We start from the raw sequence: 144,179 nt of genomic DNA on the forward strand, positions 1-144,179 counted from the left end.
ATGAAGAATAACCCCCACCTATGATATTTTACATTAATATGTACATCATGGAAAAGCGCAAATCATTGGCTTTCCAATGATACCTAATTTATTCTGTATCTTAATTTATTCCCAAGATAATGATTACGCAGGAACTTCAATATTGTCCTGCCAAGTTTTTCTAACGCATTTCGAGAAAAACAGCTTTGAGAAAAAGACACGCATTGCACCGCCAATGGCAGTGCAAAACGTTCTAAAGTTTTTCCACTTTTGTGGATATATTTTCCCAACAAAAATGCATAGTGTGAATCTTGGATATCCTGGCCACTCAAAAATATGAAACAATCAATATCGATTTTGACATAATTGTTCTAGTATGTCCGACTTTAGGCGTCTATTACTCAAAACAAGCTTTTGGGGGACATTCCTCATTTTGCCTCAGTAGGTCAAATACATGTATGATATAAGAGCGTACATGTGTGCCAGAGGTCGGAGTACTTAATACCATTTTTTTGACAAACGTTAAATTACATTTTGATTTTAAGACATCGGTGTTCCTCTTTTCTCTTTTTTTCCCCTTATTTTACGCAACTATTCTACACATCTTTAAGTTGGTCGTGTTGGCAGAACGTCGTCATGATGGACAGTGTAACACTCAAATACTTTGCAATGCTTCTGATTTTATTCAATTTCTTTAATAATTAATTCTTATACAAGTGGCAGACGAGATTTTGTTTTGGAAATGAAATCTTAAATATTCCCTAAGGCGCCCTCTGGAGTTTGAACCCCACAAAAAACTGCTGTGTTACGAACCCCCCCCCCCCAAAAAAAAACACGTCTTTCCTTCTCACCAAAGAAAAAACATAGAAACAAATTGGCATGTACAATTAGGCACTTGCATTGCTTTTTCCTTGTGTTCTGAATGAATCTGGATGACTTGTATAGATCTATTAGGAGCTCATATAGTAGAAGTTATTAAAATTTTATTTGGGTAATTGAATGCCAATTAAACGAGCAGTTCCCCCGCCCGAAAACACAATGTTTTTGCCAAATTAGTTTTAGATGCTGAAATTACAAAATTAATAGTACATATAGGTGTCATAGCAGGACACTGCTTGAACAGAGAATACCAGCAAAACGATTGTTAACGTTCAAATGCACTGTCGGCTTTCTTTACACTAACAATATTTTGACTGAACACTGAACACTGGCAGGACAGATGTCGTTTGAAAATTTCCATTGGAATATCTAAATTTGACCCCACAAGTGTGTTTCTGTACTGGCACTGACATCCACGTTTAGCTTTAATTGGTGATAATTTAGAAAAACGAAAATTGAGTTCGATATTCAAGAGATGCCTCCGTGTACCTTTAAATAAAGAGCTTTGTAATGAAGACATCGTTTTTGTTCATTTACGCGTTTTTAAACTGAAGTCGTAAGCACGCCATCACCACGCCAAGGCGATTTTGTTACTCATCATAGAAACACCTTCTAAATGAGATATTTGAAAATTGGACAGGTTATCTCGGTAAAATAACAGTGGAATCTACCGACCCAAAAATCTACTTTTTTTCATTACATGTGTAGGCCTACAGGTGAAGCAAGAGACTTCAGCTTTTAGCAAGCGCTCCCGATTGGTTTCTTCTCGCAGATGAAGCACTGTTGGTAAGTATCGGATATTCTGTTGTCGTTCCACTTGCGATTGCTGCCGTTTACCTCCAGCGCGTGCTCGCCACCCCATTGGCCGTTGTCGGGCTGATGAGGCTGCCAGTTGGTATACCCAACTAAGCTGCCGTCCTGCACCCATCGCCAGACTCCCTCCTGTGTCATATCGTTGCCTCTGTAAAGGAGAAAAGACGAAGATAAAGAGACGAGGGTGAGGTCCTGAAATTTACCTTTTTATCACACGTATTTATGAGGCTGCTTGGAATACCCAAAGCGGTTCTGAAATCCCATCGATTGCTAATGCACAACATGTGGTGTAATGCGCAACATGTGGTGTAATTCCGGCTTACTTCTCAAGCGCCTAAACGTCCACGCGGAACGTCGATATTTCAAATCAAATTGACCCGTTTACGTCACACAGGTCAGTGATCGGTCAACGACCCGCTGGCTGCACTCAGACTCTTTACTGTGAACAAAACCCGTAAATACACTGTCCATTTCCCGTCAATTTTACGGTTTATGGTTATTGCTCGAATTACTGTCACAAGAATGAACGTGGTATATATGGGTCATTCCATGTCAGACCTACGCACTTTTTTTTACCTCATGTCTTCCGATTTTGATAAAAATTGCTGTGCTTGTAGGTTCTGATTAGCAATGAATGCACACCAATTTTTAGCCCGATCCGACCTACTATGTGGTCAGGGCAGAAACCACAAAACATTGACATTTTTAGAGTGAAATACCACCCTTTTGGTAGATATATGTCAAAACCATGTCAATGTTCATCGGATATATGCGAATTTGGTATTAAAATAATAAGAATTGCATGCTCAATGCTCAAATCAACTCTTTTGTCAAAATTAAATGTTGTGAAAAGTACGTCACGTGACCTTCAATATGTTACCGTGACCTTTGACCCAATTTATGTAATAATGTACCATTCCGAAAATCAACGAAATGAAAATGACTTGATAGAGCATGTCGTCCTCTATCAGAATCCACTAAAAATCAATTGGGGTCTTCAAAATTTTCAACTTTATGACTATTTTTGTACAGTTGGTAGGTTACAAATGAGTCAATTTATAGACTTTACAACAGAAATCCACCAACACAACTTACTATTCTAGAGCCCCGTGTTATAGCAAAACAAAAACTTAACTTAAATCAGGATAAAACGTACCCAATCCAGTACAGATCGCCACAGTGGTGGCGCCTGTTGTCTAAGAAAAAGTTGTTGACCCACACACTGTCCTGCTCGTTTCGGATGGTCACCAGCCAGGCTCCCTCGGATGTGCAGACTTTGTCGGCGTAGATCCACCATTCGCCATGCAGGTACCACAACTTGTAGCAATTGCCGCCCTCGCGCTGAATGTAGCCTGGAGAACAGTCGGCGCTGACTGCGGCGATGGCAGCCGTCACAAACAGGCAGGCTTGAAACAGTCGGTTCATGGTTCGGTTCAGTACGTGCAGCTTGTTGTTGACGAGTGAAGAAGCGTCTGACTGTTGGTCATTTTTATAAGGTTTACCCCGAAGATGAGTGACAAGTGAAATATAATGAGAGAGAAAATGAGAGAAGGATTTATGAGAGGAAGAAGTTCTTATCATATTCAACAAAAGCAACCCTTTCAAAAACACCTGCCACGTACCACGCCCTGAGGGTCGTTGTCAGTAAGGTTAAATCGAAATTATTTTTTATTTCATTATCAGATGGAAATGATAATGGCTGTCAAACCAGTCGGAATCGCAGATTAACATTTCTTTGGAATGCTTAATAAGAGTTTGGGGCTGTCGGAAAAAAAATAATAATTTGACGGCGCCGTCGTTCAAGGATAGAACACGCCAAGAACATCTTCTTTTTCTTTTCTTTTTTAGATGAGATGGACAATGACAGACGCCAATGTGAGGACGTGGTTCAAAAGAAAGAAGCTTAAGTCTAAAACCGTGTTTAGTCAATCCACCAAACCTTTCCTCTTGTTGCTGGTCAAGGAGGGCCTGCCTACAATCCTCTTTGTACCTATTTCACAGACTCATTAACTGACTGTCACTAATAAATATTGAGCTTGCAACGGTTTTATTTTATTTTTTTCCCGGATGAGTTGGACAATCGGATTGGGGACATCTCTTTAGTCCGAAGTACCATTGGTCCGACGCTCCATTGGTCCGATGTCCCTTTGGTCCGTCTTCCCATTAGTCCGACGTTCCATTGGTCCATCGGATCAATGGGACGTCGGACCAATGGGACGTCGGGCCAATGGGACGTCGGGCCAATGGGACGTCGGGCCAATGGGACGTCGGGCCAATGGGACGTCGGGCCAATGGGACGTCGGGCCAATGGGACGTCGGACCAATGGGACGTCGGACCAATGGGACGTCGGACCAATGGGACGTCGGACCAATGGGACGTCGGACCAATGGGACGTCGGACTATCGAGACTTAACCAGTGCCAAAGATCAGTTCTACGATCAACTTGTTGCTGTGACTCTCCTCACCACGAACTCGTCATCCTTGGAGACCACCTTGCTGTTCAAGACAGGGTTTTGAGTCGATTCTAGGCCCCTGCAAGTCTGGCACTATTAATGACCACTCAATGATTCTCTCCTTCTGTGAATCACAAAATATACCCATCACTTGCAGTTGGTTCCGTCGTAGAAACATCCATGCAATTACCTGGATTTCCAAGGACGGTCGCACACAAAAAGAACTCGGCCACGTCTTAGTAAGACAACGCAGCATAGTCAAGACCTACAAAGATAACAGAGGTGAAGAAGAAGCCCCAGCAAACACAGACCATCGTCTGCTCATTGCAAGGGTGGCAATCAGCCAATGGTTCCTCTCTAAGAAGTAGAGAGCGTCTACAATCAAGCTATTCGACGTGGGCACAGGAGATCAGCGCAACGGACCAACGCTGCTTTTGCGGCTGATGAGTGAGTGAGTGGGTTCGACAAGTGAGTGAGTGGGTGAGACGCCAATGTGAGGACGTGGTAAACAAGAAAGACTGTTAGGCTAAAACCGTGTTTAGTCAACCTTTCCTATTTTGGACCAGCCTAGCTACAATCCTCTTTGTGCCTATCACCGACTCATACAATTTTGTGCCATTAAAAACCCTACAATTCAACGTATTGTAACAGACAGTTTGTTTACGATTCTGTTTTTGCCTTTGTTCATAAGCCGCATGCCGGAGGGCTCCGGCGGCACATTGTTGGTGTGTTGGGCCACAGGCGCGCGGCTGACCTATATTTGTTTGGGGGGGGGGGGGGGGGGCTAATAGCGTGCGCTCCGGAAATAGGCTTTTTAAATGTCTATGCTTAATTGGGTTTCTTTTGGTTTGTCCAGACACCAGGGCTAAAGTTGTTACAATGTAATACATTTTGTGAAGCTGTGCTTGACTGCTCGCCTACGTTGGATATACGCAGTTGCAGTTGATGGCGGTGCGGGGAGTTGACCACAGAGTCCGTTTGGCGAAATAAATAAGAGCTTCATTTTGAGTTAGAAATCCTGTACAAGCATTACATTCACTGTGTGGACTTCCAAACAAAATATGTCCACATAAACCAGGTAGCACCGACGTTGTGTGGACTTACCCACGTCCACACAAGGTTTTCCCCTCTCTTGAAAACAGGTTAAGAGGCAATTTGGGGTTAGGTTTATCCGTAAAAGATGAAGAGAAACACTAAAGGGGATCATAGAAAAAAATGTGGGTTGAAAGAGTTTTCAAGGTGACAGTGTAAGTAAAATAAGGGTTTTTTACAGGGGTTTTTTACCACACGAAAACAAAAGAATTTCCACACTAAACGTAAACATTAGTAGGCCTATGTCTGCGTTTGTTTATGATGTAAATCGAGACATTTCTTTGTTCCTCTTCCCTTTTCCTTCGTTTATACTTTATCGCATCAGCTTTTATTGGTTTTGTACACGTTTTCCAACCGAGGAGTCCTCGATTCGGTTTCTGTCCTCGATTCACCGATGATGTTGCACGTGTGTGGCCTCGATTTACACCATAAACGGTTGAGTCTCGATAGTCCAAAGTGCCATTGGTCCGAAGTCCCATCGGTCCGATGAAACATAATACTGTGTAGTTCTACTGGTTCAGGTCGACTGACCCTATAACCCTAACCCTAACCGTAATCCTATGGGGCGTCAGACCAATGGGAGTTTGGACCAATGGGACTTCGGACCAATGGGACTCCGGCCAATGGGACTTCGGACCAATGGGACGTCAGACCAATGGGACGTTTATACCAATGGAACTTATAGATCAATAGGATTTCGGGCCAATGGGACTCGGACCAATTGGACTTCGGACTAATGGGACGTCGGACTAATGGGACGTCGGACCAATGGGACTTTGGACCAATGGCACTTCGGACTATAGAGACGTCCCCCATAAACACAGACAGACAAATGTGAGTTTGCCTGCAATCGGGGACCTCATTTTGTCCCTCTGTTGTTTGTACATTAATTTTTTAGGAAGACCTTCCATATGGTTTGTACACGATCGTAAATTGGAGACCTTCGGGAAGTTGGGGACCCTATATTGTCCTCTATTGTTCAACGTCCCCTACTGAATGCAGTCTTACAGTCACTATGTGGACATGTGAACAAAATATGTCCACATAATGCAGGTTGTGTTGGCGTCATGTGGACTAAGCCGTGTCCACATAACGTTTCACCCTCGCGGGAAAACAGGTTTAGAGGCATTTTCGGGTTAGGGTTTATCAGTCGCAGAATTAAGAGAAACATTCAAGGAAATCACACAAAAAATTGGGGTTGAAACAGTTTTCACAGTTTAAGTCAAGTTATTTTTGTACCGAGTTTTCTTAACCACACGAAAACAATGGAATATCCACATAGCGTATGTAAAACAAACATGAGTATAATTGCCGAAACAGCCCCTGTTTTAGTTAACTTTTTGTTTTCCTTTTTTTCCTTTTCAGCCATTTCCCATAGCATTTCGTACACGTTTTCATCGTGCACAGCACTTTACGCACAAAAACCAATCCAATTGCCTTTAAAGTGCTTGTTTATTATTATCACTATGTTTTATCAAAGTGTCATCCAGTCTGTGATCATGTTTTGTTGTATTGCATGGGTAAACGGTCTGACAGTAGATAATTTGAATAAGCTTAATAGGATCACCAAATCAGCCAGTGAAATCATTGGTAATACTGTCCGAGACGTGAGAACTATCTACGAGTCAGCTGTGCCGGCAAAACTAAAAGCAATACTGCTTGACAATACCCATCCGCTGCATACTTTGTTAGTTTTTAACAAGTCCGGCAGACTACGACAACTCAAATCCAAGACAAACCGTCATCGCCTGTCCTTTGTACCAAGTGCAGTTTCTCGCTTCAATAACGATTTTAGCAGATAATGTGTTTTTAAAGAATATGTACATGTATTATAGTTTTACGCCTGTCATTACACAGTGTTTTCATTTCTAGTTGCCTTCCTTGCCATTCCCCCCCCCCTTATTTTCCTTTCCCTCTTATCTCATATTTTGTCCCTATCCATTCACTTCCACCCCCTCCTTACTCGTGCCCTTCATCGTTCCTTCCGTTATCAACCCCTTCTTTCTCCATGTCCCTTTGTGTGCGTGTGTTCAAGTCTTTTTTTTCTGTCCTCCTTGATATTTATCCCTATTTTTCCTCCAGCATACCTTTCCTTGTCCCATAGGCAGCCTGTTCAATGTGGTCCATGTGTGTGTTTTTAGGGTTTTACAGAGTTTTTGAGAAACACGTTTATTATTTAATTTATTGCCTTTTCATTGAATGTTTTAACGTGTATTCTGTATGTTTATATATTTAATTTTCTGTATTGTAGGTATTTGCAATTTTATGTGCAAAGCGAGAAGGACAATTTCATGCTGGCATGACGAATAAATAAATTGAATTGAATTGAATTGATGCTTGGCATACACTTAGATTAGCACCTGCAGATGTATGTGGAACATTGATCATCATGACGTCATCACTTGTCACGTGACGTCACAATAGACGTGCATATTTTAATGCCTCTCCAGAAGGACAGATCCGATTGGTTTGAAAGTTGGTATGTACCTAGTCCGGAATGTGTTATAGGTAGAAAATAGAGGTGACGTTTTGATGATGTAATCATGTGATTCTATATAAATTATTCAATTTGTGGACCTTAGCTTTAAGCCATATCTCATCAATGGAACGTGATGGTAAATTCCATTTTTTCGCAATAGGTTTGTTAGGTATAGCAAAGAAGGTGACTTTTGAAATACAAGTAAGGGAATGTCCTATCGTTGTGAAACTTGGTGAGTAGGTAGGTATTGAAACTGGTGTTCAATATCCAAAGTGACGTCATCATGACGTTGTTACGTAATTTTTAATGCCTATATCAACCTAAGTACAGGTTTGATTTGGTTCTAACTTGGACCAACGTTGGGATTTGCAAACTATTAGTCTATATCATGACCTGAATTTTTCCGAAACATCCATTTGTTTGTTCACACACATCCATTTTTATTTGCATTTTTTTTTGGGGGGGGGGGGGGGGCTAGACAGAAGTTTTGGGGGTACCCACCCCCTAGAACCGCGCCTGAATGAGATAGGCACAAAGGTGGATTGACTAAACATGCACGGTTTTAGACTTAAGCTTCTTTCTTTCGAACCACGTCCTCACATTGGCGTCTCCTATTGTCCAACTCATCTAAAAAAAATGTTCTTGTCCTGTTCTATCCTTGAACGACGGCGCTGTTAAATGCTACTTATTTTTTTATCCGACAGCCCCAAACTCCTAAGCGTTCAAAATAAATTATAATCTTCGAATCATTACCGACCAAACATAATGCCTTGTTTACCCCGAAGATGAGTGACAAGTGAAAGATAATGAGAGAGAGAAAAGGTGAGAAGGATTAATGAGAAGAAGTTCTTATCATATTCAACAATAGCAACCCTGTCAAAAACACGTGCCACGTACCACGGCCCTGAGGCTCGCTGTCACGGTAAAGACAAAATCGAAATTATTTTGCATTTCATTATCAGATGGAAATGATAATGGCTGTCATACCAGTCGAAATGAAAAAAAAGGCATAGACTAATAGTGTAATTCTCTGTGTCGGATGGATCATGGATGAGCTACTACAACGGGTAATTTGAATAAACCGTGTTTTCCGATCTCGCGCCACAACATGTTGTTCCATTGTGTACCCTGAACACCGCATACAAAAAGCATTCAAGCATCGCCCAGCACCACACTATTTTCCGATGCTAAGTTAACAAGATTTTAAACATGCTGTAGTTGGTGCGTTGTACTCGAAGCCACATGTGTGCAAGGTACAGGTTATGAGCCATAGGTTTCAACTATGAGCCAGTAAAAGTAAAATTGTTACGATTTAACAGGAAAACTACCATTTATGTTGAAAAAAATTTGTCCTCAAATAAGACGAATTATAAGAATAAACCTACAAGAAGATATATGCGAGGGCCTTTTGCCACACATTATCAATTACCTTTTTGTGCACTGATACACCACTTTTGGGCACTGATACACCAATGACGGATAGCTAGCATCCCTCTTTTTAAATTGATGGTCGCCGAAGACGTGGCCACGAACGAGGGGCGCTGAAAGAGTGAGAGAGAGCCGTCGGAGAGGGGAAAGGGAAGAGTTCAGGAAAGAAGAAATTTACAAAGTGGAAATACAGGGTGAGTAAAAAAAAAACGAAACCCAAATGTCGGGACCATTGTTTTAGTGAGGTTTTGCATGTAGCACTTTCAAAATCTAGGATATACCCAGTTCATCAGATTTATTTTAATACAAGAATCATTCAAATCACTTATGTAGGCCTACTTTGCAAGTTACGGTATTTTAAACACAATCACCGTTTTAAGTTCTGTCCACGGATCACAAAAAAAGTGTGCGTTCTTTCAGCGAAACGAAAACATTTCACACACACAAGTATCTCCGTGTGATTTTATTTAGTTGGGGGAGGGCGGAGAGGTGTTTTTTCCCCGAAAAAGTGGGTCCACAAATTTCCCACCCCGGCAAATTTAATATGAAAAGCAGGAGGGGCGCCCCTATTGCTTTTGTTGAGTGTTGCGGGTGGTGTACGCAGTGACTAATTTTTTGCGTCATCACTTAAAAAAGGGGGTATATTTTTTTTGGGGGGGGGGGTGGCCCCCGTTGCCCCCCTCTTCCGGGGTCCTCCTTTGCTGTGATTGCACCGATTAATGTTTATTTCCTTTCTGAAGCAGTTGAGTATATCGTAAAAACATAGTTCTTGGATGAGTCAAGCAAATCAGAAAAGAATGGTGAAGGTTGGCCGGAGATTGTGAGGCTTCATCCGGCGCAGTACTGGAGCGATTTTCTTCCGACATTTCTAGAAAATAATTTCCTGACTCCCGACTGCAGCAAGCGAAAAGCGTCACGGTGAGTGGCACGAGCGGGGCGCAGGCCCGGATTAAGTGTTCCATAGGCCCTAGGCACCAGTGTTCCGAAGAATGGAGAAGGAAGGGGAAAGGAAGAGGGAATGAGAACAAAGTGGAGAATGTAAATAATAAACACCGCTGCTTAAAACTCAGCGAAGCTAAAATCAGGTTCTGCAACCCATGGCAAAAGATTGTACATTCTGTCACGTCGGCACAAGCTGCCGCGCGAAGTCGCAACATGTACGGGCGTTGACAGCTACAGCTGTGCAAAACACAAGCACGTGCTCCGTCGCTCGCAGGCAGTTACGAATTAAGCTGACTCTTATTAGTGACGACTCAAAATAACAAGGCCATATTTCGGAAGAGAGTCAAGCTACAATTTTGATTTTTGCGCCACAGAGCATCTGCAATCCAAACATTTCCCGGGGCTCTTAAGCGTCCCCGGACCCAACGCCTTCAGTGCTTCGCGCTCGCATATAAAAAAAAATCCACTAAATGCATAGGATTTAAGGACCCCCCCCCCCCCCCCCCCCCCAGTCTGGGATTAGGGAACAGGCCTGAACAAGGTATGCGCAAAGGTACTGAGCATGTACATGCAGTTTTGCGACAATGAAATAAAAAGATTATAGCTGGATTGAACTTTGTATTTTCGAGCAATTTTTAAAATTGATTTCGAACGATTACAGTGCTCTCAATATAACTGATTGATAAGAATGATTAATTTGGCAAATTAATCATTCTTGCAATTGTCCTCCGATAGAAAAGAAATAAAATAATACAAAAAGTTATGTGGCGATGGCCAAGTCTTCAGGAGTCGGACTTATGACCCTAACTTAATGAGCCCCTTACCGACTTCCATATAGAACTCTTCTGGGACTCGGTACCCGGCCCACCACACCTCCTTCCCTGTCCATCCATGTAACTCGAAAGTCAGGCACCATAAAGGGAGGAAACGAGGTGGCACCCTAAGCCTTGCTGCCGAGTCAGCAAAAGAACCCCGTACCTATACGCAGACGCCAACCTGGACTTCGCAGACAGTCCCAACTTGTGAGTCAGCTAACCGACCGACCGAGCTAACTGCTGTTGGTAATTGACGACGGGAAATTAATACTCTTAAATGACAGAACCGCGGACATCGAAAACCAAAAAATTGACACCAAGCGCGGGGTTCGAACCCCTAACCCTGGATCCGCTGTCAGAGAGCTTAACAACTAGGCTGTTTCAGTAGGTGTTTTTTCTGTGTGTTTAAAACATAATCCTTATTTCCGCAGTGGGAGAGTTTCTTTGTTTTTTCATAGCGGCACGGACGATGCATCAGCATCGCGCTATACACACGAACGCTGTTACGTAACTCTTTTCTACTATCATTCTTATGTACCGAGCAGTTGACTATTCAGAGTCACTACCAGCAATTAACCTTACCAAGCTCATCCTGGCCTTATTCTGTCTCATCAATTGTTTCGCGTCGCGCGTCTTTCGGCCGGCACTGATATCACTGACATATCGGGCTGAACCCCTAGCAAGTTTCCCTTACCTCATTATATTTATATCAAACTACTGACCCGTTTACAAATATTTACGAGGGCATTTTGTTTGTCTGATTCTAATTCAGCTCCCTGAGCTAGCTTGGGAAAATTCATCTTTTCTTGTACTTAGTCTAGGGAATGATGCCATTATCAATACAATGTCACATTAACGTCAGCCGGTGTGATGATTAGAATTGTGACCACGCGAGTGCAATATGACGGTCAGTAGCGTAAAATCTGTGCCTGCGAGGGGGGGGGGATGACCAAAGCCCGGCGGCCGTGGACATTCGAAAAGCTTCTCAAAAGTGGGGGTGGTACATACAATCATGTGTATCTTGATCAGCCTAAACGGCGTGGGGTCGGGGACCCCCTTAAGGGCCCCTAAAAAAAATGGATTCTAGGCGCCCCGGTGCGCGGATCTGCTAGACTGCCAAAGTTTTAGCAAAAGATCATCATTCAAACGTCTTAAGTTTTTTCTACAGCAATTCATAAAAAATAATGTTACCCCCCCCCCCCCCCCGCTCTGATGACACAATGTACTGGTATTAATATATATACGAACAAAACGGACAGAGCCGGCTGGGTAGTATCGTCGAATTTGAACAGCGCTCCCATTGAAAGTATGGTATAGCCCCCCGACGCCCCTCCCCCTTGATTTTTTTTACGGAGCGAAGCCAAGTGTCCGGACAAATTAACACCTGTCTATACATTTGTTGACACGTACCCCCCCCCCCCCCCCCCCCTGCAAACATTCTTGGATCCGCCCCTGTAGGCACCATGTGTTCCGTAGGCCCTAAGGGCACTGGCACAAAATTCATTCTATTCAAGTACAAAAGCACTTAGCCAGGGCAAACTGGTACGGTACGGTATAGGTCCTAGATCAAAAAGACCTAAATGAATAATTAATATCGCATTCAGTGGTGCGAGGTTGCAACTATTGGTGGCGCTCTGATATAAATAGATCTCTAATCGTGTTCCTGGACGCCTTACAACGCTATAGTTTGGACTCGTGTAAAATGGACACCGTCTGAAACACATTACGTAATTCAACTCCACCGATCAACAAAACGAAGAAGTACAGTCGGAGCGCGTGCCGTGCGTGTTTTGTAACATTGGAAACTTTGTCATTTTTGTCCATCATGGTTTTGGTCGGCATAGCTGATCTTGATGAGGAAACTGCAGGGAAATATCCGGTATTGAAATGTCACGAATCACTGACACTTTAAGAAGTCTTCTTGACTTTGAGTTTAGTTGAATTTTTTTGATTTTTTTTAAATTGAAATCAAACGGTCTCAAACTTGGCTTGCAGGTTCACTTACCATGCTTACCAGGGCGTGTCCAGATTTTACCAAAATTATGACTTTTTCTTGGTTCCTTCCGGGATAATTTGTCTGTAAATGTGCGGCACGAAGTGCCACTTCCTTCCCCGATCAAAACTAGCTTGCTTCAAAATAGCAGACAGTTGTGTCATGAATTCATGATATTTCACGCTAGTACTAGTAGACAACATGAAATAAGAAGGCGCCCTACTTCTAGAAATACTTCCATCCATTTCTGAAAAATTGAAATTTTCATCATATTGACATTTTTAGGTGGTAGCTTCAAGGGATTTGGGCTGTTGAACTTGAAGCAAATCTAAAATGTCTTTCTGTCGGCCTGCAGTGCAACACTAAAAAAACACTAACAGTGACAGTGGCTGACCTTCAGAACACTGACTCCTTGCAAACACAATAAAACTGGGTTTTGGATTTGGACAATTTTGTGAATTAATTCATTTTGTTTTTGCCACAGGGAATTTACCAGTATGGACAGTGTCAGTCAAGGGCATTCATCAAGGGAATCTTTGCATTTTTTGCAGGTGAGGCTATAGGACTTGCCCTAGACTGGGATCTCATCAAGTGCTGAAAAACATGCAAACATTTTCATGAGACATATATATGACAAGATCCTCAGTATTTTACCTACCAAGTTTGAAGTCTCAATTCAATTTAAAAGGAGACTTTTCTTCAATATTTTGCACATGAGAGTGAAGTCAATTGATTTCAATTTGAAGCCTAAGACTAGACTGCTAGTACTCCAAATAAGTAGTCTTAATTAACTATTTGAAACGACTGTCCGCAGTGGCATGATTATGGAGAGATGTGTAGAAATAGAGACCTGCACCAAATGTTTCTTTTGACACAGTTGATTGATGCAGTACTAAAGGGGTGTTGGACTGGTTGTTTCAGGTGCCAGTCTATTTTCTTGTGTTGCATGTTTTCAGTACCTTAAGTTTTGGGACTCTCATACACTGGCTTGCACCCATTCACAGAATTGTAACCGATTGCAAACAAATGTGGACTATTTTAATTGTGGGTAGTATTTGAAGAAAAAAAGAAAGTTTTGTTTCCAACGATGGTCGGCCGACCATCGTTGGAAATTAATACAAAAACTCCACTTTTCTTGAAAATGACAGCACACCAGGATGCTTGAGACTATTATTCACTTACAATTTAAAGTCAAGTAAGGTACATGTATCTCATAATATGTTACTAGTTTTGTTTTTTGAAGTTTGCAAATGTTGTAACGGGGAGGGGGGGGGGGTATATTACCCTTTAATTCAAAGCGGAATGTGGTCAAAAGTTCTATTAATCACAGTTTGCCTTTAATTAGCCTACTTTCAAATTTGTTGCCTTTTACAAACAGGAGGTGCTGCTGGTCTAACTGCAAGTTACGTAATCAAGCGCAGATATCCAAATTTCCCACCAGTATACAATGTTGTCTTTGTAGCAGGTTAGTGTAGTAGAGTTAGCGTCCTCTACCAACAGAAGAGGATGGTTTCCTAGCCTTTGAAACACAGGTTTTCTGCTTAAAGAGGTTGTGGAATGCTGAAAGTTGTTTTGTTTTTTATATTTCTTTATTGTAGAGTAGACCCATATATATCATAATGACAAACTCCCATTCTTTTGTAATGTGCGTTTATATGTTTATAACACTGGAATTCATCGAGTAATTTGTTGGTCGGTGAGCGCATAATTGAAATCAACAGTCGTCGGGTCCTTCGTAAAATCAGAAAAATCGTGACATAATAAACAGGACTCGTCTATACTACGCTGCATAGGGAGTCCTGTTTATTACGTCACAATTTACTATGTTTTGTTTGCTGCCCCCAACGACGACTATTACAAAAATTGCACGTTTGGGTCGAAACAGGACCTGTATAACAGCTCTCAAAAGTACCTTTTGTATTCATTTCATGACAGAAACAATAGTCGTTTTTATTTACCCGAAAAATGACGGAAATGTCTTCAAGCATTCCACAACCTCCTTAATATGTCTAAAAACTGCTCTTTAGACCAGATCATTCTTGAGGTGAACACATTCTTGAGGTTTGACGCAAATACTAGCTAGCCTTGGTCAAGGCTTTTGACGATAGTGTCCAATGATCAATGGTCGGCGGCTGATATAACAGTAGCCACATGCTATGCACTCACATGTACTGTACAAAGCATGAACAGCGACCTCACATGGCTAGGCTACACTATGCAAAACTGTCATGATGGCCTAGCTATCTTTATTTGTCAAATTTGTTGCTGAATTTATATCTAGTTTATATTTGGTCTGCTGACTCCAAACTTATGCAGCTCTCTGTCCATGTAAAATATAAGCCTCCGTGACCAAGTACTGAATAATAATCTCATCTTTATTCGATGTAAATCCAGCTACAAAATACAGAAAAACATTAGCCAACATTTCCCCCCCCCCCCCACACACAGATTTTGTGATGAAAAACAAAAAATGATGATTTTGAGGTCTTCAAATTATTTTCCAACAGTCCAAAAGGTTTTTAATAGTTCTGAAAAACGGTAAACAATACAAAAGCTTTACATGCACCGATTTGATGTAAGGTTAAGGCACCTAAGCACGCAAGTTTACATAAAAAGTACATTTGTATCATGAACAGCGCCCCCTAGTATAATGTAGTGTCCAGCTCCCCCTCCCCTCCCCTCCTGCTTTTCAAATTCCCACGGCTGGACACATTTTGGATTTTTGGATTTTTGGACTCGGATTTATGCCATAGTAATGAGTTTTACCAATGCTTCATGCTCAATTTGGTCCTGATTGGTCATTACAATTAATATGTTCATTGTCTTTGTGTTATCTTTTTAAAGGTGGCGCAATTGTTACTTCGTATGCCGTTGCATCCATTGCCAGTAAGCAGTGCCAGAGGCTATGGGTTAACACAGCACAGCAGCAAAGCTACACAGAAATGAATTCGAAGCACGTGCAGTCAAACTCACAAGGAACTGTAAAAACGACGACTAGCGAACAACCCTCAGAAACCCCTGCAACGGTTAAGGATGGTATTAAGACCACAAAATATGGCGACCAAATGGGATGAAACCTTTACTGAAAACCATCCATTGTAATTGTCCGCAACATATATTTTTTATAGATTTATTTATAAGTTGAATTAGGACAGGATTTTAATTTCGGATGGGCAAATTTAAGATGGTGGCTGTAACCAAAGTCAATGGTGGGGGAACGTTTCTTAAAGGGTGGGCAACTTACAGTCATTATCATTATCCACGCGAGGCACATATTTTCCAGAGAGTGTCCCCAAATGTTCTGTTCAGGGGAATCAGCAGTTTTTAGCTGTATACCCACTGATGATCTCCATGTTTAAAAATCTGGATGGCTCATGGGCCATTGTGTGCCATACATGCCATACGTCCCATTTGAAGCAGGCTGGTTCTAATCTCTCAATAAGCCATTTGCGTGTAACCTATACCCTTTGGGATTTACATTTGAAAAACGTCTGGTACAATGACTTGCTCAGAATGCTTGGCACATTTTAACTGTGAATTCTCCAGACCAAAGACACTGTTGCTAATCACATGATTCGGGGCAAGCTCTTGCATAGTTACGTAAGAGACGCTCAGCACCAATACATCGTTCACAATGGGTGAGAATGGCACAAAGACACCAGACCATGCCGGAGCTGGGGGTTGCTAGCATAAGGCTTGCCCCGAATCACGTGATATAGTAACAGTCTCTTTGGTCGGGAGAATGCTAGGTTAAAACGTGCAAAGCATTGTATTAAGTCAGCGTTCCAGATTTTATTCAAATTTAACACGCAAATGGCTTATTGGAAATGTGGTACAAGAACCGGTATATCCACTCCCATCGTATAATACAAAATGTATATATATTAGACAAATTTATTTCAACAGCATTTAATATAAATAAGATACTGAAGTCGTAAATTAATTTTGTCGAAAATAAATTTTTACTATTTAAACACTAAATACATTGAATAATTTTTATAAAAAGGTAAATATTGTTATGGGAGTGGTAATATGGCAGACGGAGACTTCACTTTTAACACTTCAGTGGGTGTGCTTCGCTCGTACCCCCCACCCTGCAAACAGGGAGCTGGGAAGGGCATGAGCTTCACAGAATCTTGTGAAGGAAGTACGCATGCCATAGGCTGGGTAACTTAAATGTATCATGACCTTTGATGCAGCTAGCGCGCGCCACGTATGATAAACAGCTGCATGCAAGTTTGTGTGCTACGTGCTACATCACAGGTCACGCAAAATCTAACCAATGAGAGCTCAAAGAGGTCAGCCCTTCCCCGCGCCCTATTTGGGGAGGGGGGGGGGGGAGTACAGGGTATGAGCGAATGGGTGTGCCTGCTGGACAGGAATGAAGTGAAAGTTTTGGATTTCTCGGAGAACCATTCCTTGCATGGTACCATCCAAACTTCATACTAGGTGGTTTTTTGGCTGGTGATCATATTTCTTATGCAAAGTAGAGGAACCGGAAGCATATTTATTACTTAATGCCAGGTGTTTTCAATGTTTGTGCCGTGGTGTTTCTCGGATAATTTGGGGTTTAAATCCCAACCAGGTCAATTAGATAGAGTTTTCAGTCCCTGCTAGAAGTCGGAAATGTGATCTGCAGATTTCCTCCCATCTCAAATAAGGTTTTTATCTAAAATTCAAAATGTATTCATGTTCTTTTTAATACAAGGTTTATCCGGGCTTCGGTAAAAATGTAGTATCCAGATGCCACTTCTTTGGTTGTGTACAAAGTCTATATGGAGAGTCCAGTGCATTTTCAAAGTATTTTCTAACAAAATTGGAAATGTTTCTCAGTCCCACATTCATGTCTTTTCAGATTTTTTGCAATGACTGACCGACCTTCATTGAGATAAATATATGATGAAAAAAAGTGGCGTCAGGATGCAGCATTCTGTCCCGGGCTTCTGAGTTTCAGTGCTTGTGCTCTTTTAAGGAACTCTTTATTTTTATTGTCACGTAATAAATTGGGAATGAATCAAGAAATGTAATTGTTCAACATTTAATTTTGTAATTTATTCCATAATGCAGAATAATTTCATTAGAGTGTGAACAAATTACTGATTTTATTGAAGTGTAAAAAAACCCATGAATTAACATAATTCATATTCTTGTAGAAGAATTTACAAATTACAATATTGTACATATATACATGTTTACATCCAGTGTGTAATGATTAAATTATTTGTGCTTCTGTAATTTCAAATAAGTTGATGACTTAGTCATTAAAATGAAATTCTGAATTGTAAAAGGAAGCCCATTCAACGATACAGAGTTATCCACATAAATAATAACATGTACATACTTGAAAGCTGCATGGCATTGTACAGTCAATTTGTCTTATTCATTAGGTAGTGACTATCCTTACAACAGCCAACGTGATTTTCAACTGCTATCATTACGGCACTGCAAAAACACCATTGCGAATCACATAACAACTGCCAGTTTGACCAGAGCACTTTGGTAGCTTCACTAAGGTTCAACGCTTGACTACCATGCTGAAGGTCTGGGGATCGAATCCGCACTGCGCAAGTTTTTTATTTCTTGTTCTATAGTTTCATTTACTTCGATGTTTTTAATCAAATAGTACTGTACTACAAGTGGATTTTATTTTCTATCAAGGCTTATGTTAGCAGTTCCCTATTTTCACAATGTCTTTGTTCAAGAGGCACTAGTCCAAAGCCAAACAATAACTTAAACAATAATTAATACTTAACAAGTAACCACGGCAGTTCCACAAACTGTACAACCACAAATTTTGCAATGCAATGGGGCGTGATCTAATATGCAAATTAGACGCATGCGCATCAGTGTCACAAAATTGCCACTCACTGGCAAAGCTGTGACACACGCGTGGCATGGAACAGTATAATACGACCCGAGTAAATTGTCAACATACCAACCAACATACCAACCAACATAAGCAGCTCAAGCCCACAGCGTGTTTCACACCACCGTGGGAAAAACTGATTTACACAATAAAGAAGTTTACTAAAGGCACGTTTGTATATTTTGAGTTGAACAAATAATGCAGCTGGATCGGGATGTTTAAAATTGTACTGCTCTCTCTCTTCAAAAAAAGTGCTGGTTACCAAACTTCATAATTGCCAACTCTGATAAAGGAAGGCGGGAACCAGGCTACTCTATGAGTACTGAATTATTGTCGGCCACACATAATTCGAAATGTGTCAAGTACTCATTCCCTCACTAACATGGAGGAGTTTTCATTCGATGTCTGATTCAATAGTAAATGGCTTTTTGTAGTGTTCAAAATAATAGTAAATTAATATACAAATCTATTTTTCAGAATAAAACCAAAAAAAATAGCATGAATCGGCACAACATCTCCTCCAATTTTGTAAAATGACAAATTTCTCCAATTATGCAACCACTGTTAAACACTTAAATAAGAACCTATAATGCCAATTACCCTAGGCCATTTTAAAAATAATTCATAAATACCTAAGACAGTTTACGCATTCCTATTGGTAGAGAGCCAATCACGTGGCCGGTCTTAAACGGATGATAAAGACATGGCTAGCTGGTCTTAAACACTTTTCCAGTGTCACATGAAATTTGGACTCCCATGAAATCCGGTGCCTTTTAACGTTTCATTGGTTGAACGTTCACATTCCTCATGTATGCATGCGCAATACTACCAGTGAATCAGTATTTCTTGGTCCGAAATTCACACTTCACCAGCCCAGCTGCGTTTTGCGCAACATCGCGCAACGCGCACGCCAATGTCCTTATAAGGTAACGAGTTGTGGAGGGGCATTCCATATTATAGTCAGAGGGGTGTTTCGTAAAACATGAAGTAAAATTGTTTAAAAAAATGGTTGGCAACGTCTAGTTTGTGACTTGTGATGATTTTTGGACCAAAAAGATTTGTTTTTTTGACCGAAAAGGTATTGATAAATGGGAATAAATATGTGTTCTGTCGGTATTAAACACTCTACTTAAGACCGGTGGGAGTCTGGATGGGTGATAATTACCCTCGGCTTCGCTTCGGGTAATTATCACCCATCCAGACTCCCATCAGTCTTAAAGGGAATATACAACATTTGCAAACATCGAAAAATAAAACTACCAAGTTTTTGCGAAATACCTTAATAGGATGTTGGTAAATGACAGTCTAAAGCATCCTGTAAAATTATGGCACCTGGTATACTGTCATTTTCAAGAAAAGTGTTATTTTTGTATCAATTTCCAACGCTGATCGGCCGATCAGCGTTGGAAACAACTGGCTTTTTTTTCAAATACTGGCCCCAATTGACCATCGCACTTGTTTACAATCGATTACAAACCTATGAACGGGTACGAGCCAGCTAGACTGGTTCCCTAACCTTACAATTCCCCAATGTATGTAAACTGCTCTGTTTCTTCTTATATGGAGTCAGGGAACCAGACTACAGGAAAATGATCGTTTTTCTTGGTTTTTATAGCATTTTCGAACCCAAAACCTCCAAAAAGTCAGTGTAACTATATTTGCTTTATATTTCCAACCCCCCAATTCCAACCATTTCTGAAAATTACAGCAAAAGCAAATGATGTATATTCCCTTTAAACAGAGTGTTATAATACCTCCCGAACACACATTTATTCCCTTATTAAATATAAATAAAGTAGTGGTTCCATCACCCAACCCCTCCCCACCCCCTGTATATAAACTGATACAAGAAAGATACATGCACTGTACACTGTACGTTACTGGAAGTAACTGAATATGCTTAATTGATTGATAATAATAAAAAATAAAATCATATTAAATACATGCAGTTGCAGCACCATTGGTGAGGTTTTTAACAATTGTCAGGAATGTGTACCTCAGTAATACCCTGCTACAACTCAATTTTGGTAAATCAAATAAAAATTTACAAAGATTCGCAGAATCGTAACTTCAACAGAGTCTGTGTGAACGCACACTTTGCAAATTTAACTTGCTGGTCTGTTGACCAGCTCAGGATCAAGCACTTTGATCACCCCTCCCACCAAATGGAGGCTTCCACAAATCAGCACCTGGACGTGGGGTTTTTGTGGCGCGGCGTCTTTCGCAGCTCCTGTGGGGCACTGCTCTTTGTCCGCCCATGACCTGGCCCACTGTAGAGCATCTGAGATGCTTGGCAGCACTGCGGTCACGGTCTGCACGATGTCTGCGGAGTCCGTGTGAAGCTGCTTGTGTTGCTGCACGGACCGGATCGCGTTGGTTTCACTGACCCTGGTTTCGTGAGTGGACGTCTCAGCGTTTCGGTAGAGACGGCTGTGCCAGTCGATCGAGGGATTCCTGGCGACATCCTGGATGGTCAGCCTTAGGTCTGCTTGTGCCTCCGCGTCGGTCAGCTTCTCAAAAGCGACAAGGTTACGTTGGCAGCGAGCCGTCTGCTTGTCCATGGTGACATTGCAAGCTGTTTGATCTGAAGTTATAATAAAAAAAAAAGATAACTCCTGTGAATGCTGTACGATCTCTATAGCCACTGATACAACTGAGAAGTTCTTGGGGAGGCAACTTTGAATTTTGCAGAGGCAAAAGCTGCCTAGCAACTACATGTGCATGTATTGTGGCTCATATCAAGGCCGCTGGTCACAGCTAATAGAGAGTTTACAAGGAACACCCCCACCATAAACAGGTAGTTTTTGTTGCTGTGATACACTTGAGAATGTCACTTTCATTTCGTCACTAAAATTGAAATGAAAAACGTGCCCACTGTACTGTGACAGTACTTCGTGCAATCCCTCTACTTCTTTGAGCATGTGTAGCAAGATATGTGACAGAGGGAATCCCCCCTCTTTTCTGTTGGTCATTGTGAATCTCAGGAATTCTTTTAAGATATCTATAGGTGAGGGGGCAAAAAATTGTTTTCCCAAACGAGATTGGACAATATCAAAAGAGGCCGCTCTCACTGCGTTTAATGATGTCCATGGCTTTAGAGAACAAGTTCTATAGCGAGGAATAATGATGTTTAAATCACCGACGATTGGCAGCTGATTCGTGGACTGGTTGGAAGTATAGTCCCGACTTCTAATCAGGTGATCCAAGTTCGAATCTCAGGGAGTGTTTTTCACTTCTGCTAATTTTACCTTTTAAATAACTAAAGTGAGGAAGGAACATTTCCACAAGACACAAAGCCTATCGTGTTGTGGAGAAGAGCATTAGATGGGAAATGGATGTCGATTGGGAACAAAAGATTCACTGGCCGGGGGGGGGGGGGGGGGGGGGGGGGAGGGGGGCGATAGTCTAGGGTAGCGATAGTCTAGGGTGTGAATAGGGTATACGGACATAAGGGGGGGGGGTACCACTGTCACAAATCATGCTGGGTATCGGTATATCTTTGAGCTCAATGGGATGATTTTGTTTAGTAAGACTTTGGGTCAAACCTTTTCTACAAGGCACAAGAATACTATGTCCACATAGAATGTGTGCACAAAAATATTCTTGCCTTATTGCCTATATATACGCACAATGCTTAGCATTTCCTCTATAGTTACATTGTCAGGCATGCAACTGGGAACTTAGAAAACACAAGGTCACTCCAAACCAAAGTACAAAACGAGGAAATCAGCAGATACGAGGAAAAGTTGCATGCCTACATTGTAATGTACATTCTAAAAATGTCTGGTAAACTGTTCTTGTTAAGCAAACATTTTCTGTGCGCAGTAAAATAATTTGATATAAGGACTTGGTTCTGGGACTTTTATGGCACTAAAAAAAGCTGGAATGATCCAAAATTGACAAAATATCTACATACATGTATCATTGCGTCAGTGGAACAAGGTCGTAACTGGATTCTGCAACAAAGTCGTCTTTCGCACGCTCGCGCATCGCGATGTCCATTGACTTTGTGTGTATATCCGGAATATTTTAAGCGAGATATGACCTTTTGACATTGAAGACTCGTGTACATGCTGCCAAGCGCCATATTAGGAGATACAACCTTGTTGCACAGACACGACGATATGAAAGTGTGGCAAGTCTAGTGATCTACTGTCGTCATGAATTTTATGAAAGGAAAACAAATGATGTAGTGTGTGTTATTTTACTAGAAAGAGATCTTGAAAGAAGTTCATCAGGCTGGTGAAATTTCAACTTTGTAAATGAATTTTCTATAAACGAAAATGAAACTACTTAAGTAATTGTCTATGTTTATAGAAAATTCGTTTACAAAGTAGAAAGAGATCTATTTGGTCAAAATATTTGCAACATGAAAACTTTCAATAAATTGTTTCAAGTAAGTTTTTTTGGTTAGTACAAGAAAGTACCACACATCCATGTAACATTTGTTTAAATGAAACATTAGGAACATATACAACTAAATGTCGCAAAATGACCTATTCTTAGGATTTAGGAAAGACGTCTTTAATGTCAACACCATCTAAAAACCAAACAGGGTCAATAGTAAGTTTGCAATTTTAATCATCATGTACATGTATGTCAAAGGGGTGTGCATTTACAGGCAGTACAGGAACCGGACACCCAATTAAAAAAAAAACATGTTTGAGAAACCCAATCACAAATTCAAATCTCGGAAGTTGCTGTTGAGAGGTCCGCATGATAAAACTCAAACAAACTAAAATCTCATTACATTGGTGCATCAATGGCCAAGTTCGGGCAAGGACCATTAGTCGACTAGTGGTTGATTTGTGACATACCTTACGCCTGCGCACTGGTAGCAACGTGCGAACATCCCTAGTCAAACGCTGGTCAAAATGTCATCGCAAAACTTCTGGATCCAGGCTCTCTGATAGCGTTATGAATGCGCGCGGCTTTACCAGCGAAGCAACCAACCCCAGTAGGCTGGTTCCAAATAGTCGACTAGCGTAGTCAACCATCGTCGACTAGACAGAGTTCGGGCAAACGTTAGTTAACCATTGGTCGACTATAGTCCTTGCGCGAACTTGGCCAATACAGCAACATACCAGTGTGTACAGCAAGCTTTATGGCTTTATGATGTAAACTCAGTGCAACTTTTGCGAGCGTCGTAAACGCAAAATATATTTTGTTCTCCCGTGTAGCCTGGCTTTCATTCGAAAATTCCCAGTAAATTTTGTAATTTCAAAATAAATCTGGAACGGGTTCCTGACACCAACAGTCGGGTACTCGGGAACCCGGTTCCGATGCACAGCCCTAGTATGTCATGTGTGCACTGTCCCTGAACCACATACAGTATACATGTACATTACAATGAAAGTAAAAAATAAAAAATGTTTAATCATGCTTCTACAAGCAAATGTGATGAAGTGGGGAAAAGCATTCATGTACATGTATGACAATGGAATGCATGAACCCCCAAAATTCAAGAAATTATATGAAAAATAAAATCCTTCCATTTTTAATCCACAACAGAGATGGTTGTTCGTTACTAGTCCCAGTGCCTTATTTAAAAAGTTCCTTCTCAGGAAAAAATAACATGGGGAAAAATAGTCACCTGAAGACTTCTTGACAACAATTCCCATAGCAATCCCAGGGTCCTTGCTTGCTTCACCTGTTATAGCATGATGCACCAAATAAAACAGTCTTTAAAAAATCCGATAAACCAAAAGACTGTTTCAATTCAAAACATTTCATTTTGGGGGGGATTTCAAATTGCAACATATGCAACTGTTATTGTACTAAAAAAAATCTTACATTTGATCCTAAATAACTCTGTTTTTTACAAATGGAACTAAACCAACATTTCAGATCATAACAAGGCATGACAAATTTTATGGTGCGACTTCATCAGCTTTGTGCAAGAGGGTGAGATTTAAACGCCGTACGAAAAAAATAGTCACTTTCAGAATCTGCCACTTTCGATTTGGCGACCTACCATGTCGATACAGTGATGGAGATGTTGGCAGAAGGCCGTGCTGCAGCTGAAAGCTTCTGAAGGAATGCAGGATCCCCCCCTGATGTCAATGTACACCTCCATGATCGAGGAGGTGTGCAATGACATCAGGGGTGATCCTGCATTCCTTCAGAAGCGTTTGGCCGCAGCACGCTTCTTCCCCCACCAGCGCTGTATCGACATTCTAAAAGCGAGTATTTTTTTTTGTATGGCATTTAAATCTCACCCTCTTGCACAAAGCTGATGAAGCTCGCTCCACAAAATCTGTCATGCCTTGTTTACATGATATAAAATGTTGGTTTAATTCTATTGGTAAACAACAGAGTTATTTCGGATCAAAAGTAGGACCTGTTTTGTTTTTTTGACACAAAGTATTTTGTGCATGCATGTGGTAAACAAGAAACAAGAGGTAAAGGCAAAAGCAACTTCGCACCAATACGGCAATTCACAATGTAGTGCGCCACCAGAGGTTGCCATGAAGAGTCCATTTTTGAAGTTTACGGTCGACAAAAAATAAGCCAACTTGCCATGATTTCAATGAATGTAATAAGACAACTTGAGGAAATTTTTAATGGATCCTTACAAAAAAAAGAAACAAAAAAGATACTCGAATCATACACTTACGAAACTGCTGAGCAGACAAACTAACAATTATAATTGTCACGCGCCATAGCAAATGTGTCGACCGTCTCCCACAATGCACTGGGAAAAATTAAAATGGACTCTTCGGTTCTGTGGCAATCTCTCGGTGGCGCACGGTATTGTGAATTGCATGTCCCCCAAAAGAACAAATGAAAACTCACACACCAAGAATTCAACCAAGCAGTTTTTTTTCATGCAAGTAATTTTCAACCAAGGCAGGGATAATATGCAAAAGCAAAGAATATGGTCATGTGCATGCAGGAATGCGGTATACATCAGTTTAGCACTACTTAGTGGAACAGCAACTAAAGAAAAGAAAAACAAAAGATGGAAATATTAAAAAAACATTGGAAATCAAAATGAGAATTTAACGAGCAGACAACTGTACATACCCGCAGAGTTTCCAGAGGCAGAATCTCCAGTAACGTTTGGACAGAATGCAGCACCATCGAACTGACATCCCTTAAGAGAGGGTGGGAGGAAAAAAAACCCCACAACTTTAGTTTAGTATCTGTGTTAGGCCAACAAAAAAATAAGTCGGTCTCTGGTCAGCGTGCGCGTCGATTTTAATCATACGCGTCGATCTTTTTTTTTCTCCAAAATGTTCCGCGGTAGCTCCAACAGCGCCCTCTATTTCCGCACCGCCTCAATTTTTTTTACCAAAGAGCACCAAGGAATGGGAAATTGCACCAAGGCAAATGATCGAAAGCACCAAGGCAAATTATGGAGGACACCAATGTACATGAGGACATCAAAAAAGCAAAATAGTACCCCACCTTGTCTGTACAATCCAAGCTCGAAGAAAAAAAAAAAAAAGCACAAAAAAAAAAAAAAGAAGCCGCGTGGCCGCGTCAATTCCGGAACTTTGGTCTGACCAGAGACCGAATATTTTTTTTTTGGGGTCTTACCATCATCAATTCTTCTAAATCCTGGTCGAGTGTGTGGATCAAGAATTGGACTCCACTCACATGCAAAAACCCACAATTGGACTTAACTCGACATAATTGCCGAGTACTCATGCGTGGGCAACGACGTGAGACTCCATCATTATGTATCACACACACAACTTGTATGATACATTGAATAGGTACGATTTGAAATATGTATATGTCACAAAAAGTCTGTCACGTCCAATGAAATCAACCAGCTTTTTCTCGGGAATGTTAAGACATAGGTTAATTGTTTCCTTTCAACCAGACCTTTGAAATAGGAGAAGTAAACAATCCAAAACATTGAATCATTGGAAATTTAAGGCCGTAATGGCGATTTAAGCTTCTGGCCCAATTTCAGGGACCTACATGTACATGTATTGTAATAAGGATGAGCAATATAATAGCACAACATTTTTTTTTTTTATTTCTTTCTGGTAATGAAACCAAGGATCCCTAAAAAGTGCCCTAGGCACTGTAGCTCGAAAGCCTAAAGAAACCTGTAGAGAGAAGACAATGAGAAGAAATTACAGTTTTAGAGGTGGGAGGAAAAGCCCAGGAATATGAATATTCTGAGGAAAACTCACGGAATCAGGTAGGGACTGAAAACCCAATCCACATATTGGCCCGGGCGGGATTCGAACCCGTGTCCGAGTGGAAGGCGAGGAGAGTACCGCTACGCCAACCAAGTTTTCTATGCTTGACAAAACTTCTGTGCTAACAAACTCAATGAAACTGGCCCTGATAAGTATAATATACTCCGAACAAAAAAACAAACATGTAACAAACATACTATGAGAGGCCTGAGTAAACTGTACTCATCGCGGTCCCCCGTGGAGTTGAAGATCAGGAGGCGTTTGATTGGCCGATCGAGAATCCAGCACTCTTCCTCAGCAGCCGTCATGAACCAATTCTGACACGCTTGGATGCTCCGCGGTGTGTGAGCACCGTCTATGTAGTACGTTACGTTCTCTGTCTTGACTGTCTGGGTGCGGCCTGGCCAATAGCATTCTTCCATACCTGAAACACATCGTTGGATAACATGCAAATTGATTTGAAAAAAAAATTAACAACTGTTGACTGCTGTGATGTGAGATATGGTGTTTTTTAACACCCGAGGGGTGCATATATCAGAAACACAAGGAAACATACATGTAAGCCATTAAGATTTTAGAATTAGCATTTGCAAGTGACCCTTGACCCTTCAATCAAATTTGAATATCTGGTGCCCTGACTTGTTCGTGTATGCTTCGCACAAGTTCACTTTGAATTTTAAGACTAAAGTCCCTAGACTGGACAATAACAACAAAACTAAGAAAGTCAATAGATAGCTGCTGCACCAGACTGCTAATTAGGCAACACTCAACATCAGCTGGAAGATTCACACAACCAATCAAGAGCTCGACAGACAACTACCAAAAGTAACAACTACTATCAAGAAGAGACGGCTCCAGTTTGCAGGGCATTGCAGAGGATCCGGTAACCAAGCAATGGCCAGCTTGATTCTCTGGCAGCCAACCCAAGGGAAGTGAAACGTGGGACGACCAACGACCATATTGATACACTGTGCCAAGCCACCCAGCTACAACCAAGGGAAATTCATAGTTGCATGACGGGAAGACAATCTTGGAGAGCCATCCCCCTTTTTTTTTTTTTTCCAAAGAGGTTGTGGAATGCTCGAAGACATTTCCGTCATTCTTCGGGTATATATAGCCTAAGGTGTGATGAAAAATATGTTTCTGTCATAAAATGAGTACAAAAGGTACTTTTGAGAGCTGTTTTTCAAGTCCTGTCATGCCTGTTTCGACCCGAACGTGCAATTTGTGTAAAAGTCGTCGTTGCGGGCAGCAAACGAAACACAGTAAATCGTGACGTACTAAACAGGACTCCCGATGCAGAGTAGCATAAACGAGTCCTGTTTATTACGTCACGATTTACTGTGTTTTGTTGGCTGCCCGCAACGACGACTTTTACACAAATTGCACGCTCGGGTCGAAACAGGACCTGAAAAATAGCTCTCAAAAGTACCCTTTGTACTCATTTCATGACAGAAACAATAGTCGTTTTTATTTCATCACACCTTAGGCTACATATACCCAAAAAATGACGAAAATGTTTTCGAGCATTCCACAACCTCATTAATATTCATACATTTGCAATATATATTTTGCAGATATATTGCCAATATTTATCCTTTTTATTTGTTACGAGAAAACGGAAGAATCCATTAGCAATAATGGAAAATCTGCCATCTTGGGGCAGGGGGAAGGCCCACCTCCTTAAGCGTTTTCCAAAAAAAACCAAACGAGAAAGTCTTATTTTTTTTTTACTAGGCCTAATAATCACTGGCGTGTGCCATCTGTAGTTTTACCTTTCATGAAGTGTGAAGGTACGACAAAAGGCTTGGCTGTTTCCATGCCCACGTCTTCCGCTGTAGAAACTGCCGAGTTGGAAACATTTGCAAGCTTGAACGTCTGACCAAGAAGGACTTCAGACCCATCTGAGAATTTATTTGAATTTGAGAAAAGTTGGAATGAAATAAGCTACGGTACTGACAGTCAAATTTCTACAAAGGACAATTAGAACTAGCACGGTCAGGTTGGAGCTTTCACTGCGCACACACAGTGCAAACCGTTGACTGAGCCATTCTCGCTTTTGTCCTAACAAATTTGGAAATTGGACATAATAATAATAGTAATAGTAATTTGGGGGCTAATCATCCTTACGCGCAGCTGAGAAGCTGAGTTGCGAAGGATGCGGCTACAACATGGTTGAGCCGAAAGCATGTAAAGGCGCCATAGGTAGCCGCCATACGACCCATGACTGACCACAGAGCACAGCCAGAGATCGAAAGTGTTCATTTTTGTTGTGGGAGGAAAACCAGAGAGCCCGGAGAAAAACCCTCGTGGCACAGGAGAGAATCAACGAACAACTCTACTCATAAACATGATAAATGGTCTGAGCCGAGAATCGAACCCAGGCCACAATGGTGAGAGGCGAGCGCTTTACGCACAAGCCACCCAAATAGATGATTAACTAAACTGACAGAGTATAAGGTACAAATCGGCAATCCACTACGCATTTCCAATTGACCTGTAAAGAGGGATATATCTGTGCCATGATGCATAGCAGGCAGAGAGTTGCGTATGATGTCACAAGACCACACACTGATGATCTATCCAGAGTCCTAACCTTGAAGCCAGAGTCCATCATTTGCAGCTATCCAAAAAGTAACTGACGTAATTATTGTTGAAAAACATACTTGGTTTAAAGATAGTAAGGGGACTAAACTCCCTGTGAAATTATTCTTTCTGGCAAGCTGTCATTTTGAAGAAATAACGAAGGAAGGCCTTCCCAAGGGTGCTTCTTAAAAAGCACCGTAGGAAATTCAAATTAGTAGTTCATTTTGTTATTCAGCAAAGTGCACGCAAGCATTGACACGACGCACACGCGCGCGCGGTTGCTATAATTCGTCAGTGCGCGTCAGTTTGGATCAGTGCACGACATCCCGTAGCTGCAATCGGCTCAGTGAGAACGTGTCGCGGATGCTGAATTCAGGCCCAAATCAAAACATGATTCAGCAATTTTTGATTTGAAATTGAGAATGTTGTTTTTCTCGAAATACACAGCTAAAGCTGAGCTGAAACTTCATCAGGTTAGTTGTTCGGCACCCGTCTTTAGATCTTGAGCACTTTTGTTGCTTAAAACGAACAAAATGCACAAATTACAAATGATGGACTATACCTTTAACCACTCTCATGCGAAACCTCCCTAATATCAAAACAAGACTTCTTGAAAGTAATAAACATTACGCTTACTTCCGCATTCCATGCTATTTCCATCATCTTGGTAATTCTCAACCCACGTTTTGCACAGCTGTAAGGCCAAGGATGCATTTGTGTACTGATGTTTCCCAGTCAAACCGAGTCTGAGCGTCATCCCATTGAAATCATAGTTATCAATGTCTGGTGCGCACTCTATGGATGAGGCCTGAAAGAGAAAAAGCAGGAGCTCATTGTCTCATTATTTAAAGATGCTGTATGTGATAGTCAACAAAATACAAATTTTCTTTCATCTGGTAATTTTTTTTCTACGTATGAGTCCTGCAAAAATAAAATAAAAGAGTTAATTTTCTAGTTATCGGAGGAAGTGATAACACGCACTAGCTGTTTTTATACACAGGCATGGCTGATGGGTTAAGATGTCAAGATTGCCTCGACTCGCCTCCGGATGACGTCTAAACATGCTTATTAGTTCAGTCGGAAAAGGGGGGTATCGTGCACCCTCGGAAATCAATTTCTAATCAACGTTTCTAGGTCAGAAAAAATGCGTAGAAAACGATTTGCTATGTTAAAAAATTCAAAAAATGTCCCACGTATTGTTTTTATGCAAATTAGTGCCGCCATTACCGAAAAATCTATTTTTAATTATATCTCAGCCAATATTGCAGATAACTGAACGAACTAGGTGTCTAAACCCATGTTTTCAAGGTCAGAGATCACAATAAAACTATTCTGGAAGTGACCACATGTGTCTGTGGCATAGGAATATGCAAATTAGTGCCGCAAATACCGGAACGTTATGTTTTTGGCATATCTCGGCCAATATAGCACATAACTACACAAGTAAGGTGTCTAAACCCATGTTTTGAGGGTCAGGTATCATTAGAAAACCATTCACGAAGTAACTATGTGTGTCTTTGGCAAGTAAATATGTAAATTCTAAAGTGTTGATTTATCAGAAATTTGATTTTTAGCCAATATCTCGGCCAATATTGCAGCTTATGTTAACATAAGGGTTTTTGATAAGCAATAATGATCAACGTTTATTTTAAGCCATCATATTCAAAATAAACTGTAATATTGGCTGAAATTGAATATAATTTGGCTGAAAATCACTTTTTTGATAAACCGGCAATTTAGAATTTACATATTTTCATGCCAAAGACACACATAGTTACTTCGTGAATGGTCTTCTAATGATACCTGACCCTCAAAACATGGGTTTAGACACCTTACTTGTGTAGTTAAGTGCAATATTGGCCGAGATATTGGCTAAAAATCAAAGAGCGGATAAACCGACACTTTATTATTTACATATTTTCATGCCAAAGACACACATAGTTACTTCGTGAATGGTCTTCTAATGATACTTGACCCTCAAAACATGGGTTTAGACACCTTACTGGTGTAGTTATGTGCTATATTGGCCGAGATATGCCAAAAACATGATTTTCCGGTAATAGCGGCACTAATTTGCATATTCCTATGCCACAGACACATGTGGTCACTTCCAGAATAGTTTTATTGTGATCTCTGACCTTGAAAACATGGGTTTAGACACCTAGTTCGTTCAGTTATCTGCAATATTGGCTGAGATATAATTAAAAATAGATTTTTCGGTAATGGCGGCACTAATTTGCATAAAAACAATACGTGGGACATTTTTTGAATTTTTTAACATAGCAAATCGTTTTCTACGCATTTTTTCTGACCTAGAAACGTTGATTAGAAATTGATTTCCGAGGGTGCACGATACCCCCCTTTTCCGACTAAACTATATCCCTCGTGCCTTTTGTACACACACAAAGTCTGTGAATTTTGTTGAGGCTGACCGTGTGTTGATCTTGACTTGGCCGTTGTGCACAGCCTATTGTTGTACAATTTACCCTCCAGTGCACACCCCGCAGTATTGAAACATATGAGGTTTCGGCAAGAAAAATCGTACAAAAACTGTTCAAATTACTCTTAAGAATCAGTATTTCTGTTTGGCTGTTTATCAGAAGTTGGCTGGAAAATGTGGCGAAAATCGACGCAGTTTGGTTGAAGATGCAACATATTTGATCTTAAACAATTTCAATTTTTTTTTTGTTCTAACAAGTTTTCAAAACTTGAAGGCCCCTACTTCAAAAAAAAAAATCTATGGATGAGTCCTGCAAAGCAATATAACGAGTTCATTTCCTGGTTAATTAACGATGTCCAGTACAATGTATGTGATCTGCAACAAATTAATATATTTTGTATATAACAAGTTTAGCTTTATATTGTTATAAAAATATTATTATACTGCACCTAGTCAGTTTCACTTTGCACTTTAGGCCCTATTTAAAATTTAACTTAATGTTCCATTTTAAAGGAAAAACTATTTTTGGCTTCCTTCTATTTTTAGGGCATGCTTTTGCACACAAGTAGATCTGCACTTTGGGTAGACTGGTTCCCAGTCCATATATGTACATTATCAATTCTGATATCTAAACCAGCCTACCACTTAAAAACTGAATTATTGTCCGGCCACAAATTATTGAAAATTTGTTAAGTAATTCAGTAATTCCTCAAACTATACATGGGCTGATTTTTTTGTGGTCAGTGTCACACTAAAAAATTAATAATACTTGCATTGCTGACAAAATAGCCCTTCAACATGTTCAACATACTTTTCGTGGTGATGCTTGATAATAGCACGCAATACACACTGTTAGAAGAAGTGGAACGTAGCACATATTTCACACTTACCCCACACCCCACTGCTGTATCCTTGACAACCTTCATAGCGCCCTCTGGCTGTGGCACAGTGAAAGCAGGTCGGCCAGGCTGTGCGAGGTCAAAAAAAAGAAAAAAAAGAGGAAAACATTGTGATTTGCTATCAGAATGGGATTGTCCTCAGCAGAATGTGAATTCAAAACAAAAAGATGCTGGAAATCACATCCAAATACTTATATTTCTGATCCTCTTTGAAGCTTGGATTAACTTGTGACACTGTAATACGCTGCATTCTACAGAGGTTCATTTTTTCAAAATTATTATCTTAATTATTTGAATTATCTTGATTGTTTGATTAGACATATTCCAGACAATCTAAAATCAAATACTGATTGTGCAGCTGCAAGTTGATCTTTAGGTCTACCCATCCAAGGTAAAAACAAAAAAAAGGCTCCGGTTTCTGGTATGCGCGCGAGTCGCCGTAGCCATGCGCATCGGCAAAATTAAAAAGTTTTTATTCAATGTAAGATGATGTTTCTAAACCGCAGCCAAACTCACTGGTTTGACTGGAATCCGGCTGCTTTTAGATCATGCTACGATCGAGTATAAGCTTTATGTGGCCTCTCTGGGTGCCCATACACTTTGCACTAAATTTAGTCAGGCACCATTAATTTGCAGTCATCAGCCGACATTTGAAGAAAAAAAAAGTAAAAACAAAACGTGCGTCGCCGCAACACTTTTGGGGCAAGCTCCATATATAGGCCATCAGCATAGGCCATCAAAATTTTGGCCACCGGTATCAAATGAGGGGAATAATCGTCCTTGTGATTTTTGGCAAGGTTTTCATCTCCAGAGTTGGAAAATATGTGATAGCATTGCAGCGGTGGCAGCTTTTTAGGTGTTATCACCCTTTTTTCAAAATGTCCATCAAAATGCTTGTTACCACTCTAGGGGCGGTATACCTTGCGCATGCGCACTATAATCATTTATGCCCTGATTTGATACTGGCCAAACCCCCAGGATGATGGCCTAATACCAGAAAACGAAGCCTTTTTTGGGCCCAAGACGAGGATATGAAATTGAATTGGGGGATTTAAATGTGTTTTTTTAATGAACAAATGTGCCAATTTTCGGACTCTATTGAAGTACCTTTGTAGGCCTAATTATTTGTACATTTTCAATGCATACCTTCCAAAAATAATGTATTCCTTCAAAACTAAAAAGCCTGAATCCTGAAAACACAGACATTTTACATCTATTCTTCATCTCTACATTTTTAATTATCGATACACATTGATGAATACCCTTTATTAAATACAATGAACAAACAGGTGCATAATAAAACAGACGAAACTCATCCTCATTTCAGGAAAAAAGACTTGATTTATTCAGATGAGTGGAGGAATACATGTGTGCTTGTTTAATGCTTCAATGATGTATCAAATTTAATTGCTTTTTAGGGAAAAAATAATAATTCGAGGTTATTTATTTTTTACTCTTACTTATGTCATATGTAGGCTACTATGATCTTACCTTGGATATGGCTGCCTTGTGCCATGCTATCTTTTCTACCGTATCTCCCAGTACACTGGTGTGATCCAGTCCCAGTGATGTTATGCCAATGGCCACTGGTTTCCTGCAGGAAAAAAATCATTGTATGTTGTATATGTTACATGTGACCCTCCAGCACTAATACAGTCTGAAGTCTCTTGGGCAAATTTTGAGATACACATACATTGTACAGGGTGAGTCAAAAAAACAACATCCAAATGTCGGGACCATTGTTTTAGGGAAGTTCTGCATGTAGCATTTCCAAAGTCTAGGATATGAAAGCCTAATTTATAAGCTTTCTTTTAGTACAAGAATCATTCAAATCACTCACATACTTTTGAAGTTATGGAATTTTAAACACAACCACCATTTTAAAGTTACGTCCATTGATCACAATAAAGTGTGCGTTCTTTCAGAAAAACGAAACAATTCACACACAACCCAATGTGATTTGATTTCGTTTTGCCGAAAGAACACTTACCTTCTGTTGATCCGTGGACAGAACTTAAAAATGGTGGTTGTGTTTATAAGTCTGTAACTTCAAACGTACATGAGTGATTGGAATGATTCTTGACTAAAAGAAAGCTTATGAATCGGGCTTTCATATCCTAGATTTTGGAAGTGCTACATGCAGAACTTCACTAAAACAATGGTCCCGACATTTGGGTTTCGTTTTTTTTACACTCACCCTGTACATGTAAACTTGTAGTGCAGTCTACAGTATATGGTTCAATGTACATGTATAAGCAAACATTATCAAATTCAGATTTAGGCGTTACAATTAACAAGACTATAAATGAAGATACATGTATTTTACTTTCAGTGAAGTTAATTTGTAAATTTCCTAATGAGTGCATTTGAAAACTTCAATGACAACCTTCTTGATTATTAGTTTCAAATTCTATACATCATTGGAAAGCTTTAATATTCAATGTCCTTTTCCAATGAGCCCAAATCCTAGTTTTCAAAAAGTGACCGGTTTTGTCCTGGAGGGACACATTTGACCAAACTTGAAAAAGAAAAGTCACAATGTCAAATTAATCATGTTAATTATGTATTCCCAAAATGAATAAATATCATCAACAACGCACATCATAATATTAATACATGTATCATCCAACAATTAATATCATTAAAATTATTGGCAACTGTGAACATCAGTGGTATTTATATCACAAAATATTAATCTGGATTTGATATTTAAATCTGTTTATTTAATACATGTATGTATGAATGTGTTAACAAATTATAAAGCCAATGTGAAGTACTATTGGTTCAAAATTTGGAGTGAAAGGATCCGTTCTGAGAATGTAAGTCACAATATGACCAGTGCACTCAAATCTTTCTCATAAAACTCCTTCATGTTTTATGATAAGACAGTCCAATTATACTTCTGAAACTTCTGCAAGAACTGTTTCTACATGTACATTTGCTGCCTTGGCTTTAGTTTGGCCTACTTTGGAAAACAGGTAATTTTCCTAGGCCTTCTGAAATCAAGAAAAAAATCTGTTAAAATTTCAGATATATACCAAATGAAACTTCTCACAGGATTTTAAATTTAGTAACAAAGGTGATCAGTTATAAAACTGGTCAAAAAATTTACAAGTCAAGATATGTGATGCGATCAGGCTAAATGATTTGTCGGGAACGGTAGGACCACTTTATCACATTTCGTGGTGTTCCGACTTCCATAATTAAAACTACAAATGGCACCAGCATGTTTTCACAGCAGTAATGCTGAGATTGTGCTCTTTTCAAATCTGTACAAAAAAAAATTGACCAGGGTCGACAAACGACTCATTTAGCTTGATTGCATCACATATTATAATGCTTTTGTGCAATTGCTGAATACAATACCTTATAACATTGGTGCAGTCATAGGATCCACCAAGGCCAACTTCAACGACAGCAACATCAACCTAAAAAAATAATAAATGGAAATATTTACAATTACCACTGAATCCTTTTTTGGTCTTGTTCCCTTTTTCATGGAAACAATTTCAACTTTACACAAATTACCCCTTTAAACGTATTAGGAATTTGTCTAACAATTTGTAGTTGTCCATATTGATAAAACTGTAATAACAGATCTTGTTAATCCTGACCTTCCCAAATCTCCCATATCCTCTTTGCAAAATGGAGGATTTTGCAGGATTGAGGCTATATGGAAAACAAAATGTATGGCTGATTTTGCAGGATGCACTAGGTGTCAACACCAAACCTGCTAAGTTTCAGCTCAGTGGACATTACAGTTTTCGAAAAAACTGTGCAAAACTTTACACCGCCTTCTGATCATGAAACGTGAGTTCGTCATTATAACTCTTTATTCCATAAAACAGCCAATTGGCTGATCGTTGGAAATCGCCTACATTTCTTGATTTCTTCTAAATGACAGCAAGCCAGACAAAATAATGTCACGGGCTGTTTATAATACCAGTACGATCATTCATAGGTTACAAAATGTACTTTTGGGGTAAATGCAAAGATCCTATGTGCAGTAAAAACTGTCTTACAAGGGCAAATACATTTCCCAAATATATATCTTGGTAAAATGACCTTTTCCTCAAGGAAAACGTGGAAAGCCAGTACGGTGAGAAACCGGAAGTAAGCGGGCATCTCCCCACCATGGGATGCCTTGCTTTCCTCCAAGCGATCAAAGATCTTCGTGAAGTAATCAGTGAAGACATCCTTGGGTAAGGGTCTGCCGTTGATGCGAATTCGCTCCCGGACCTCAACCAGGTGCGGTGAGCTGTGCATAGGAAGTTCGGAAACGACAATTTGCAAAAATCACTCATGGAAATTGGTGTGATTTGAGGCTTTGCATGGTGCAGAGCATAGCTTCGGAGGAGAGTGGTGATGAAACATGCTACATGTATGTGGAGTGAAGGAGAAGAGTTTTCTGGTTATATTAGAGTTAGTCACTACACATGGTGTTCATGTCCGTGTATATGGATCATTCTAGAAATGTGTGGTCCACTTTTTCCCCTTAATTTTTCACTTTTCCTTAATTCTGATGCACTCCTTAACCCCTACCCTCCAGGATGCACTGGTGTTGGTAGCTGAATGCATCCAAGTGCACCAGACTTTTCCACCTGATGCACTGTGTTGCGACTGGCAGGGTTAGGGTTAATGTAGTCATCCTCCGAGTGATTATGAATAGCAATTAAACTACCTGCCCAATAATGACAAAAAATAGTTTGAAGTCATTCTTAATGATACTCAAATGTATACGCTACATGTACACGTAACTGGAACAGGACAATATCACACTTTTTTGGACCCTAAATTTACAGAAAGCCTCCTCCCCCAATTTTTGTCAACATTACGTAGAGCTCTGGCTTGTTTTTGTAACTTAGGCCCAGTGGTCACTGAATCCTGCAAACGATACCCAATCATCATAGAGGGCATTGCATACAGCACTTCACTTGTCACTTTTTGTTTGCATAACTTTGAGCTGAACAACAGCTTCCTGTGAAATCGAACAACCATTACTCGGTTTCAAAACAATTTGGTTAACCGGATTTTGGAATCTCCGATTTCTCCCGCCACTAAAACACACAGCTCAAGCCACAACAGTGCAAGCAATACCTGAAGAATCCTGTCTTGAAACCACTAGCTCGCAGCATGCTCTCACACATGGCACAGACGGATCCCTTGCCTTTAGTCCCACTCACATGGATAATAGAAAGGTCATCCAACTGCTCCACCTGTAAAAAAAAGAAGAAGAAAGGAAACGTTGAACCACTGATTCGTCAGTACAAAATCTCAAATATGGCATTTTCCCTTCACTGTAAACTTAGTGCTGCTTCAATTCAGTTCAATTCAATGCAACATTGTTTGCCTTATACAACACCGGAGCAAATCCTCGTCATCTGATCTGTGGGTTGTTGATCACATGTCATTGAATTATTTGTCCAAACCCACAGCCCAGCTGCACCGCAAAAATAGAAGTTCTATTCCACGGTGAATAGAAGTTCAATTCACGGTGAATAGAAGTTCAATTGCATCACACTATGTGATTTTAAAGAGGTTGTGGAATGCTCGAAGATATTTCCGTCATTTTTCGGGTATATTTAGCCTAAGGTGTGATGAAATAAAAACGACTATTGTTTCTGTCATGAAATGAGTACAAAAGGTACTTTTTAAGAGCTGTTTTTCAGGTCCAGTTTCGACCCGAACGTGCAATTGTGTAAAAGTCGTCGTTGCGGGCAGCAAACAAAACACAGTAAATCATGACGTAATAAACAGGACTCGTGTATGCTACTGTGTATCGGGAGTCCTGTTTATTACGTCACGATTTACTGTGTTTTGTTTGCTGCCCGCAACGACAACTTTTTTACACAATTGCACGTTCGGGTCGAAACTGGACCTGAAAAACAGCTCTCAAAAGTACTTTTTGTACTCATTTCATGACAGAAACAATAGTCGTTTTTATTTCATCACACCTTAGGCTATATATACCCGAAAAATGACGGAAATGTCTTCGAGCATTCCACAACCTCTTTAACTACTCAACAACCAATAGGCCGTATGTGTTACACTCCCGTAAAAAAAAGTGCAGAAAATGAGTTCCGTAGTACCGGTTGGAGAATTAAGTAAACTTTGTGTGTTCATACTCAGTTTGTTGTCCTGAATCCAAAAATTAATGTTTTCAGTGGAACGCAATGGAGCATGACCTACCTTAAGGGCCCATTCCATTCAGATACATGTACAATGTACATGTACATGTAAAGAACAGGCTCCCACACCTTTTTCAGGGGCGTTATCAAATAGTGCAGTCAAACACTGAACACTGTGTCATGAGGTTTATACTCATAGTGTTATTTATGTGATTGTGGTGGAAAATAGTAAAGCTCCTTTGGAATTAGTTCCGCATACAATATTTTTACTGACCAATCTGTAGAGCAATCAAGCTTAATACGACAAAAAAGCAGATGATCACCTGCAGGGTCTCATACATGTACTCTTTTAATAACTCTTTCAAAGAGTATCTTATCTCCCAATATGTAGCATAGTTTTGTTTTGTTATTTTCCTTCAGTTTGTTCTCCACTGTTGCCACCTCTCTTGCTGTTTTTCGTTTTTTTTCCACGTCATTTTTAAAAATGTATTTCTGGTCAGATCATTTTGTCCTCTTGTTTATCTTTGTCCTTGACTTAATTAATTAATTAACAATACAATTATTTCATGTCTTGGCTTATTAGGATTGTGCCTCCGCCATTTTGTATTTTGCTTTCTGTTATTCAGTATGGAAATAAATATTGAATTGAATTGAATTGAATACTACACTCAACCACAAAAGAAAGTCCCCCCCCCCTCAATCTTGCTCAAACTACGACTGATCAGTATAGAAATTCCTTAGCAATCCAGCCATACTTTTTGTTTAGCCCAAAACCATGAAAACAGTGATAACGTGTACAAAATTATGCAATTTATGACAAAATAATGGTTCAATTCAATGCAACATTGTTTGCCTTATACAACACCTGAACAAATCCTCGTCATCTGATCTCTGGGTTGTTGATCACGTCATTGAATTATTTGTCCCAACCCACAGCCCAGCAGCACCGCAAAAATAGAAGTTCTATTCCACGGTTAATAGAAGTTCAATTGCATCACACTATGTGGTTTTAAAGCTATAGTCCATCATTTGCAGCTATCCGAAAAGTAACTGGCGCAATTATTGTTGAAAAACTAACTTGGTTGAAAGATAGTAAGGGGACTAAACTCCCTGTGAAATTATTCTTTCTGGGAAGCTGTCATTTTGAAGTAATCAACGAAAGAAGGCATTTCCAACGTTGATTCTTAAGAAGCACCGTAGGAAAATTTAAATTAGTAGTTCGTTTTGTTATTCAGCGAAGCGCGCACAAGTATTTGAACGACGCACACGCGCGCGGTTGTTATAATTCGTCGGATTAGTGCGGGACGTCGCGTATAGTTACAATTCAAAACAATTCAAAACATGATTCAACAACTTTTGATTTGAAATTGAGATCTTAGAATGCTGTTTTTCTCGGAATGTACAGCTGAAGCTTAGCTGAAACTTCATCAGGTTAGTTGCTCAGTATCCTTCATTAGATTTTGAACTCTTTTGTTGCTTCAAACGAACAAAATGTACAAATTACAAATGATGGACTGTAGCTTTAACTACTCAACAACCAACAGGCCGTAAGTGTTACACTCCCGTAAAAAAAAGTGCAGAAAATGAGTTCCGTAGTACCGGTTGGAGAATTAAGTAAACTTTGTGTGTTCATACTCAGTTTGTTGTCCTGAATCCAAAAATTAATGTTTTCAGTGGAACGCAATGGGACATGACCTACCTTTAGGGCCCATTCCATTCAGATACATGTAAAGAACACGCTCCCGCACCTTTTTCAGGGGCGTTATCAAATAGTGCAGTCAAACACTGAACACTGTGTCATGAGGTTTATACTCATAGTGTTATTTATGCGATTGTGGTGGAAAATAGTAAAGCTCCTTTGGAATTAGTTCCGCACACAATATTTTTACTGACCAATCTGTAGAGCAATCGAGCTTAAAACGACAAAAAAGCAGACGATCACCTGCAGGGTCTCATACATGTACTCTTTTAATGACTCTTTCAAAGAGTATCTTATCTCCCAATATGTAGCATAGTTTTGTTTTGTTATTTTCCTTCAGTTTGTTCTCCACTGTTGCCACCTCTCTTGCTGTTTTTCGGTTTTTTTCCACGTCATTTTTAAAAATGTATTTCTGGTCAGATCATTTTGTCCTCTTGTTTATCTTTGTCCTTGACTTAATTAATTAATTAACAATATAATTATTTCATGTCTTGGCTTATTAGGATTGTGCCTCCGCCATTTTGTATTTTGCTTTCTGTTATTCAGTATGGAAATAAATATTGAATTGAATTGAATTGAATACTACACTCAACCACAAAAGAAAGTCCCCCCCCTCAATCTTGCTCAAACTACGACTGATCAGTATAGAAATTCCTTAGCAATCCAGCCATACTTTTTGTTTAGCCCAAAACCATGAAAACAGTGATAACGTGTACAAAATTATGCAATTTATGACAAAATAATGGTATCGAAAAAAAGGTGCAATTTTGTATGCGTGCAAGGTGAGGGTGAACCACAACTTGCACGTATACAAAAGTGCAACTGTTTTTGGTATCATTTGTCATAAATTGCATACATTCGTACACATTATCACTGTTTTGGGTCAATTAGACATGTTAGAGAGTATGGCTGGATTGCTAAGGATTTTCTGTACTAATTAGTCATTATTTTTTTGAGCGAGAGCTGCTCAGAAGTTTTTGAGTTAGACAAAAAAGTATTGGAAGGGGGGACTTTCTTTTTGGTTGAGTTTATTTAGAGCAGGTACGGCACGGTAATTAAAGGGCCAAAGGGGGGAATTTCAAGGCCCCATTTCACCCCCAAGTTCCATTTGATTGCATTGGCAAAGTCAATATTAGATTTGCTGTGATTTAAACTATTGATAAATGAAACTGAGTTATATTCAATTCCACGTCAGGTACAATGCACTACGAGTTGACACAATAACCGGGAGTGTAACACGGCCTACAAGCCTAGCAGGGCTGGCTTGCTGGTTTCAATTCTTCATTCATACCATCATTCCAGCTCTTTGGAGGAATTCTTCCACTTTTTTGATGTTTCCCTGAGCCCTTTCATTGAGCTTGTTGTTCACGACATTGGCCAACACTGACGCATTACTCTGTAGGGTGTTCAGTCTCTTCACTGCTTCCTACAATAAATAAAAAATGCATAAAAAAACTCACCATTTTTTAACTTTTGTGATTATTTCCATCATTACAATTTCTCACTCGAGAGCTCCAATTTGTGTTGACATTAACTGCATGTTTTCCTTAAAGACAAATTAGCAATTCAATGACAATTCAGTTTAATGCAGTGCCACACTTCAGAAGCAGGAAGATGCCAACTCCGAGAAACGTTTTGAGAGAAAATTCTTTATCAGCTAATTTATGCACAAATTGGTTGTAATGGAACTGGTTATTCAGAAAACTGCAGTTTGCAAAACTCAAAATTTAACCCTGACCTTCCCAAATCCTCCAAAATCCTCTTAGCAAAATGGATCGAGGCTACATGAGAAAGGTGTGGCTGATTTGTTTGCAGATGCACTGTGTGAAGGTCTTGGGCCGGACCTTGTGTTGTTTATGCTCAGCCGTCCATAAATTTAGGCCTACATGTAGATTATACATGTACTTAAAATCTTCTGCACTGCTCCAGGATGTCACTGGCTCTGCCTCCACATATTGACAGTGATTGCTGGAGGATTTTGCAGGAATGAGGCAGTGGTCACCCCTCCAAGGAGCACATTCAAGAAATAACGGAGGATTGAGGCTGTATGCAATTTTTACATGGAGGCAGTTGGAGGACTTAGCAAGATTGAGGTTGCATCCTAGCAAAAAAGGGTCAATCAAATCAGAACAGTTTTTTGATGTTTTTTTTTCAAATGAAGCAGACTCCTCCCCCCCCCTTTTTTCCCCCAAAACAATTGTAAATTCTGTGTTGGGACGTGCTTGAAATAGGAGAATGACTATTTCCAAACAAAAAAAAAGAAAAGATTTTCAGTCAAAAAAGATTGTTTTCAATATTTCCTCTACTAAATTTTTTACATTTTTGTTTACTTTCTGCATTATTAAGCTTCCAGACAGTCTCAAATGTCAAAACATTGTGGACTGACACACAAACATTGTTTATTTAGCTTTACTAGACTTTGAGCTCTTTTATTTTGGGACCAACTATAAATATTCCTCAGACTAATATTTAGGATTTATCAATTGTTATGATTGTTACCCGTTAAAGGTTAGGGCCTATAGGGCCTACAACACTTGCAAACAAACCACAAAACCACCAAATTATTAAGAAATACCTTACTTCACTGTAAGTGAATAACAGTCTCAAGCAACCTGTTAAATCACGGCACCTAAGTATGCTATAAAATATGAACCCACAAATCCATTAATTTCTGAAAATTACAGCAAACTCAAATGTTGTATGTACCTTTAAGTCTTTAGGACCAAAACAAGATTAAAGTTGGCACAGTTCGTATCCAAATTCTCAGGATATTTTTACAAGAGAACTGTTATTAAAAAGGGCAGGTCAGTTTATCAGCCTTTCTGATAAAAATTGGCAGTGGTCCAATACTTTGTGATAAGCTTGAACATACAGGTACATGTATATTCATACAGGTACGGTATATAACTTTTGTACTGATATAAAGATACATGTAGTAATGTAAACAGTGACGTCTAACCATGAAGAATAGGGTGCAATACTTCTGGCACATGCACACATATGTACAATTATGTACATACAAGATACATAATGGTCATCAATTTTATTTCACATTTATTAACCAAAAGCCTTGAAAATAGATGACAAAAACCATCTGCTGGTCTTCGAGATGATGTGCCCGGGGAAAATCTTGAGAATATCACTTGGTACTTAATTGGTTGGTTCTCCTAAATACTCAGCAGGGGAGTTTTAACAGGAGGCCAGAAACACCGCGGCTAACCCCTTCTCTTAGCGATAATTGTTAAGACTGGGTTCTTTTACGTGCATTGCTTTACACAACACAAAGGACCTACATGTATGGCTTACGTCCTATCCGCAGGACGAATCAACAATGGTCAAGTGCCTTGCTTAAGGGCACAAGTGTCCAGACCTGGGCTCTAACCCCCTTTTGCTGCCTCTGAAACACCAGAGCACGAGTCTGGTGTGCAGTGCTCTTAACCGATAGGCCATACATGTATGACACCCCACTCATCATGTCTCCATAAAATCCGCAGATCCAAAATAAGACAGTCACTATGATTAAACCACAACACCAAAAAAGCTGTGTTTCTTTGGACATGTCCAAAGGATGCACAATGGCAGGTACCCAAACATTCTTCTGGTAGCTAATATCCAAGGAACTCGCCTAAAAGGACGACCAGCTAAATAAAAGGTGGACAGCCTGCTTCAAAGCAGACTGAGCAAAAGAAACCTGACATCTCTGGTAGAGGCAGGAAGGATGGCCAAGGACAGAAAAGCATGACACGATAACATGGAACACATACATGTAACAACTTCTTGACAAGTTTGAAGTGCCAAGTGATACAACGTCTGCGCTGATGTCTTGAGTCAACCAGAAGCAAAATACTTTGTCAGTGACTTCACATTTACCAGAATTACTCCAACCTGTAAAAATAACCTGGTGCCCCGCCATGCTTTCCCAGGCACCTGCCAAGCTCAAAAAGTGGCTGTCATGCTTAAAAAGTTGCCCGCCATGCTTTAAAAAAAAAATAAATAAAAATAAACAAGACAAACAAGTGGGACTACCCTTACCCTCCAGGGTATATTTTGGCCAGAAACTCTGCCTAAAGCAGTAGCATGCAACACTTGTCAAACTGACAAGCCTGCCCATTGTAGCAATCCATCAGATCAAAAGTCTCAAGGCCAAACTGCCTCAGAGTCCCTGGTCACTGATGCATTAAAAAAGATGATGCTGAGCCAGTATTGTATTTAACTGTTACTGTTTTAGAAATGGCCTAAAAAGCTGTTATCCATACATATTATGTAAATTACATGTTTGTTCATCTGCAAATAGCAACCCCTAGCATTAATTTAATTAAGAAATGTATAACTGCAAATAGCGTCCCTAACATTAGTTAAACAATGCGTGTTTGTAAAGAAAGTTGCCTAAAACGTGGTGTTTAAAAGCATGAGGAGGGCATATTAAATACAATGTAATACGTACCTGTATACAGTGTACCTAAACTAAAGCATACATGTAGAAAATAATTCAGAAATGGGCAAATGAAATTGCAAGCCAATGAAAATTCAGACCGAGATCCTAATTTTGCTGTGGTTTCAGATGGAATGGGCTCCTGAGGTAAAGATCAACGTTATGATACATCTTTTCCTGCGAGCCAGTGAGGTATTCCAACTGAGTGCATTTGCACATCAACTTCAAGATTTGACAATTTTTCTTTTGGGATAAACCTTTCGGAAAGATTCCCATATCTGGCCATCACTTGTTACCCAGTGCACAAACCCTATGAGACTGGTCTGAACATTTAAGGTGTTTTCTTAGTAAATACTTCAATCAATTTCCCTGCTAAATTCGACTTTTTAGGGCATATTATTAGCATTTTCTAATGGCTGATAGGTCACTAATTTTTTAGATATGGGAATCTTTCCTAACATTTTGCAAAAAAAAAGTGAGAAAAATGCTTCAACCTGACCCCAATATTTTCTTCATATCATCCCAATGAAGGTCATTCATTGCAAAAATGGTGATAATTTAACTAAGACATGAATCTGGGACTATGACAAACATTTTTTTTTGTAAACAATCGCGGAAGTGGCATCAGTTTGCAACATTTTTTCCAATTTTTTTTTTGTCAAATCTTGCTGCGTACCTAGTATCATTACCAAACTATTTTAATCATGTTAATATTCGGATGATGTCTAGTGAGTGATGAATGTGTACATGTATATGTAGGCCTAGGTTGTCGTATCCTTAAAGGGAATATACATCATTTGCTTTTGCTATAATTTTCAGAAATGGATGGAATTGGGGGGTTGCAAATATATAGCAAATATAGTTACACTGACTTTTTTGAGGTTTTGGGTTCGAAAATGCTATAAAAACCAAGAAAAACATTCATTGTACTGTAGTCTGGTTCCCTGACTCCATATAAGAAGAAACAGAGCAGTTTACATACATTGGGGAATTGTAAGGTCAGGGAACCAGTCTAGCTGGCTTGTACCCGTTCATAGGTGTGTAATCGATTGCAAACAAGTGCGATGGTCAATTGGGGCCAGTATTTGAAAAAAAGCCAGTTTTTTCCAACGCTGGTCGGCCGACCAGCGTTGGAAATTGATACAAAAATACCACTTTTCTTGAAAATGACAGTATACCAGGTGCCACGATTTTACAGGATGCTTTACACTGTCATTCACTAACAGTCCAGCAAGGTATTTCAAAATGATTTGGTAATTTTATTTTTTGATGTTTGGAAATGTTGTATTTTCCCTTTAACGTTTACAAACTCAACAAAATTGACAAAACGCTAAAAGAAACAAAGAATCTGAGAATGGGGAATAAAGCTTTTCTCTAGTAATAGTATGATCAATGCATGAAATCATGACAGTTTGCAAACTGCATTTGTCCACTTGCACATGTACGTGTACATCAAATACTACTGCCTATGAATTACATCATCATGCATGTCCCCCATGTCACATGTCCCGACCACCTCGCGCAGCGCAGCCCGTATTCATGGTATTCTGGCTGTCTGTGGCGGCGTTTTCCTACCTCATAATTTCTCGAGATGGTCTCCTCACTCTGCACAGAAATCTTCATCGCAGGTATCACATTTCTGGACACGCCGGGCAGAACTTTACGACCGATCATTTCTTTCATAGCGAGACACAAAAATTGCCGCCGGTATGGGAAACGCGCAATCAGTCGCATGCTTTTACGTGAAAGTCATGGTTCAATGTCTGCATATATATTTGTAGGCCTACACAAAAAAATACCATTTCGTAAAGTAGTACAATACAGTATAGTATAGGGATCCCATAGTGTACATACATATGGCGCGCTTCTGTACAATGGTCTTATTTTTTGCCGCGAACTTTAGGCAATTTAAATAATCAATGTATTTATACTTGCATACAATAAACAAAATCGTAAATGTACATATTTTCAAATATATCCAGCTGGATAAAAATCAGTATCAGAATTTTATTATAAAACTGAAATGTTCATTCTATATTATTTATTTTAACTGAGAAGTTAAGAGTATTAGTGATTTAGAACGTTTGTTAGAGGCTGCACTGACCCCAAATATTCTGAAATGGCCAAAATGTCCTCTTCCGTGGAACTACACCAGAAATTAAATCGCTTGGAAGCCAGTTTGATGGCGGAGAACGAAGCCAGAAAGAGAGACAGACTACCCATAGATTTGAAGCATGATTCCCCCAAATCACACAGGCAAAGACCGGGTGAGTAAGGTGGTCGGTGGGCCAGGGAACATGGGTTAGTAATGCGTAGTTCACGCGATGGAGACTGAGGTTTTTGTTTTGAAGTGTGCATGCAATGCATTCTGTGGACGTGCTGCGGCTGTGCATGATGATAGGCACTCAATGATCATGATTGATACTCAATACTACATGTACTAGTTGTACTGTACAACGCTGCAAGTGCAAGTAGGCCCTATGCTAGCCCCATAAATGTGGCCAATTTATTGGACTACCTGAGTAGGCGTACCTCCGTAAATAAAGGGAAAAGGAAGTTCCACCACATCATAAACAACTAGCCTAGGCCTACAGGCTACATGCATGACATGAACTACATGTCGAACTTTGTCAAATTTTGATTTTCACATTTAGGGCCTAGGCTTAGTTTGTAGTTTATTTTTGCTTAAGAGGCATACTCGCCCTCTGTATTATGTGTATTATACTTATAGGCTTATCAGAAAGTGCTGCCTTTTTCAGATGTCTAATTTTGGTAATCCTTACTTTTAGGACCCCGTTCCTATATAGGAAGGGAAAGACTCACCAAAACAGTTGACTAAATGACACTCAAAATTGACATTCTGATACTTCTTGACACATCTGAACGATTGGCAATGACACCTTCTTGAATATCAGCAGGTTTAATTTTGTGGAAAGAGGGCAGGGCTTTGATTTACGAGGGAAATTCAGGGGTAAAAGACGACGATGACAACCAGAAAACAGACTCAAAAACCAAGATGGCAAACGTGAAAGCTCGATGCAATGAAAGCTCGCTGCTGATTGGCTGATAAAAAATAAACATCTTGTTTATTTTTTTTAGCAGCCAATCAGCATCGGGCTTTCATAATGTAGGGCTTTCACTGTGTTGTGAGAACTACAACATGCATGTCTGACTGCAGAAAAAGGTAGGAAAGTCACATTTTCTTTGAAAGTGCTTTCAAAATTAGAACTAACATGAGTTAATATGAAGAAAAAAAGACTGCTTTAGCTTGCAAAAGTCACTTTGGTACTGGACAGACATCTGCAAAAGTCAGTTTTGAACAGAACTTGTAAAAAATAGAGGTGTCCTAAAAGTAAGGATTACCCTAATTTTCGTGAAATTTCATGTTGAAATGTTGATACGCAAACGTGTGCAAACGAATCTGGAAATTTCATGAAAAAAAGACATCTGAAAAAGGCAGCACTTTCTGATTAGCCTAGTATAAAGAGGGCATGGAGGGTGAGCATGCTTCCGAAGCAAAAATTAACCACAAACTAAGCCTAAATGTGAAAATCAAAATTTGACAAAGTTCAACATGTTTTTGTACATGGTGGAAGTGTGGCCTTTATTTGCGGAGGTAGTCCAGAAAATTGGCCACATTTATGGGGCTAGCCCTAGGCCTATTATTGCATTGTCATTATCCGTTTGCATATTGTGTGTACAGGTGTACATTGTAGGCCTACAAATCAAAGCAAACACGTTTTTAAACAGATTCTGGTAGACCTTATCGCAGATTAGCAGATGTCTATACAGTACCAAGGCAAAGTGACTTTCATGACTTTTGCAGGCTAAAGCAGTCTTTTTCGGAAAGATTCCCATATCTGGCCATCAGTATTTTTTCCCTTAAATGACCTATTAGCCATCAGAAAGTGATAATAAATAATATGTCCTAAAAAGTCAACATTAGCAAGGACAAATTTAGAATTTTTACTGAGAAACACTTAGAAATTTTCAGACCAGTCCCATAGGGTTTGTGCACAGGGTGACACGTGATGGCCAGATGGGAATCTTTCCCTTTTTTCCTTCAGATTAACGCATGTTTGTTGTAATTTTGAAACACAGTTTCAAAGAAAATGTGATTTTTCTTTGTGGTCAGAGACCTGAGACATGTGAGACGTGCGCGTTCTCACAACACAACACGCGTGAAGCAGTACGTTCCGTGATTGTCCCTGACTAGACTGTCAAGGCACAATGAAAGCCCGTGTTAGCTGATACAAAAAATACAAAAATAGAATTTTATCATCCAATCAGCATCAAGCTTTCATTGTGTTTGCCACTGTCATGACTGTCGCCGTCTTGTTTTTCGAGCAGGTTTTCTGGTTGTCGTCGTTTTTTGCCCCATAATTTCCCTCATAAATCAAAGCCGTGCCCTCTTTCCACAAAAGTAAACCTGCTGATATTCAAGAAGGTGTCCTTACCAATACCAGCTGTTCAGATGTTTTAAGAAATATCAGGATGTTAGCTTGAGAAACTCCAGCTCCAATGCTCATCAGGAAATTGACATGTAGAGCTCATTTTCCCCCCCATTTTTAGTCAGTTTTGTCCTGTTTCAAGTCGATCATTTGCGTCGTGAATCACACGGGCCTTCAGTTAACCACTCAACCACGAGCGCCTGTTGGCGTTGAAGGTCTATTTGAGGTATTTAAGGTATCCATTGAAATACAAGAATAATTAATATTTAATAATTTAATTCATAAAAAATATTCATGAGAGCTATTGCAGTGTTATTGGCTAGTGCGTTGCCATGCGCACTGCAGACTTCCAGACTTCAAAATGGCTGCCTGCAAGGTCGGCTTCCTGAACGATGTGTGCACCCAAAATGAGCTATAAAAACACATTTTTCCTGATTTGTTTTCAGTTTTGCCAAGCCTAATGGATTTGTCTTCAATGAAATCACAAGGTGAGATGAACATTGACATGTGTTTGGCGGCATATAACATTATAAGTGGCGTCCGTATACGAAACTTCCCACATTTTTGAATAGTTTTTGTCGTTCATCTTTCTGTCTTCAATTTGGGTCAAAAGAGGCAGTGGATGTTTGACCGTGAGCCGGTCCCCGACTGTTTTCAGTATTGTTGGACCGGCACTGAACATATGCGCAGTGACTATTTTTTGGACTTAGACATTTTGATCGTGATGAATCTTCATCTGGTTCCGCGCTAACATTATCAGATATCGTTGTGACTTCATATAAAGAGATGGGAATCACCCCTAACGTTAGTATTACAATTTCGGACTTTATTTCCCTTAAAAAAAAACAATCCTCCAGAGCCACAAATCAGAAAAAGAAGATGAAATACTCTGCAATTAAATATAGGATTCAATTTAAAACAATAAAGAAGACAATTCTTATTTTTTGGCACAAAAAAATAAGGTTTCAAAAACATCGGTCAAAGTATGTACATTGTACATGTACATGTAGGACTCTAACTCGAGCAGCGTTGCTTGCGAGGCGGGCGCGCTGTCCACCAGGCCACGTGTTCGCTCGACGAGAGATGGTAATTTAATCTCTTATGGTGTAGGCCTACTCGTATCCGTGCAAAATGAGGGTGCTATACGATCTGCCGGCTTAAGAATGGAAAAAAAACATGAGACTGATTCACGGCAAAATATGCACTTCGTTTACAGTGAGTCACAGACAGTCGAAATTCACTTCCCCTGCTATACTTTAACCCTAACCCCTTGGGTATTTTTACTAGAAAGTATCCTGAATCCACCAAAATCCATCGATTTTGCCATGACATAAAATGTTCATTGGCAGTGAGTCCATCAGAATCCACCAGTTAGCCAGGAGTAAATCTGTTGAGATCCTGAATCCATCAAAATCCCCCAACTGCTCAATTTGGAGGTATCCTGAATCCGTCAAAATCCTGCGGTACCGCTAGGCTTACTGTCCTGAATCCATCAAAATCCCCCAACTTTTTCAATATATTTCAATATGGAGGTATCCTGATTCCGCCGAAATCTTCCAAAACAGGGGTGTGGATTTTGATCGATTCTGGTACGTTAGGGTTAAACAAAGGCTAGTCAACAGCAGTCAGATCATAAGTCAAACAAGCACTGTGACTAGTCAAACTGGGTCAACAGACAAAGCAGGCAAGTTGTGGTCACAGCTGTTTTATCACTCACCTGGAGTCAAAGCATAGCTTTAACAGTCCCAGTTAGTTAATAAGTACTGTTTTATGTAGGCTGGGAATTCTTAACTGTTGAAAATTGATTTTGACTGAAAGGACTACTTGGCACAGAATGTATGTTTGCATAGAAGGATCTAAAAATTAATGTGGCCTGACGTTGCAAACTTAGCAAGTTCCCTTCAGAGGCTAAAACTGTTTTAGCCTCTGAAGAAGAACTTGCTAAGTTCGCAACGTCAGGCCACAATAATTTTTAGATTTATATATTTCAGGTCCATCCAGTCAGTAAGCAGTTTGCAGCAGTCTTACTGTTTTTTCATGTTTGCATAGAAGGGTTAAACAAAATGAAAGTATGAACATTCATAGCTTTAGGGGAAAATAAATAGGTCTCAGGGAGAATTGAACCAGTCATTAGGGTAATGGTTATTTTTAGGAGCTCATTCCTATGTTTATGTTTCCAACTCGCCTAAAAAGCTGGTGAGGTTCCACTCTTATGCTTTCTGACTAATCTAGACAACAGGCAGCGATACCGTGTTGAATGCCAACAGGATTTATTTTGTGGAAAGAGGGTAGGGTTTTGATCTATGAGGGACATCACAGGGTAAAACGCATCGACGACGACAAAACACACGACTCGAAAACGAAGATTACGATAATGCCGAACAAGTTTAAAAGCATGTCAATGATTGGCTGGTGGTTTTGGAACATGATCTCTGATTGGTTGAGAGTGATAGGGGGAAATAACTGCCAAAAGTTTCCAAAACCACGGGCTGACAAGTAGGGAATGTAACAGTGCGCATGTCTTCGACTTCCAAATCTGGTAAGAATTTTCTCCCAAAGTTATATGTTCAAAACGATAAAAACGCAGTGTCAATCTACATGTAAGTCAAAAAGGACTGCTTGAAGCTGCAAATGTCATTTTGGAATGATAAACACCTTGCAAGAAATATAAAAAAACTGAGCGAACTAATAAAATAGAGTGGCCCTAAAAGTAACTTTTACCATCATTTGTTTCCTTTTCTCTCATTTTGTTTCATAAACCATTTACCATCTAATCTTTGGGTTCTTTACAGCTCTGAATTTGCCGGATCATGGCCAGGCAGCGTCTAGAATCGGCGGTGTTCAAGGTGGAAAGCACAAGGGCAAAGATTTCAACTTTCCCCGGTCGTCGGCACCTCAGAGAAACTCCATTGACAGGTAATGGTCAGACTTGTTATGCACACTCTGTCGGGAAGATGCCCCTTTTTTAAAGATCTGGTGCAACAAGTGGAGTTTGCTATTGGTTTGGATTTTGCTGTGTTTATTTTTCTGTGCATCGTTTTCCCTTTCACTGCCTGTCAGCCGAGCCCCGGCCAGCGATGACATGACTTGATAAGTCTTCAAGTTTTGGTCACTTTTCAGTGATGTTCAGAGCTATTTTTGCATGGATAGAGAGGTGGATAGTGTGGCCACATTTTGAAACAAGTTTGGAAGTGGCAGCCCAAATATAACTCGTGAAAAATGGCCAGACGCATCCATGTTTATGCTGTCTTTATATTTTTGTGCACAGCTTTTTCCCTTTGGCTGCCAGTCAGGCGGGCAGTGATGACATGACTTGATCAGTCTCAATTTTAAATAACTGGTCATGAGAAATCCCTGGTTATTTTTGCATGGATGGAGAGCAGGATAATGAGAATGCGTTCTACAGCAAGTTTGAAGTTCACAGACCAAATATAACTGGAGAAAATGGGATTGAATAAGTAACCAAGTGTGTTAAAAGTGGAGGCCGTTGGGAGAACTTGGAAGAGTGAGCACGTGGCGCTTGTCAGCAATTGGACAACATTGCTTTGAGAAGCCCCTTCACAGCCTCTTTGGATTCGAACCCACGTCGTACATAATTTCAAATTTCTTAACACTAGTAGACCCTGGTAAACTGTAGTTCATTTGTCTGTGCAGGTAAACAGGAAGTTGAGTTTGATTCCTTACTGAGCCAAGATTGTAAATTGTTTACAGGGCTTGACAAAACAATATTTGAATAGTCTGGTTAAATTGATATTATTTTTGCAGGTATGTGTGTCAAACTGACATCATGTTTATCTTTCCTGGAAGTTATTGTCGTTTACAAGGGATTTGAGCAAGAACATACTTTTAAATTTCTGTGAACACAGATGCAATCCTCTAACAGATAAATCATTATTTCTCACTCATAAATACCTGAGACAGTTTACCAGTTCCTATTGGTCGAGAACTTGTCACATGGGTGTTTTTAAACCGCCGATAAAACACCGGTAAAACGCCGCTGTATTCTGTGCCACGTGTGCACCACATGTGCGCCAATTTATACATGTAAGGAGATTTTTAGCACTACATGTACGCGCATTCGGCACATAATATACCATAGAAATGGCCAGAGGGGTTTTTCACAAAATATGAAGTGAAATTTTTGAACGAAATCATTGGAAATTTGTGAATTTTTGACTTGTTTTAACTTTCTGACCGAAAGGTACCGATATTTATGCGCGTTCAGGCAGGCCCTTAGCCGGTTTTAAACATGTACATGTATAGAACCGGCCAAGCACATACACTGTATTTATTCCCTTATTAAACTGTTTGGTGTTGACTTTTACTTTACCCTTAGCCGGGAGATTGAGAGGAAACTCCAAGAAATCATGCGACAGACTGGCAAACTGACTGTTGATGGAAGAGTAAGTATCGTTCAGGATAGATGTCCAAATCAATCGGAATATCGAATTGAAATGTTGAAAGAGAGCAATTTGTACAGTAGTACATTGTATTGTCATTACAACTGTGTACCTTAATTTCATCTGCATGAAGAATTCAGCTTGTGGAATTCAGTGCAGTTACTGTACTTGAGATGTAAACCTAACCCTAACCTTCCCAAATCCTCCAAAATGGGGGACTTTGCAGGATTGAGGCTGCTGGTAAAAGTGTGTGGTTGATTTCGCAGGATGCAATGTGTCAAGGTTTTAGGCTGTATCATAAGTCCGACGACTCATATATGTGCAACATTTTAATTTATTTCCTGAAAATTTAAGACCAAAAGGTGTTTTCAGTCCTCCGATTAAAAAAAAATGATTTTGCGGGCCATTGCCCCTTGAACCCCCCCCCCCCTAAACAAATATGACATTCTGTAGTCTTTTGTGTGTACACATTTTGTATGAAAATTTCATTTGCATGTTATTAGACACCAAAAGTTTTCGCATCCCCTTAAATGTTTTTGTTTTGTTTTAATGAAGAGGTTGTTGACAGTGACACCAAGTTAGACAGAGAAATATGCACGTGTACATGTATGTACCAGATTGCAATAACCATAAAAAAGAAAAGGGTGATTGCATGATTATTTCCACTGAATGCAAATTACGTATTCAGAATGATGTCTGCAACTCGTACAAAATTTGTTCGAATAATAACTGCCCAGATGCTTTTAGAGAAAACATTGATAAAGTCGGCCCTAAAACTCTTCAACATTAACTCACTTTTACACCTTAGTATACATGTAGCCTTGCCCATGGTTTAACCGAGTTAAAAGCAAACACATGTCGCCAATTGATTTACGACCACAAAAACACTTCGCACCAGGACGAAAAAAAAATCTGCCATCCAGTTTCTCAAAAACCGGTTTAGTAGTCTTGGCAAAGGTTTCTGTTTTTTCAGCGTAGGGGTTCGTGCCGGCACGTTCCAGTCCAGGGAAGTTGTAGCTTGATCCAAAGTGACTATTAAACATAATTGGCCTGTCAAGTTCAATTTCCCCCGGCCAGTTCCCAGGGCATTACAGACACAGACACTGAAAGGATATTGGCTTAGGGGGAAGCCCTGCCAATGGGGGGATGACAGAAATTAGCAGTGAGTCGGGGGATTTCCCCTGGCTAGTAAGTACATGTGTCTGTGTGCTGTGTGGCTGGATCCGGTATACCCTGATCGGGGTAGGTGTGAAGTGATGGGATACAACGTAAACTAGCGATTGCTATTTCTTGTGTCCCGGTTTTAAGCTGGGATTGTGTATAAATAAAGTCAATGCGTGGCACATTGACTATGCGCATTCAACGGATGCATACATATACCGTACAATATACGTTAACTCTAACCTTCCAAAATCCTCTTTGCAGAATGGAGGATTTCGCAGGATTGGTCCTGCACAAATTTGTGGCTGGCTTCGGGGATGCACTGTGTCAATGTCTTGGGCTAGACCTTGTTTCGATTAACCTTTTAAATGCTCAGTCATGCTTAAATTTAGGCCTAGATGTACTTTAAATCCTCCGCACTGCTCCAGGATGTCACTGGCACTGTCTCAACATATGTGATGCGATCAAGCTAAATGAGTCGTTTGTCGACCCCAGTCAAAAATTGTTTTATTACAGATTTGAAAAGAGCACAGTCTCAGCATTTCTGCTATGATAACCGCATGCTGATACCATCTTTAGTTCAAAAATTATGGAATTCGGAACACCAAGAGATGTGATGAAGTGATGTGATGAAGTGGCCCTATTTTGGCCTGTATCTCTAAATGAAAATTCCACACAAACGACTCATGTACATGTAGCTTGATTGCATCACATATTGACAGTGATTGCTGGAGGATTTTGCAGGATTGAGGCAGTGGTCACCCCTCCACGGACCACATTCTAGAAAGAACTGAGGATTTTGCTGGATTGAGACTGCATACCACTTCACAGAAGAATACCTCAAATAATTGTGAAGTGTAGTACTAACTCTACATGTATGAGCAAAAGTGGTTTGCAAAACTTGAATGGTTGTGAAGTGCAGAAGAGTAGGAGGGTACATGTACATTTACATGATATCATACAGCAGTCTTAACTTACTGTGAAGTGGCAGTGAAGATATAGACACATTAATTGTTACCTAAATAAACTGGCACCTTTTTGGTTTAATTCAACCCATTTGGTATAAAAATGTGTCAGTAAAGTTTGACATGGCTTCAGGTGCATGACCAAGATGTCTCCTGGGCCGTGGAGACAATTTATGGAAAGTCAAGTTTGACATGGTTGCAAGGATAGACCAGGCTGTGTAGGGATCTGGTTGCATATGGCCTGTAAGGATGTAGCCTGATTGGTCTTAAGTGGATATCCCGTGCTCACACCTTGCACCAATGATGGGAGAGGATACAGGAAATGGCACCCGGTCCTGGCAGATGGGGGTGAGGGAGGGGCCGGGGGGGGGGGGGGAGACTTTTTAGCACTTTGTGCACGAGGCATATGTACCATAGACATGGCAAGCGGGTGTTTCACAAAACATAAAGTACAAGTGTTGAACAAAATAGTAGGACATTTTTGACTTGTTTTAGCTTTGAAAAACAAAAATTACTACAATGTGTACACCATACGGTACATGCCATGTATGTATATAAACACATGAAAGCCAAAATAAAACCTTAAATACATGTATCAGCGAAAAAACAAAAGTGAAATTAACAATATATATTCAAATAAAACAACCTAAACAGGATTTCTGAAACCATGACTTTTGATTATAAACTGTAGAAACTGTACAGTACCTGGTACCGTTACATGTAGGCACTGTGTTTTTAATGTATATGTATGTACATTGTACATACCTGTACATGCACACACATGTACATGTACATGTACCATGTGCCAGTATGTCCCAATTTTGCCATTGAGTTTTTTCAGTGCATTGAACTTTCGTACTAAGTAATAATAATAAAAATAATAATACCGGTGCTTATATACCGGTAGGTCAGTTCCAAATTAATGCTCAATGCGCTTTACAAACAAAAACAAAGAAACATAAACAGATACATTGAAAGAGTAAATCACATAAGAGATCACGTAAGAAGTACCGGTAGATTGATTAGTAATGTTACTCGCCTAATGGGGTGTATACAGAAATGGACCTCAAAACAAAATTGTGCAATGCAGGAAGTGTGTGTGTGTTCCAGTTTGTGGCCTTTTGTCAAGTTGGGACTTTTGCCGCAGTTGCCCCAAAAAAACCCTGATTACACAAAACAGGATACTAGTATAAAGGGGAAAAAACTGTGTGAAAGTTCTTTTGTCCATTACAGTCTGATACAAGTACAGTGTACAATGTGTTTACAAAATATATCCTCCGAAAGTCCTGCCTCTTAAAATGTATTCATCCTCAATCCTCCAAGATCATCTTCTTTAAACACCATTCATCCTCAATCAAAATGGTCAAATATTTTTGTTTTGTTGTAACTGAATTCAAGATTTCCTGAAATGGAAAATGGACATACCGGTACATCATGTTTGTACATGTACATGTGTACATGTACACACACACGTGTTCGTGTATTCATTGCGAGTAACCTCCACTAGGAACTTCTGAGAGAAAACAGTCAAACTTACTGTAAACTGGCCAGCCCTCTAAACCTATCTTAATCCTTTGTCCAAAACAGTGGCTTTATAATCCCTAACACTTGACAAATGCAGGGGATTAGCAGCAGTATCTGATAACAGGGGCCAGTTTGTTGGCAAAGGGATTAACAGGATAAGAGTGTACAGGTCTCTAGAAGTGCTGTATTCTGTACTGCCCTGACTCCGAAAGCTGCTGGAACTGGAAGCACTTACACCTGATTTTGAAATTGAAAAACCATGGTACAAGAGTATTGAATTAGCCTGATGAATTACACGTATGTGTCGACTGTTACATAACCCTGATTAATTGTGTATCATTTGGTTCATTTGTAGCGTGTGCCTTTCAACATAGACTCACTGGAGGCAATAGATGAGCTGGGGTTCGGCAGCTGTGGGCACGTAATACGAATGAGACACAAGGACACTAAAACCATCGTTGCCGTCAAGGTACGTACAAAATACAACAGTTATTATTATTATTATTCTGGTTTATTCATATAAAAACACGAGGTAGGCAGCCACAAAAGAGTCGCTGATATAACCACGTTTACACTTTACAGGAATTAAAAATTGTTAAATAGCAGTTAAAAGGAGTAGAAGCATAAAATTACAACAAAGTATAGGATCATGTATACAGCACAAAACAGCACAATATTAAAAAAAACTGATTTGTAAACTTTTTAAAAAAATTCAAAATTGAAGACAGATCATTCAGGGAAGGTGGTCTAATAGGAAGTACTCGCACCTACCATGCCTACATTGTAAACAATTAAGAATTACAAAAGTTTAGCTAAGACAGGAATTGTAGACTTCATGTATCTATCAGTCTTGCACTTGGGTACAACAAGTACAAGTTATGGTGGTTTAGAAGACTCCATCAGAAGTCGATCGCAAGTCCATCACGTGCACAGTCGGCTTGTTGATTCATCTTCACAATTATTTATTACGTAACTCTTTATCATGTTTATGGGCATGGTTATCGGCACATAGGGGTGTTGTGGTCCAACGGTTACGGCGTTTAACTCCAGTGCCGTTGTACGTAGTTTCGAACCCTGACAGGAACATGGTGCTTGTGTTCTTGGGCAAGACACTTCACTACAATTGCCTCTCTCCACCCAGGAGTATAAATGGGTACCCCTGAAGGTAGAGACCGGAATGTGCTGATCTCGAGCTGCTGCAAAAACTGGTCACATGGCCTGATGAACAGGGGTAATAATTGTGAAGCGCTTTTGAGTCTTTAAGTGCTGTATAAGGGACCGTGACCATTCAGCCCTGGTATGAAAAGGGCCCCCCGGTACTTCGTCCGGTCCAAAGCCAGTCCGGTCTCCAGCCCAGTCTCGTCTGGTACATGGTCCTGTCTGACGAGAAGTTTTGAAGTCAGTCAGGCGCATCAATTTATTCCCCTTCAGAGAACGTCCAGAGCAGAACAATAGCAGACTTACCAGATTAAAGATAAAATCCTTCCAAACGCCTTGGTAATTTGCGGTCCAATTGTGCATGAAACCGCATGGCAGGGGTTTTGATCTGTGCTGATGAAAGTGTTCTATTGTTTCGTGCTGAGAGATGAAAACCACAAGCGGGTTTCTTTTGGGATATATTACATGTGTCAATACTTGCAAACAATAGACCCCAGGATAGAGGAGTTCCTGATTAGCAACCGGACCAGCTCCTGGGCCGGTAGCTGGGACGGTACGAGAGGACTTCTTGGGAGGGTACGAGCTTACCGGGGGGCCCTTTTCATACCGGGGCTGAATGGTCACGGGCCCTAAGTACCACATCATCATTATTATTATAAATGTTAACTGGTGAGCAGGATTAAATGAGGGATTCTCAAAGGTGATTTTTCCCTTTCTTACCGTACAGCAAATGAGACGGTCAGGGAATAAGGAGGAGAACAAGAGGATACTGATGGATCTGGAGGTCGTTCTTAAGAGTCATAACTGTCCCTTCATTGTGCAATGCCTGGGTGCCCTAGTCAATCCGGTAAGACTGTTTTAAAATCTGACTAGGATTTAGTATCCATATTAAAGACCTTAAAATCCTCCTAGGGAAAAAGACCGTTTTAAAGGTTGACTGCGATTTAGTATCCCTATTAAAGACCTTAAACACTTTCTAGGGAACTATATGAAATCTTCCCTGGGGATTTTTAAAAAACCCCGCCAAGGGACTTTCGTAATCTCTGTGGGACCCTTGTACATCCCTGAGGGACCAGTCAAGACCTTTCTAAGGATCTCAAATTCTCCAGGGACCTGTCTAATGCCCTGAAAGACCTCTTAAAATCTTGCAAGGGACCTGTCAATACCTCCAGGGACCTTTCAAAATCTCACTGTAACCCTTTCAAAATCTCTAGAAACCTTTCAAAATAGGGACCTGTCAAAATATCCCAAGGCCTATAAAAAAATCCCTGGGGGATTTAGAAATCTCCAGGGACCTTAGTCTCAAGGGACCTTTCAAAATCTCAAGGGACCTTTCAAAATCTCAAGGGACCTTTCAAAATCTCAAGGGACCTTTCAAAATATCCTGATGCCTATATATATACCCGCAGAAACCTTTCCATAATCTCCAGGGACCTTTTAAAATCTCCAGGGACCTTTTAAACTCTCCAGGGACCTTTTAGACTCTCCAGGGACTTTTCAAAGACTCAAATGGAATGCATAATATACTTATGCATAACAAGAAAAAGTAATATTATAATCGAATTGGTGATACATATATTTTCTTCCACAACCAAATATTATTAGCTTTTATACAACACCTGGATAAATCCCCGTCATCTGATTGGTGGATCGTTGATCACATGCCATTGAATTTTTCGTACCAACGCACGGCGTGCGTGTGGCGCACAGCGCTCAGTGCAATGGAAGTTCTATTGCATGGTGAATACAACTTCCATTGCACGGTGTCACTGCTGCTGGTGGTGGCGCTGTTTCAAATCGAGATAAATTGAATATGATTGTTCACAACCTGTTGAACAGTTTGCATTAATAAAATATGATGAACTTGTCGAACTTTTAAACACTTTTTAACCTGAATAAGTTGGCTATTAAAAAGTCAATCAATCAGATGACAAGGGTTATTCAGGTGTAATATAAAACAAATAATGAATGTTTCACGTTCGTGCAATGGAAAGAATAATTTCATTCGGTGACAGATGAAATGTTCCATTCCGCTCGGCTTCGCCTCGTGGAATTATTCTTACCATTGCACTCACAAACTTTCATTTTTTGTATGACAATACATGATCAAAGGTCCATGTTTTTTTCTCAGAGTGAGGTTTGGATCTGTATGGAGCAGATGGCCACCTGTCTCGAGAAACTCCTCAAGAAATTACGGGAACCCATCCCAGAACAGATCATCGGCAAAATGGTGTTTGCAGTAAGTGGACTACATTGTTGGCATCTTTTTGTCCAGAAGAGTTTTACTAAAAAAAGTACCAAGTCCGCAAAAATCCATGATTGACTCTGCTTCATATAATACTTAAGGACCAAATCCCCCGAAATTCACCACAAATCCACCATGTCCACCACTGTGGATTTTGATGGACTTGGCACTCATGGCTTGTCTGCCAAAATCCCCGAAAATTGGAGGGGGGTGGGTGGATTTTGATGGAGTTGGGAAGGTCAGGGTTAAAAGTATCCAAAACCTCTAAAACCTATATTTTTTTATTCTGGTACAAAATTGCAACAATTTTCTTAAATATGTTAGGAATCAAGTTAAGGCCAAAAAAAAAATTCTCCGGTTTCTGGTATGGAGCTTGCCCAAAAAGTGGTGCGGCGACGCGGCTTTTTTTTTTTTTTTTTTTACCTGATTTTTTTGCTTCAAATGTCGGCTGATGACTGCAAATGGTGCCCGACTAAACTTAGTGCAAATATTTGGGAGTCCAGAGAGGCCACATAAAGCTTATTCTCGACCATAACCCAATCTAAAAACACGTTAAAATTGTGCAGCAGCAGGATTCCAGTCAAACCAGTGAGTTTGGCGGTTTTGAGACATCATCTTTCATTGAAAAAAAAACTTTTTCATTTTGCCGACGCGCATGGCTATGGCAATGCGCGCGCATACCAGAAACCGGAGACTTTTTTTTGGTGGCCTAATCCACGGTTTAGTTATCATAATTCCAACACGTAAGCCTACATGTACCTCTTTAAGATTTTTTTAGAAGTGTTTCAGAATTTGTTAGTTTGCATGAAATTGGTAACTTATATCTAGTGTGGAAAACTTGAAGTACATGTAAGTACTTTGCTATATTTCTGCTACCTCATGCTGACAAAATGCACGGTTTTGCATCCCAAAAACCTATAAATGCCTATATTTTGGCACTTGGGAAAATCCTTTTAAGAACCTAAATTTGGACTTTCAAAACTCATTAAATAAACTTTATTGATGAAGAGGGGCACTGCATATGAGGCCTGCGATAGCCTTCTTTTTTAATTCCTCTACAATTGTGTCACATGTTATTACTCCACAGATTGTAAGTGCTCTGGATTATCTGAAAGAAGTCCATGGAGTCATGCACAGAGGTAAGAATGAGTTACTTGTACACGTACTCGTACTTGGAAGTACCAGTACTCGTTCTTGTAAAAAGAACAAAAATCTTTGAGTTAAAGGGAATATACATCATTTGCTTTTGCTGTAATTTTCAAAAATGGATGGAATTGGGGGGCTGGAAATATATAGCAAATATAGTTACACTGACTTTTTTGAGGTTTTGGATTCGAAAATGCTATAAAAACCAAGAAAAACAATCATTTTCCTGTAGTCTGGTTCCCTGACTCCATTTAAGAAGAAACAGAGCAGTTTACATTTATTGGGGAATAATAAGGTCAGGGAACCAGTCTAGCTGGCTTGTACCAATTCATAGGTGTGTAATCGATTGCAAACAAGTGCGATGGTCAACTGGGGCCAGTATTTGAAAAAAAGCCAGTTTTATTCCAACGCTGATCGGCCGATCAGCGTTGGAAATTGATACAAAAATACCACTTTTCTTGAAAATGACAGTATACCAGGTGCCATGATTTTACAGGATGCTTTACACTGTCATTCACTAACAGTCCAGCAAGGTATTTCAAAATGATTTGGTAGTTTTATTTTTTGATGTTTGCAAATGTTGTATTTTCCCTTTAAGGCATGGGAGAATATTTTTATGTTGGGAGACCCCAGTCCTGTGCTGAGAGCACACTGCCCTCTATTTTTTCTTCTGGGAAAGCTGTCTGTATTGGGCCATATTTAAGGTATACTGCCCTCTGTTGTTCAGTGTGTGGCACCAGTTCTTGTTCTGATCTTTCTGGGAGACAGTAATCAAAACTAGTATGAAAGCCCATGGGGAAGAACTTCAAGTAAACATTTGATACGGTACAGTCATTTTGATCTGTAACCCTCCTGCTATCTGAACATTCACAGAGAGTAAAAAACAAGCTCGAAATGATCTCGTAAGCTGTAGCCTGATGTAAAAGCCTGTTCTTATAACATGTATAATGCACAAATACTCACATGGCGGTGACTGTCAATTGAACAGACTTTGAACAACACTTTTCCGGTTTTAACCGGAATTCCGGTTTTTAAAAAAAATCTCACGAAATTCCAGTTTTTCCGGCCGTCAAATTAACCAGAAAAAGAGAAGAAAAACTGTGGAAATGGGTTGATTTTTACCTCGATTTAGTACATTTAGGCGCACGCATGGCACAACGTTGTTCATTGAAGAAGTCTTAAAAACAGTCTTTGTGTATGTTGTTGCCGAGCCTGCATGCGATACAAGCGGCCAACGTACTTGCACGCAGTATACAACGGCGCCTCGCGCGTGCTTCAACGCGTGCGGGCGTGTTGTGTGCTAAGTACACGTAGCATTCAGCCTGGAAATCAAGTCTATCATTTCAGCTATCGGTGGTTTCCGATCGCATCGCAGTGATATATGTGAATACCAAAAATGCGGGTACCAACCATGTTTTCGTTGAGCGCATCGCGTAGTGCAAGGATCATGTACACCAACAGCAGTGTTGTGGAATCATGCACGTTTCGTGTCGAATATTACGTTGGAAATTCGGGTAGGCAGAATAAATATTAGGAATATGGAAAAAGTCAAAGTGATTGAAGGAACCGTCAGCTTTAAAGGCCATAGAAGCAAAATTAAAAAAATAAACGGAATTTGGCTTGGCTAATAAAGATGACAACGGGGACTTTGTGTCGGACACGGAGTGGCTTTTTCACACACACAAAAGTTCCGTTTTTTTCAAGGAGCCGTTCCAGTTTTTTTCAAGCAGACCCAGTTCCGTTTTTTTTCAAGCAGATCCTGTGGCATCTCTGACAAATACTCACATGGCCGTGACTGTCAATTGAAATTTGAAATGGATTCCCACCATTTTGTTGAACGTCAGTTGGTGCATGGAGCGTTTTATAGCATATATGTGTAGCACCCCAATTGTGTGCAGTGTAGTGCTAGCCCCAATGCGAAATGAGTGACCTCGTGACCCAATTTTCCACGACTGCAATAAATTGGTAGCTCTGGTCAGTGGAGACCTGAAGCACGTGTTGTGGCAAGGGCCTAAGGGACAAGGTGATTGCTTGTCAAAAAAGGCATTTGCTGAAGTTTGCCACTAACCAACGCAGAGACATGATCATTTCTTGAGCTGCCTTCCGCAGCTAAAACTCAATCTTCCTCTGCCATGCCTTTTACACAGGCTAGTCACCAACAGTCAGATCGTATTGAAAGCAAGCACTGTGACTAGTCAAATTCAGTCAACTGACAAAAGCAGGCAAGAAGTAGGGGCAGCTGGCTTTCAATCACCTACAGTCGAAGTCATACTGGTAACTGTTTCAAGTTACATAAACATGTGGTCACAGCCATGCATTCCGGCTTATGTACTGGTAGCTTGGGAGCTCTTAACTTTTGAAAACAGTCACTTGATTGATTTTGACTGAAAGGACAACTTGGCAAAGAATGTATGTTTGCCAAGGAGTGTTAACATTACCGGAGCATACACAGTACATGTAACGATTTGTACCAGTACATGTGTATTATTGATCTCAATAGAAGTAATGTTTGAAAATACATGTTACAGGGTGGTTAAAAAAAAAAAGGACACCCACTTTTGACAGCAATTGTCACCTACTTAATGAACCTATTTTAAAATGTCTTCACATAGCAGTAAAGTATAGGCCTTTAACCATGCATGGTGAAAAAAGCTTAGTAAAAGTCCCCAAAATAGTGATATTATGCTAATTTGAATACAAGTCACCAAAATCAGTCTTGTCCACGGGTTATTCTATGTACATGTATTGGACGTTTACGTAGTTCATACAAATTAAAAAACCTTCCCACCAAAATATATTTCGCCCTGGTAACTTTTATTGAAGCTGTTCAATTATTCATGTCAGTGTTAAGATCATCTACTCAATGAGATGTCGGCTTAAGTTCATTTTTGCATAACATTATGTAACATAACAATCAATTGAAAGCTGGCTCAGTCAAGCGAAGGGAATGTATACCTCCGTGGACAAACAGGTTTCGCACATGAAACGCTCAAATTAGCATAGCTCAACGACAAAATGTGCAAATGCAACGATTTTTACGTCACATTTGCTTAAAGGCCAGTATTTTAATAGCTACTAATCGACAGTTAAAAACAATTTTTAAAAATAGGTGAAAATTGCTGTCAAATGTGAGTGTCCTTTTTTTTTTAACCACCCTGTAGAAGGAGGACAGTTTTTTCAAAGTGTAAATTTATAAAAATGGAATTGATAGGATCATTGAGGAAACATTCTTTGAGGAAGGCAACGATCTCACAAAGGTGTCCTTAGTAGAATGGATTGGAAAGGAGAAAATGTGGTAGGCGAAACCCAAGAAGCCATTCCTTTGAGTATTCTGGCTCGGATAACAGAGACAGTGTTCTCTTTTCCTTTTCTTCAGATGTGAAACCATCCAACATGTTACTAGATGAGAAGGGAGTGGTCAAGCTGTGTGACTTCGGTATCAGTGGTCGGCTGGTGGACTCCAAGGCGCGGACACGGAGTGCTGGCTGTGTGGCTTACATGGCGGTAAGAAGAACCAAACAAATATACAAATATTGAATGCTTCGAGTGGTGTAGTAAAACTACCCTCCTGAGGTGATCCATGGACATTCTATTTTTCTGAGGCGAAGCCGAGGGAAAAATAGAATGCTCCATGGATCACCGAGGGAGGTTAGTTTTACTTCACCACGAGATAAGCATTCAATATTTATTTTATAACACTTCACCGAAAGATTCTGGTTGGTTTTTAATATTTTAAATACTTTAAATCTGATTACAGTTAAAATACACAGTTTCCATTTCAATGCAAAATTGGTGGGAAACATAGTTTTCTCTTCCAAATCACCCCTTCACGAAATGTTTGAACACAACTCTGTGGCGCGCTTTCTTAGGAACAATACGCGCAACGCTTAACGCTCACACCAGCATGCATTTGCACACAAATACTGCGCCATGGGTATAGTACTTTGGTTGCTAATGGTATAGTACTTTGGTTGCTACGGGTATAGTACTTTTGGCCGTGCACTGAAAGATAGCAAAAATAGAAAGTACCATGTGACTCGCTCTCGGCCAATCAAGACACAGAATCTGTGGGTGAGGTGTTTTAAAATGAAATATCACACAAATAAATTCACACAAGTTTATAATGGGTTTTGCTTTTCACCCTTTCATAGATAATTTTTTGACATAGGGGTATTAACCACTTCGTGCTGGGGTTGTTGTTGCCGAAAATTTAGATTTTTGCAAAAGGCGACATTTTCCGGTGACTGCTCTATGTTCCGACACCCCTATGTTCTGACACCCCGCACATAAGATTGTGTTACTTCCGGTGAGGGTTAGGGTTAGGGTTAGGAATAGGACTAGGAATTCACATGTGCAGTTGGAACATCGGGGTGTTAAAACATACATGTATGTGTGTCGTAACATAGAGGTGTAACCAAATTTCCAGCCAACTTCCGATAAACAGTCAAACCCCACAAATACCGAGCCGCGAGAGTCATTTCAACATTATTTGTACAATTAATTTTGCCGAAACCTCATCTGTTTCAATATTCTATGGTGTGCACTAGTTAGAGTTTACATTGTACAGCAAAATACACAAGGGATTAGCGTGTTTAGACATCACCCGGAGGTGAGTCCAGGCAGTCTTGACGTTTTATCCCATCAGCCATGTCTGTGTAATTTGACACTAATTTGCTGATGAGATAAGTTTATGGATGTTGCAAATAAAGGGTAAAAGATGAGCTAGTGTTTTCTTTAGTGTTTTCTTACACCTTGCTAAGTTGAAAGTGACAAGGACAAGAAATGCAAGAGATGATATTTTGTTTTTATTTGAGAAATGGACAGAGACACTGCAAGGAAAAGGGTGCTTAGGACAAACTCAGTTTCTAATAGGCACTTTCATTTGACATGATCAAAACCATTTACATTGCTATCAAGCGAAAATATAACAGGTTTTGCACTGGCTTCAAAGTTATGATGTGATAAGTGTTACGTACGAACAGGGACAGACATTTTGTGACAAATGTCCAGTCTGTTCGTATGTATAATCCTGATTATAAAATATCAAATAATTCTTTACATTGACTCTGAGTTTTCTAGGTTTTGACTGATGGCATTCCTCCAGGGTACATCTTCTTAAATCATATGACATTAGGGGATCATTAAAACCCTAACCCCCTAGGCCCTTTTTGCTAAGAACCATCCTCAATCCTCCAAAATCCTCCAAAATTTTCAACTCCGCCTAAATTTTTCAAAATTGTCAGACAGTCCTGCCTCAAAATGCATTCATCGTCAATCCTCCAAAATCCTCCTCATCCCAAAATTTTGCACTCGTGTTTAAATGAAGGATAACCAACGCCAAATCCTTCAAAATCATCAGACAGTCCTGCCTCAAAATGCATTCATCCTCAATCCTCCAAAATCCTCATATGCTTCAATCACCATTCATCCTCAATCCTCCAGAATCCTCATTTGATTCAATCACCATTCATCCTCAATCCTCCAGAATCCTCCAAAACCGCCAGGAGGATTTTGGAGGAGTGAGGTGGGTTAGGGTTAAACGTTGTGCTTACTTTGTGACTTCATCTAAAAGGTCTGTTTTTCGTACTAACACTTTAAAAAAATAATATCCACCGTATTGTCTAAAATACAAAACCAGTTACATCCTTTGCAGTTGAGTATATTTGCTCAAAGCTTTCAATATTTACAGCAAAAATTGAGAGACCAAGATCCTAGTTTTATTATCAAAACTCAAGAGTCTTCTCAAATGTCACACTTTTTGGCCCATTTGTCATGTTAGTGTGAAATTGCCCACATACCGGGGTACATGTACAGAATAAACAACCAGTACCGATACGTGTTACCACGTCCTCCAACGTAAACTGGGTAAGCAGAACTCTAACGTAGACATCACATAGTAAATTCACACGATTTTATAATGGGTTTTTGCTCTTAACCGATGACATTTTCTTCACATAGCGGTGAGCAGTACTCAAACAGAGACATCACATTCATGTACAGGGGTGTCTAAATAACAAAACGAACCATCAAAGCATCCTGTTTTTCACAGCTTAAACAAAAATACATTAAAGAGAATAGTCCATTAGCTTTTCAGCAACGAAAACATCTTTCCAATCAGATAAATATTTGTGGAGTTTTTTGGCCAATGAAAAATAATTTCAGGCACTTCCAGTGACATTATTAAGCCATTTTACAATGTTATCAAGCGAAAGCATAACGGCTTTCACACTGGCTTTAAATTTATTTAACAAGTGTCCAGTCTGTTTGTACGTATAAATCCTGATAATAAAATATGAAATCATTCTTCACATTGACTCTAAAATTGTATAGGTTTTGACTGATAGCATTCCTCCAGGGTACATCTTCTTAAATAAGTCAACATTAGGGGATCATTAAATTTTATGCCTACTGTGTGACTTGAACTTAAATGTCTGTCCTTCGTTACATTCATGTACCAGTAACTAACACTTTTGTAAAACAATATCCACTATATTTTCCAAAATACAAAACCGGTCATGGGCCTATCATTTGCAGGTGAGGATAGTTGTTCGATGCTTGCAATGTTTAAAACAAATGAGAGACTAAGATCGTAGTTTTATCGTTAAAACTTGAGGGTCTTCTAAAATGTCACACTTTTGGGCCCATTAGTCATGTTAGTATGGAATCGCCCATGTACATGTAGCCCTTAAAGCTACAGTCCATCATTTGTAATTTGTGCATTTTGTTTGTTTGAAGCAACAAAAGAGTTCAAAATCTAATGAAGGATACTGAGCAACTAACCTGATGAAGTTTCAGCTAAGCTTCAGCTGTACATTCCGAGAAAAACAGCATTCTAAGATCTCAATTTCAAATCAAAAGTTACTGAATCATGATTTGAATTGTTTTGAATTGCAGCTTTACGCGACGTCGTGCACTGATCCGACGAATTACAACAACCGCGCACGCGTGTGCGTCGTTCCAATACTTGCGCGCGCTGCGCTGAATAACAAAACGAACTACTACATGTGTAATTTAAATTTTCCTACGGTGCTTCTTAAGAATCACCGTTGGAAATGCCTTCTTTCGTTGATTACTTCAAAATGACAGCTTCCCAGAAAGAATAATTTCACAGGGAGTTTAGTTCCCTTACTATCTTTCAACCAAGTTTGTTTTTCAACAATAATTACGCCAGTTACTTTTCAGATGGCTGCAAATGATGGACTCTAGCTTTAACACTGAGCTCAATCAGTCTACCGTAACAATGAATGCATAAAAACTTCATTTCAGTCGCCAACACCACACATGTACATGCCATACCAAGATTACAAAGACTGTAAAAACATTAAATACTGAGAAAAATTAATAAAAATAGGGGGGGGGGGTGTTATCAAGGAATAAACTGGAAAGATAAAAGGACAGATTAAAAGTCTGTACCATCTGTTTGTATGGCATTGAATATGTTGAATTAAAAGCTACCGGATAATGCTTCGCAGATCACTTATACATTGTACATGCGTATGTATGCACAAATTATGTATGCTAACTTTTCCTTTCTTCTATATCATGTAAAAGGAAACAAAGTCAATACCAATACTTTTAGTTTTTGACAGACATACTTTTCACTATACATGTACATAAATTTGTATGTGTTAGCTTCAAATTTTATTCATCTATGCAAGCAGATGCTTGAAAAAATTGGTAGTAAAAAAAACAAAACAAATTTATGCTTGTTTTTTATTCACTGTCTGGTTGTAATGACTTGGTCCAAAGACTTAATAAGTCTGGCTGAGTCTCAATCAAACTGGTTGAAGAACAACATGGCCTTCTTTTGTGAGTGTTAACCACCTTTTTTTTTGCTTGGCCATTGGGATCTGCAATTAAAGCTGCTTACTACGAAATCAGAAATAACTTGGAAGTACATTGTACAATGAAGGCCTAATACTTAGTAAAATCAAGCCAAAATATGACTACAATGCCGAAAGTTATTTCTGAAATGCAAAATAATTTGTGAACATACGGACTGTATTTTGAATCTACATTGTATGTATACAAACTATGTATGTTATCCTTGTTTATTGTCGTTGTGCTTTTTATGTGAGGTGAGTGTACATTGTGTACTATGATAATTTAGTTTAAATTGCATTCATGACATTTAATCTTCCCATAGATTTTCATCACCAATTGGTACCGTATGTTTACATGCTATCGGTACATATTCATGTGTATACGTGAAGATGTCTAGTATAAAGCACCGTTGATAAATCAATATTACTTCATTATTCAATATTATTTTGATGGATTTTGCCGATAGCATGTTTTTAATCATATCGAAGTATCACAATTTTCGAAAATTTGTATTTATTTATTATCCACATCCAACAGCAGAAAAAAACGCCAATTACAGGACTGGTTTAAAAATATATAAAAAATATATAAAACAAAAAAAATATTTATATTTATATATATAAACACAAATATGTTAAAAAAGAATCATTATAAAAAATATATATTGATTTTATAAAAACTAAAAACAAATTATGTATATACCGTAGAGATTAAACGAGCACTGTGAATTGTGATAGGAGACGATTTCATTGGATATATGCATATATATGGATATATAGAATGCTAAAAAGTAATGGATAAAAAAACCAAAAAAACGCACATATAGGCCTACTTGAGACAAACACAAAACAACAAAACAAACAAACAAACAAAATATCAAAAAGAAGAGAAAAACAAAACAACAAACGTAACTAAACAAAACAAAAACAAGACAAGACAAGGAAAACAAAGTAAAACAAAAACAAACAGAGCAAGACAGAACAAAACAAAACAAAAAACAAACAAACAAACAAACAAAGTTGAGGAATGATATTGAAAATGCTTCAGATGATAGTCAAAATAAATCTCCCGTTTGTGTTTTGACTTGGTTAACTTTTGCTGTAGGCCTATAATACAATAAAAGTTGGTGGCAACTTGTTCTTGTGACTCAAGATATCAACATCGCGAAATGTTAAGTGGCGTCACTTGGTGAGCACTCTGCATTTTTTGGAATTAGCATTCTCCCCCAATGTCAATGGGTTCTATTTTAGCTAAATGTACATACAAGTTACATTTTGTTGCATTTGGCAGGGTGCCTAGCGAAAACCTGTTGGTATTTTTTTATATAGGGTTAAAAAAATGAACTGTGAATTTTAGAGACGTTTGATTTTCAATGTGGAATTGTTCACAACAATGCCATGTGTTCAGCATGACTTCACTCAAAGAAAAGATTGTTTGGTATACAGGGTGAGTGAAAAAAAAAAAAACGAAACCCAAATGTTGGGACCAGTGTTTTAGGGAAGTTCTGCATGTAGCATTTTCAAAATCTAGGATATGAAAGCCCAATTCATAAGCTTTCTTTTAGTACAAGAATCATTCAAATCACTCATGTACTTTTTAAGTTACGGAATTTTAAACACATCCACCGTTTTAAGGTTCTGTCCACGGAGCTCAAAAAAATTCAGAGTTCTTTCAGCAAAAGGAAACAAATCACATAGGGATGTGTGTGAATTGCTGAAAGAAGGCACACTTTTTTGTGATCCCCGGACAGAACCTTAAACATGTTAAAACAGTGGTTGTGTTTAAAATTCCGTAACTTGAAAAGTCATGAGTGATTTGAATGATTCTTGTACTAAAAGAAAGCTTATGAAATGGGCTTTCATACATGTACTGGTACTTGCACCAGATTTTGAAAGTGCTACAGGCAGAACTTCAATAAAACAATAGTCCCGACATTGGCGCCTTCGTTTTTTTTACTTGCCCTGTACATGTACTGGTAGTGGTTGTTCATTCAAGCCAGTGCTTGGTAATGCACTTCAGTACAATTAAAAATAGGGCACACTGTCAAATGAACTGAATAATATTTGGTTTTAATCCACCGAATAAAAACCAGAACATGTTTTAAAGAGAATAAAAACATGTTGTTTTGTTTTGTTTTCCTATTCGAGGAACTGAAACTATAACGTTCAAAACAATTCATTTTTCAGAGAATGTACTGGTATATACATACATGTACCGGTATACATACATGTACCGGTATATATGTACGGTACTTCCGAACCGACTTTTAAAGTAAACGTACAGGTACATGTACACTGTAAATAAAACGCATTGCAATTCAAGGCACCGCGTCACCTACCGGTATCACCAGACTTCTACACTGTACATTAATACATGTACATGAAACTTTTTCCCCTGACGTTTTGGACATGTTGGACAATCAGGAAAATATTTTTTCTCAAGGCTGCTACACTTCCGATACATGTACCGGTACCACACAACAAACATATTTTTACTGCCAGCTTCAGTGGTAAACAGTGAGACACATGATAGAAATGACATCTGAAACTGTTTTAAAACGTGAAGTTTCATCTTTTGCTAATTGGCTGTAATTGCCCAGGCGCAGGTGCAGTATATATTTGTACCATGTGAGGCCGGCGGCTCCAAGTACACAAGATTGGAAATTGATTGCCTGGTTAAATATTGCCACTCACCCGGTTGACTCCCGACCAAATCAAATTTCCATTTGGGGCTTGTCACAAATTGCGGTAACGTTTAAATCCAAATGTCAATCCCTGGGCCAGCCGGACTGACTAAATATAAACCCCGGGAAAAAAAACGCTGACCGCAAACAATTATTACTTGTGGACGCTGTAAATCATATCACGCCAGACACATGTTATTGAGGGAGTTAAGAAGACGAGCCAAAATATATTTTGGGCGACGTTGGGACTGACAGACTACAGACGAAGCGGGAGTGATATTTCTGTTTTGGACAACAGTTTGTTCCGGAGGTTGGCCGGTTTAGGGGTTAATGTAAAAGTGAGTAGGTGGGGACCACCTGCCCTGGTGCCCAGTAGGCTAGCGTAGAATGCCGTGAGTGTCTGGGCCAGGCCATCGTGACTGGAGTTTGACCGTCAAATTACGTACCGTAATTAAGAGCTTTGCAGTTAACACCAAAACAAATGGTTTCATGGAGTCTCTTACTTGAGAACCAGATACTGAGCATACAACAAGAGAGAGAGAAAAAAGCAACAACTGTGGTGTATCAGACTGATGGGACCTTGAGTACTAAAAACAATCAATCAGGCCAACTTAACTCACTCTTTAAGCCAGCAAAATTTTCCAAAATTGTCATTTGCCAAAGAATAGAACCTCAGTATTCCACCAACCAAGTTGAAGACTCAATTCAATTTTTAAAGGAGACTTTTCTTTAATATTTTGCACATGAGAAAGAAGTCAGGTGATTTCAAAATGAGGCTAAAGACTAGATAGACTGTACATATCTAGCCGTCATTGGCCGTGGTCAAATGTTTGAAAAGACTGATCTCTTCATTCATTGTCATTAGTCTGGTGCCTGACTATGGGGAAATGTGTAGAAATAGAGACTAGTACCTGAAATCCTAGACATTTCTTTTGGCACAGTTGATTGATGCAGTACTGATAATGGACCGGTTGTTTCAGGTGCCAGTTTATTTTCTTGTATTGCTTGTTTTCAATACCTTAAGTTTTGGGGCTCTCGTACACAGTATTAAGAGTCCCAAATTTTCGGACTAGTGGTGCATCAGCCCTCCCACCGTACTTGTGGGAAGTCTATTGTTATTTTCATTCATGGTTTATTATTATTTTCATTAATAATGACACATGTACATGTCTGTATGACAGCCAGGAGGCTGAATTGCTGTCATTTTACAATTTAGTTATTAAACAGACATCAAATCATCTTTGAAAGCAAATTTAAAATCAAATCAACAAATTGAAAACAATAACAGCCATAATCATGACCAGTATATTCATAAAAGACCAGAAAAAAATAAGGGAGATTGGGAGAGGGGGGGGGGGGACTAGATAATGTTGGGGCTAGGGATGAGAATGGTGGGGAGAATGGGGGAGAAAGAGAGATGTATTAGGATTAGGAAATGAATAAGATAACAAGCCGACCATCATTTGGAAAAAAAAATCTTTTTCAAATAGTGCCCCCATTTTTACCAAATTTAGTCACGGTAGTCCCCATTTTGTTTACAATCGGTTACACAATCTGTGAACGGGCGCAAGCAAGCAAGTCTGGTTCCCAGACCTGACAATTCCCCCGACGTCTATAAATTGCTCCGTTTCGTCTGAAGTAGGGTCAGGGAACCAGACTACCGGTACAAGAACAACATTTGCCAATTGGTTTCAATCTCCAGCGTCTGTGAACCCAAAACTTTAAACAAGTCAGTGTAAATATTTGCTATGAAATACTAACCCCATAGTTCATTTCTGAAAATCACAGCCGTAAGCAAGTGCTGTACATGTACATGTACATGTACATGTATGTTACTGGTACCTTTAATTACCGGTACCATAAATGTACATGTACACGTACATGTACATGTAATTGAATCAACACAATATTTGCTACATTTCAGCAAGGCAAGTAATTTCGGTCAAGGTTCTGCCTGGTCCACATGTAGATTACATTATGTATAAAACCTGGTAGGAACATCTTGTGCACATTACCCCGGTTCATGATTCGGTCTTCCAAATGATACCAATTTACAAGTCGGTTTACCACTAACAGAATGATGATCTGATTTTGACTATACCGGTATGTCCCTCACGTTTTGCAGCCTGAGAGAATCGACCCGCCAGACCCAGCCAATCCAGATTACGACGTCAGAGCGGACGTGTGGAGCCTGGGAATATCCTTGGTGAGTACAACGTTTTGACGTACATAGTATGTAGTAATGTAGGATCAGTGCGTGAAATTAGACAAAAAAAGTGGTCAGACAAAATGTCCGAGCACAATCAAAAGTGTTCTGCCATTGTCAAGTTTTGATCTGCCATTTAGCGTTCCAAATTTGAAGGTCACATGAGCAAACAAATAGGTTATCAACAGTCGAGGACTAGTTAAAACATACTTACATAGTGCTCTCTTCATGATTGAAAACTTGAAATGCTCCTTTTTCCCAAGTAAATTACTCTGTGAAACCTTGCGAGACGAACTTTCAAAAGGCCGCGTTTACTATACTTCAAACACGTGGACGGTACATACACGTGTGTACATGTACAGTATGTATGTTTACGTATGTACGTATCCATAATACACACTATGTAGTTGCAATGACAAGCGCCGGGCATTCACGCGCTCGTTTCTGTAGTAAGCCACGTTGTGAGAATTTAGTAACAATCACGCACTTAAAGCATACCGCGCAACACAACGTACTTTGATCTTGCTAAATTCTCATTACATGTATTGGGGTGTAAACGCGTTGCATCTATTGCGTGAATATAAGACAACACGTACATGTAGTTAGCAGCCGCTCAGCGTACGGTAAGTATTACAGACCGGATCATCGGAAATAAAGTAAAACAACAAAATACTTTTGAGTGCAACCGTTTATTTCATACTTCTGAAAAAGACAACTCCACAAAGAATACATAAATCGCTCGGACATTTTGTCCGAGCACATCTGCATTTGGTCGGACAAACCATGAAAGTGGTCGGAAAATGTCCGATGTCCGACTGTAATTTCACGCACTGAGGATGATTTGCATTTATCCCTTAACTACCAAATTATTATCAAAAACTTCAATTGGATTAACTTTCAACTCCTTGGCATGATTTACTTGGAACTATACCAATCCTGGCAAATTCAAACACCATACGGGAAATAACACACACATATTTCTGACCTTGATTCTGGAGGTGTGCCAACCCAATGTACAAAATGTACACGTAAAAGACTGTCAGTTTAGGGGTACTGTACCCATCCTGACAGATTCCAACAAACCATGCCGTTGGGGTTGGATGGGTTGAGTTCTGTTAGGGTTAAAGATTGTAACTACATGTACATTGTTTACTAAACACCTGTGTGAAATTATTCCATCTGGCTTGCTGTCATTTATAGAAATGTAGGTCATTTCAGATCAGTCAGTTGACCAATTATTGGAAATGGAGTGCTACCGGTATAGACGAAATCATGTTGCCGCCCCCCTAAGATCTCGGCCATCGAGTAACGAAAAATTATGAAACTCAGTACACGCATAGAGCAACTGATTATGATTATACCCAAGAAATTTCATGACTATAGGTAAAAGGATTTTGGAAATATGGATAATTAATTATTCATACATGTATACATGTACATGCACGAATGCTAATTCTGCTTTCTGTACACTACGTACCGTATATATGGGAAAATTCAGTTTTCACTGAAATTTAAGTTTTTGGTATCAAAAGTTTTTTTCAAGGCTATCGCGGAAAAAAGTTGAGGGGGGGGGGGCGGAACACCCCCCTCTCGCCCTTTTAGGGTTAAGATGATGTCAACATGACATTTTTTTACACAGATGAGGGGTGCCATGAGAGGGTGCACATTGTTGTGTACATGTACAGTATGTCTGTACAGAATTAGCATATATTTCAGAATCACACAAAACTGAAATTATATTTGGAGTGACTCAAGTCGACCCAAATAAAGATAGATTTCAATCAGGGTAACTTTATGTAGTCGATTCCATCACAAGTCCCTGCTACATGTAGTCCATCATCACAATCCCATCACAAGTCATCCACTGTTACCGGTACTTGTGACTAGAACTATTACTGGACTTGAGATTTACTTGTGATTGAACTTGTGATGGACTTCACTACATCCCTACTTTATGCGTTAGTAATTTTCCATGGGCTAGACTCTGGACATACATGTACATGGATTGTTTTGAATAAACTGTGGAGAGCACTAGAATGGGTTGTGGACAAGGAACTACCGGTATGCATCAGGTCCTGTAAAACCTTTTATGGACTTGCGTTACTCGAACTCAAAATGAAAACACATCTAACTGAAACAACCAATCTCCATTTGGGTTCAGGAGTCCTTAATATTTTATTTAAAATTTAACACATTGTATATTATTTATATTTTATATTTAATTTAGTATTTGCAGTTTTATGTAAATTAATAAATACATTGCAAGAAAATGTTCATTGAAATCTTTAGATTGTTTCCATGGCAATATTACATTTTTCAAAGTAAAGTATAGTTGCCATAAAACATTAACCAGTAATACTACTTCCCACTCAGATTCAAAACGTTTGGGATGTAAGTAGATACATACATGTACATATAATATATAAATAGATACATACATATAATTTCCTTTTACTTTACCAACAATTAAAAAACTTCCTTTGAAGTACCAGACAAATCACAATATTAATATTACATATTTAAATATAACCTTGTTAACAATTCAGAACACAATATAAAACTGTTTGATAGAATCATATGACATTTCGAGGAATAAGCTGAGATGCAAAACATTTGCCTTTTCTCTGGTCAGAGGTGGAATCGAGAATGACGCGACGCCACACTATTGCGTGCTATTTACATGTACACAAAAGAACTTTCCACCAATCACCGCCAGTTATTCACGCGTTCAGCGTGTGACGTAATCGTAGACGACCACATAAGGGATCTTCTCAAAAAATGTCGAGGTGTCCGCGCGTCAATAAACCTGATTAAACTGCGCTTAATCATCATTTCCCGGGCATATATTGTGTTGAGAGTCTTCAAATTCCAAGTCTGGCAGAGATGTACAAATGGAATGCACCGAGTTGACAGGATGCCTTAAAGGCCAGAACTGTGTCCAGAGATTTGTCGAAAATTTGCTGATTTACACTGCAATTTCCTGTTGTGTACACAAGCATTAATGCATCACTATATTTGTACTGTACATCCGCATCTCGAAGGTTTTGAATGTTTTGTTAATGTCTCCCATGCGTGTATCCTAAGGAAATCTATCAACATGTTAATTCTGCCATTTCATCAGCCTCTTCTTGTTTACTGACATTGACAGTGTTTAATGCAGGTGTTTCTTGAGGCAATGTTGTACATATGTAACAAGCAGTAGCTAGATCTGTGAATGTAATCCCTTTTGGTACACGTATTGTTATTTTGTGATAAAAGTCTTGCATATATTCGGGACGCTTGGGAACTCTTGTAAGCGCTCCCCGCTAGCTTCCTTAAACAAATCAAGTTTGAGGAATTTCTAGTTTGTGAATAAGAATTCACAATAAAATGGAGTATACAATGATTAAAGCTACAGTCCATCATTTGCAGCTATCCAAAAAGTAATATACTCAGTTGAAAGATAGTATTGGGACAAAACTCTGTGTGAAATTATTCTTTCTGGCAAGCTGTCATTTGGAAGAAAACAATGAAAGCAGGCCATTTCCAACGATGCGTCTAACGGCGTTTCGTTTGAAATTACCATTAGTTATTCGTTCTTAAGTAGGTGAAGTGCGCGCAAGCGTTTAAGACGACGTACACACGCACGCGGTTGCTATAAAATTTGTCAGTTCAGTGCGCGACATCGTGTAGCTGCAATGAAGGTCATTCCGAATTAGTTCAGTAAAATTGTGTGCACTCTTGGACCAGTATTACCGGTACAATGTACTTGGTTTTGCCTGGTCGAGTTGCTTTCCAAGTTGAGAAAAGTAACATTGATATCAATGGTATCCCAGTGTTATAGTCGAGTACTTTTTTCCGAGTACCAAGTACTGCCAAGTACTTAGGTTACCGAGTACGGGGTACCGGTACTTGTACATTGTATTCCGAGTACGGGTACCGGTACTTGTACATTGTATTCCGAGTACAAGTACGAGTACAAGTACATGTACTTCTATAGATACGGCCATACTGCAAATGGTTCATTGTGTGTAATTGGCCCAGGCACACTGACTCAGACTGATACACACGTACACGTTATATGTACATGATATACATACCCACTCGCACGGCTAGCTGTTAAATGTGTTTGGCTGGACGTGCACAGAGAAAAATCAGGAAACTTTTGATTTCTCTGCAACCCAATCAACCACTGAAAGTATCGATAATAGAATAAGGCCGTGGTATGAGTCAAGCTATACCATTTTTTTTTTTAGTACTGCTATTCGAGTACTGTACTTTGATGATCGAGTACAATTTTGACATATCGAGTACAAGTACCGGGTACTTTGCTCTCCGAGTACGAGTACTGTCATTTCGAGTACGAGTACTTTGACAATCAGGTACAAGTACGAGTACTCTTTAAAAAGTAGGGCCTACTCCAGTAGTACTCGAGTATATGTACGAGTACCGAGTACTGTGGTATCCTGTATAGTCATAGAGAAATCGAAATGTGTCCAGAAATAACAATTCCTCCAGGGAGCTTAAGATTCTAGCAAAACAACTTGTGTACGTACCGGTACCGTACCTGTAGCGGTACATGTAAGGCAATACATGTACCTACGTAATGCATGAAAACGAAGCTGCCTCTGTTTTGCCTGGCAGCTGTATTAAACGCATTCTCTTCATTTTGCATACAGATGCTGACTTCGTGCTTCCTTTTGTGTTATTGTCTTGTCATTATCAGTGACAGTTGAAGCCTTGGGCACATTGACATTTCATGGTCATTGACCACACAGCCATTGCACTGCGCTTGGAATTGTATTGTAATTGATACATTGCTTATGGTGTGTGTTTCCTGGGGTCCCAGATTCGACTCAGGGCTTGATTTCATGAGTTAAAAAAAAAAAAATACCCACAATGATAGTAAAACAAGTGTGGCATTACGTTACACAAGCATGCAACTTTTCCTAGGATCAGCTGATTTCCTCTTTTTTATTCCCATTTCTGTCATTCAACATGTTCAAAATAGAAAAACACTGTACAAAGTCTTCTGAATTGTGGAATTTTCTACTTTTTTGTGAATGTACATTGTGTACCGGTACAGTCGCATGCCTGGTTACAGGTTTGTAGTGTCGACGGTATCAGAAGCAGTGTTTTGTATTGTCTGAATTATTTGCAAGTTGCGTCCCTCCCTCTGCACTTCATTACTATTTGATTTTGTTTTTTTTCCTTCTATTAATACGTTTTCAACTGTTATAATTCCAACCAAAACTATTTTTTCAATGTTTTTTTTGTGTCTGCAACTTTCTTTATTTTGGAGGGGGGGGGGATGGGGAGTGGGGTTGGGGGTACTAAAAGAGACGCAAAGCTTCTGGTACGTTTATTTGTACATTTTCCACACTGATTGTGATATTGATTGTGGGGTGGAACCAGCCTACCCCGCTATTGAAGTCCTACTGGTACCGGTACATGTGCATGTATTTTAGCAACATGTACATTTTCTGGACAGTACATGTACATAATTTATTTTCAATTGACGTGTAAAAAAAACCCAAATCAGTAAATAAATAGACTTACATGCATACTACATGTATACCCCATTCTTTTCTTAGGTGGAGTTAGCAACAGGGGAGTTTCCCTACAAGAACTGCAACAATGACTTTGAAGTCCTGGCCCGTGTCCTATCGGAGGAGCCGCCCAGACTCCCACCAAAGCGAGGCTTCTCAGTCGACTTCCACTCCTTTGTCCAGTGCTGGTAGGTGGATGACAACATTGTCTCTTCAACATATTATTTGAGCTCTTTAAAAACTGAAATATACTAAACCACGAATGCCAATGACTTTCCAAAGTACTTAGTATGTACCGTACGGTAGTCCATATATATTGCTTTGATTGGTACCGGTATTGTAACATACATGTACATGTACAATGTATAACAAGATAAGTTTGCGGTAGCACCATGAGCACCATGTGAATAAATCTCTTAAAGTATTTGTGGTTCTGAAAAGAACCGGAGGGACTCAACGTTTCGAAAAGTATGCTCTGCCCGCCGTCAGGAGAATGAGGGATTCCAACGATGAAGCGATGTTATAAGGACGGGTGCGGTGAGGCGTGAGAAGGATGCAAACTGGTGAAGCTCGAAACCTTCAAATCTCATCATACATGTACAATGTAAAATTGTGAAGAAGTGTCTGAATAAAATGTAATAATAAATAATGATATGAATTATTTAAAAAACGCTTTCCATGTGACAAAGACATCACAAAGTGCTGTACCATTAAAAATCAATCTACATGTAGGTTATTAAGAAATGCAGATAAAACAGTTTAAAAACAGTTTAAAAACAAACAAGCAGGCCTAATTAAGAACTTAACAATTAACTTAAGCTATACAAAGGTAATGCTTAAAAAGATGGGTTTTCAAGTAACTTTTTAAAGTGTTGAAGGTACAAGTAGATCGGATTGCTGCTGGTAGGTTATTCCACAGATGGTGGGGGGGGGGGGGGGGGCATATATTGTGAATGACTGATCGCCATATGCGGTTTTGCCAAGTGGCTGCTGTTAACATACCACACCAGAGGTTGTCGAGCCCAGTGTGTGTGCAGTTGATTGAGCACTAAGTAGTTCACAAGGATAACTTGCAGCTATTCCATTTAGAATCTTGTAAACAAGACACAGAACTTTGAATTCCAAACGCTTATTTACTGGAAGCCAATGCAAACTTTTCAGCACTGGTGTAATATGCTCAGATTTTAAAATACATCAAGATTTCTGTTTAATGTTCAGTTGCAAGTCCATGTAAAAGCTGTTTATTACCATGCGATGGGGGATCATTTGAACTGTATTGATCATTTTCATACAATTTGCCAAACGTCATAATAAAAGCTAGTAAAATATGTGCACCCATGTTGTAACTTTTTGACAGTATTTCAAATTTGAATTTCTGTGAGAAGCTGTGTATTTTTGGTTGGAATTTTGGAATTGCGTAACTTGAAAAGCTATTTTTGCAGAGACCTTTCGGTTTTAGTTCCGTTGATCCTGTAGTGTTTGTCCTTCAAAGGATGAAAATTGCTGGGATATCTTTCAATATGCCCCCCAGCGTTCTTAGACTCAATTAAAGTCATAAAGGAAGTGAGCGGACAGCATCAGATTACTGGTCCGAAGTTAACGGCCGTGGGCACAGAACGTCAGCCCACTTGTCCGGTTTTGTGCTAGACATCTAAAGACACTTGTATTAACCCTTACTCTCTGAGGGTAGTTTACTGCATGTCAGTTGGTTATGCCAATGCCCTCCAGCTGCAGTTATTTGGCAGATAACAAGTCTTAGCAGTGAAGGCTCCAATTGGCAGGAGTTGGAGGCCCTGGAGGGTGCCTGATACTGACCAGCTGGGGGCACTCACTTTGTTATCAGAGGACTCTCATTGTTCTCTGTGGCATGTATTGGAGTGCCTGTCCAGTTACCCTTGAAATGACATGGCAGATATTGGAGGGCCATGCAAAAAACATAGGAGATTTTCTTGAGGCACACATTGGCATGCGTTGGAGGGTCTAGTAGGGTAAGGGTTAAAAAAGAAAAAGAAAAATTGCAGCCCAACGAGGAGAAGAAATTTCCATTTTGCTTGCGGTCATTTGGAACTAGAGATTGGGTCACTCCTATGAACCGGGTAGCATTCTGCAGAAACTGACATTTCTAGCGTGATATAATGTCCAGAGGCATATATATCTGTAAAGCTGTCAGAGTCATTATCCGTCAAACATCTCATGAATGGCTTCTTTGGTTCCAACTAATGCTCTTCTGTTTCTTTTGTGTGTTATTTTGTATTTGATAGTTTGACAAAGGATTGTAGTCAGAGGCCCAAATACAAGCAACTCATGGTAAGAAACGCAGGTTATCTTTGCATCTTTATAAATCTTTATCTTTATAATTTTTTGGTGAGTTATTGCTAGTTTATGAGACTGAGGATTCCTCAAAAGTGCCCCAGGCACTGCAGCTTGCAAGCTTGAAGAAACCCGTAGAGAGAAACAGTGAGAAGAAATTTAAGACACTTTTTAGAGGTGGGAGGAAAACTCCAGAAGAATGTTCTGAGGAAAACGAACAGAATGATGCAGAAACTGCAAACCCAAATTCACATGTTGGCCCAGGTGGGATTCGAACCAGGGACACAGTGGTGGAAGGTGAGGCACGTACCACTCTGCCAACCGGACTCCACTGTTAAATACACATGTACCGGTATTCATAAATTTGTTGACACCAATTGGATGGAAACTGTTTTCCCTCTCTTCATCCACCTGCCATGACTGTGCTGACTTGTTACTAATGTTAACGTGCCTTGAGTGCATTCGATTACTTCCCCCGTGCTTACTCGTGCAAGCGCGACAGCGTTCGATTTACCTCTCACGTGACTTCTCGCTCTCGCGCTTACTCGAGCTTGGCCCAAGTAACCGACTCGCCGAGCCGGTTACTTGGGTAAGTATCCCATAAGGCCATGCAATAAACATGGCTGCCAACGTGACAGCCGGCGGGTGCCTCAAACGGGCTTCCAGAGCTACGGCTACTCTATTGTCAGTGCCTCCCCGCGTATTTTCAATGGGCGTGGTCCTAGACCTTGCCCTAGACAGTTGATCGGATGCAGGTGTGTCATGTCAAAGTTCAACTTTCCAGTCCTTGCACGAAACTTTACCTGAAACCGTTTGTTTATTTAGCTCCACTGCGCATGTCTGTCATCACGCGAGGAGCCAGGGGCGAGTGAGCTGGGGGAAGTAATCGAACGCACTACATGTACTTGTGTTCACATATATACAGATTGTGCATGTACATGTAAATGTACATAACTTGCAGCTGTTCATCGCATTGCTTGTTCATTTATAATTAAAGTTCAAATCAACCAAAGGAAGAACTACATACATGTACATGTATGTTTTTTTTTTCAAGTATTCTGCAAAGTACATGTACAATGTATGTAAATGTGTACACGTCACTTTCAGCTGTTCATCGGTTAATCACTCAGTTGTAATAAAAGTTAAACCCAACCGACGTGACCGAAAAACGAAAGAGTGTAGCGTACAACTACACGAGATGATGGAGCTACATGTATTCTCAATAAATTTGGTAATTTGTGTTAATGCTCAGCCAAATACAGCGTAGTCTGTTAAATAGAACATGCTGTGGATTGACAGCATTGATGCCACAGCCATGTCTTGTCCTGTCTGCCCAGCTCAGAACTAATTGAGCCCATGTATTTCACACCTCAATTTCGGGGGGAGTTAATTTCCATTTCGCAGTCGTGTTTCTACCCAAGATTTCTTTCTCTCTCAGTACAAGTAACTCGAGTAACATCATCTCTCTGTCGCCAGATTTTCACCCTGCCTGATCTCATTGTCGCCCACAATGTCTTAAATTCCCGTCGTGCGCAATTCCACCGAAAGTGGACGTGGCTGAAAAGTGAGCAATTCATGAAATGTTCAGAACTACAATGTACATGTACATGTATATGTACAAGCATCACGACCTCAAATGTGGTATCAAATGAAAAGGGACAACAAAGCCTTTTATTTGAGTGGGGTGCCAGTGAGATGTAGATTTATTGTAGTGAAATTAATTTTATTGGGGGGGGGGGGCAGGCAAACCTTTCCCCCTGGGGGCTTCTTTAAAACCTCATTTCCAATAGGGCCCTGAGTGTGAACTCTACCTGTATCCTGATTCAATACAGCATGTGGTACATGTAGAGCAAGACAGCAGTAGCAAGTATCTACATGTATACGTTTACTGATATACATGTATCGTGTACTTGGTGGTGTTATTTCCAACGTGTATTACAAATGTTAACGAATTATATCCATTCCACCTCAAAAACAAACCCCATTTCCCATTTTGCTTATAAACAAATGTATGTCATACTGCATATTGCCTGGATACGATTTTAACATTTTAACTTTGAAGAAAATTATGCTGTCGGATCTCAAGCCATGAAGAATTGATTATGTTTTTACCCCAGCCGCCGCATACAAAAACAAACACTGATTTAAAGCACAGCGAGGCTCCAGACTACTTCTGCATAATAATTTGCAAACACATGTGCAATATATTTGAACATGGGAATGATTAATTAACCCTAAGCCACCTCACTCCTCCAAAATCCTCCTGGCGGTTTTGGAGGATTCTAGAGGATTGAGGATGAATGGTGATTGAATCAAATGAGGATTCTAGAGGATTGAGGATGAATGGTGATTGAATCAAATGAGGATTCTGGAGGATTGAGGATGAATGGTGATTGAAGCACATCAGGATTTTGGAGGATTGAGGATGAATGGTGAATGAAGCACAAGAGGATTTTGGAGGATTGAGGATGAATGCATTTTGAGGCAGGACTGTCTGATGATTTTGAAGGATTTGGTGTTGGGTATCCTTCATTTAAACACGAGTGCAAAGTTTTGGGATGAGGAGGATTTTGGAGGATTGAGGATGAATGCATTTTGAGGCAGGACTGTGTGACAATTTTGAAAAAATTAGGCGGAGTTGAAAAATTTTGGAGGATTTTGGAGGATTGAGGATGGTTGTAAGCAACAAGGGCCTAGGGGTTAGGGTTAACCTTATTAAACCACCCCATCTCCATCAAAATCCAATCCCCCCATTTTGGTGGATTTTGGGGAACTTGGTCCAGTAGGCTTGGTTTGACTAAATATTGATGGAGTATGATGGACTTGGGCCTGATGGCCTGAAACAGTGCTAGGGGTATCCGATTGATTTTGCCTACCCGTACATGTAGCTTCCTGTACTGCTATTGTCATATTAGCCATAGTAAGTCCATCAATATCAATCAGTGCGTCAGTGGTCCAGGATTCTATTATACATTTTTGTGTTGGAAGCACAGCAGTTGATGGATTTTGGTGGACTCGGTCCAGTTCTTAGTAAAAGACACCAGGGAGTTAGGGCTGAGCACTGTTGATATATCGATATTACTCGATTATTCGATATTATTTTGATATGGATATCGGCAATAGCAATTTTTTATAGTAAGGAATGATATCGAAAATATCAATAATGCGTCAGATTATCGTCAAAAGAAATCTCCCGTTTGTGCTTTTACTTTGTATTTAACGTTTGTTGTATAATAAAATAAAACTTGGAGGCAACTTCTGCTTGGGACTCAAAATAAAAACATTTCGAAATGTCAAGCTGCGTTTGCTGGAATTAGCGGTAAACTGTCGGTGCCGAGATTTGTTTTTCAAAGTTTGAGCATTGTGCTCCAGAGAAAGCCATGGGAAATTGGGACTTAATTATTATTTTTTGTTTTTTCAAATCAAAGTGTCATCTTTATGGTCTTTAATTTTACATGGGATGATCGATGTATCGAATATTCTCAATATTGGAATTCCAATAAATCGGTTCTTGACAATTCTGATATCAACGGTGCTTACATAATGATCGAATTCCAGGGTGAGAGAACGGGTTTTAATAGGAGCGTACTGCGGGACACCATGGGAACGAGGTTGCCTCGGTGGGAAAATGACACCCTGGGCTTATGCCATGGACTCCGTGTACACTACGGCAGACAACATTAACCCTAACTCCCTAGGCCTTTTTGCTAGGATGTAGCCTCAATCCTGCAAAATCCTCCAATTGGCCTCATGAAAAAATAGCATATAGCCTCAATCCTGCAAATTCCTCCATTATTTCTTGAATATGGTCCATGGAGGGGAGACCACTGCCTGAATCCTGCAAAATCCTCCGGCTATGACTGTCAATGGGTTGAGGCAGAGGCAGTGACATCCTGGAGCAGTGCGGAGGATGTCAAGTATAATCAAGGACTAAATTTATGCACAGCTGAGCATAAACAACACAAGGTCCGGCCCAAGACCTTGACACAGTGCATACTCCGAAATCAGCAACGCACTTTGGCCATGTAACCTCAATCCTGCAAATTCCTCCAATTTGCAAAAAGGATTTTGGAGGATTCAGGGCGGTTAGGGATAATGCATTCTTTTCTAGCAGTGTCGGTTTAAGTGTCAAACTTGCTGATGATTTATGTGTTGTTTTCGTCCCTGGTTTTGACCGATAAAATAAAACCATAGAAAATGTAATAGTGAGTTATACTGGCATTTCGCCGCTGCGGCCACTTAATGGCAGAACCCTAGACCGGAATCGGTGAATCCTAGAATGAATTTATGACATTTTTCGGCTTTCATTTCAACAGGCTCCTGATGCGCGCAGTAGTATCAGCTTTCCGCCTGCCCCGGTTTGGGGTGATTTTTCATTTTTTTTTTTGATGTGGGACATACATGTAGTAATGGAGTAGTTGTAATAGGATCAAGTAAAACAAATCAGGAGACCCTTGTGGAGACGACTTGATGCCATCGTTTTCACCGCGGTATAGATTTCAGAAAATGATTGTCCCCGCCATGCCAGCAAGCAGGATATTTTCACAACATGCAGCACAGTACATTGTAGTACCGGGTAGTCCCAATACAGTTTCCCCTTTATACTGTTTGATTTGCCTGATCGCGGTGGGATGCTTAAGTCAATAAACAATATCAGGCTATGTGCATAGGCGATCTGAGGAATGGGAGGGTAGTGGCAATACCCTCCCCCCCCCCCCCCCACCATTGTCATTTTGTTTCTAAATTAATTGTTAATACTGAAAGCAGAAGAGGACTGCAGATGACTTTTTTTAAAATCGATGCTATGTGTACACATGTACATGCACACTCTCTTGTTTTACTATACTCCCGAGGACAATGCTTTGTGTTTTCCAATGTCCCTGTATTATAACACTCGTAGTCTATCTATATAAGCACACAAACCTACCACAGAGGACCATTTTGGAAAAAAAGACCCAACGCCCGAGGACTGAAAGGATCTGTTGTTCTCCCTTTGTGTGTCTGTACTCATCCCTTTTCTCTCTACGGATTAGTAACAAAGGAGATCTGAGACAGGAGAAAAAGGGTACCCCCTACATGTACATGTAGCTAAAATGAGGCCGCACCCCCTCCAGCCCCTCCAGTCTTTGAGGGATTCTCTTTTGGGCTTTCCATTTTCGATAGTTTAGTATTCGATTATATTTGAATAGTCAAAACTCAGCGGTCAAGTTTACACGTGCCAGCTGCAACTGCATGCCGCACCTGGCAAAAGTTGCACAGAAATCGGGACGGTTACAATGTGCGCGCGGCAATTGATTTTATGGGGCGCGGGAGTATTTTGCAGTGAGCATTTTATTACAGGCAATGGCTTTAACCTGCTAAAAGAATGGGAACGATGAACTGCCGTCGACAAAAACAAGAGTTAAAGTCAACAAAAAGTGGCGTCTGACAATAAAGCACAGCAATTTTACGATTGAAATGACATCACAGTCGTGTGTGTACATGTAATGTTTATCTTTTGAATATTCCAACCAGCAGAAAGCTAGCTATTTGAGTATTGGGTTCATGATCGAATATCGGTATATTGGGGGCATCGATTATTCTCGTAACTTGGACAAGTTGAAGGCATATAGTTCTGTTTGAGGGTGTGACCCTTGGTTGAAGGTCTTCATTCCATCTTTGAACCAATCCATCCATTTTCAGTTGCTGTTTATGCACCAGTCAAAACAAAGGCTGCCCAAGCTTAAACCAAAGTGCCCCAAGCAAAGCAATCAGTCTCAATTTCAAGTTCTTCCAACTTCTGTTTTTTAAGAATTTTTTCATTTCACCACGCTCATATGTCTCGAGCCATAGACAACAAACCCTCTCATCCTGATTGCTGTACATTGTATGTCGTAACGAGATACGCTACAGTAATTGCTAAAAAGTCATATAATGTAGTCAGTATAGGGCTGTCCAGTTTCGAATAATTTAGTATTGGATTACTCAAAACTGAGTTTGACCGAATATTCGAAACTGCCAGCTTCAACTGCGTGCTGTAATATGCAAGAAAAGTATTTTGTCAAGGGCTTTAACCTGCTGAAAGGGTGGGAACAATTAACAGTCGCTGACTAAAAATGGGCATCTGACAATGAAGCACCTCTACTGACAATGACTGAACAATAAAATAACATCACAGTCGTGTACATGTAGTTTTTTTTTGTTCCGAATATTCAAACCGACAAAAAGCTACTCAAATATTCAGTTGATGATCGAATATCCGAAAATTTGGTATTCTGGACAGCCCCAAGTCAGTATAAAGCCTTTACACACTAGACAAATCTCGGGGTTGATGCAGGGTTGAAAACATGCATCGGTTCACACTTGAAGAATTTCAACCCTGCGTCAACCCTGCGTCAACCCTGCGTCAACCCTGAGATTGATTTCGCCCCGGGTTGAACTCAACCCTGCTGCAGACCAGGGTTAAGATCTGGGTTGAAATTCTTGCCAGGGGTTCAAAACAGTAGTAACTGAGCATGATAAACTTGATTTGCATGAAACAAGTGTGAAACAATGCAAGGTTGAATGCGGGGTTGAAAAATAAAAAACTCAACCCTGGGGCGGCAGTGGGTTCGCCCAGGGTTGAGTTCAACCCGGCTTGAGAGGCTCTAGTGTGAAAAGGGCTTAAAGGGAATATACATCATTTGCTTTTGCTGTAATTTTCAGAAATGGATGGAATTGGGGGGGTTGGAAATATATAGCAAATATAGTTACACTGACTTTTTGAGGTTTTGGGTTCGAAAATGCTATAAAAACCAAGACAAACAATCATTTTCCTGTAGTCTGGTTCCCTGACTCCATTTAAGAAGAAACAGAGCAGTTTACATATATTGGGGAATTGTAAGGTCAGGGAACCAGTCTAGCTGGCTTGTACCCGTTCATAGGTGTGTAATCGATTGCAAACAAGTGCGATGGTCAACTGGGGCCATTTTTTGAAAAAAAAGCCATTTTTTTCCAACGCTGATCGGCCGATCAGCGTTGGAAATTGATACAAAAATACCACTTTTCTTGAAAATGACAGTATACCAGGTGCCATGATTTTACAGGATGCTTTACATTGTCATTCACTAACAGTCCAGCAAGGTATTTCAAAATGATTTGGTAGTTTTATTTTTTGATGTTTGCAAATATGTTGTATCTTCCCTTTAATATAGAACTTCCAAACGTTTCTTTCGAGAAAGTTTTCTGACTTTTGACAAACACAGAATTTTGGTCATTAAAGAAGGTTTTGTCGGCAGGTGGAAATGGCAAGGAGTTAAAAACTCAGTGCCTTTCCTCATGCAGATGCTCTTTTCTCAAATGGGCATCTTTGTTTAATGCCATTTTTACATCATTGTGCTTTGATGACGTCCAGCAGGTGGAAGACAAATTACTAATAGCTACATGTACATACTATGTACATGTATGAACCATACTGGACAAGTACATGGGCTTAAATTTCTGTGACTTGCCCAAACTAGTGTGGATACAGTAATGTCCATATGATCCCTGGATCACATTATAAGGTTCAATTATACTGAGAGTGCACGACTTGTACATGTACTTGTACTTTGTGGATTTTTTAGATTGGCCTTATGAACTGCGTACATGTTTTGTACATTTCAATTTCCGTTATTTTCAAAATGATGATGAGAGTTGGATCATTAGGCCGGTAGAATAAAAAAGATCCTGTAAGATCAAGCCACCTTTCCTCAAAATAAGAAGATAGTTCTCTTTTAAAGGTTGTTGACATTTTACTACTTGTGAAAAAATAAACGGCGATAGTTTTTATTGGGCCGGTAGAATAAAAATCCCTGTCGGATCAAGCAGTCTTTCCTCAAGATGAGCAGATCAAGCAGTCTTTCCTCAAAATGAGCAGATAGCCGTCTTTTAAAGGTTGCTGACATTTACAACTTGTGAAAAAAATAACCGGCGATAGTTTTCTACGACATTGTCATTTGCCTGTACATGTACGCACATCGTCTTTGTTTTCAAGAACTGACATGCACAATGTGCACTTCGTGAACTTGCGTGTACGATTATTTTTGGTTTTCACGAACAGACTCGCAAGCACTTTAGCAGAAATACTGTTTGGAGAAAACGCTTTCAAAGGTTCGACACGATTTTACTCCATCCGTGCACTTTTGGGGTTATAGAATCATTTGACGTAAAAAAAAAAACCCCTGTTAACTGGTGAAAGGCACTTAAGACGGGTTTCAGTTCATGGTAACAAAAACAACGACTCTAAACCTGCGTGTGAGGTCACGAAAACCAAAACTGCGCGTTAATAATGGTGCGTGCTTAATGTACATGTATGTACATGTAACATGTGTTATTATATTTTTTGTATTAATCAAGAAAACTCAGGGACCACTTGGTGTCAGTTTGTGGTGACAAGTGGCAACATGTACATGTATGTGTACATTTGAAGAATGAAATATATTCTGCTGTACCCCCAAGAATGGAGTGGAAAACTCCAGATGGATCACGCACACCTTTTAAAATGAGATTGTGTCTTCTTTCAACAGTTTTTGACATGTATACAATTTCGACTTAAAGCAGACAGCGCTGTGTCGGTTTTGCACGTAATTTTTCATCTTCAACATTTGGTTCACAGACACAAGGCAAAAATGCATACATTGTTGTTATTTGAACTCATTCTAATACTCGTCCTGTTTTGTCTTCCAAATTTGTTCTTGCCCTCCAGGAGCACAGCTTCTTCAAACGCTATGATATAGCCAAGGTGGACGTTGCGTCGTGGTTTGCCATGGTCATGGCCCGGATTGAGCCCACACGGTCCCACTCAGCACCCAGGTTACACATGGGAACCTCCACTTGAGGAACCGGGCTTATCAGCATATTATCTTAGAACTGATGTGGTGATATGGTATACTATGTACACAACTTCATGTAATTATCCACAGTTCTGTAGCAGTGTTGTAGTGGAGTACTTGTGGATGGTGGGTACCAGTTGGAATACCCGAGTACAAGTACTAGTATGAACTTTGAATACAAAGTACTCTAGTTTGAGTGCTGCAACACTGGCTTATTGTTACACGGTATCCTGACTTTTTTTCCTCCACCCCTGTGGATAGACTGATCCTTTAAGCACACCCCTTGATGCTTTGTCCAATCATACACGTACCTGTAGTTGTGATCATGACCCTCCTATGTGGGAATTCAATATTCAGAGCAATATGTAAAACCCTTTAAAACACTGCAGGTCAGTTTTAGGAGAAGGGACATAAAGTACCAGTATTAAAGGGACATTACGTCCTGAAATGTGCCCAGTTGGGCTACAAAATGCATTTAAAACGAACTGATGTTAATAGGAAAGAGTATTTAAATGTAGGATAAAAATATCCAGACAACCATCCTTTAAAAACGGGGAGTTTTGTGTTATTCTTGTTAGAATGAATTTTGAGGGTTCAAACTTTTGACTATCAAAATTCGAGCTGTTTGGCCGCTAGTTGTGAATCCTGCCGCACGTGTTCCACCAGTGCATCGCATTTTGCGGATGTGCGAGAAACAACATTGATTTTGTATATTGGCACTGTGTGTGTTATGTGTCACACACACAACGAGTACCGTACATTGGATGGGCACGGCTGGAAGTACGTATCCAAATGCGCGGCGCGTCAGAAGTAAACAACCAGTGTTTTCTTTTTACCGTCTTATCTCGTTAACAGTAAAACATTAGTTTAGTTTTTCAACCAGACCTTTGAAATGGGATTAGTAAACAGTCCAAAATGTAAAATGTTTGGGGATTTCAGGCAGTAATGTCCCTTTCAAGCATAGAGCAAAACTGTTGAACAAACAAACACAAAGCACTGGGGAGAGTGAGGCGTGACCGAATATCCACCTGCATATGCCCTGATGAGCTTAACCCTGGTGAGCTTAACCCTGGTGAGCTTAACCACACAAATGTTAACTTGCCCACTCTTGGTGCAACTTTGGGCAGCACATAGTTGCAGCTGGCAGTTTCGAATATCTGAATATTCGGTTAAATGCAGTTTTGAGTAATCGAATACTAAATTATTCGAAAATGGACAGCCCTACGGTATGATAAAAGAAAACCTAAAGTTAAATTGCATGCACATTGAAATCTACATTCGGATTGTTCTAGTGTGGAATAGTGAACAAAAGTTCATTCTCTTTTCTGTTAACAGATGGACTGGATTGGGGTTTTTTTTTTGGGGGGGGGAGGGGGGAATGGTTTTCAAGGCAGTATGCAAATTAAGTAATTCCACTTTTACAAAATCCCTTACGGATGTTCAATATAAATTTGTAAACAAAAAAACTTCAACTGTGTACATAAATGTTTTGTAATATTGTAAACTGCCTTTTTATTAAAAAAACCAACAATTACAGATGAAGATCATGCACCAAAATCAAAACAAAGTGAAACATTTTTTTTATGGACTTTGGAAACTTGATTGGTTGCATTTTGCCATTTTTTGAAGCAGAATGCCCAATCCAATGCCAACATGCTAATTAGCATGTTTGCACTCGACAATGATACTCTGTGCTTTCTGTGCAGATGATACAGGGTGAGTCAAAAAAAGCGAAACCCAAATGTCAGGACCATTGTTTTAGTGAAGTTCTGCATGTAGCCCTTTCAAAATCTAGGATGCGAAAGCCCAATTAATAGGCTTTCTTTAAGTACAAGAATCATTCGAATCACTTATGTACTTTTCAAGTTACAGAATTTTAAACATAACCACCGTTTTAAAGTTCTGTCCACGGATCACAAGAAGGTAAGTGTTCTTTCAGCAAAACGAAAACAAATTTCATAGCGATGTGCGTGAATGGCTTTCGTTTTGCTGAAAGAGCGAACACCTCTTTTGTGATCCGTGGATAGAACTTTAAAACGGTGGTTGTGTTTAAAACTCCGCAACTTGAAAAGTACATGAGTGATTTGAATGATTCTTGTACTAAAAGAAAGGTTACGAATTGGGCTTTTATATCCTAGATTTTGTGCTACATGCAGAACTAATAGTCCCGACATTTTGGTTTCGTTTTTTTTTACTCGCCCTGTATTCGTGCGTGGATCTCCAAAAGCAAAGTCACACCAAGACACAGTGCTGTAGTTGAAATGTATAGATTCTGAAATTTTTCGTGGTTCGTTTCAGCTCAGCTGGATTTGTGACAGTTGTCTGCAGGAAAGGTTTAGGGATGCTCACTTGTTATCTACCCGGTAAACTGTAGCTGAAGTTAATGGTGAACATGTACATGTATCAGCTTCAAGAACATCCATGGATCTACATGTACATGTAGTCCTGCACATTTTGTAAGGTGACCTAAAATTATCATCTGTAAAAAACGTGACTCATTTTGAATTCATGAATTGCTTACAGTAGGTCTAAAAGGTTGTTTTTTTTCTGGATGGCTCAATGTAAGCCAGTTTTCGAATACCCATGTCCTAGAAGTGTGCCCATGGCTTTCGTTGATAGATGCATGTACATGTACTTGATTTTCAAATGTCTTCACTCTTTCTTTAACGAAGCTTAGCTGAACTAAAGAATCACCTGTCTGATGAGCCAGGCTTCTCTTCAGGCTGGTGAGCTTTCAACTCGTTTTCTCTCACAACTGTAAAGATCCCCCGATGCCCCAGTTCTATCACACATCAGTTCTATGAGGTTGTACATACATTGATTACATTGTACGATAGAGGCACCATGAAGACATCTTGTCGTTTTTTTAGTGCGAGTGTAGCAAGATTTGTTCACACCTGCGCTAGCAGGAGTACAGTAGTTTTCACCTGTGTTTTTACATATGCATGCATGACCTTTTCAGGGTACAATTTTTTTTTAAACAGGCTTTGAGAATTCTAAGTAAGAAAAGCTAAAGAATGCTTTTTTTCAGACGGTATTTGGATTAATGCCCATGTTATCATTGCATTTATGGGTAAAATACTTTCGTTATTGATTTTGGGAGTAAACAGACAGTATTCGAAAACCCGTTTTCGTGTTAACCCCGAATAGTGTTCTCAAGTTACCAATGCCCAAGTGCGTGTGGAGTGCAGCTGGGCGAGTATTGAAGATGGCAGCTGCCATGCAGAACGCTATGTGAAAACATTTAATGGAAAATAACGATTTTACAAAAATAATTTAACTCCCTAAACAGCTATAAAAAAAAATGGCAAAGGCAAACACACTCCATGATCGCGTACAATTGTATTTGTTGTCATGTAACAGTATAATACTGCTGTATTGAATGAGTGCTTTCAATTTTGTGTACACAAATTAATATGAATGGAGCCCCCCCCCCCCCCCCCCCCCCCACCCCCACTGGGATAATTATGTATCCCACCTACATGTATTGTTCAGCCCAGATTTTCATCATGGGAGATTTAATCTGTCCTGATAATTAGGATTTGTACTTTTCAAATACCCATCCCCTATCGTGCCTGCCACGTGAGATTCACATGTTTGTGGCAATTAGATAGGCTTAATGCCCAACAGATCCTGCAAATTAAGGCAGGGTGCGTGTGTGTTCCCCTTAAAAAGGCTTTACATTTTCATTAAAATTTAATAGCAAGACTTCTTTTTTAATTGATAAACTTTGATAGCAGACTGTTTCCCCCCATCTTTTTCACCCCTCTTTTCCAGCAATTTAATAAAACAAGTCTAGTAATCAAGTTGTTGTAAAAGCTTTCAGCCTTTTTAAGGGGAACACGCACCCTGCCTTAATTCGCAGGATCTGTTGGGCATTAAGCCTATCTACCTGCCACAAACATGTGAGTCCCACGCGACAGGCACGATAGGGGAGACAATAGGGGAGTAAAACCCCTGATTATCCCCCTCAGTATGGATTAAGCCTTCAATGACAGAAAGTGGGCTGAGCAAGAGGTGGGATACAATATCCAGGTCTGGGGGATTGCAATATCTGGGCCAGGTCCGGTGTAGCATGAATATCCGACTTCGTGAAATATGGACTCGTTTGTAGTGTCGCGCATGCGTAAGCATGATAATAGCCTATTTATAGGCATATATATAGGAGAGTGACCTGTCACGTGTGAAGGATTATTACCAATAATAGGGAAAAGGGGTTGGATTTTCATAGGAGTCGGATTTTCATATGACACCGGTAATGCTGTGTGTAGGCGGCCAACTTTATGAAAGAGTGAGGCAATGGCCCGAGGGTAATAAGGAATCATCGTTTCTCACCTGTCAAACTGTAAACCATCTACATCCGAGGATCAAGTATGAGAATTATGTACCATGTTTTTTCCCCCTGATGGCAGGTTGTAACTTTTTAATAGACTTTATTCACGAGTCGGCCATGTTTAAAGGGAATATACAACATTTGCAAACATCGAAAAATAAAACTACCAAGTTTTTACGAAATACCTTACTATAGGATGTTGGTAAATGACAGTCTAAAGCATCCTGTAAAATTATGGCACCTGGTTTGAAGTCATTTTCAAGAAAATGATATTTTTGTATACATTTCCAACGGTGGTCGGCCGACAACCGTTGGAAAAACCTGACTAGTTTTCCACTACTGCTCCAAATTTACCAATTTTTTTTTCAGTCCAAATTTTGTTTGCTATTAGTTACATGTTCATGAACAGGTGCAGGCCAGCTAGACAGGTTCCCTTACCTTACAATTTTCCGGCATCTATAAATTGATCCATTTTATCTTTAGTGGAGTCTGGGAACCAGACTACTTGAACATTTTTGTTTTTCTTGGTTTTTCCAGCATTTTCGAACACACAACTTCCAACATGTCAGTGTAACAATATTTTATCTATTATATAAATCCCTCAAATAGTTCATTTCTGAAAATCACAGCAAAAAACAATGATGTACATTCCCTTTAATTTAAAGCGGGGTAAAGTCTTCATTTCTTGGAACTTGCGAGTAGAAATGAAAGCAATGACATAAGAAGTTTATTACAAATTAACACCAGTCTGCTCTGATGAATAAATAATAAGTGAGGCTTGGAATGCATTCCTTTCATTAAATAGTGTGGTACCATCCCATTCAACAGTTTACAATTCATAAAATTGATTCAGGGAACACGATCGAAAATGGCTTCCTTATGAATAAGGTCTATCGAGTCCTTTTCCAAGTCTGACGAGTACATGTACATGTATATTGAAACGTAACATGTTGTATAGAAGGAACTGAACCTCGGGATATGGGCTTTAGCTAATTCGTATAGGAATCTGAGTATCTGTTCAAAAGAACTTTGAATCTTGCCTGGTTCTCAATATTTTCAATATTTGATTAAAAGTTCATTACCCTGGCTCTCATAATTTCAGTAATTGAATACATGTAATTGCAGTATTTTGTTGCTTCCACCAACCGGGCCAATGTTATGCAGCTGGTAGAACAGTTAGAACTTGCTTCACACTAACCCCTTGAGTGATTTACTAGGACCCTTCCTCATTCCTGCAAATTCCAACACCATATGGTAAATCCTACACTCAAACTGTTGCACTCTGATTATGGTGGTATGCCTAACCCAATGTAAAGCATAATCAGTTTACTAGTGCAGTACTCACTCCAACAGATTCCAACGAACCCTGGTGTTGGAGTTTGACTGGATGGGGATTGTTAGGGTTACCTGCCAAAATTGTGTTGGTCATTTAAGTGGGGGCGGGCTGACGTCATCCAGTGAAAACATCTGTTCATTTGCACACTACTTTTCATAGGTTGCATTTAAGACCCAAGACGCAAGAAATAACATTGAGTTGCAGAAACATTGGTCTGGGAGGTAGACAAGTCAATGTAAAAACTTCTCGGAAATGTCCGCGCCCTCCTTTAGATCGATTGCATTCAACGGCCATCTTTAAGTTGGGTTCTGTTAATGCATTAACAATGAATGCACAAGATGCACATTCATGCAAATGTGTCATTGTCAATGCATTTGGGTTCCAGAAGTGTGACTTTTTGTGTGTGAACCCGTTACATCTAACCTGTGTAACTTTTCATGCAAATATCATTAAGAAGGTAATATACATTTGCTTTTGCTGTTACTTTCAGAAATGGATAGATATGGGGTTTAGTATTTTATATCAAATATTGTTACACTGACCTGGCATAAAGCAGGATTGACTGGCTGTGACTGTTTATGTAACTTGAAACAGCTATGCTTTGATTGCAGGTGATTGATAAGCCAGCTGTGCTTACTTACTTGCCTGCTTTTGTCTGACTGAATTTGACTAGTCACAGTGCTTGCTTGAAATTTTTGTGATCTGACTTTCGGTAACTAGCCTGTGTAAAAGGCATGGCAGGGAAGAGGATTGATTTTTTCCTGTCTGTGACTGTTCAGACAGCAGGAGGGTTCTTAAAGTAAGCAATTATTCTCCCACTTTTTAAGCAGCTTCATGCAGTTGGTCCATTGTCTTGATAAATTCTGCTGTTTTCAATATTTATAATTGTTTTTGCTCAAGAGGTAGCTATGAAGGTAGTTGTTGAACTGTTGTAAGATATTTTGCCATTGCCCCCAAAAAGGCTCCAGAGAGTTTAAAAAAAAACTCAGTGGAACGTAACTTATCATTTAGAGATTGTGGCAATTGATGACTTAAGCATCTTAGCATTTTGAGAGTATTTAGCTTTTAACTAGACTCGTATAGAATACTTTTATCGAATGCAGCCTGCTCCCAAAATGGCTGCAGTTGACTTGTAAATATCTTCACTGGTTCCTGTTGACCTGTGCTTAGAGATACTGTGCATGTTGGAAGGAGACCAGTCATATTATTCAGTTATAACTTATATAAGTGACGAGTACTGTACATTATTGTGTTTTGAAGGTGTTGTTTTTGTTATAGATGAATCTAAGTAAAACAAAAAAAAAGTTTGTAGATAACTCAAATGTCAAAAAGCAAGAATAAAAAAAATAAACATATCCCTTGTAAGAAAATGATTATAACGCGAGTGGATGGTTTGTGACTCTGTTTGTTTTACTGTACTTTCTTGCTTGAAAACATTCAAAAATAAGGAATAACTAAGGTGAAAATGCCCTTTTCAAAGTGATTATGATAATGAATTAATTCTCAATCCAACCAAAACTGAAGTTGAACATTTGTTTAATATCAAAATAGTGTTTCAACTTAATGTTCAATATATTTTTTTCTAAAGAATCTTCAGCTGAATCCTTCCTTGCACCAACATGGCATATTCGTGTTCTATCAAATCCCATGTAAAGTAATGTATAGGTTGATAGGCCCTGCCTACATGTATGTCCAATCTGTAAGATCCCCACAATGTGGGATTTGGAGGAACTGTGATGATTATTATAGTTATGAACATTCTGCACTGTACTGAATGAGGAATGCATAGGTAAAACAAACTCCACAAAATATTGATTGTCAAATGTCCAAACAATCATATTTGCCCTGTTCACTTGTCAACATATGTTTAAAAAAGCACTATTTTAGTAGAGTCAGTCACACATTGCACAACGGTTAAGTTCATCTTTGCACCCTGCTAAGATAATGTGCATCACTGTAAACTGCCATGACAATATTTATGACACTCATGCAGTTGGTGTATATGTTTCACAAATGGTGCGCGTTTGATGAAGAGCCACCGTGTTCAGATGTTATTCTAAAATAAACAGGTCCAGAAGTCATCGCTGCCCGGCCACGCACATTGTAAAGAGATCTATCATTGGAGATTTTCCATTAAACAGTGGTGGGATGTTCTTATTCATTATATTATCATCCGATCCACTGCCCTTTGGGACTGGCTCAAAATTAAACCCTGATTTATCGTTTGTTTTTAACTTGTTGGATTTTTCCTAGTTGGCCTGGCATTTTCCTTGGGGGCTTGGCATTTGTTTCAGTACTAAGCACTCAAATATTATTACAACTATCTCCGCTTTATTTAATCGGGTTTTTAAGGGGGATGGGTGATTACTATCAACTCTTAGAAACGTACTGACCACACAAATCTTTATTAGATAAAATGTTGTTATTGTTTTCCATCTATGTTTTAGTTTCTTCTTTTTCGTGACTTCCTATAAATACGAGAAAGTTTTTGTTTTCTGTTTATTGAGGCTTGACTACTTGAGACCATATTAGACCTACTAGGCTGCTTCTATAGATATTTGGGCCCAGTTGCTACCTATGAACACTGAGGTATTTTTTTGCATATTTTTGGGGGATTTGAAGTATCGAATGGTGGGAAACACTCACATTTTCACTTTCACCACAACATTTGAAATTTTCTCAAAATACCCTCTGTAGTAATCGTGCTTATCAACTCAAAATAAAATTGGAATACATTCTTAAATTGCAAAGCTCCCGAAATCACAAGCTCGCCACGAGTGGCAGTGGGTCAAGCATACAGTGGCAGTCAAGTATCTCACTTCCAGTTATGGTGATAAAGCTTTAGGCCAACCAAATGTTTGCGATGAAATAAAAAAATAAAAAAATGCTAGTCAATTTCCTGAAGATTTGTTTTGGTTTTGCTAAATACAACCAAAGGCCTATATGCAGTGACGGATGAAGGCTGAAATGAAATAAATGCCATTTTATATTGTTTACTCGCCGTTTCATTCGAACCGACTCGCCGTTTCATTCGAACCGAGTTATGGAGTCGCAATAGATCAAAGGATGATGGTACATGACGAGCTTTCTCATTAATTTTGTCAATACATGTATACATGTCATAACAGTGCTGCCGATGTCACCACCTTGTCCCCAGGCTTACTTTATTTTAAACCTCAATTGTAGTAGTGGGAGCGTACTGCTCGACACCATGGGAACGAGTTTGCCGATGTCGCTAGGTCACTGAAAGTTCACGGAAATGCGGACAGCCAATCAAAGCAGACCTCGCAAATTAACCGCTGGTGTGCAGTAATGCTGACACCTTGAAGGACCACTGCGCGGGTACCAGTTAGGCAACTTTCTCGGCGTTTTGTCGCGCGACGTTTGCTGTGGGAAGTAACGTATTTCCAGCAGACGATATTCATGCTATTTTGCACGCATTAGATGTACATTTGGCGGGAACACAACCACGCCAAACCTCTGCAGCATGCACTGGTGACGTTAGACAGTAGGCATTGCATGCATACCGTACGTCACTCAAGCTCGCGTACGTTGTCAACTGGACCGAGTTTCGTCGTCTGCAAAACCGACTTAATATAATTACACAAATTACAGTTGACAAGGACTACATGGGTAAAAACCACTGCTACTGGACAATTTCTTGGGCTTTGAGCACTCGGTTTGGCAAGTTTTTAAACTACTACCACGGATCCTGGGTCGACTGCATCGCACGGACGGTAAGTGACTTGCCATTTGCATGCCACACGTATCTAGCAAAATATATATTCTTGGTATGGTAGGCATATGTGGCATGTGTCAATATTGTATGAAAGTTGGTTTATTGCAGTATCATGGCGCCACTTTTATGTACCGTAGGCTATGCTATATAACGAACTGATGTTCAGTCACTGCAAATAATTATTTGGGGGAGGGGGGGGGACTGGATTTGGAACTGAGAGAACAGGATATAGGATACAGGATATTATCCGATGATAAAATAGTGTGTTCTATATTTAATAATTGTGCATCTTCTACTGGCTGAATTTAATGCGTTAATTGGCAATAAGGTCCATGCATATGACGTCATCAGAGGCTATATGGTAGAGAGATGCACCAAAAAGACCTCACTGAGGTCAAATCATATAAGTTTATTGTGGGAAAACGGCAATCCATACCCTCTATTGACATAGTACACGACTAACATAATAATAATAATAGGAAAACATTCGGTGCCAATAATACACTTCTGGCAAATGCTGTTGTAAACATATACGAACAACTGCATACCCGGATTCTCCTGCACCAACCCTTCAGGATTATGAAGTACACACCGGGCCTTTTTACAATAGGACAAATCAATGAGGTAGCCCCGGGGCGACACAGGGGTGAAAATAAGGATTTAACTTCAAATTCTCTAAAATGATATCTGGATGCTTTTAAAATTGCTATACGTGCTTATTCGGTAGATTGTCAGATTTACGAAGTCACTAAAAGCAAATTGGTTATGGTAACCAATACCAGATGGGATTTAACCAATGTAAAGGGTGGATATTGTGTCCAACTTAGTTTTTGGTCAAAATGGCCAACAAATCGTTTGTTAGCTTGTAAACAATTTTTATTGATAAAAAATGCAACCATTTCATCGGGGTTGGCTGATTTAAATCACGTTGGTTTAAATCACTGATTTAGATCAAACTGTTTATTTTAATCACTGATAAAAATCACTTTTTTTTAAATCGTATATTTGGCAAAACATATTGATTGAGGGTCATTTTAATCATTGCAATGGCTTGCGCTTAATTACAAAATGTAAGATGTTGTTAAGCACGTTTAAACACCCCTTCTAGTGACTTAAGTTAGGTTTTGCATACTTACCCCGAATCATTGGTTTGATTAAAGTCAAGATCTGAGTCTAATTGGTTTTCTTCGAAGTTTGAATTTTAATTTATTGCAGAATATCAATGAATTGTTCAGTCAGCACACTCCCTTTTTCTTTAATCATTATTTGGTATATTTACAGTCATAACATGAATCAATGTTAGCTTACCTAAACAATCTAAAGGTGTGTTAAAACCCCAAATGATTGTCTCATTGCTAATTTGTTTTCCCATAGAAATAAATTAGGTTTAGATTTATGTAATATATGTAAAGGTGGAAGGCTTGATTTCATCATGTAATGTTCTTCACCTTGTATGAAGGACCTTCAGTGCTGTGCTGTCGGATCAGTGCTGTCGTTCTGAAATTAGAAGCATTTTTATAATATACATAAACACATGCCCAGTAGAGCTGTACTCGTAGTTTTTTTTGTTTACCCTATACATGTACACGTTTACTACCACAACTAACACGTTTATCACTCATATCCGCACACGACGTAGGCCTAACTGGAATGTATCAATCAATTAATGCACCTTTAATGTGTCTTCTGCATACGTGTACCGGGTATGTACCAAGTTGTGCCGGTGAGGTTTAATGAAGTGAAGTGTTTTTTTGATTAAATCTCTGATTCAATACAGTTTTTTCAAAGGCATTTATCGATGTTAATAGACCTGAGACATAATGACGTCACGCTTTGTTTACACGTGCGCTGATCCATATGGGAGCTTGGTGGATCTCGTCCCCACCTGAATCCCATAAGAAAGCGCACATGTAAACAAAGCATGACGTCATAATGTCTCATTCTCAGGTCTTTTGGGCATTTTTGTCTGGACATTTCCGAATACTGAATTGAGTTTTGTGGATGGGTATTATAGAAACCTGAAAACTCCTTGTTGCTGGATGTAAGGGTGCATGGGAAAATTTTGAGACAAATAATATTTTGAAGGTAAAAAAAATAAAAAATAATATCTGATTCAAATTAAAAACGAATCTGATTTAAATTTTCCAAAAATGTAGTTGTTTTGAATTTAAAAAAATAATATTAATTAAATCGCAAACCCTGCAATTTATGGTTGGTTATAACAATACAGTTTGTTTAATCAAATCCTATACAATATGGTAACATTATAGCCAAAACTGGTTGTACATCTCAACCACTGATTTGGTTTTCCTCATAAGCCTAACCACATCCGATTGGTTGCTGAAATAGCATAATTCCTTGGTAATTTCCCAATTGCTAAGGTCAACCTATATATTTCAACCAGTTTTGGTTGGTTATTCCAACCTCTGATACGGTCCTATCAGCACTTCCACCAAAGGACATTGGTTGAACCAACCACCCCCCTCCCCCCACAACCCCCCATAAACAATTAACTTAAATGAAAATATCCACGTGACTGCCCCAGGCAATTACGGTTAGCCATTATATAGGTTGAAGCGAAGCACTGACCAGAATCACCAGATGACGCGAATGATTATGAAAAACTGAAAAATGTGCTCACTAATAGATTCCATCTTACCGCCATATTGGTTTTACTAGTCAGAAATTCAGAGATTCTAGACCGCTTGGACCGCAAATTGTGGATATAGAAACGGATATGGTAGAACTGATAAGACGTACCAGTAGTACAACAGACCGGCTTTAAAGATCTGATACTGCGCCGACCAACACATACAAAGTGGTCACCGACATCATGCGGCCTGCCAATTACCCTGCTGATTCTCCAGGGTTCCATATTGTATTAAGAGTCTTTCTTTTGTGGGCCTACCTCACATGTTAGTTAAACTATAAGTGTGTTAAGGGCAAATTTTGAAGCGGAACAGTATATAGAACCTTATGCCACAAACCTCATGAACTGGGCGAAATGTGATGAATATTACTTTGATAAATTTATTAGTAATGCTCTTTTTGGCATATGTGATGTAGGACGTGAGCGCAAGTGAAAACTGTAAATTTATATGCGTTTCTTGACAACTATAATTATGTATGACAAATATGTCTTCAGTTGTTGTACAGTGTGAAAATAAGCCTGACAATTTTTCTTGAAATCAAAGTCGACCATTAAATGTGATAATCGACTTTGTAAACGTTGTTGAAAAGCCAGTGACCAATTTATGAGAACACGAGACCACAATGTTATTGAGGTAGAGTTCACCATTAATTAATTGAGTAAATGTTCCATGTTTTGGTCAAAGCCAACTTGCCATCCAATTATGCAAGAAAATTTGACCAATAAAATGGAAATTATTAAATGACCAACTAATTGGCTGTAGGCTGATCATCAGCTCGCAACTTTGTTTTCTTTTACCCATCGTCTTGTCATAATTGCCTGCCAATGACAGTTGGTCATTAAGTGACCAAAAGTTGGGAGGTTGTTATTTACACCAATCTAGGGCTAGAAGTTGGTCAAAAACTTCCCAATCACGTGTAGTTCGTGTGTTTTTTAGTATTCTTTTCTTTTCTTTTCTTTTTTTAAAGCGGTTCTCAACATCGCTTCCCATGTAACAATTCGTCGATCGTACCACGATCTGACCTATCTCAGTTTTTGTCATTTCGACCAAAACACGTTTGAAGTTGGGCCTGTTTTACATCCACCCTTTCACCCAGAACAATATTTTTTATTGACTCAGCTTGTATACATAATAAAGTTGTATAGTTGAATTATGATTTGAAATTGTTTCTAAGGTAAAAGCTTATCATTACCAGGTGAAAAATAGGCGCCAAATTCATGTCACCTCGTGCAAATTTAATTTTCATATTTCATACGCGCGAACGGCGACTCTATCTAAGTAGGTCACTTCGTAAAACGTACAATTTCAATTTCTCTGTGGCTGATAGTGGCTTATGTCATATTAATGCACACAAAAAGAATAGAAATACATTCACTCAACATTTTATCGGCAATCAGTAGTCGCCCTTTGTTTTTAGGCCGAGCACTTTCCCGTTAAATTCCGATGCAGTCTGTGGCAGGTGATATATGTTCTGTTGCAGGTGGTTCAATACTTTTTTATTAAATTTAATTAAGAATCTACATGAAAATGTAGTTGGATTTTTTTTTTAATATAGTCGACATGGAAAATCAATATAGAACATTTAAAGTTTGTTGAAGGGAATCATTGATAAATCATTTAGAATGTGTTTCATGTCTGGTGTCACTATCCTTGCAGTGTGTGTCTTTTTGTTTTAGATTTTCACATGTTTTGCAAATCATAGCAACTGAATTTTACTTTTTGCAGTTCACTCAATTTATATTATTTTTGTTCTCTGCATTGGCTTTAGAATTGTAGCAAGACTGGAGAACTAAATCAACATTTAAAAAGAGAGAAACGAAGCACAAAACGTTAAAACGAAGAACAGACGTAATGCTCTTTTTGATCTAAGCCGGGCAGTATAAAACCAAAACATTAAGTATGAAAGGTTAAATAATAACCTTAATGTTAAAAAAAAATTGCTTAATACTTTCATGCTCCAGGAATCGATCACTTTCCTTCCAACGGAGCGTTTCCAAAACCTCATTCAATTATGTAGACGAATGGTGCTCTGTATAAACTTCTGGCTGCAATTAACCACTAAGACATCCACATTCTGTAACACAAACAAACCAAACCAATCACGAATCATAATATCAAAAAAAGCAACTTAGTTCGGCCCTTTTATTCAATAAATGCTTTCCCAAAAGTACAGTCAGTGAATCAACATGAATATCAACCGAGATGTCATTAAAAAGCCATTAGTTCGGAATCGAACCACACTCTAGTGTTATTCTGACTGACTAGGACTACGCACTACCGTCTATGTACAGTAAATAGGCTAATTAGCGTTGGATTTTGTGCTATCATACACACAAGTCTCTGCAAAACATGTATTCAGACAAAGCCCGGCCAACACGAACATATAGACCGCTTGCAAATGCGTTCGATAATCGACGCGCGAAGGCACGCGACACCATGTTGTGGGACAAGCATATATCTATCCATGCACATTTTGTCCCACAACATGGCGTCGCGCACCTTCGCGCGTCAATTATCGATCGCGTCTGCAAGCGGTCTATTGCAATACCGGTATCAAAATACAGAAGGAATATACTTACAGACGTTTACAGAATCAGAAACTCGGTTGCAGTCAACCTCGTCCCCAGTGCTTACTTTATTTCCAACACGGTTTCCAATAGTAAACCCTGGATAGGAAACTTTCTTCCTGTATCCTGATTCGAAACCGCAATTGGCTAGTAATGGACTTTTATCGTGTACTTGGTGTTGTTATTCACAACGTGCAGTACGTGTTTTCGCGATCATCCGTGCACACCTTCTTGAAAATATTAATTTCCTTTCCAATGTGTTAATATTAATATGAAATGTGATACTGCATATTGTTTTGTTAAGATCGTAACAGTTAAATTGATAAATTGAATAAAAATCGTGTTTTCGTAACTCACGCCATGCTCGCGCTGCGACGAATTGACTCTGTCTTTACCCCAGACATCGCATACAAAAACAAACGCTAATGTAACGCACATGCAGGCACCAGAGTATTCCTCATTTGCATACGTGTTCAAAAATCTTGCACATGCAAATGATCTAATACCAGGGTGAGAGAGCAGGTATAGTGATGGGCGCGTACTGCTCGACACCCTGGGTACGAGGTTGGGTTGCAGTCAATAGCCGTGTCACGCACACAGCCCTGTTTGACCGCAGTTTCTCGTCCCGAGGTCAAGCACGCATGGCCCAAAAGCGTACGCGAGATTTTACGAGATTTATTCGAGACTACAGAAAACACAAAAAGTTAGGCCAATATGGCTAAATAAGTGAAAAGTTGAAGTCGTGTGCTTTATTTTGATAACAAAAAAACTGCTTTTGACAAATATAAAGTGTTGTTATGGCCTGTCAAACAAAATCATATTTTTTATCAACAAAATCGAGGGCCGATAGTTTTTAGGTGTACATTGGAAGTAGAGGAGGGGGACTGTTGAGCACAAGTTGACCTTTTCTAAAGAAATATGTAAAGGTCACATAAATATGTAAATATGTATATATATAAATATGAATTAATGGGGTTATGAAATTCCAGGCACAGTTTGACCTAATGAATGAATGGGATGAATAGGGAATAGGTGTGGGTATAAGGGCCCTGTCACACTTCTGCGTATCCTAATTCCTTATGAGTTGCGCATTGACTTTTTTTCATACGCAGTCGTACGCACAATACGCACCTCATATGCATCTCTATCGTTTTATGTAAGTTTTATGTACGCAGGCATACGCACGGTACGGCCCAGTACGCTGGATAGTTTTGGGCATGCACAAAACTACGCTGCGTACGCTGTTACGCAGGTCATAAGTTATAAATACGCAGCGCATCGGTCCCGCATCGGTCGAGCGCGGTACGAGTACGCTATGTGTTCGTGAGGGATAAGCCGTTCATACGCGGCAATACGCTGGCCTCCTATATTGGACGTATACATAGCGACGTATTGCACGAATTAGTACCGCTCGTCCTGCGAGCGGGCAGCGCATTGTACTTACTCGTAACTTATGAGAAACTCACAGATGGCGAACTTGCGCACTGCATACGCAACTCATACGCAGGATGCGCTGAATTCGTTACTTGTTCGCTAGATGTGCGTCGCACATATGTCAAAGTAATCAAAATAATTCGACGTTTTTGATCGTACGGCTGCGTATTGAAAATTGTTGATAAGGAACTAATAAGGAATTGGGATACGCAAAAGTGTGACAGGGGCTTAAGGAACCGGGTACAGTTTGACCAATTCTATGGGAAAGATTGCATAAGGTATGGAAAAATATTACAATTTTAGGAGAATATGTATCTACATGTAATTGCAACTAAGTGGTGCAGTGTGAACGAACAGCTGGGTCGGATCCCCCAACAATAGACGGGAGAGGGCTCGTGCCAAGTCAGCGCATTAGTATTGTTACGAAGTTAATCCGATTGATACAAAAAGTAATTGGATTTCCGAATGCTCGAAAGCAGAAAGCAGTGATAGATGGCAAAAATGAATTTTGCGTTGATCAGACTGAAACGAGTACGATTGTCTATTTGAAGAATTATTTTAAAGTCATTTTTATTGGGTTTATGGGTATTGTGCACGTTGCGTTTTCCAAGTTATAAACAAACACTCACCGCAGCATACTTGCAGGGTACAGCCTGTGTTAGCCAGGGGGGTATATGATAAATCCACGATCCATAATCCATGCGTCTGTACGGAGACCGGTGGTCGATCACCCCTCGATGATCGTACCGATCATGGAGCAAATAAATAACTCCGTCCGTGCGCCTATATTCCTCTTGTTAATCGATACAATACCAATGGCACTCTTCTACACTGCCACCAGAATCATCCAAGTAAAAATATATGTCTGTGCGCGGTGATCGTAGAAAAGGGAAGGTTTTGGCATTAGCCAGAGCAAGTGCTAGTACACATGCACACTACTGTACACACGCCGTCCGATCAGATAGCGCTCAAGTTTTCTTAATCCGTGACGGCTAAATTATCGATTAGGCTCTATTGCAGAGGCGCGTACAATAAGGAATGGATTCAGTGGTTTAAAGCCACATCCCCAACGTAAAAGGAGTGGGACGGGCTTTTATTGAAACTAGTAATGCTTTTCGCCAATTCCAGTGTAGTTGCGTTTCAATAAAAAGCTATTAATGTTTTACCCTCTGCAAGTTTTTCCTCATAAAATCTCAGTAGACCGATAAATCCTTGCCATTAAAAAGCTATTCATGCTTTACCCTTTGCAATTTTTCCTCATTAAATCTCAGTAGACCGATAAATCCTTGCCTATAGCCCCAAACTTGCTATCTACCGAGCATTAACATAAAGGTGCATTTGGTCTTTTAGTCTGTTATATTTGCCATTCCCTGTAACAAACAAATAATGCTGCAAATATATCGAGAGCTACATCGTTTGGTGAGATAGAACTGAAGCGGCCCCTGGCCCTGTGGCCCCACGCCGTAATGAAACAAACCATACACGAAGGAATTTACTAAATGTAAGAAAGCAGCCCTGCAACAATAACATTTACATGCGATGTCATGCATAATGATACAATTCTTTTTTCAGAATGAAATGGAACCAAAAATGGAGATAAAAATACAGGGTTCTCCACTACAGTTAAACGTTTTAAGAGCAACAGTATATTCTAAACAAAATAATGAAATAAATTGTCTTTATAATCTCAAAAGACTTTTGTTAAAAAAGCCAAAGTGGCCAGGAATCGCCACCAGATTGCACCACAGAGCATCTATATTCCAAATTAAGCCACGACGTAAGGGCTTTGCGCTCCGCTTTCGCATTAATTTTGTCCGGTCCTTTATTCCGGCACCCCCTGGCAAAAGTTTGTTCCACTTCCAGCGGCAGTGCTTGAAGTTTGTCACAAGTTTAATCATGCGGGGTCTGAACTGATTGCTTGATGTATCATGCTTTACCTATAGATTGGGTATACTAGACCCATGCATGTACAATTTTTTATATATATTTTTTTGTACAGTATTTGTATTTCACACTTTTAATGTTCATGGGCATATCAGTACCTCAATAAATCACATTATAGAAAGTTGTCAATAAATGCATTGAGTGTGTGATTCAGTGCAGAATACAAGAGAAACTACGACAGCAGCTGAAATGGACTTTTCGTGTAATTTTTTTATTTTGATGTTTTGTTTTATCAATTTGTTTTAAAGAAATTGTAAACCTAACGTGACTATGATACATCAAATCCCAGTCGTCAGTTGTGTTTTTGAAGTATACAACGCAGAGCTAGCATGCTGTACCTTCAAGTTGAGATAAACATCTTAATAATTGCTTCACATGGGTATAATGCTGACCACGGGGGTGTAAAGGGTCTGTGTGCGGCGTATTGTGTATTGCGTAACTAATAATAACCACTCTTCACAGATTGACAGGTGCAGTGAAGTGGCAATAATGTCGGTTAGTCCTGGGCTCCGCATAAGTGTAACGGATACCTACTTTATTTCAGATAAGAGCGCAGAGGCGTTAATTACCTAAAAATGTATTAGATTGGGCTGTATCTGTCAGTGCACTGTTTTCTTATTGGCTCATTCTGGTTTGTACCCGAACCATTGGTACCGATGGTTCGTGTACATTCAATTAAATGTCACTTCTATATCGATATTGTCCGAGTAATGTTTGAATATTAAAGGGGCACTAGGTCCTGAAATCCCCGAAAATGTTATGTTTTGGATTGTTTACTTAGCCTTTTTCACACATCTGGTTGAAAGGAAACCGACCTAATGTTTAAACCCGCTTGTTTACATCGGACATGACGGAGTACGAATACGTTTTTCGTGTCGTTCTCATGTACGCTATACACGTTGTGTGTCTCGGGAACAGCGCGCGGTGACCGATCGCCAATGCAACAAATAGTGGTTTCTTCAACGTCCGCAAAAAGCGAACACTTTACGCGTACGAATGAAATCACAACTAGCATCCAAACATCTCGAATTTATGGGGTCGCAAAAGTGGACCCCGAAATTCGTTCGCGCACGCATAATACAGGAATAACACAAAAACGCCCAGTTTTGAAAGGATAGTTGTGTGGATGTTTATATTATCCTACTTTTAACAGTTATTTTCGATTATCATCATCTCGTTCAAAGCGCGTTTTGTTGCCCAATTGGGCTGTTCCAGGACCCAGTGCCCTTTAACGACATCACGTTCACAAGATTTTTGTAGATGAAGGTTCACTCCTTCGTTTGATTACCTAAACATTTGGGAGACTTTCGTCGTTCTCGAAAAAACCCCAGAAATTTCATGACCTAATTTTTAGTCGATTTGTCCGTGAAATAATATCGTCAAAATGCATCGAAATCCTCATTTGAGAACAAAATACCTTGATAGATGTATGAAGTAGGTCTCTAACTACCTAAAACAACTTTGTTTGTTTGGATCGGTTATGGTTTGCCATGAAAATTGCGAATATTCTGAAGCCCTTTTTACGGCCGTCGTTCGCTGGCCTCGCGTTGCTATCAGTTGTGTGGACGAGAAAATAGAGGAGCTACGCGTGACACGGCAACTGACTGGTTGAAACTTGTTAAATTTTGTTCAGCCATCAAACGACTGTGTACGCCGCCATTGTTTCTGACAACGCGCACTAAACTAGTAACTCAATTTCATAAGAAAGTGATAGGGACCACATTAAGTCCAGGTACCAGACTCTGTAAGTCACTTCGTGGAAACCTGCCACTACGCGATTCACGAAGTGACCAATCTCGATGCGTCAGTTTGTGAAATGATAATTTCGCATCATGTAGAGATAGGTCAACTTTTTTGATTAGCTGAATCAGCTTAATTAGCTAATTAGGCCACTTATGAATTTGAAAGTTTCAGAAAATAAAGATTTCATCATGCATAACCAGAATATGCTAAAAACCCAAATTCTCCAAAAATTCAGATAGGTTAGATCGTGGTACGATCGACGAATTTGTGAGGTGAGCGGGAACAGACAAAAACGTTTAATAATTTTATTTGAGGAATTTATATGAAAAAAGGTTTGTTTCTTATAGAGCTGGGGCGTTTACCCCTCACCCCCCGATCCACGCCTGTCAACTAAAGAAAGCCTAGTTACGGAACATCTGGTCAAGTTTTCGTGCCTTTCACCAAGTAATTGAGCACCAGTAGTTTAGAAAATGACAACCGACTCACACTAAAACTGAATGACCAACTTGTGGACATTACATACAGCTTTACCAAACGTTTCAATGCCCACGTTGCGATGATCTAGTCAATTGTTTTGTCTAATGCCTTTCACCAAATTAGAGCACCTGGTGTTGGGTAAATATTAATGAAAAAAAATATGGAAATCTTCACTAAAAATTACTAGCTGCTGGAAAATTAAGCTTTACCCAACGTTTTACTGCCCAACGTTACCCAATTTAGAGGACAAAAAATATACCGAACTTAGTTTGGGTAAGGGAGTTACAATGATCAGTTCAAAAGATTTACACTATTTGGTCTAATGCCTTTCACCAAATTAGAGCACCTGGTGTATTATGGAAAATGACCAGCATCTTCACTAAATTACCAACTCGGGACAATTTAGCTTTACCCAACGTTAGAAAAAATATTAACAAGCCTGCAAAACTATGTCGTATTGCAAACACTATACATCCGTAGACCTTAATATCAAGTTGCCAAAACAATTTTGGGAGGTAGATGAACTGACATTTGAGAATGATGTACTTGTTTGTGTTTTCTGGCTTCCGCTTAGGGGCCGCCCCTGGCCTCCTTCCCAGTGGTCCAAAAGCAAATGTTTTCGCTGCAACGTCCGTAAGTGCCACGGAATGTCAAGTGGACTGAATTCAAACACGGCACTGCTCATAGAGTGCCGTGCCCATATATACAGGGAGTTCTCATCAATGTGTACAATTTGCCCAAATCAAGTTAGTCAGGGCGCGCTAAAAGCATCTTGTCGATCTTACCCCCAGGGAACGAGGTTGTCTTACGTAGACAGGCGTGTGTTGGGTGTCTTTCCAAATATCGCTGATGCCGATACGGTTTCTTCCAAACGTGTTTACTTCTTTATATTAAAATTGAACGTGTTCGAAATTAGGTAAAACTTTACTTAAAAGGTTCAATGCAATCTGTGCAAAATGTTCAGTCGTCCTTATAGGGCTGTAATGAAGGTTTTCTGCATAGAAATTGCACAGGCCGGAAGAATAGTTCAATACGGATCTGTTTGATTCCATTCTTGAGATTCTTTTCATGTATGCCAACTGGTGGCCAGGTAAAATATTTGATCGTAATCCAGAAATACGCGCACTAGCGTTGTATTGCCCTCACAGCAGCAAATTGTTACTCCACCCCTGATGAGTCAAAAATAATATAAATAATCCTCAATAACCTCTTATCAAATATTCTCAATATCCTACTCAAAACCCACTTATCAACCCTTTGTTAAACAAACAATGAAACACGTGGGTCACTACAGCGTATACATCATTCTTGAACTGTGACAAGAAAGACCAGGAAATCTCGGAGTAAGTTCCTCTGCTTCCAACTTTAACATTGCTTTATTTTAGGTCAATTATTCCTTGGCCTACTTTGAAAACAAAACAATCGATGAACAGATGAAAATAAATAAATAACCTGTGTAAGCTAGCTTCACTTGTAACGGCATGTCCCTGGGCCCCCAGCAATTGCTTACGCTGAGAAAACATCACCTTGTGAGCAGTAACAGCTAGCTCGAGTTTCTCAAAATCCACATCCTGGATTTCCGCTGAGGCATCTAGACTCGGTTAACTTGTACTACAGAATTGCAGTGGAGATGGAAGCTATTTTCGTCTGCCGCACGTTCACAAATGGCGTCATGTTTTACGTGTATGGCGTCGTTATTTTATACATATTTGCACAACAGCTGTTTTGACATATACTTTTTGACGTATGTATACAAGAACGATGTTTGAAGTTCATGCTGCACCTAATTGTAGTTCTTAATTTAGGTCTTCCTCAATGGGGAGATTTGTTTGAAAGTATCTGTTTTCGGTGTGCAGCTTTACGACTAGTGAATTCATTAATCGGGCTCTTTAACTCCGCATGTTGTACACCAGTCTCGGTACGCATGTCTCTTCTGTGCATCGGGCCACTTGTTCAGATAAACCGTCTGGTGCAAAATGGTTTCTCCATTGAAGAGGTACTCGTGAGTGTACAGTGATCATACCCGAATTATTCTATAAGAACCAATAGAAAGCGCTTGGGTGGTATCCTTTCGATCAGTTCCAAGAATGCACCTAGTGACGGATTAAGGTTCTGGGAGACGTACCCTGGGTCAAAGGAACTTGCAGGGAGGCCACACGCAACACAGAGACTTCCCCCTGACCTTCCCCACGTAGTATCGCTCGAACTTCCCTGTTGATGAGACACATTACTTCAGTTGAAATATATTGGTACTATTACTTCATTATGACTAGATTTGACTAGATTTGTCAAAAATGTCAAGAATTTCCGAAATTTATAAAGCAGGTGTCCGGAAATATGATGGTTTGGTCTCACTTGGCGCTTGAATCCAAGAATTTCCCTATATAAAAAAATTTAGTTTGCCGAAAATGTTTTCTGGATTTTTTGGGGGGCCACGTTTTAAAGTGAAGGACGACTTCCCAATGTCGATTTGAGTCAATGACGACATTTCTAATGTCAATATAAACAATAAATAAAAAAAACATTTATACAGTCATAAAAAGAGTAGAATTCCGAGCATGGCTTTGCACAGTATTGCCCGTAATCTATTGGGTTGAAGCAACATCGGTACGACTAATCCTCCGTCGACGCCTTTTTTTCAATTAGTAGTATGGTTGAGGTTCTGTTATGCCCGGTTTGACCCAATGGAACAAGTATAAACAACTGGTCGTCCGCCCATTCGCTGCCTCTAGAATGGTAGCGTTGTTGCATGTCGTTACGGTCATATATTACACGGCAATACACAGACAATTCTAATGCAGCTGGCTCACTCTTCAATATTCCAGTCTCCATTTTTATGCATGGTTGTAGACAAGCAGATGGTGTTTTCAATCCTCTACATGTCTCCACCTATTAAATTAAACATTTGATAATTTGAATGTTAGCCGACAATGGTCGAGTGGTTAGGTTCGCTGATCTTGGGGCCCACTTGAGGTTCGAGTTCCCTTTTTGGTTGTTGGTGTTCAGTTCACGCGTTCAGTCACTTGCTATAAGAAATGTATAATTCCCGTCGTAAAATACCAAAAGTAACTTAGCGTGGTCAGTATAAGCTCTACATGCAGTTGGGACAGCCCGCAAAGTCCAGGTTAGTATCTAAGTGTACAGGTACGGGGCTCAGTTGGCTGATCTCGGCAGCCAAGGATTTTAAAGTTGCGCCACCTCGTTTCCTCCTCTTTATGGTTTCTGGGTTACAATGTGTATGGATGGACAGTGAAGGAGGTGGTGGCCGGAAACCCGAGATCCCAAAAGTTGTCAATTGGATCATTTAGGTTACCCTAAAAGGAGCCGGGTTATTATGACACTCACAGCCGGGGGGGGGGGGGGGGGGGGTTAAAAAATTATGAAACTCGGTGCATGCATAGAACAACTTAATATGAACATACCTAAACAATTTCATGACTTATAGGTAAAAGGGTTTTGGAATTATAGGCAAATTAATTAATTATTCATATGCACCAATGGTAATTCTGCTTTTTGTAGACTACATATGAGTAAATTCAGTTTTCACGGCGCACAGTTTTTGATATCAAAAGATGCACCAGACTCGAGGCTAAACAGTCAGGAAAGCTCAGGTCGGGAAATTTTATTTTTTGCAAGGGTATAGCGGATAAAGTTGAAGGGGGGCCCTTTTAGGGTTAAGTTGTAAGTCCGACTCCTGAACGTTTGGTCAACACCATTACCTTTTTGTCAATAAATGTCAAATCGGCAAAATTTCCCGAAAACATGTTGTTAAAAACGTCAAGGATATCTTCATTAATCACTTGTATCCTACTTATATCAATTTACCAAAACAATTAGCAGTTAGTTTTATACGATCACAGGAGCTTTCATCTGTTACACTGATAATATTTATCTTTTATAAGAAAAAGCGCGGCAAAGAACTGAGGCAGTATCACCTGGACCACCTGTACAATCATGACGGTGCATGGTGGTGCGTGCGCACGCAATGTCATGATTCAAACTGACATTGAAGCAATCTCGGGCCGTTACAAGGGGAAAATCTTAAGAAAGCGAAACAAGAGATGAAGTATTACTATGGGGGATGAATGTAAGTAACTTTTTGTACCTACCAGTGAAGGTTGTGGCTCTGATGTATTCAAGAATGTTACTTCAAATCAGTCATCTTAATGGTCTACCTATAGGGCAATGTACATTAGGTTCAGTACATTCTTTACACTTGGGAGTAGTGACAGTGAAGTAATGCTTGGCGTCCGACAATCAGTCCAATCTGCCAGCACCATGAGCCACCAATGTTGTACAGATACCCGGCCGGAAGCGAAGTGTTCGCTGTAGAAAAGTGTGGTGATGAATTGTCGGCCACATCACGAGTAGGTATCACGTCATGTGATATTCCGATTTGACAGCTTTAGTGATTGGTCATTGAGGGTTTGATGTAACGCAGGATATTCAGTCTTGGTCAGATGTTACTGTTGGGGCTTATTTTACATCTGCGAACAATGTTTTAAAATCCACTCCAAAAGAAATAGTGTACATCTGTCAAGGTCACCAGAACAAAGTTTGTACAACTGTCATCAGTGATGCATGCGACCAAGATGAGTAAGGATCAACTGTAGTTTTGTTTGTGTCAAAACTAGTTTTGTAGCTGTGTCTGTGTCAGAGACTATAGTGGCGGCGCTGGGGATGGGTCTCAAGGGGTCATTCCTCCTCCCATCACCCCGCCCCATTGTTTTTCCTGTCCATTTTTTTAAGAAGAATTTAAGGATTATGATATTTTGGTAGTGTGCACGTAGTAACCTGATTGGTTAATCTGGAACAAAGTTTGAATGATAATTGTGGTTGCTGCATTTGTACCGCACATAATAGTTGTATCACTTTATTTGCAAATAAGATATTTGAAACCCTCCCCACCAAACAAAATGTCCTTTACCCCCCCCCCCCCCGCCCCGTATCGAGTCTGGTGCCGCTACTTGAAACGTAATTTTCATAGTATAAAAAAAAATTGCTTTAAGGTTTTACCTATTATTCCTCTCAATCGTTGCTCCACACAACTGTACTCTGACGTTACCCTTGAGACGTCAGCGTCAGTGCTCCAGCATGAACATTACATTAATAATGTACTTTGGCGAGAACTTATATTCTTACTCCAAATCCTGATTCAAGAGTACCAGGACTGTTCAATTTGATGTACCCGCGTTTTTGTTGACCGTCCATGTCTGCACATTGATCGGTTCAATTTAACAGGAAGATTTGATTGGTTAGAAACAATGTACTGTTTGATGTCTACATGCATTTGCCTGGTACATTATATGACTTTAAATTGAACTTGCCACCGGTGTTTAATGTTGTCCTTAAGCGTGTTGAGATTTCGCAACACATAAGGCCTTATATCAGCGTCTTGTACCCCTTTCAACGTTTACTGCTTTTAACATTTTGGCTGGGCTCTTTCTTTGGTCATTTTCAATATAGCTTGTACAAGTAAAAAAAAAAAATGAAACGTAACTGTTTTGATAAACGTCTTTGGCTTTTCAGTAAAAGTATTGCTGTGCTGGGCAGCAGTGCAATCATTAAAGTTAACTATTCCTGGTCTGAACAACACCAGCAATAAAACAAAAGATGTAGGCTATGTAGCAACGTTGAGCTACACTGGGATTTTTGTTCGGCTAGGTTGTAACTTGCAAACGTGCATTGCACGATGCAGTGTTCCGCCGCCACATTTTCTTACCGTAGGCCGGCGCAACCACATTGTTTGGCAGACGTTGGCCGCAAGGTGTATGTGATTAGATCATTATTTTCCTCTTCCTCTTAAGAGAATGACCTAGACCACGAAGAAAAAAAATCGTAGACCCGAAGGCAAAGATGCTGAAGATAGCACAAAGACATGAAGACAAACTGCAGCGCATATTGTTTATTAAATTTGTAAGCATTTCCTGATGATTAGCCGATGGGGGAAGCATCCTAAGGCCAGATGACCCAATATTATCATTGATAGGCAAACAGGTTCTGATGCGATCACAGGCGGAGATGTGAGCCTCCAGGGCAGGTTGGAAGAGAGGCGGAGGAACGAGCCCGCCTTCCGTCAGTGCGAGTTCCGTCCGAGGAACGGGTTTAACTCATGCAGTGAATGCTATAGGCTGATTGTACCTCCTATCCGGCTTTGGTGACGTTATAGCTATCCCATTGGAACGGTTTTATGACATTAAGTGGGTTTATACTAATAAAAAATATATACAGCTGATGGTGTGAGGTTGGCAGGAGATGGATTTGGTATGGTAGCCCCAATATAAAAATGAAGTCCATAAAAAAACCTTCGCGGTTTATAGCATGTAACATTTTTCAAAGTGCCACGTTCTGCTTCTCAAACTCGTATTGACGCATATGTTGAGATAATTTGTGTTTTGGAAAATTGTTTTTCGTAGTTTATAAAACAAAAGGGCTCAGGGGGTTATACCAATGTATAAAAAAGGCTCCAAATATGATATTGAAAATTACAGACCCGTCTCTGTTTTATCAACAATTTGCGATACTATTGGAAAAGTTAATACACGATTAATATACAAACATGACATTCTGTCGGAATCACAGTTTGGCTTTGGACGTAATCGCTCTACTGATTTAGCGACATCTTATGTAGTTAACAAAGTGTGTAATGATATAGATGACAATCATTTTTGAACTGGCATCTTTCTGGATTGATCGAAAGTATTTGATACAGTTAACCTTGTTATTCTTGATTTTTCGTAAATTAGAACATTATGGTATACGAAGAATAGCCCTAGACTTGTTGAAAGTTACTTATGTGACAGATCCCAATATGTTTTGTATAATTCTGTAGAATCTACGGAACGGCTTGTTATTTGCGGTGTACCACACGGCTGTGTATTGGGCCCCTCATTATAATACGTTGTACATTAATGATATCTGCAATACTTCAGATATTATTGCATTTTGCTTATCTGCAGATGATACAACTTAATTATATACTGACAAAAATGTAGACTTAGCTGAACCATAACTTTGAGCTCCAGAAAATCACTACTTGGCTTTTAGCCAATGATTAATATTCTCAAATCAAATTATATAATATTTTGTGCGAGCCAGTACAATTACATTCAGTCTGTTCCTATAATTTTAAATGAAATACGTAACATTTTCCTATCACAGTAAATGCGATGGGAAAAAGTTCAGTTTGTGATTTAAAAGTAAACGTCTTACATATTATTAACAATTGAAATGTTTTGCCGTAGGATCTGAATTTTTTGTTTTGTTTTAGTCTGATTGTGATTATAACCTGGTTACAAACTGGTAAGAAGATACGATAGCACCCTCCTTACACTAGAGGCGAGTTAGCTTCGTTAGTAGCAGCTTCTCCAAACGGCGCATTTGGCCAATATGTTATACAAGGTGATTAACAAAAAAATAGGAACCCCCCTATTTTTTAAGAATAAGTTCCGTATGTAGCACTTTCCAGATCCAGGAAATGAAAGCCCAATTAATAACTTTTCTTTTAGTGAAAGAATCATTCAAATCGCTTATGTACTTCTCCAGTTATGGATTTTTTTAACCTGAGGAACAAATTTCGCTCATGCGATGAATGCTATAGGTTGATTGTACCTCTACCCCGGCTTTGGTGACGTTAGCTATCCCCGTTGAACCGTTGTATGACACTAAGTTGGTTTGGTATTATAATAAAAATATATATATATATATATATTTAGCTAATTTGGAGTTGTGAGGTTGGCAGGAGAATGATGTGGTATGGTAGCAGCAACATAAATATGATGTCCATTAAAAAAAAAACACTTAGCGGTTTCTTAAAATTTATGCCATTTGGCACTTTCCAAAGTGTCAATTTGACGCACATGTTGAGATCATCTGTGTTTAGGAAGATTTTTTGTTTGTACTTAAACATAAATATTATTTATGTTTAGAAAAAAGCGAAACATTTTCCCGTCGCATGCGACGGGAAAATGTTCAGTTTGTGATTTAAAAGGAAACTTTCTGCATATAGTTATAAAATCAAAATCTGTTACCGTAGGTCTGAAAAAACCAATTGTTTTTGTCTTAGTCCGGTTGTGATTATAAGAAGACAGGATAGCACCCTCTTTACATAAGAGACGAGTTAGCTTCGTCAGTAGCAGGTTCTTCGAACGGCATGTTTTGCCAATATACAGGATAAGTCAAAATAAAAGGAAACTAAATGGTGCCCCTATTTATTTTTGCATGTAGCGCTTCCAGATCTAGGATACAAAAGCCCAATTCATGAGCTTTCTTTTAGTGAAAGAATCGTTCAATCACTCATGTCATTTTCCAATTATGGATTTTTGTTTGAACACCCACTGTTAGCCAGTATTGAACAGCCGTCAGAACAATAAAACCCAAATTAATTATGACAATGAGTCTTTTCCCATGAGCAACACATAATTATGTATGAATATGAAATTCCACAATTTTGTGTTCTGAAAAGGGTACATCTTTAAAGGAAATGAGTGCAGGCTAATCGACCTACATATTAAATATCTCTTCTATTGATAAGCCAATGCACCGCTTTAATTCTGGTAAATGTGGCTTTCCCTACAAAAAAAAAAGTGTAGGCAACAGCAATTGGTGGCGCTAGACTGAATTTTTTTTTTAGTGGTCCCCGGACATCAAACTGAGCGGGAACACACAAAAATTACCTAATTCTCCAACCGGTACTACCGTAACGGAACTCATTTTCTGAAGGTTTCATTTTTTTACGGGAGTAAAACATGGCCTAAATGTCTTTCAATCCTCGGAGCTGTTATTACTGTGTCCCATTTAACAGGCGCCAAGACTATAGCCATGGCTCACTGAATGTTCAGCAGGGGAACGCCAGCCGTACGGATGTGACTTTAAGTGACCGGTGATTGAACCGAGACTCGGCCAAACGTTCAGCCTTTTAACCTGACTCAGGCCGGACCTATCAAAATACATGCCTGAAATTCCCGTGATCATCAAGCGGACGATGACACATTGGGACATACAATCGTCAGTAAGGTTTACTCAAAATGACAAAAACTGATGGATGCTTTACTGAAACAGTCCCTCGGTATACTTGAAATAAATGGAAAAATTAATGTCAGTCCGTCGCAAGAGCTTCATGCTTGTTATTGATGAACTTGTGATCCAGCAATAATTGGAAACATATGTTGTAGGTTTGATGGTTAAAACGATACGCCAACTATGTCACCATTTCTCATAACCCCGTGGGATAATTTGCTCGTGTTGTACCACTTTGAGTCCCGTTTCGAATTCTACCAAACACACATTTTGAAAAACTGAAGTAAGATTTGACTTGATTCCATCTACATTTTAGGATCAGCATGGCAGAACGTAAAATTTACCAAGTGTATTTCCATTCGGAATTGCATTGAATTGGAATCTAATCGAAAAACGCGCAATTCCGTACCGACTAGATTTCTCGACAATTTTGAAGAACTTGAACTAGTATTTTTTTATATTTGACTTAAAAGAATGTGTGCAGCATTGTGATTTGCCTTCCCTATACGTGTGCCCGATCTAAGATTTTTCCTCGATAATCGCTAAGGTTTTCCCCTTCATTTTAATCATTATTTATCTTTTACCTGGGTAAAGCGTGGCATGGTGATGCAGTGTACGTCTGAAATAAAGAAACAACAAAATGTGTCGTTCTCCTGGCATCATAATTCACGCGAAGAATCTAACTGTCGGATTGGTGTATGGATCTACCCCGCCACACTTACAATTTCAGGATTGTTCTCATCTTTCGCTCCCCTCGTCAACACAAAATCCACACCCCTTGGTGTCTATCATGCATTCGAATACTCCGGCAATAGGCTGTAAGATAATATGAGGATTTTGATTAGAATGGTCTCTTAAGAGTCTTCAAACTCGTTGTGGGGAACGCCATCGTCTAGTGCTTAGTGTCGCCTCATTGGAAATCATCACCGAGCTGTGATAAAAGGTTGGATATTGTCGCTGCGATATAGTATCCGGGTCATTGACGCCCGGGGAAACTGTTTCCTATAATTAAACACTCGGTTGGGCAGTAGATGTGATGAAAGGCCGCAACTGCGTCCCAAATCATAACCCCGATTGCCCCCGAGTTCTGCTTGTTCCACGTCTAGTCTCGTTACGTCTTCCATTTGGTGGCGACATTACATATACAATTTTCGTGCTGGTTGAATTCACATACTTTAGCCCGATAGGTTAAAGTATATACTAGGCCTAATTATTGCTAAGGTGAAAACACCATGCGCTTATACGACTGAAGTTTATTTGATGTTGGACGTTGGATATCCATACGGTTATGGTTGCTAATAATCGTAAAATATTTCTCTTACATTTTCTCGTGTATAAGTATGCGTATTTTCTAATGAAGATCTTAGGATATGGCCGCCTTTGTGCTTTTTGGAAAGTATTCCGAGATAAAACATTAATTAGTTGGCGTTGCTTTGTATTCATTAGATTGATATGAAAGATGGACTCGTGGTATAAAGTAGCTCATGGTATAAACCAGCAGGTATTTGTTGTTTAATTGCTGAAGTCAACGGTTTCATTAATTCGTTCACATTGCCAACGTACATGTATTTGCTGCATTGGTAATTGACATTTTTCAGACGCTTATTATAAAACAGAAAATAAAATGATAAGAACTTTCGTTTTTCATGCAACTGTGCCATCCTATTCTTTTAGGTTGACACATTATGTAAATTTTTCAAACTTATCTTATTACTTCAGTACGTGTAGTTTCATTGTTAATGTTAACATGCACGACAAGGTGCGTAGAAGGGCTTCCCCCCTGGGTTTCAGTGAGTGCCAGGTGGTACCCAAAATTAACGACGCTACAGCATGTTATTTGTATGTAACATGGAAATCCAGGTCAGTTCTATAGTTGGAGGAATAAAGGGATCAATGTTGTCAAATTGCCTGGCATTCTCTTGAAATGAAACAGGTTAAGTAGCTCTATCTGGGATTGGAGAACGTCCTCACTGACGTAGGTCTATGATGCCCAGGACAGATCGTATGGTGATGATGGATAGCAAACATTTATTTCTTCCACATGAGAAAGAAGGACACAATCAAGTATCCTGCCGGTGGGCAACTATTTTTGAAGGGGCAGGTATTCCCGGGATATTTGCTATAGGTTAAATGGTTCATAACCCTGGCAAATTTGATTCTTAGGAACAACACAAATAGAGGCAAAGCTGCGGGCCTACGTTTCGATTTCATTCAAGAAATGAATGAAGGTGCATGTTGTCGACACTTGTTCCAATTATGTTATGAGGGTTTATGACACCATCAACGGTATTTTCTTTGAATATTTCGAAAGAGCTTACACAGTCAGATTCTGTAAAGTATGTTGAAGAATTTGTAGCAGTACGTTATTTTATTAGATAACCTTGCAGTGACACTTTTTTTTCTCTAATTATGTTGTAAACGTATGGCCCCAGCAACACTGTAGTTCTTTTGAATATTTCGCAAGAGTTTACATAATACCTCTTACTTCATTTGTATTTTTTACAGGACATTCATGTAAAACAGCCTTTGCTGATCTTTTTATTCTCTATAAATATATTGTTATAAATAAATAAATAAATCTCTTATACGGTTTGATTTTGTAAGGTGGGTTGAAATTTGGACAGCAGTCCAATATTTCGTTAGATACCTTTGCAGTGACACTTTTTCCAATTAAGACGTAAACGATTGTGTCACCAGCATGCAGCAACAGTTGTTCCTTTGAATATTTCGCAAGAGTTGATATCTCTCACACAGTTTGATTTTGTAAAGTGTGTTGAAATTTTGATAGCAGTCCAATAAATATTTCATTAGATAACTTTGCAGTGACACTTTTTTTCCAATTGTGTTATAAACGTTTGTATCCCCAGCAATTTTGTGATTCTTTGTAACATTTCGTAAGAGTTTACACGATTTCTCTTACACAGTTTGATTTTGTAAAGTGTGTTAAAATTTTGATAGCAGTCCAATATTTCATTAGATAGGCTTCGAAGTGACACTTTTTCCAATTATGTTGTGAAAGATTGTGTCACCAGCAACAGTGGTTCCTTTGAATACATGTGTATTTCACAAGAGTTTACGTAGCATATCTTACACAGCCTGATATTGTGTTTGTATTTGGTTTAGGTTTTACGTTTCAGGTTTGTTTTCATACTTTAAGGTAAGTTGAACAATGTTCATGAGAAAAAAACTTAAATGGAACATGTAGTTATACAATTCACGATTAACCAATGGAGATATTAATAATAAATGATAGATGTTATTATATTACGTCCATGAATTCATGACCTTATACAATTAAAACATTTAGTAAATTAATAAATTAAAATAACGGGAAATTGGTCACTTGGAAGACTTGTGCATAGACTTGTGCACAAAATGTTTCCATCGTTAATGTCACTTTACCCCAATTTTACCTTATCCTATCCCTACGAATTTCGGTAAATTTATGTTTTGGACCACGAGCAATCGATCTAACCTATTTGCGACTAGCATTTTGTCCATAAATATAAGAACTGTGACCTATTGTCTGGTTGCTCCCTAAGGTTAATGACGACAAAATGTCTCCCTATCAGGTACTATTAACAGGTTTAACATGTACTAAATTACCATCCTTAACTTTCAATGTGTTATTACTTTATTTGGCAATTATAGTAATACTTTTGCTCTTATTCACCATTAGAACTAACTGTAGTGAGAAGTAGTTTTATAATACATTTTACATACTCTAGTAGACGTCATTGGGCAGGAATTAAGATCGAAGTTTGTTCCAAAGGAGGGGTCCCTGGCCTCTAACGGTTGAGAGGTGTAGGGATGTTTTAACTGCATTAAGATGAAGCTTATTTTGATGACCATGGTGTCGTAATTATGAGTATCAATGTTCCTTACACCAGATAATTTTGAAGCCATAAGATGTCAAATTCGTCGCCGTGTGTGTGTTAATCATATCAACCAAAAAGTCAAACCGTGGTGCTATCGGTGCACTTTTTATACGAGGAGATGGATTGGTATAGTTTGATGAATACTAGCTTATGCGCCTGCCCGTGTATTCTATTTTGATAACATTTTATGGTCTGCTGCAAGTTGTATATGCAACGCAAAGAGTGATGAGTTATTTCGTGTATGCCCAGAATATGTTAGAAAAATCCAGCAATTCCCAGAAGTGGATGCAACGACAGAAAGCACCGGTCGTAGCCCCCGCCCCCCATCGCATGCCGGACCGATTGTGAAAACCAACCGACTTTCTTTTCCTCGCGAGATGGCACGGTATAAGGGCCGAGGCAGACTGCAGAATGGTCCCAGCGGGAACTAATAGCACGCTGAATTATTGAAGAAGACTGATTGAAGTGGTTATAATTGCATGTTTCAACCTAGCTTTGTCACATTTCGCAGTTTCGTCTCCTAAATGGGGGTAGGCCTCAGGTGCATATTGTTGATTATTTATATATGGTATAAATGAATCGTTTCAAGTTGTTGAATCTTTAAGCTGTATATACGAAGCCAGTTTGAATTTGTGCACATATACCGCTTCGCGTATTAAGAATGGTTGTAAAGCAACTTTCAAATTCAGAATATATCTATGCATCTAACGTTTCGGTCATAGCGTGGCAATTGAGCTTGAGCTGATTGTGATAATGTTTGATATTAGGAATGTGAAATTATGTTTATCTAACGGATTGGCGTTTTGGTGCTGACAGTTATTTTTAAGAATAAAAAAAAAATAGCATGGTTGATATTCGAGAGCTCGGAGAAAATACGTCTTCCGTGGTAAAACGCCCCAGTAGGCCTAACTTATTTCACTGCCTAATTGAACCTCTTGAAACGTCAACCGCAATTTCATGGTCACAGCAAACGCCTATCAGTATGACGTCGGAAAATAGGGGCAGACAATTTCATCTGCGTCAACAAATACATTCCATTTACTTTGTTGCAGCATGCTGCCTTCCTTGTCTTTCAGTATAACCACTTAATGTGATTATCAATAATGCATACTTGATTTTATGGTTAGCCACCTGTGTTTTATTCACGCCATGATTCCGTGAATCTTCCCTGAATTGGCAGACGCCAGACGAGGATACCTCTTGTTCAAGTAGGTTCCGTTATTTCACTCAGCCGTAACGAACCAATTCCTAATCAGTTAATTGTTGACGTCATTGTCTTTATATTGCATCATCTGTAGCAACAGAAAGTGTCTTTTTTTATACAAGAATAGTCTGTAATCTTAAACAGGGTTCGTTCATTTATCAGTTATAATTTATGCTGAATTGATTTGTGTATAGATTGCTCAATGATTTACCACTTGACATGACTCTAACTCGAAGTAAACAATCTTTCAAAATGTAAAAAAAAACCTTTTGCACGAACATCGAAGCATAAATATTAAACACGAATGAATAATAATCATCGTCGTTAATTCGGGATTCGAATTATTAGTGGTCCCAATGCTGAGGAAGAGACTTCGAAAAAAAACCCAATCGGTTCGATTTTGTTACACTCCAACAAGCAGAAAGCCACGTTGCGCATGACATTCTTCTCTCATGACAAATGACGTTGATCAGGATACCTCGTTTTTTTGCCATGGATTGAGGGGAGCTTAGGGAACATCCATTACCCTAACCTGTCATGCCCTTCATCCAAAACTCCCAATTTTGCATCATGAAAGGTCTGACGAGAGAAATTATCCACGGCTCAGTTATTTATCTTGAATTGCTTGTACTAAACATGTGCCACGGGATAAATTTAAGTCTTCTTAAGAGTTCTCACAAACCATAGATCTTTTGCTGCCTCGTAATTACGCGACGGAACCCAGCTCTAGTCACGGACCATAAACACTTTGAGGAGACACCCTTCAGGGTTATAGACGTCCAGGCCCCTTTCTTTGTTTTTTTCCCCGAGCGGCGAACCGCTTTGTTTTGGTCGACTTTGTCAGCCCTTTCTTTAGAGCAAATCGTTAAAGAATGTACTGCTCGTCAACAAATTTGATTACTTTTCTCTATAAGGAATTTACATCGTGGGTGTTTCCTTCCACCATGTTTTCTTTTTCTATTTTGGAGCTACTGCAGCCCCTGCAAAAGGCTTTTATTTTAGGGTTGTTTTTGCGCACAAACAGATTCATCTGCCGAGTGGACTGATTCCCGGTCCGTACATAATCGATGATGATAAGGGAGGCAGTAACCAGTCTACCCTACAGCAACTGATTTATTTTCAGTCTGCAAACATGTTTTTTTCCCCCGAAATTTGTGAAATAATTGTTCCTTAACTAAACGTAAGCCGATTTTTTTTCTCGAATATCTACTTCAAAGTAGCGTAACATTCGTATTGCTTTGGAAAAGTAACAATTTAGAAAACTATATTTTTGAAGGATGAAACTCGAAAACAGCTTGGAAAGCACATCTTTAAGACGCTATTCCGAATGGTATAAGCACTGCACATCATGCCTTTCACTGATATTCCGTCAAGGGAAAATTTGACAATGCGGTGAATGACCCCCAGAAAAATGTTCCGATCCATTAACTTAATTTATGCATTTAATATGATATTGTTTTCTTTCAAATCTGCAGCCTGACACAAATTATTGTTTTCTTCTGCGGAACAACTGTCACTAGTGCAGATAATCGGAAGCGAGATTTCGTGAACACACAAAGTGTCAGGAGAGAGGTGAGCAAACAATGTCTTGTTACATTCCTTATTCTAACTGCCACTGGGAGTAAACAGGCGTTTAACAGGTGTTTATAAACGCGTTCACTTGATTACGATATAAATCATTTTGTTTGCCTTATTAACCATCACACATAATTTCATACTTATATTTTTTTCCATATTGCTGACAGTTTATTACAGTATGCAATTATAATGTCAATGAGTAAATAATATTAAAGGAGTAACTGAATAAGACAATGAATATAAAAAAAAAACTAATAGTATGGAAAAGAGGAGAAACGCAGCATAAAAAGAGCAAAATCAATCAACGAGTCAATCTAAATAATCCAAACGTCCCTGGCTCAGAACAAAATGATAATACGATAATAGTCAAATCAATCAACGAGTCAATCTAAATAATCCAAACGTCTCTGGCCGGCTCAGAATAAAATATAATATGTAATATAACATATTTTGTTTAATGGGAGGCCCCAAATAGGTAAATACATATCTACATCCATAAAGTTAACTTGACGGGACGGAAACATAACCACATTAAGATGACGTTATGGTCGTCTCATGTTCCTTTGGTGCGAATGCACCTCTTACCCATTTAGCAGTCACGGTCAGCTAGGACCTTAATCAGCCCAATAAATGTTATGTCATTTTCATCTTCAATTACACATGATCGGTTACATCAGTGCCGTCCAAGTATTCCTAAATAAATTGGAGCTTGCAGCACGTACGCTAAAACGACGGCCTGTACTTTTCGAATGTGCCATAATTGGCAATTCCAATCACGCACTCCCTTGGAGCATTAGTGGGAGAGAATCACCGTTTGTGACTGACGTCTCAGCCATATCTCACCGATTACGTCCGGTAACTTCCTTCATCGCCGACATCACTGTCGCCGTCGCAATTTGTTCTCGCGTTACAAACCATATTCGAATCGTGCCTCGAATGGCAGGCTCGCTTGAGTTCCTCGCTATCATCCCATGTTTATACATTTTTTTTTTCTCGTTGGCTGTAAAGGGCGATCGAAGGACGAAACCCCAGTCGTTTGGGGGCAATGGGTTGGGAAAGTGGGAGGGCATTGATAGGTATGTTTTGGGTATATAGATTAAGCATCAAACAAGTTCCTTAGTTTTTGCTTTGTGTTGTTATGACTTTCTGAACATAGTCTCCTGGAAATTGTTAGGACGTGGAGGGCAGTCAGAGGTATACAGGGTTGTAATATGTGGGTTTGGTGACGGAAAATTGTGTTGTATAGTCAGCATCGATCCTAGCGATCAAATACCCTAAAACAAACAAAAACAAAATGTATCAGATAGTAACCGTTCCGATACGTATGTTAATGTTTGTATGTTACTTTAATCCTGTGACTTTTCCCAATAAAACTCGTATAAAAGGTATCGGGAAGATTTAGAACTGGGGCGATCCAACATTAATAAATACCCTGGAGAGTTGATGGTTTCTGATTGGTCGAGACTCGATCACGTGGCCGTGTATTAACGGTGATAATGACCGGCTTCAAAGAACAACCGAAAATATGGCCCCTAAACCAGCATTGATCCAGCCCCACGGAAGGCAATGATTGGCCAAATTTACAACAGTCATACGGCACCTTGTAACAATACAGCTCTGCACATGCGCTCAACCACCTTCGCGTGAGACTGACGCGCGCGTACGCAACACAGTTGCTATGGGTGCGCGTGCGCGTAAGGAAGTTTTAAAACGACTGGACATCGTACATACAGCAGTGCAGTATACTGAGGATGTTTACGACGAAAGCGTAGATCTACGATTTATTTTCTTTAAACACTTCGCCCAACGACATATTTACCTTTCCTAAACCAAGCATCTTTGTAATTCTGGACACAAGGAGTGTGTAAACGAAATTTCAGCTTCCTCCATCAGGTAAAAATATGAAAACATTGTTGTAATTTGTTTCGCTACGGCAAGCAGAAGTCCAAACCCTGGACGTCGTACGCGTACGCAATGAAGACGTTGTCCCGGACAATGTCCAGCACAATCTGGGCCCGGCTGTGGTGTATATAACAACGCGTATCGAACAGACAGGGTACCACGCTTAAGTTAAAATATTGCCCATGAACATGAACACAAAAAAGTCTGGAAATATCGCCGAAAGAAAGTCACAAAATTTGAGCATTTTAACTGCGTCTCGGTCCATTAACAGCGGTCACCCCCAAACCCGGTCATTATCACGCAGTGAAGACCGGCTCCTCACACTGTTATTCCCTTAATAATATCCACTGGTAAGACGTTGGATGTGGTTTAACAATTGTGGGACTGTGTGAAACGGCAAGACGTCAGATGTGGTTACAAATTGTGGGATTGTGTGAAGTTAGTGATAGTAAACTAAATGTTTCCATCTTTTTAATATCCCGAAATTACGAAAACCAAAATCAAATATTTATAAAAAAAAATAAATAACAATGTTCGCTAAGATGTGCACTTAGCCTTGATTCAGAAACTCGCTGTAATTAAGCCAAAGGCTGTACAAAAAACCAAACCGCTCTGACACAATCATGAAATGTAATCATATTTACCCTTCAATCTAACGCGGTACAAGTCAGTATTGATTGTCTACAATCTTACAATATTGCGCATAAATGTTTGTTCAAGTAATAAATCAGAGAATGATTTAGTGTCTTTGAAAATTTCCACACGAGCGACAGGCAAATATTGAGCAATCTGCCTGTCTGTAGGCTTGCAATGATTTACTTGTTCCAACACACTTAGACCGCCATCATAATAAAGAGGAAATCATATTTGAACAATACAATCAGTGTGTGGATTTCAACACCGGGTTTAAAACGTGCAGAATGTGCAATTTTTAGTTATGTGCAGCTCTGTGAAGTAATCGATCTTATCCTTTGATGGTTTTTTTTGTAACTGCAATCGTTGTCACGTCCGGCGACTTTTCGTCCCCACAACTTGGTCCGTACATCCGGCTACATCCATCTATAGCTCCTGTCGTTATCACCAGACGTCTGTAAACATAATGAACATGTTGCAGTAATTTGTTCTGTGTTTGACGTCTGTAAAGTAAGCAGGTCTCTTTAACTTGAGTGAGGAACACGCTTGACACATTTTTTTGCATGATCACCTTTCTAAAATGAAGTACGATTCGACCAAGACTTTAGCCCATCATTCACTCTGCTGTTGAGGCCACAGCAGATGTTTGTCTGCTACTTAGATGGATCAATTCCTTTAAATGCAATTCTGAACATTACACAATGACCATCTGCAAATAAAATCTAGACAGTGGCAGTCCCAATATTGTTTTCGGAAGGAAGTTGTACTGATGTTTGTACTGCTGAATGAAATTTTTATCATGTTCTTCTTCTTTTACAAATTAAATGTCAAATGTGTAGTAGAATTGTGAAATAATCTGCAAGGAGACACATTGTCTCCCGCACAGAGCCGACGGTCTTCTGAAAGGTGTTGTAGTCTATGCGACGGCATAAAAACCTAAGGCTATTATATTGTAAAATGTTTCAGATTCAGTTGCAGTTATCAAGTAATACAGAGATGTTGCGAATAGATAATTTTTACCCTGAGGAATCTACAGAGAGTTAATTTCCCAAGAAACATGCTCCAAAGTTGCAACAAGTGAGAATGGAGCGGCTTGAGATTACGCATACCACGCTACCTGGGCCCTTAACTGAGCTATGCGAGTGCAAACGTTTACGTACATGTATAGTGCCTATGCGAATAACCCATTGTGCGATCCCGCCATCTCGCAAACAAAAATGTTTACAATTCTGTTTGAATCTAGAAAACGAAAAAAAAAAGCAACATTTCCTGATCCTTAAGCTTGTTTTTTCTTACTCGTGTGTTGACCTGCATGCCTATAACGCTTCATAGCACCTGATAGCTCAGCTATAATGTACCAAATAGGGCTCTTCCCCTTGGCCCTAAGTCGTACACGATAGGCGTCATTGTCGAACACCATGCGTATACTGGTTTGTTCACTGATCTCAAGCAGCGTGTGTTGCAAATTGAATCCAATATCAATACTTAGTACGTATCAGTGGGTGAATTAGATCTACAGATGGTCATTCTGTGATGATTCCAAATTCATGCACCTGAAAAAGGTAATTATTATATCAATAATATAAAAGAAGCCTACCTATTTTAACTGCAACCATAACCTGAGAGCGCATAATATTATGTTTAACGTATGTATTTGGGAAAGCTTCGTTTTGTATAGGGAAAATCTCTGTATCCAAATAGCAGAAATGTGGTTTTCAACATCGTGGAGATATACAAGTGCTTGTCATAACTTTGGTTCCATTTCTGCGTAATGTAATGAGGTTGCGATTATACAAAGATACATTGAATTGGGTTCACTCAAGTACCGTTTGTGGAGTGGCCTATAGTGGTCTGGAGTATTGAATTCGTGGTCTGCGTGCTACTTCTGCAAGTTGTGGGTTCCAGCACTGCCTTGGCTATGTCACTTCTACGCCTAATATTGATAGAGGCGCGGCATTATTAATGCCTTGCAGTGGACGAGTTACCCATCCCAACCCTATTCATACTGTGCAGAGATAATACACTGTAAAACAGGTTGGGCGAATTGGATTGATAATTCGACCAATGTTGGTCGAATTATTAACTGCCTGTACACTCTTGGGCAAATTCGTCCTAATTTTTGACAGTTTTTACCCAATTCAATCCAATATGAGATAATTTCCTTCCAAATGCTGGGTAAATTACGTTGGTCAACGTGGACATTTCCTATCCTTTTACAGTGTATTATCTTGTCATGTTTCAGTGTGAGGGGCTGGTTCTAGCACTCTTTTCTCGGTAGCCCAAAGCCTCGAGTGGCCTTTGGCCTTGTGGGCGATTTGCATTAAAAAATATATATATATTCTTGATCGAACCTTTTCTAGCTGGTAAATCGAAACTCTAGTCGGGCCACCTGTGTACCGACACGTCAACAATCATCGTGTTTGTTGGTACAATTAAAGGTATCTTAATGGCATCAATTAGCAGTAAAAAACAATATTTGATCAGCCGTCAAATCGTTTAAAACGGACATGAATATAGTGAACAGTCTTCAATGTAAAGTGTGAAGTAAGTATAAAGTACACGGTAAAAACATCTACGTAGATTTGACTATATTACATTCAAACTTGCACCCAGCTGACAACAGTCAGGGCCAGTCCAAGTTTGACTGATGACTGATTTCTAGTCATATTTGACTAGAGATTTGTCCGAGTCCATTATTTTGTGCGAGAACTGTTGTAATGCTTTGCTCCTCACGCATTGATGCGAGCAAGAAAAAAAACACTTTATAGGCCTAGAGTCATTTATTTGCTCCCACACAATCGCTTGGATTTAATTATTGAATGTTAGTGGTGTGCATTTCTGCCGGGAGAGGGCGGCCGTCACTTCCCTCTTTGCAATCCGTGTCTGCTGTTTTCAGTGTCCACGTCTTGCTGCTATGCTATGATCTCCTCCGGTGGTCATTGAAGACAGCGCAAATCAACGCTTCGCGGTCTGTAATTGTTGCTTATGCTCCCGCAGGCTTCTTTTAATCTTTTGACCCCCTTTTCTGCAAGAGTAGTGCTCTTGGCACGAGCGTGCTGCAAGCTGTTATAACTTGCTTGACGTAAGCAGCCTGAAGGGTTGTCACCGCAGGCAATGGCGGTCTCGATGGGTGTAAAAAGATTAAAAATAGAGATTGAGTGTTTGCCTGAAGTGACATCCGTTGTAGCAACAGCGCCCTCAGCTGTCAGGAAAGAGCATGGCCTTAAACAGTGCACTTTGAAACAATTTAAAGCATAGGGCATAAAAGTTGTCTAATCTTTTTCAGACAATTGTGAAGAATGAATATTTGTACAAAGTATGAGAAATGTGCAAGTGAGTGCCTTAGTAAGTACTACTTATAGTCATTCTAGAATTCAGATAAATTCAGATGGTGTGACTTGAACCTGGGGGATAATTATATGTATTTTATCTCAGAATTGTAAATGAGGCTGGGATAAGCGTTTCAATCTTACCAATAGCGGCAGAACGCTATGATTCAATCTATAACAAATTATCTCAAGTTATCTACTGACACTCATTCAAATGGTCCATGTTTTGTCAACTGTAATCTTGAAAAATGGACTCTCCATGGCAAACTCTTGGTGGCGCACTGCATTGTGAATCGCCCAAATTGTCAAAACATTAACATACGTGGTAATGTTTTTACTCGACAACTACCTATGCAAGGTGAAACGTTCTTTACCAAACCTATTTCGTTTTTTTAAATCTATACCGATCCCTCCCTCATTTGTTTCTGTAACCCCCAACCCCATTTCGTCTATCCTGTCCACTTAACTGTGAATCCTTCGCAATAGTTAACCCTTGAACTGACCGTTCTGAAAATGACAAATCCCGTTACGTTAATCTGCTTTTCCTGGTCCTTACTAACCTATGTTCTGCAGTGCGGCACAAAGATTGCTGAAGCCCTGGGACCGCGGAATGCGGATGTTGCACGCAAAACAATATGACTTCCCACTACCCATCTTTCCTCATACGTAGTGTTGCCATGAACTTTTTTATAATGAAATTCGAACACATTCCACACTTTGACATTATCAAAACTTGCTCAATATAGTTGTACATTATTATGTAAATGAAGCCCAAAAGTCAAAAAGGTGGTGTCCGGAAAGTCGGGAAGAGATTTTCCTAACGTTTTGCACTTGAGCGAATCCTAAATAAAATCCAAAGTGAATATGTATATATGTAAAGAACTCCGAAGATGACGTTGTAATAAACCATTATTATGTCCAGCTATATCATTTGCCAGAAACAGGTATATTTATTTATTAGAAACCGGAAACCTTGTTGAAGTAAAAATTTTCTCTTATTTTTAGAACTATATGAAAAGAATTTATATAACTATATGAAAAGAATTTAATATTGCTCTGTTAGCGCCGACCGATCATTTCGGAACACTGATCACAACATCGTTTTTATCCGTTAATAAATGTACGCAGAGCGTAACGAGGTATGGTATAGCCCACCTATACCAGAAAAAAAGACTAATCAGCTCATTTAAATACCGAGATCTATTTAAAAACTTAGGTTATCAATGGACGTGTGTCAAATTCCCCCAGATCTTGTCAACAAAAATAAATTCTTTCCAATTATCAGAGTCCGTCCTCCTACAGTCTGCACTAGACATTCACGTTAAACCGTTCCAGGTTATGTTCTGTAAATTCCATCCTTTTCTGTTGTTCTTATTGTCAACCCCCGAAATGTCCCAGCTCTCTATCCCCTCTTTGTACCTTTCACCCAGCAGCATTAAGGCCCCCATAGGCCTACACGATTACCTCTCGGCCATAACAAACCTTTCCAATACTCAAACGGCCATTTACCCGATCTGAAGGACGCCCCTAGGCTTGTTTCATCATTACATGTACGTCAAGATTTCTCTTTTCGTCTTTGGAAAAAAAAAAACAGTATGCCTGCGAGTTCATAATTGTGTACGGATTTGCCATAAAGATAACTAGATATCTCTGTCTGATTAAAGTATTCCCCATTGTATAGCCGGCGATTTTCTTGAAAGTCACTTTAGCTAGGCAAATAGCAGAAGCTCAGCCAAATTTTAAAAACATGTTTTCCTCGTCAGAACATATACTGAATCAATGAATGATTAAGGGTTTTTAAAACAAGGTATAGGATGAGTAAGCATAGATTATGAACTTGTATTGATGACGGATGCAATAAAAGCCACGGTGACCAGCATTGTTAAGATATCATGGCTCTCTGGTTCAGAATACTACATTAAGGACCGATGTTATATTGGAATAATTGTTCACATGCAATCCTTGAAGTATACGGGTATATGTAGCCTAAGGTGTGATGAAATAAAAACGACTATTGTGTCTGTCATGAAGTGAGTACAAAAGGTACGTTTGAGAGCTGTTTTTCAGGTCCTGTTTCGACCCGAGCGTGCAATTTGTGTAAAAGTCGTCTTTGGGGGCAGCAAACAAAACACAGTAAATCGTGACGTAATAAACAGGTCTCCCGAGCGTAGCGTAGTATAAACGAGTCCTGTATAAACGAGTCCGGCATGTCCAACATCACAGCAGTCAACAATTGTTTCGCCGCTTTGTCTAATGCCGGCAAGTTAAGCCACGATGGCCTCTGTGAAAGGCTATATATTACCCTCAGGGCGTGACTACTTATCAGCAAGAAGTCACCAGAATTTCGGGGTCTCGCCGTAGTTACTTTTCTGCTCTCAGTGATTCGTTGTTGTTTCAGAACATGACAGTCAGACTATGAACACATTTCTGCCCAAATGTTTTCAATAAGCAAAATGTTGGGTTTACAATTTGAAACGAAAAACCCTAAAGTGACATCATAGCAACAGCGCCCTCGGTTGTCGGGAAAAGCATCAAACATGTTAAATGTATAAAAGAGTGCACTCTGCAAAGCATTTTACCAGAAAGGAATGCATGTATACTAGACCGAAGCAGTCATAACGTTCACTTATTTTCCTGTCCCTGTTACATCTGACTTTTATGATTGTGTAATTCGTAATCACTACTTAGTGCAGTCGTCCTCCAAGAGTGATGACTAAATAGCAAAGTACTTGCCCAACAAAATACATATCGTTTGAAGTTAATGATACTTGAATGGCAAAAAAGGTCCCAATTTTGATCCTAAATTGATAGAATAACCCAAATGCACACAATACGTCAAATTTCAGGAAAGTATATCATCACTCTAGTCATCGCCGCAGAACTACTCGCCTTTTTTCGTAACTTTCAAACCTTGATACTGATCGAGCTTTGCTGTAATACATCACGCCGCACTGCCTCGAGCCTGGACAATTAAAGCTATAGTCCATCATTTGCAGCCATTCGAAAAGTAACTGGCGTAACTAGAACCAAAACCGACCAACGGAATATGTCAACGGCACAGAATACGTTTTCATTTTCCGACAGAAATCTCGTGATCGGAAGATGCTGAAGGACATCCAAGCAATTAACGTTTTGTTGTGTTCCAGTGCTGCGACAGTAATACCACGATTTTGTCCTTATGACACTACTCATTTGGTTTTGTGTCACAACACGGTTTTCTTGATACGTATCAAAGACGAACTATATGATTTCAGAAATGTTAGATAATGATGTAGGATCGTAAAATAATGTAAGGCACACGCAAAATTGTCTTTTGTAGCACCAAACAGTAATTTTCACTTTAAAAAGAAGAAGTTTTATCATTTTACGAAAGAACTGACAAGTACATTCGGGATTCAAACATCTACTAAATTAACTCGGGCAAGGTCTTCTGAACGACTGTTATTCATTGACGCGTGCTGCAGGGAAATTAGTTTGAGTGCAAGAAAAGTATGGCCACATTTCGCTCCAAATTTAAAGGAAAATGGTAAAAAAACAAATCGCATGAGATATCTATAATTTCCTTTTGGATGATGTTTATAGAAAACCAATATCTCCTCCTGGTGTATAAAATCCATTTGGATATAAACGATGCAGTACGTGTACTAAATTTTAGCATAAAGAACAAGGCCACTTTTGGACAGTCGTGACGATCTGCTGTCTTGGATTAGCGACAAGCAAAACAATGCAATTGTCTATCCATGACAATCCAAAATGTCTATCCAAAATGTTCAATGCCTTTCTTTAGTAAAAACCTTTCTATAAGTAAACAAAATAACAACTAGAAAACATGCACAAAAACTAAACAAACAACAACAACAAAAGAAGCCCCAAAAACAAAATAAAATAATTAGTCGAAAACTGCATCTTGGTAAAACGTTAAATCTGCTTTTCTGATAACAGGAAAGTAGAATGACACTTTAAAAAAAAAGATCAATCTGCTTTTCTACTATTTTGATAGCCGAAAAGCATACCTTTGAGTCTCCAGTGGGGAGAGAAAAAGATCGGTATTTGTCTTCCGACAAGAAACAAAGTCATAAAGTTCCCGGCGGTTCTTTTACTAATTCTCCTGGGCAGAACCTTTATCACTTTTCGTGATGAATATAATAATGACCATTACAGACATTTATAGTGGACCTTATAACACATGTCAGGAATAAGGCCCATAACTGCCAAGCACTGGAACGATTAGCTCTTTCCTCCTTTAGTATGAATTAAATAACGGCTGGATGATGACGACCCCAGAAGAGTTTATGTCCCAGTCCACTCTGTGGTTTTTTTTGCGTTGTGGGTGTTTTTTGTTTGTTTTTGTGGGGAAATATTTGTGTATGTTTTACCGCCGAGGCGCCAATGAGAATGTTTACCCAATCATATTAACCCAGTGCGATTAGATGCTGTCTCATATAGTTACCTAAATCTACACAGCATATTTCCCATTGTGAAAACAGAAATCGATTGTGCATTTGTGTAAAAGGACAAATAATTATGTCATTTGTGTTTTGACATTTTAGTTTTTCGAATCTTAGTACCTTAAAGAACTAAGACGTGATTCAGCTTGTTAACTGTAACCGTGGGGTAAGGGGAGTGGCGTGTGGTCGGGTAATAAAAAAGAAGGTCTTGCGAGCTTCAGATTCATGCTTGGATGTTTCAAGTTGAAGTTCCATTGGATCTGAAGTAACAACAACAATTAAACAAAGAAAAACTGACGTGTTTTTACGTATTATTTTATAGTAATATGCTTTCACCTTGGCAACACAGACAACCTTAAGCATGGACGTTTTCTCTGGAACTAATTTCGAACCTTTACTTGCAGGTAAATAACTTTCTATTTTTTTCTGGCTTTAGAGTGCTTTATTTCTAGCAGTGCAATCGCGAGTTCGTGGACTCAACGCGACAACCCGGAGAGTCGATTTTGATTGGATGTGATTCCAAAACAAGCTTCATATCCAATACAAAACATCTGGAAATCCTGGTAGTCTTATTCAGCGATGGAAGGGTTGGAATTTCCGCTGTAGTGCAAAAAGACAGTTTGTAAATACAACGGCGCTATCCCCCGTCCGGCTGTGCGAGAAAATGCCACGATGACAAGTCTTCGCAGAAAAATAAAAGTCGCGGGAGCAAGTAAGGAATTAAGGGGAGATTCTGACTCAATGATTTCCGGACTTTGGCTTGATACCCCAGGTGTAAAACAAAGAATAGAAATCCGACCACAGCAGAAACCTTGGCGAGTTGCAACACATGCGACCGAAAGATCACGGGGTAAATCAGGTTGGGCCTTGGGTAAATCTTTGCAAATCCATACGGGAGTTGCTCTTGATGCAACACACGTGCACGTGTCACCACTGTTGTTCAGGTTTTTTTGTTTCGTTCGGTGACTGGAGCATCGTGAAAGACAGTGGAGACCGAAAGCATAGTTTGATAACCCCACCACAATGCAATATCTATGCTCGGGAGAACGGCGTTGTGTTTTTATCCAGTAATGCGAAGTTAAGACAAATTTAATCAAAACAAAAGTGTGGCAAAGGCGCATCACTGTGAGGAAAAAGGAAATGGTTACAATGTGTGCATGGGTTCGTCGTAAAGAAATTTACTTAAGAACAAGTGCGAGTGCACAATAAGCTCTGGCCGCCTTGCAGTAAAGTCGCGAATATCACGCGCTGAAAATTGACCAAAATAAGCCCCCCAAGTTTCCCATGAAAATAGCGCGCTACATACCAAATGACTATAATATGACTGCACATTTTCTAACCTCCATTTACAAAAATTTTCATAAACAACTTTACGAATTGTTACAAACAATTTTTGTTAAGTATTTCATTTCGTTTGTTTGCTTAACCAGAATGGCCAGAAACTTATGATTGTAATTTAAGAATACAAGTGTGGATGGATCACTCAGCAACGGCGAAATGAAACAAACTCCCTAAAGCTAGCAGATGGAATGTGGCAAAGAATGGAGATCGTGAAAACAAGTGAACTGGTTAATGTTTCCATCGCTTGTGTATTTCTAAAATGGTGGTTCACCAGAATAACCTATATTACACGGTTCGATTGAGCCATTCACTTTGCAGTAATACCTATAGCAGTATTGGGGAATCTTGTTTCAAGAAATCCCAGTCAGAGTAGCGGTTCAAAGTTGGAGTGAAGCACGTATACTGCATGTCTAGGATCACCAGAGCTGTTCTGGAAGATTGCGCGTTAATAACTGCAATACGATCTCAGTTGCCTTCAGGGGACTGATCACCTCAGCAACTTAAGATTAGCATTTTACCAACCATTTTTTTTCTAAGAAAGAGCAGGCGATTTGCGGTTGTTTTTGTGGTTGATTTGGGATTGTTGTGGCTGGTGTGGCTGTGTGGTTGCAATGATTAGTGGTTGGTGTGGCAGATGCGGTTGTTATGGTGGGTGTTGTGGTATGTGTGATTAGTGTGGTTGGTGCGGCTGATGCGGTTGTTACGGTGGGTGTTGTGGTTGTAGTGATTAGTGTGGTTGGTGTGGCTGATGCGGTTGTTACGGTGGCTGTTGTGGTTGTAGTGATTAGTGTGGTTGGTGTGGCTGATGCGGTTGTTACGGTGGCTGTTGTGGTTGTAGTGATTAGTGTGGTTGGTGTGGCTGATGCGGTTGTTACGGTGGCTGTTGTGGCTGCCATGATTAGTGTGGTTGTTGCGGTTGACGTTCATATATATTTTCATTGTTCAGTCGCACGTTTCTCCGGATGATTAATAAGATTTTAGTAGATCTTTCATAAAAAAGACAAGCTTAATGTGGCTTTGTTCTTGATTATTAAGAATTGTGCTCCACCGGTGAAGGTAAAATCAAACATGTAAAGAATTACCGTAGCGTTTTAGTGAAATATAGGGCAAAGCTAAAAGGGCCTCTTAAGATGATTTACATTATTCTTCAGTCGTTCTTGGGACGATTTTTCAGATGTTAGTAGGAGTAAGGTTCAAAGAGTAGACCGGCTTTGGCCGTATGAAGCTCATTCATAGTTTCGTCCCCTCTGTAAAGGTATTAACATGTACCCAAATTAAAACCCAAACATTTCATGAATCGCGCAACAGTACAGTAATATGGGATTTATTACGTAAGTGTTTCCTTGTTATGTCATTGCCATGCATTTGGTCCAACGCTTTTCACAATATGAACCCGACCTCTATGCATATATTTCTGCCATTTCAAAATAATTTCAAATCGTTTGATAATCGTCTGCCTTTGAACATAAACACATGCGACAAATGAGTTGTACTTAACATTAAAATAAGTACCCCGCCAATACAACAAATACAACGAAACTGATGTTTGGCTACTGCATACGGGTATGGAAGCGTACCTTACGGAACCTTTGGCTTGTTTAACACACAAGCGTGTGTACGAATAAAAAATGCCAGAGCGATCGATACCTAACCCATATCAGTGTTCTAGCTCTGCACTCGAATAGCTGTCAGATATTAACCCAACCTATTGAAGACAAGCTACAACTCTCACACAGAGAAAAAAATATCTCAGCGTATGACAAAGACATATTTTTGACTTTGACCCATCCCAATTAAATGTCCTCATATAATTACCTGGAACGTGAAAAGGGCACAATCGAACTCGCGTTGTGCTCTACACTTTTTACCTGTCAGAACGTAAAGAATGTGATAATTAATTAGGTATTCGAGTACACCATGAACAGCTGAGAAACGTAAAGTATTGATGTGTCCGAGTTATTTAGAGGTGGCATTATAATTCGACAGATACGAGTTACTCAGTGGTGCGCTCATTGTTGAACTTACAATCGGTCACGCAGTGTTTCCTTTATTTTTGTTGAAAGAAACTGTTCAGACGTTTTGGTTATGCGAGGTTAAAATGTCTGAGAAGCGCAATAACTATCACAAGATTAGGAATTAGCCTAGCCCATTTTATTACTCACATGAATGACTTTTGAACCATGGAATGATTAGATGAGTTTGGAGGCATCGCTTTAAAAAAATAATAACATCCGAAACTGTGTATTGTAAACATCATGAACACGTACTATTAGTCATTCACAAGAACAGCTCTGATTTCATTACAGTGAAGTTAATCTTTCTTTTTTCCGGTACTTGGGCTGCTTTTTCTCTAAGTGTAGTTAAAGTAGAAATAAATTAGTGTAATGATCTTCTTAAGGCGTTATTTTGATCTTTACTTCTGGTGTTGGGGGAAGTATCATGAGAAATGAATATAACTTGAAAATGGATTTCTTTTTTTAAATTTAATTTACAATCAAACAACTTATGCACATGATCAGTGAGAGATGCCAAACACGAAGGAAGACATAATGACGTCATCGCCGGAAAGGGCTCCCCCTAGCGGAATGTCGATGAGAGTTTGTTTGTAATTTTGAAAACCTTTTGACAAAATATTGGAAAAGTGGCCATAAACATCCTTTAGACAAAAACAAATGGCCTTGCGACGTTTCTGAATGATGACGTCATCGGGCCGGAAGTAATTGTAGGGATAATTTGAAAATGAAATTGTCTTTTCCGTTTTAAGATGAAAATCCATTGTTTAAGTGGTATCAAATGGTGATGATGTGTAAATAATATCAGCGACACTGCAACAACTGCGGTGTTAAATGTATGACATCTGGTGTTAAATTTTACTGGTGTTGTCCTTTATAGATACAGAATGGTTTTAAATTAACACCACAGTTTTTGCAGTGTACATAATGATTGGTGACGTATTCGACAACCAAATGATATGGCATCATAAAAAAGGATATTAGATGTAAACCGATGCATATACAAAACAAAAATCGAAGTTGTTTTCCTTTTACTGCATTTGGTCCAATAACAAAATGCTTCAACAGAGAAACTTGGTCTGAATTTCATCATTGATGCCATATTTACATATTTACATATTCAGCAGAGGGATTTGAAAACATATGAAGACACAGCTGTAGATGCTTATCCACCCACGGACCATTAGTGGTCAAAAAGAAAGCGGACAAAGACGGTTTCAACCGAGGTTCCCAATTATTAACCTTTAATAGAATTTGTTAGAATGACGTCTTCGCGTAGGCCTATCAATTAGACAGAAATTGCAATTGCAAGTACACATTGCGTTACTTATCGACGGAAAGTCTCTTGGATTGAACTTCCCTTCAAAACAGAAATATTTCAGAACCATGTTTCAAAAAGAAAATGCGAAATTCTTTCGTCAACGGAAGGATTTCAAAAAAAAACATGAAGACACACAGCGGCTGTGGTTGCTCATCCACCCACGGACCATTAGTGGTCAAAAAGAAAGCGCACAAAGACGGTTTTCAACCGAGGTTGATTATTACATTAATTGCCCTTTGATAGGGCTGAGAAAGAAAATCGGGTTGAAATCGTATAGCGCATTTATCTCTACATCATTAGTAGCTGGGTAGCAAGTGCATTGCGTCGACGGAAAGTTTGTCGGATTTAACTTGCCTTAAGAAAAATCGGAAGCATGTTTGAAAAGCAAAATGTCAAACTGTTTCGAAAAAGAAAGAAGACGCACATTCTGTTTAAATTAAAAGTTCTGGTTTCAGACAAAAAAGAGAGGACATTCACATTTTGAGGCTAAAAAAAGAGAGACAAAATCACTTATTGCGAGGATTTAACTTTCCTTTAAACAAAATCAGAACTATGTTTAAAAGCAAATTGTGAAATTGTTTCGACAAAGAAAGAGGAGGCAAAGTCTATTTTAATTATAGGTTCTGTTTTCAAACAAAAAAGAGAGGAAATTCACATTTTGAGAGAAACAAAAGAAGAGAGTCAAAATTCACTTATTAAACACCCATTCCTTTTAAAGTGTCCTTAAATCACGTGTTATGCTTCAAGCGCGCGTATTATGGTAAATTAACTTGCTGCAGAAAAAAATACCTTCTAATACCAAGAAACGTCCCATCCAAAGAATTTTTAAAATCCCATACTCCTTATAAAAAGTGACTTTTGTTCTCCTTGATTCTATTTTATATTTATTTTTTTTTTTTTTTGACCTCCGAGTGCTTTTTATTAAACAAAAACATGTATTTCACATCATGAAATGAGACACGTTTATAATAATCTTTCACATCATATAACATTAGATGAGACACGTTTATAATTTACGCTTTTCGCTTTTCGTTTGTCTCGATACATTTTCACGTCAGATTTTGATTTCTTCGCAGAAAAAAAGCAGCAAACCGAGAGAACCGTCCTCTTCTCTAAGTTGTCAAAAGAACTTATACATTCATGATTCATTTCAGTTTCAGGGAGGAAATAAGCAGAGTCAGCGTCGCAATATTTTTTTTTTGGAATATACGTTTGATATATCGAAACAGACACAGATTTATATGTCCGTCCGCTTGCCCGGAGGAATTCGTGCAATGTCGCGTGTTCCCCTGTTTTCTCGTAATTAATATTCCTAATGTGAAATGAAATAAACAGAGCAGCAGTAACAGGCCGTCATTTTTGTTCAACTATTCAACTACGCATGCTTTCTTTGAATGGAGCATTTTCTGCGCATGAGCGAGAGCGCGTGTCGTGGGCACGTGATCCACAGTGCGAGAGCATGATGAACTCTGTAGGTGGAGCTATCCACTTACATGTACGCTTGGATTACTGTGTACTACGGAATCGCCATCACTTTTGCGGCGTGTGGAGACCGAGGGAGTTCATTTCCAAACTTGCGTCCGAGGCAGACTGATCAGGGGCGTTCAGTACTCGCTCGGGCGAATACCCCCTGTGTACGTGACTCAAGGGTCCCGACTGAATGCTGGGTTTCATTTGCAGTGCACCCCACAGGTAAGGTACTTGCTGACATACTTCTTTTTTCAGAATTTTTCTCCTTTTTGGCGATTGTTTGTGTGTGTAAAACGGCTGAATGAA

At 39.4% G+C, this 144,179-nt stretch overlaps 4 protein-coding genes across 6 annotated transcripts; 2 read left to right on the forward strand and 2 right to left on the reverse strand.

Moving 5' to 3' along the window:
- Nucleotides 1–964: 964 nt before the first annotated feature.
- LOC119720815 (perlucin-like protein) lies at nt 965–4,575 on the reverse strand. The gene is made up of 3 exons (XM_038190667.1): nt 4,316–4,575; nt 2,828–3,147; nt 965–1,819 (listed from the first exon to the last, which is right to left on the reverse strand). Exons 1-3 carry the CDS (start codon nt 4,379–4,381, stop codon nt 1,597–1,599), a joined length of 609 nt encoding a protein of 202 aa, XP_038046595.1. The 5' UTR covers nt 4,382–4,575; the 3' UTR covers nt 965–1,596.
- Nucleotides 4,576–12,601: 8,026 nt separating this feature from the next.
- On the forward strand, nt 12,602–16,432 carry LOC119719886 (transmembrane protein 141-like). The gene is made up of 4 exons (XM_038189353.1): nt 12,602–12,760; nt 13,359–13,425; nt 14,253–14,339; nt 15,719–16,432. Exons 1-4 carry the CDS (start codon nt 12,707–12,709, stop codon nt 15,946–15,948), a joined length of 438 nt encoding a protein of 145 aa, XP_038045281.1. The 5' UTR covers nt 12,602–12,706; the 3' UTR covers nt 15,949–16,432.
- A 4,195-nt stretch (nt 16,433–20,627) lies between these two features.
- On the reverse strand, nt 20,628–46,968 carry LOC119721061 (folylpolyglutamate synthase, mitochondrial-like). 2 transcript variants are annotated; one of them, XM_038190939.1, is made up of 13 exons: nt 46,659–46,968; nt 41,943–42,077; nt 37,922–38,040; nt 36,890–37,082; nt 36,191–36,252; nt 34,316–34,418; nt 32,816–32,893; nt 30,122–30,293; nt 28,675–28,803; nt 27,097–27,323; nt 25,767–25,836; nt 24,334–24,390; nt 20,628–21,324 (listed from the first exon to the last, which is right to left on the reverse strand). In XM_038190939.1, the coding sequence occupies exons 1-13, from the start codon at nt 46,815–46,817 to the stop codon at nt 20,846–20,848; spliced, it is 1,983 nt and encodes a 660-aa protein (XP_038046867.1). In that variant the 5' UTR covers nt 46,818–46,968; the 3' UTR covers nt 20,628–20,845. The 2 variants fall into 2 exon arrangements, with proteins under 2 accessions (XP_038046867.1, XP_038046868.1); XM_038190940.1 differs by lacking the exon at nt 24,334–24,390 and having other exon boundaries at nt 46,659–46,817.
- Nucleotides 46,969–47,166: 198 nt separating this feature from the next.
- Nucleotides 47,167–92,578, forward strand: LOC119721062 (dual specificity mitogen-activated protein kinase kinase 7-like). Of its 2 annotated transcripts, XM_038190942.1 has the most exons (13): nt 47,167–47,350; nt 49,981–50,022; nt 52,327–52,450; nt 53,871–53,937; nt 57,940–58,053; nt 59,470–59,589; nt 60,874–60,981; nt 62,075–62,126; nt 65,510–65,637; nt 74,766–74,846; nt 80,420–80,562; nt 82,636–82,681; nt 91,389–92,578. In XM_038190942.1, exons 1-13 carry the CDS (start codon nt 47,203–47,205, stop codon nt 91,518–91,520), a joined length of 1,305 nt encoding a protein of 434 aa, XP_038046870.1. In that variant the 5' UTR covers nt 47,167–47,202; the 3' UTR covers nt 91,521–92,578. The 2 variants fall into 2 exon arrangements, with proteins under 2 accessions (XP_038046870.1, XP_038046871.1); XM_038190943.1 differs by lacking the exon at nt 49,981–50,022 and having other exon boundaries at nt 47,168–47,350.
- The last annotated feature ends 51,601 nt before the right edge of the window (nt 92,579–144,179 follow it).

This window comes from Patiria miniata, unplaced genomic scaffold (genome assembly GCF_015706575.1).
Source record: "Patiria miniata isolate m_02_andy unplaced genomic scaffold, ASM1570657v1 HiC_scaffold_9, whole genome shotgun sequence".
Classification (NCBI taxonomy): Eukaryota; Metazoa; Echinodermata; class Asteroidea; order Valvatida; family Asterinidae; genus Patiria; species Patiria miniata.

Coding starts and splice junctions, on each gene's coding strand:
- LOC119720815 (XM_038190667.1), bottom strand. CDS start 4,381: ATGCTGCGTTGTCTTACTAAGACGTGGCCGAGTTCTTTTTGTGTGCGA. Junction 3,148..4,315: donor GACCGTCCTTGGAAATCCAG/GTAATTGCATGG, acceptor AATGACCAACAG/TCAGACGCTTCTTCACTCGT. Junction 1,820..2,827: donor GGCGATCTGTACTGGATTGG/GTACGTTTTATC, acceptor TCTCCTTTACAG/AGGCAACGATATGACACAGG.
- LOC119719886 (XM_038189353.1), top strand. CDS start 12,707: ATGGTTTTGGTCGGCATAGCTGATCTTGATGAGGAAACTGCAGGGAAA. Junction 12,761..13,358: donor AAACTGCAGGGAAATATCCG/GTATTGAAATGT, acceptor TTTTTGCCACAG/GGAATTTACCAGTATGGACA. Junction 13,426..14,252: donor AATCTTTGCATTTTTTGCAG/GTGAGGCTATAG, acceptor TTTTACAAACAG/GAGGTGCTGCTGGTCTAACT.
- LOC119721061 (XM_038190939.1), bottom strand. CDS start 46,817: ATGCGACTGATTGCGCGTTTCCCATACCGGCGGCAATTTTTGTGTCTC. Junction 37,083..37,921: donor TTCAAGACAGGATTCTTCAG/GTATTGCTTGCA, acceptor TCCTATGCACAG/CTCACCGCACCTGGTTGAGG. Junction 21,325..24,333: donor TGTTGTCAAGAAGTCTTCAG/GTGACTATTTTT, acceptor TTATAACTTCAG/ATCAAACAGCTTGCAATGTC.
- LOC119721062 (XM_038190942.1), top strand. CDS start 47,203: ATGGCCAAAATGTCCTCTTCCGTGGAACTACACCAGAAATTAAATCGC. Junction 50,023..52,326: donor GTCTTCAATGAAATCACAAG/GTGAGATGAACA, acceptor GGTTCTTTACAG/CTCTGAATTTGCCGGATCAT. Junction 58,054..59,469: donor AAACCATCGTTGCCGTCAAG/GTACGTACAAAA, acceptor CTTACCGTACAG/CAAATGAGACGGTCAGGGAA.